The following is a 125,517-nucleotide window of genomic DNA, read 5'->3' as shown; positions in this document are numbered from 1 at the left end:
TTTTGGAAAAGTTGATCCGTCCGGTTAGCCAGTTTGCAACAGTTTTACAGGAGGTTTGTATAATGACATCCTTCATGAGCGTGAATCTGAAAGTAGTTGGTGAGCGGGGAACCGCATCCTCCACAAAGCTCTGCACCTGCGCTCTGTTGCCCATCTTCCCTGTTGGCTGTATCCCATTAGGAACACTCTCCTTTCCCTCCCTTTGCCTGCCTCATTCCTCATCCGTGCGGATCCTTCTCTGAAGACGTTTTCAAGACATTTTCGTTTGGGAGATCTTCCTGGCTCCCAACGCAAGGTTAGCCGCTAAATGCTTTCTTCCTAACTGCTTTCACTCTCCCTGTTTGCTGCTCTGCCCTCGTGGCCCTGTCTTACAGCTGTGGACTTACCTGTCCCCTGCTTCACTGCCCAGCAGATTATTAGTGCTATGAAGAAGATCCTAGCTGGCCAGTCCTGCTCCTACAGTTCCCAACCCAAAACGGACACAAAGAGAAGTGGATGGAGGGAGGTTGGGGGGAGGGGTGTAGATGGGCTGGCATATGAAGACTCTGTATTATCTTTGCAACTTTTCTGTAAGTCTAAAACTATTCTGAAATTAGAAGTTTATTGAAATTAAAAAAAAATCATAACAAGGAAGGGAGGAGAGCAAGACAGCTGAAAAAATCAGCATCTCTTGGATTTCCCTGGTGGCTTAGACTGTAAAGCGTCTGTCTACAATGCGGGAGCCCTGGGTTTGATCCCTGGGTCAGGAAGATTCCCTCGAGAAAAAAACGGCAAGCCACTCCAGTACTCTTGCCTAGAAAATCCCATGGATGGAGGAGCTTGGTGCAGGCTACTGTCCATGGGGTCGCAAAGAGTTGGGCACGACTGAGCAACTTCACTTCTACCTAATATTTGCCATTTTAGCCCAGTGAGGTAGCTAATTATTATATTTATTTATAAAAAATTATAGCTGAAAAAGTTTAAGCAACACTGACAGTTTGATTAGTTAGTAAATAGTAGATTCAGGAGTTAAGCTTCGATATTCTTGCTCCTAAGTCCTTGCTCTTTCTCAGTTCAGTTCAGTTCAGTTCAGTCGCTCAGATGTGTCCGACTCTTTCGACCCCATGAACTGCAGCACGCCAGGCCTCCCTGTCCATCACCAACTCACGGAGTTCACTCAGACTTGCGTCTATTGAGTCAGTGATGCCATCCAGCCATCTCATCCTCGGTCGTCTCCTTCTCCTGCCCCCAATCCCTCCCAGCATCAAAGTCTTTTCCAATGAGTCAACTCTTTGCATGAAGTGGCCAAAGTACTGGAGTTTCAGCTTTAGCATCACTCCTTCCAAAGAAATCCCAGGGCTGATCTCCTTCAGAATGGACTGGTTGGATCTCCTTGCAGTCCAAGGGACTCTCAAGAGTCTTCTCCAACACCACAGGTCAAAAGCATCAATTCTTCAGCACTCAGCCTTCTTCACAGTCCAACTCTCACATCCATACATAACCACAGGAAAAACCATAGCCTTGACTAGCCGGACCTTAGTCGGCAAAGTAATGTCCCTGCTTTTGAATATGCTATCTAGGTTGGTCATAACTTTTCTTCCAAGGAGTAAGCATCTTTTAATTTCCTGGCTGCAGTCACCATCTGCAGTGATTCTGGAGCCCCAAAATATAAAGTCTGACACTGTTTCCACTGTTTCCCCATCTATTTCCCATGACGTGATGGGACTGCTCTTTCTAACTCCCCTCAAACCTCCCTCACTCCACACACACACCTAACCCTGAAGTTTAATGAAATAGTAATAGGTACTTTGTGGGAAGGAATGTGTTACATGATCAAATGATTTTAGAACATTCTGGATTAATTTGAACAGGTCTCCTAATCTAAGAGTTCTCTGAGCCCTCAGTGTGCTAATATGCATTCTGACGAAGACGGGACTGTGATCTATACTGTTCCGTACTCTTCTTGGTCTTTATGGAGTTCTTTGACGAACACCCACTGAATAACACCTTATGAATGCTGGTGTTCTGGAAGAAACAGTTCAGACATCTTTAACAGTTAATTTTAAGAACACGTTTTTACAGGCCTTCAAGGGCAAAGAAACACAATTTTAATAATAGAGTTTCAGGCACTCTACCAGATGTGGGAGACACTTTGGACAACCATCCTGATTTTACTCAAACTGCACCATGTAAGTTAAAGCCTGCTGCTTCTACTCCAAAGAAATCCTTGCCATTGAACATTTCATTCTGAATAACATTTAAACACATATCTACTTATTTTAAAAAGCTGGGAGGAAGAAAACCCCCAATACCCTTTTACCACCGAGATTTTTTATTTCTTATCCCCTAATGTTTAAAAATTTTTGTCAACAAAATTTCTCTTACTAAATAGCAGCAAATTGATTTTAATAATCCCCATCTGTAGTGCACATTCATGATTGTTTATGCTACATCTTCTCCCCTTCTTCCTGGTAACATCTTCCAAATTGCCTTTGTCCCTCTTCTGCCTTATTGGCTATTGACATGGTTGCATTAGTTAGGATTCTCTAGAAAAACAAAGCCAATAGGATACATACAGATTAGCCATAGATACCAAGATTTATATATAGCTATTTTTTTGGGCTCCAAAATCACTGCTGATGGTGACCACAGACATGAAATTAAAAGACGCTTACTCCTTGGAAGAAAAGTTATGACCAACCTAGACAGCATATTCGAAAGCAGAGACATTACTTTGCCGACTGAGGTCCGTCCAGTCAAGGCTATGGTTTTTCCAGTAGTCATGTGTGGATGTGAGAGTTGGACTGTGAAGAAAGCTGAGCGCTGGAGAATTGATACTTCTGAACTGTGGTGTTGGAGAAGAGTCTTGAGAGTCCCTTGGAGTGCAAGGAGATCCAACCAGTCCATTCTGAAGGAGATCAGCCCTGGGATTTCTTTGGAAGGAATGATGCTGAAGATGAAACTCCAGTACTTTGGCCACCTCATGCGAAGAGTTGACTCATTGGAAAAGACTTTGATGCTGGGAGGGATTGGAGGCAGGAGAAGAAGGGGACGACAGAGGATGAGATGGCTAGATGGCATCACGGACTCGATGGACGCGAGTCTGAGTGAACTCCAGGAGTTGGTGATGGACAGGGAGGCCTGGCGTGCTGCGATTCATGAGGTCGCAAAGAGTCGGACATGACTGAGCGACTGAACTTAACTGAACTGATATCTGTATAGACCTATATATAAACAGAGAGAGAGAGAGAGAGATGTATTGTAAGGGATTGTTTTATGTGATTATGTAGGCTGACAAGTCCAAAATGTGCCAGGAAGGCTAGCAAGCTGGAGACCCAAGGAAGAATTGCAAAGGCCATCTGCTGGCAAAATTCCCTGTCTTTCAAGAGAGGTCAGTCCTTTTCTTAGGGCCTTCAACTGGTGGGATGAGGCCCACCCATCCTATGGAGGGCAACTGCTTTACTCAAAGTCTCCTGATTTAAATATCAATCCCATCTAAGAAATACACCTAGAAACACCAAGTCTTTGGATCCTGTGGCCTAGTCAAGGTGACACATAAGATTAATCACTACAGCTGCAGAGACACCAATCCCAGAGTCTGTGTGTGTATGTAAAGCAGGGGAGAGGAGGACAAGGAACCCCACGTGGTTAATGCAACCAGCTCATCACTTTCTGTCGTGAGCTTTCCAGGAAACAGTGGGATGCAAGCTCTTCTTTTTCTTTTTTCCACTGTATTTGAAGTGGAAATATTTGCGGTAGAGAACTGATGAGGTTGCTCCTGCTAGAGCTGAAGGCAGAGTCAGCCCATGATGAGAAGAAACCACACCGAAGGGCCAAGCCTGATAGTGTCGCCTGAGTCTGGAATCAACTTAGTGCTGAAATCGAAAGTTAGGCTACCCACAGTTACCCAGCTCAATACAGTCTCAACGTTTGCTTAAGCCACAGTCTTACAGCTAAAAAGAGCCTTAACAAGTAGGTCATCAGAGCTTATAATCAGCATAAGAAATTCTCTGTTATCAAAATTAGTTGTTACGAATAGACTGTTAGAGTTTCAGTAAGGACGATGGTCTTAAACAAGCCTGTAGAGATGGCTGAAGATCTAGGAACATCACTTCTACCAAAGAATCTTTCTGTCACTAGAGGGTGCCAGATACCACATCAGCCAAACGATGAAGCAACTTGAACAAGGTTTAGACTCATGAATAAAAATATATTTGGGTTCTTGGGAAATGGAAGAAAGAGAGAGAGAATCTAGACATTTTCATCTATATGAGAACATTCTTCCAGGATTAAAGACACAATGTATACAAAGCACCTAGCACATTCAATAAATACTACTTTATCATCACTCTTCCTAAATGAGGTGTGTTCACAGGACAGGTTGCTAATTGGGGTCACAGTTCAGGTGGAAAGAAAGACAACTTGAGTAGCTTACAGCCGCTTTCCTGTGCTATGTCCTGTATGATTGTGATTGTGACCTGGAGGTACAGCCCAAGGGAAGTACCTGGAGCCTGGCAGACACAGGCTGGAAAGCTTGGCCACTGGGATATGGAGCAAGTTCCTCAATCTCCCAATGTCTTCTGCCTTGAAACCTGATGTATCAGCCTACCTCTTGAGCAAGAACTTGTAAAAGACAATGGATTAAAGCACATTCATTTGTTTACTGTTTATTGACTGATTCCATAGAGCCAGGTCTCCAGTTGCGGCCCACAGGATCTTTGTTGCAGCGTGCAGGCTTCTCCAGTTGTGGCACACGGACTCCAGAGAGTGCTGAGTACTTGCGGCATGCAGGCTCAGTACCCCTAAAGTGTGTAGGTTCCTTGTGTGCATGCTCAGTCGCTCAGCTGTGTCAGACTCTTTGTGACCCCATGGACTATAGCCCACCAGGCTCCTCTGTCCATGGGATTTCCTAGGCAAGAATACTGGAGTGGGATGCCATTTCTTTCTCCAGGGGATCTTCCTGACCCAGGGATTTAACTCTCATCTCCTGCATTGGCAGATGGATTCTTAACCACTGACCCAACAGGGAAGTCCCTAAAGACTGTAATGGTTAAGATGCGGAGCGCACTCTGAGCAGCAAGTAGTTGAAGAAAACGGTTCTTCTGTAGGTCCTGGTTTTGTAATCCAGTTGGACACTCCTTCCCTGAGTGCCCTGGAAGCACAGATTTTCTATGAATCCACACACCAGAAACGGGCCCATCCACGATGTTCCAAACCACACATGAAAAGATAGGAGCCACTTTTCAAGAAGAGCTAATCTGGGGCAGATGAGATTTAAGGCTTATCTTGAGGCAATATTTCTTAAGCCTCAGTCTACCTTTTGCTATTTCTGTGGTCCACTTGTACTTTCATTTAACTAGTATAGATATAATATATGCTTCCCTAGTGGCTCAGAGGTTAAAGCGTCTGCCCACAATGCGGGAGACCTGGGTTCCATCCCTGGGTCGGGAAGATCCCCTGGAGAAGGAAATGGCAACTCACTCCAGTATTCTTGCCTGGAGAATCCCATGGACGGAGGAGCCTGGTGGGCTACAGTCCACGGGGTCGCAAAGAGTCAGACACGACTGAGCGACTTCAGTTTCATTTTCACTTTCACTTTCTATATAATATATAACCAGGGTCGGCAGAGTCTGGTGGCCTGCCGTCTATGGGGTTGCACAGAGTTGGACACGACTGAAGCGACTTAGCAGCAGCATATAATATCTAACTTAGTTATATATCAGTTATATAATATACAACGAACATATATATAATATAAAGTCAACCTGCATTATTCTTAAGTAATTTATTTTAAAAATAACATATTATATTGTATTCCTGCCCTGCAGATAGACTCATCAGTACCAATTTTTCTACCTGCCATATGTACATGTCAATACATGGTATTCGTTTTTCTCTTTCTGACTTACTTCTCTCTGTACAAAGACTATGGAGAGAATGGATTTCTGGACGCAGCGAGGGTGTGTATGTGTGTGTGATGAACTAGGAGATCGGGGCTGACATATATATGCTACCATGTGTAAAATAGACAGCTACTGGGAAGTTGCTGTGTAGCATAGGGAGCTTAGTTGGGTGCTCCAAGAGGGGTGGGATGGGGGTGGGGTGGGAGGAATACTCAAGAAGAAGGGGATTTTTGTGTACACATAGCTGATTCATGTTGTTGTATAGCAGAAATGAACACAACATTGTAAAGCAATTATACTCCAATTAAAAAATAAGTTTAAAAAGATGTTATAGAAATAGAAAAAAGAAAAGCACATTACATTGTAACCCTAAATGGAAAATTAGCATTCATTACCAAAGATAGAAGGTATCTGTAAAAATAACCATTGAAACAAAATAGTTGCCTTCATACCACTAAAAATGTTTCCCAAACCACCAGTGGTAAGGGTACTGAAAAGGTTGACATAAGGCATGAAAGTCTTTCTGCTTTAGCCTTCCTCTCTGCCTCCAAAATGACCACCAGAAAAAAGACCAGCAAACCTGGGTAATATCAACATCAAGAGATGTCAGAGCAGCATGGAGTTAAGGGCAGTCATTGCCTCTTAAGCCCCACCTAGTGCTGCAGGGATGAGATTGGGGGAAACCCTGTGCCAAGGCCCAAGCCTTTCCCATTAGAACAGACTAAGTGACAGCTCAAGGGAGATGACGGGTGAGAGATAAAGGAGGGTTACAGAGAGTCTCGTAAAGCTAGAGATAGAATGCAGAGTAAGGTATTAGAAAAGAGAGGATAGGGGAACGGTAGGCTAATCCAGAGCACAGACCACACGAAGAGAGGGACATAGATGGTTTTCTGCAGAAGATGGCCTTCGTCAGCTAATACAGAAGAGTGAGGAGGATAGGCCCGTGGATTTAAATCCTAGTTCAGTTGCTTTTCATAATATTTCACCTCTTTCAGCCTCAATTTTCTCACCTGGTAAACCTAAGCACTTTCAGCATAATGCTTTGCTTGGAAGCCAGTCTTGTATTTTGCAACTTTATTTATTTATTTATTTATTTATTTATTTTTGCAGTGTGCAAATGTCCTCTCAAAACCTCTTGGACTGCCAGCACCTTTTAATGGGTGACAACATACATGAGCTGGTCCCAAAGTTATCACTGTCAGTGTCCCTTTACTTACCTGCGCTGCTTTTCCTTCTTCACTAGGTTGGAGAGCATAAGCATGGCCTGCAGCCCCTCATCTTGGCTTCTCCACAAAGGAAGGTATATTTTAAACTTTCTGGAAAAGAACTAAAAAGAAGTCATTGTCTCAGATTTTTTGATCCCATGATCATCTGTTGTTGGCTCTGATCAGATCTCTTCATATGTGACTTGACTACTTAGCCTGGCCCAAAGGTTTCATTAAGAACCAAATGCAAATTATATGCCCAGTTCGTGCCGTGTCCATAGTTCATTTGCTGGTTCAAGTCTATCAAATGGGTATTGACAAAAAACAAAGATCTTAGTAACTTGCTTTGTGTGTGCTTCAGTGATTATGATCAAGTTGTTCAAACCCATAATGAGACATGCCCCAAAAGGGAGAATGTCATAGGTAAACTATTTAAAATAGTTTTAAATTTCTAAGCATCCTGTCCTCCTATACACATACCACCCTCTGGGAAGGATGGTTCTTTAGAAGAGTCTTTCCCATGTTGTAGTGGTTATGAGTCTGCTGGGGTTTGGAGAGGCTGGGACTGAGCAAAGACCCAAAGCAGGCATCTTCTACTGACCTGTCTGTGAAGTCTTGGAAATTCCAAGTCATCCAAGGGGCTTATCAATACTCTTTTAAGATTTTTCTTCAAATTTATTTTTATTTAAACCATGGAAATATGTTGGGAAGAATTGTTTAAAGTGAAGGGAGCTGTGAAATCCAACAAACCTAAGGCATTATTCATAATAATATCTAACAATATTAAAATGTCTAATGCTTAATAATAACTAATCTTGGCACAGACATTTGTGTGTTCTTTGCATTCATACTAACTCTTAAAGCCTCGTAACTTAAAGTAGATCCTGTAGGTTCATGAAATAGGTTCTGTTAGCATCTTGTTTCAGATATAAGAAACTTGTTGCAGCAACTTACCCAAAGTCACCTGGTTATAAAGTGGCTGAGGCAAAGCTCTAAAGTCCAGGCTGAATCTACTCTAAGGAAGTTTTTGTGGTTCTGTTGAGCACGTGGTTTCCGGTTGATTACTGTCATACTTTCATCATTTTATTTTCTTAAATTTCAGGCTTATTTCCTAAGATTTCATGAGCTAAGGGAACTCTTTATTGCACCGAGCAAATCTATCAAGTATGAAATGTTGCTGTTTATATCCACTCACTCCTGATTATCATAGCTCTTGTCCATGTTAACTGAAGTGATGACTGTAATGATTAAGATTATGTGGCCATAACTCCACATTCTCAGTGCTTTCCAAATCTTAATATAGAGATAAATCACCTGGTGATTTTGTTAAAATTCAGGGTTTGATGCAGTAGGTCTGAAGAGAAGCATGAGATTCTGCACTTCTCATATGCACATCCCTGATGTGGATGGCACATCTGGAGAGGAGCCTTGGGTTGTCAAGGTAACCAGCTCAGAGAAACTAGCCGTTGGTCGAGCTCATACAGATACAGACAAACTGACCCCACTTTTAACAGTTTGACCAACTGTATTGTAATTTGAGGATTTCTTTCATGGTATTAGGTAGGGAATGTAGGGATATCAACAAATTTAATAATGTCATAATAAACATATTTTTATCCAGTTTCCATTTAGCTTATTATTATACTCCCTAGGCCAAATTTTCACTTAGCAGAAACAAGCCTTCTCTGACTACGTAAATAAATCCTTCCTATCAAGAAAAATAAGGGGGAATAAACTTAGTTCATTTTCAAACACACTGAACTTTTATTTCCGTGAACGGAAAGAAAACTGGCCAGAAGCCTGCTGATCTCCTCAGCCAATCAGAATAACGTGACCATAAATGTCCATGAATTCCCCCCTCAGTGAATCTCTGCCTTCTTTATTTCTGTCGTGGGGACATGTATCTTACAATTCTGTGCACACACTCTGCCTTTTATGTCTTACTTACCCCTTCTCCAAAATAAATAAATAAATAAATAAATAAATAACTCACAGTGGATCTCTCATGTAGAAATTTTTTTAATGTTAAATTTAGTGCATGTACCACTTTTGATTATCTTTCAATGATAATATCTAACACATTTATTTAGAGCACTTAACATGAGACAGGTACTATGCTAAGGGCTATAAATATCATGTCATTTAATGCCCATAAAAATCCTGAGAGATAGGTCTTCTTAAACCCATTATATACATGCAATAAGGTGAGGACCCAAGTAGTTAAAAATCTTGCTCTAGTCACACAACAAATAAATTGTAGGGCTGGGATGTGAACCAAACAATTGTTTCTTGCATTTAACCATGTGCTGCCTTCTTCCTGAACCAGCACAGATTAGTTAATTGAGCATTCACTATGTATTAGATCCTTTTACATATATTATCTCATTTCATTCTCCTACCTGCATCCATGAGGAAAGACTTACTTCTTATTCACATAAACAGGTACCTTGGTCAAGTTCCTGAGGTAAGTAAGGAGCTCAAGTCTGTTGTTGTTCAATTGCTAAATCATGGCTGACTCTGTGATCCCTTGGATTGCAGCATGCTAAGCTTCCTTGTCCTCCACTATCTCCTGGAGTTTGCTCAAGTTCATGTCCACTGAACTCAGGTTTGTCTGACTCTAAAGTCTGTGCTCTGTCTTTGCCCAATATCTTGATATCTCCTACCTTTTTTAGTGAATGAGAGTTTGTCTCTTGCTTTCTTTTGATATAGCACCAATCTGAAACCTTGTCATATACCAGAGCATAGACTAGGATGTATCTTCTCTGGCTCTGGAGCTCTTTCTGGAAGGGTCTGAAATACCTGGCCTAACTTTTCCTTAGTCTTTTCCCCACCTCACCTTTCCTTTCTCCTAGTCCCCTCTTCCTGTGACCTCATGTCTGCCACCCCGATCTGTCTCCTTTGTGGTCTTACTAACAATGGCGACATTAGATGGGAATTGGAAAATGTCCCTCCCTTACCCTCCCTTGGGGCTTTCCCATGCCCTAGGATTGCATCTCTTCATTTTTCTTTCTTTTCTTTAGATACTATTCTAGCCCTCGTTCAAAACAGAATTTCCTATCTACTTTTCATGTTGTGAATATAGCGAAAATTCATAAACCACAATGACGAAGGGTAAAGCATTGGCCAATTTCTTCAGAAAAAGTATTTCCTCTCTCAGCCCAATGACTGACACATTACTAAGCTTTAGCCAAGAGTTTAACTGCACTGTAAAAGTGGAAGTTGCTCAGTCGTGTCTGACTGTGCGACCCCATGGACTACACAATCCATGGAATTCTCCAGGCCAGAATACTGGAGTGGGTAGCCTCTCTTTTCTCCAGGGGATCTTCCCAATCCAGGGATCAAACTCAGGTCTCCAGCATTACAGGTACATTCTTTACCAGCTGAGCCACCAGGAAGCCCACTAGGAAGTGCTTTTTGCACAATCTCATGTGATCCTAACATGATCTCATTATATAAGATTGTCCTCAGTTTACAAATTAAGAACCTTTGGCTTGGTGAATTTAGGTTATTTGCCTGAGTTACACATGCCAGTATATGGTAGATCTAGGTTAGAACACAGGTCTCAGGTCTCCTAAGTTATCCCTTCGTCAACTAACCCCACTCCCTCTTTAATGATGTATTGCCTTTGCCCTTTGCTAACACTGACTTCCTGGCAGTCAGCCTCCCCATGTCCTGTCCCCAACCTCTCATCCCAACTGCCTATCTGGAAGAACCCTCTTCCTCCACTTTGACCCTCCAAATCCCACTTCTCACAGAAGGCAGAACTTAAAACTCTAGCCTTTTCTGACTTTCTTTACTCATTGTGACCTTTCAGAACATAGAAAATTTTCACCACTTTTGAAGAGTGAATGATATTGAGTTTCATATTTGGAATCTGTGAAAATCATCTTTAAAAAAAATAAAACAAAACCACATTTCAGATAAATCTATATCAACGTGGAACTGAACTACCCCACCCTGCTTCACCTTTGCCTTAAAAATGGGCTTGACTTTATTTAGCACCAGATGCATTGCTAAATCAGAAAACAAGTTGAGAGAGAGGCATCCTTTACTACTCTTTGAATGGAGGTTTTGAACTTAACTCTGTCTGGATCCCAACAATCTCCTTAATTAGATGAGTATCTATGAGTATCTGCTTTGTGGCATGGGCTGTACTAAGTCCTGGGAATAGCAGTGAGTTGAACAGGTGTGGTCCCTGCCTTAACAGATTTTACAAAATGATTGTAATTGTCAACCTTGACTCACCTTGCCTGAGAAACACTTATCTCCTTCAGTTCACCAGACACCTACCTGTCTTCTGGGCCCCCTCCTGCCCTGCCATCTTCACCCTGGTTATGCTTGGCCTCCTGCTACTCGCCTCAGCATTTGTTCCCTTCACTTTCTCAAAGATGCCCTAAGCTTTGACCATCCCCTCTTTCCAGGTGACTTTCAGATCTCTCCCTCTTTCTCCCGCTTAGGTTTACCTTCCCATTGCACTATTTTAATTCCTTCTCATTTTCCACTTATCACCTCAAACTGTTCATTTGTCTAAACCTGAGCTCTTTGATTTTCATCCAGACCACAAGGGTGAGGACATTGAAAGCAGTGAACAAAATAACAAAGTCAAATTTCAAGTGGAAACAAGCCCACGATTAGTCTTTCAGCCCATCTGGCCATGCTCAGAGCCCACAGACTTTGCAGCTGTGTTTTGCTGCTTCTGTCTGTTAATTTGCTTAATTAGATTGGAAGCTTCTTAAAAGTAGGAGGTACAACTTTTACTATTCCATCTTGTCAGGGTCTACCCTTGAAGTCACAACACAATTCAAGTGATAGATTCTTTACCTGTCATTAAGCCAGTTCTAATGGGCTGCACTGGTGTGTGTGCAGGGGGAGGGGTGCAGAGAGAGGGAGATGAGGCACTTTCTACTGTTTGAGGAGGTATGTGGTGAAGATGCAGACACTGGAAATGGCTCTGGCTGTTTCTATACAGACTCACCTGTCACTTGATTGTGGAGTCAGGACCAGGTGGCTAGCAAATTATAAGGCCAAACACCTATAATCTTTTCTGATTGAACGAGGTTTTAATTTTGCCCTGATTTTTAATAAAATGATCAAAAGAATTATATCCATGCTGTCCTTCAACAAAGTTCAGGCTTTGAGACATGTTAAGAGAAACAACAATGTCATCATCCACGAAAGAAAAGCAGAAGGACAGCAGATGCCTCAGCTTGAGGCCATTAAGTTCTCTTTCCCATTCTTTGCTAGGGTGATGACTGCTACACAAACCAGAATTTAGTATCACCTCTAGATGAGTAGCATACGTTTTCAGGGGTCATGACAATTACTTGGCCAGACTTGCCTTCCTCCTGGATGCTGGCATCTTCTCCTCCTGAACATCTCTCTTTGAAGTCAGCAGGAATCTGGTCTGTGATGAATCACAAGGCCTGGCTTCCTTAGGAGCCAGAGCTGCCAAACCTCCCTGCTGCAGAGCCTGGAAACTCACTGACCCGGTTTTTTTTTCTTTCTTCCCTTTATTCTCAGCTCTCATCTCCCTCTCTCTGCACCCCTCCCCCTGCACACACACCAGTGCAGCCCATTAGAACTGGCTTAATAACAGGTAAAGAATCTATCACTTGAATTGTGTTTGTTTTTCTCTGTTTTCCAGGGTTTTAGACAGTGGACCATGTTCCCAAACATAAAATAGTGTGTGTGTGTGTGTGTGTGTGTGTGTGTGTGTTTTCCTCACCAGTGCCCATTTTTGGATACACATTTTATTCTTCTCTTTACTCCGCCTCTGGTCATCCTGCCTTTTCTCCATTAAGCGGAGGAGGCATAAGGACAGCTGGATTAGTGTCGATGTACATCAGGACAGGGAAAATACTGTATCCTCAGTTCTGTTCTGGGAGACTGTCAGATGCCATCACGTTCTCAGGACTGAGCCTTTTGTCCATAGAAACCACGTTTCCCCATACTAACTACTTACAAAGGCTCACTTGTATTAAAGAAATTTCTCTACTGTTGTCTTACGGAAGATGGTAGGATTCTGGGTGTATTCAATGGGGTGGCCGAGTGAAAATAGATTTGGTTTATTAAACAGGGTGAGGGAGAAGAGGAACTTTCTAGGTTACCCTGACAGTCAACCGTGGCTTGGCTTTCACTTGGTTTATAATTCTGAAGGCATAGGGAGGAAACCTTTTTACCTTCAATTCTGTTCTCAATTACTTCACATTGCTACATGATCCTCTCATGTCCCTCAGTGAGGACGTCATAACGAGCCAGCCTGCTCCCCTGCCCAGAGTAAAACCAAAGACCAATTCACTTCTGGGTTTTAATTCCCAAACTATGTATTGACATTTGGGCAAGTCTCTCTCTTTGCAGCAGCAAGAGAAAAGGAAGCCTTAGGAGGTAGAGTTGGACAGCATATGGGTCCTGTCCCCGAGAGAACCTAGGCAGTCAGTATAATCTATGGGGTCATAGCATGGATTCTGGGAGTTAAATTGTGGCTCCGCAACCATTAAGTAGGTGGGCATGGAGCTGTTACTTAGTTTCTCTGAACTTTTAGTTTGATCTGTAAAAAGAACAACAGAATGTACCTTCTATGCTTGTTATGAAGGTACAGGTAATTCATGGAAAGGGCGTGTTACACGGAATCTGACACATAGTCACTTCCTGATGGGTGTTAGTCCCTAATAGTGTTATTATTAGTATAAGGAAGTCAAATTGCCAAGAGATCCAAACGGAGGAAGGGTTGCTTCTAGCTTCCAGGACCGTAGAAGACTTTGGAGAAGCTGCTGCTGCGAGGGGTGGCCCAATTTACCTTGTGTTAGTGGCAGAGAAAAAGTGAAAGTGTTAGTCACTCAGTCGTGTCCGACTCTTTGTGACCCATGGACTGTAGCTCACCAGGCTCCTCTGTCCATGGAATTCTCCAGGCAAGAATACTCGAGTGGGTGGCCATTTCCTCCTCCAGGGGATCTTCCCAACCCAAAGATCAAGCCCTGGTCTCCTGCATTGTAGGCAGATTCTTTACCAAGACACCAAACACGCGCTAGTGGGAGAGGAGATCCACTTGAATAAAAGTCCCTTCCTGGAGTGGTCCCTGAACACCTTGAGACTTCTAGTTCCCTGGCAGTAGGGTGAGCTGGCGCTTTAGTGTGAAAGGACTGATGACCAGATCAGCTGTCAGCACAAGCCTGGTGGCTTTCATTTCTTCCTTCTCTTGCAGTTGGTTCCAACAGAACAGTCTTTTTCCTCTCCTTCCACTTGCTGACAGGTCAGAGAAGGTATGCGGAAGCTCTCTCAGTGTACACAGAAAGCAGGCTCGTTCAGATTTGTAGAGTTCTGACAGTTATGTTTTCTCAGCTTCACCTATTTCTGTGAAATGGAGATAGAGACTTCTTTTAGCCTTTTAATAATTCAGTCCTCAAAAATATTAATTCATTCAGTGCTGAAGAGGCCAGGAATAAGTTTCTCCTTTGGGATTCAGAGTAAAATATTTTGCTGCTTATTCAAAGGAAACTGGGAGGCGGAGGGGGGGGGGGGGGGGTGGCATAGGCAAAACTCCCTAAACCAGAGTTAAGCATCTCAAACAATGTGAACATCTTTTACAAACATTGGTATTGATTTAAGCCTTTAAGAGGGTCTAATAATGTTTGATAAAATAAATGATTATTTAATTTTCAAACCTCAACTCTACCCAAGTGCCTGAGCATTTATGTTTTGAGTTATTTAATGAGACATTTTCAAAGAATTCTATTCAACATTTTCTTCCTAACATAATTCTTTAATTATAGATATACATTTTAAAGTGTCTAGAGAACACAATTGTATTAACTTAAAATTACAGTCGGTCAGAATGCTTAACATACATTTTAAAATGAGAATACAATGTCACTGAATTGTAATGAATTCAGCATTTGTTATGGTTAGTCCTTTTCAAATCGCCAAAGAGGAAGTGTTTTTTAACTATAAAATTACAGACTTTGAGAACCAAAATCTTAACTAGATCAGGACAGTGGAAAGGTTACTCGAAAGTAATCAATGTACTTGTCTTTCGCATGACTATCAAAATACACCAGTATATTGTCGTCAACCCTATCAACCACTTTGAGAATATTTTCCTATCATCTCTACTCTGGCTTTTGTGATAATATAGTTAATTAATATATCAATTATATACCATCTATTCAGATCATAAAGTTAAGAATAATGATAATCCATGACAATATCAATGATCTATAATAGAGTCCTAATCTACAAAGGACATGGGAATCAAGCTTGAGAAGGATCTCAGACTTTGGCAGCAATTAATTTGAGAATTTAAAGAAGAAGCATCAAATGATGTCACAAATACTGGTTTTACATTAAGTTCACTGAATTACAACTGTATAGCGCTCTGGCATCACACTATAGTGTTGCACTACATACTTTGTGTCATCGTATAGTCTCCACATGCATTAGTGCTACACGTGAATACTCTACAACTACTACGTATTCATTATGTGTGTCTGTGTGCTAAGTCCTACTCTTTGCGACCCTATGGACCGTCACCTGCCAGGCTTTTCTGTCAATGGGATTCTCCAGATGAGAATACTGGAGTGGGTTGCCATGCCCTCCTTCAAGGGGTCTTCCTGACCCAGGGATCGAACTCACATCTCTTATGTCTAACCTGCATTGGCAGGAGGGGTCTTTACCACTAGCGCCACCTGGGGAGCCCCCCCACACACTATACATGTACACTAATCCTGCGACATTCCCCGCATCTACGGAGAGAAGACAGGTTTCTACTACCTTAACCATCCGGTCCCACCACTTCACGGGAAATAGATGGGGAAACTGTGGAAACAGTGGCTGACTTTATTTTTTGGGCTCCAGAATCACTGCAGATGGTGATTGCAGCCATGAAATTAAAAGACCCTTACTCCTTGGAAGGAAAGTTATGACCAACGTAGACAGCATATTGAAAAGCAGAGGCATTACTTTGCCAACAGAGGCCCATCTAGTCAAGGCTATGGTTTTTTCAGTGGTCATGTATGGCTGTGAGAGTTGGACTGTGAAGAAAGCTGAGCGCGGAAGAATTGATGCTTTTGAAGTGTCATATTGGAGAAGACTCTTGAGAGTCCCTTGGACTGCAAGGAGATCCAACCAGTCCATCCTAAAGGAGATCAGCCCTGGGATTTCTTTGGAAGGAATGATGCTAAAGCTGAAACTCCAGTACTTTGGCCACCTGATGTGAGGAGTTGACTCACTGGAAAAGACTCTGATGCTGGGATGGATTGAGGTCAGGAGAAGAAGGGGATGACAGAGAATGAGATGGCTGGATGGCATCACCGACTCAATGGACATGAGTTTGAGTGAACTCCGGGAGTTGGTGTTGAACAGGGAGGCCTGATGTGCTGCAATTCATGGGGTCACAAAGAGTCGGACACGACTGAGCGACTGAACTAAACTGAATCCTTTAGTATCTTCCACTTTCTCTCCTTGCTTTTATTCTAGAATACTTATTCAGAGCCCACTGTGTGCTTGGCACTGGGTTGTGTCCTGGAGATGCAGCAGTGAACAAAACTGAAGAAAATTTCCTACCCTTTGGAGTTTACAGTTCAGGTGCAAAGCACGTGTGGCCCCATGAAAGCGAGCCCAGAACCCACAGATTTATTTCCCCAAGGCTCTGTTCTTGCCTTTTCCATGCTGCTTCCCATATTCTTCTTGCCTTTCCACCTGAGATTCTTGCCTTAGAGCTTTGGGAAGCCAGAAACAACAGGAAAACTTTTGTTATGTCTACTCTGGAACAAACAAAACACTTTTGGTGTTTTTCATTTCCTTAAAAAAGAATCACAAATTTATCTTTTTTTCAGTTGGTTTCCTTCCATGGAGCTAGGCTTCCCTGATGGCTCAGTGGGTAAAGAATCTGCCTGCAATTCAGGAGACACAGGAGATGAGGGTTCGATCCCTGGGTCAGGAAGATCCCTTGGAGTAGGAAACAGCAACCCACTCCAGTATTCTTGTCAGGAGAACCCATGGACAGAGGAGCCTGGTGGGCTGCAGTCCATGGGGTCACAAGGAGTTGGATGCGATTAAGCATGCACAAAATACCTGCAGGGCTAGTACGTCACTGAAGCACAGATGCTGACCTGCGGGGGTCCTCTCTGTCTCAGATTTATCATCTTTCTTTTTATAAATTCAGCAGTCTTCTTCAGAAGCCTTAAAATACCCACATGTTCAGAGATTTAGAGAACATAGAAGCAGTATCATTGCTCCTGCTTGAAAGTCATCTTCTTTTCTTTTTAATCAATGACTTAAGACACTGTTTCACTTTGACTTTAGTTGGCAATTTAATGTGATACTAATAGCGAAAGGCCCTGAGCACCTATTGCATGCTAGACATTGCACTAAGCAATGTGCATTATTTCATTCACTGTCAGAATAACTATGTCGTTTTCCCCCACTTTAAAGATGAAGTTTGGAGACCACCAACATTTAATACATGCTTTGGCAATTGCTTTTTCCATATTTTCAAATTAATTGAGTGGGGCTTTAGCCTCAATCTCTCTTTTAATGCATAAATCATCCAATTTCAAGTACAAATTCTTTGGACACCTATTAGGTGAAAAACATAAAGAACAGTTTTCTGTTTGCTGTTGGTTTCTTAAATCAGGGTCTTGAGAGCCTCGTTTCTTTGCTAAAGATTCAAGCGAAATTCAATATGGCTTAAATCAGGTTACGTTTACAATGCACCTTAATGCCTGTCTTAGGCCCAGCTGTAAAATTTAATCAACTTTGTAGCTCTGAAGGTACATGCTTATGTAATTATGCAAAGCATACAGGTAATTATGCAGGTACATGTATATATACTTGTTTGTATTTGGCCTGACAAACACTAGATTGCCTGGTGACTTTGGTTCAGTTGCAAAAATGAATATAGTTTATCAGAATGTCTATAATTGAATGAGAGCCATTTGAGGTTAGTTCATTTTAAGCACTTTGTCTCTGAAGAAAGAATGGCCCGTTAAAGAGCTTTGGGGGCACTTTGCACTCTAAATGGGGCCTGCAGGCACATTGTCTTACATCCATGAATACTTGGTGGAATGATGAATCAGGATGAAGCAATACATTTTTCTTTAGAAAGGGGTAATCTCTGGGACTGCATCTGCCTCTGCCCATCAAGACATTTCACTTCATATCTCTCTTAAAGCTGCTGTTCAGATGGGGATGATAACCTCGAGGTCCCTAAGGGTGGGATCCCGTAAGGGTCAGACTGCATCTCCAGGGTTAATTTCCTGGCGTCTGTCTCCAAAGTTGTACCTGAAATTATCCAAATAAGGAGTTTCTGACTCCATGGGTCACACAGAGGAAAGAAGGGGGATGGTCAGTGGAAGAGAAGCAAAGCAAAAATAGAAAAATGGAATCCTGAAGTTAAATTTTATTTTTGGAAAGACCAAGGCCTTACTAAGTTGGATTTTAAAAGAAAACAACTGCAAACACCGTATGGGTTCGTTCTTCTTTCGTCTCCGGCAATGGCTCTTTTCAAAAGCTTAGCCCTTAACAGACACATGGACGTAGACACACAATCTTTGGGTCAGTCATCTAAAACACATGCAGCAACACAACATTGCCTTTAGGACTCTCAGCTCAAATACATATTGGAGACACAGTGCAGAGACAGAGCAAAAGGTAAACGAGGTGCTCACTTTGACCGTGCATATGCTCACATAGAAATAAAGCAGACTATATTAAAGCAAAAATTAAATGATTGGATGGGATTTATAACAGGCATTGTAACAGGATGAGAGGATAAAAGTACTTATAAGGTTTCAACTTTTTCCACGAAGTGAAACAGTATTAACTCTATGTGGATTGTGACTATTTAAGGAGGCACACTGTAGTCTCTAGAGCAACTGCTTAAAAATAGTACGAGAAGATACAGCTAAAAAGAAATGAAGTGTTAGTCACTCAGTCGTGTCTAATTCTGTGATCCCATGGACTGTAGCCTGTCAGGCGCCTCTGTCCGTGGAATTCTCCAGACAAGAATACTGGCTGCTGCTGCTAAGTCGCTTCAGTCGTGTCCAACTCTGTGCAACCCCATAGACGGCAGCCCACCAGGCTCCCCCGTCCCTGGGATTCTCCAGGCAAGAACACTGGAGTGGGTTGCCATTTTCTTCTCCAGTGCATGAAAGTGAAAAGTGAAAGGGAAGTCGCTCAGTCAAGTGGGTAGCCATTCCCGTCTCCAGGGGATCTTCCTGACCCAGGGATCAAACCCAGGTCTCCTGCATTGTGGGCAGATTCTTCACTATCTGAATCACCACGGAGACCCAAAAAGAAAATAGATACATTAAAATGATATTTAGAAAATATTTATATAGTACAAAAGAAGTCAAAAAAGGAGAAAGAGAAAAACAGCAATCACTATCAAAAAGAAGAGTCCCCTATTTTCCTGCTGCCTGAAGACCAGCCAATGGCTGAATTTAAGCTCCTCTCCTCTTGTTAGCTGATGACTTTGTTTCATTTCACTAGAAACGTATAACCAATAAGTAGTTCCACTGAACAACCACCACCTAGTTCTCCACAAACTGTAAATCTGGCTTGAATAAATAAGGAACTATCGGAGAAGATACAGGTCTGTATGTTAACTCATCATCAGAGTACTACCCTCCAAACACTTATTCTTGGCTGTTTCTAGGGAAAAAATATGCAGCAAGGTTAACAAGAGGAGTATTGAACAAACTGTTAAGCCCCTACATGCTGTAAATCCTGTCTTCATTATATGAAGGTCCTATTAGTAAAAACAAAAAACAAATGACAACACCTACAACAAAAATCTCTTCAAGTGATTAGCACTGTTGCTTCTACTTCTGATAAACCCATCAGAAAATAAATAAAACCTAATGGTCTGAAATGAAAGAGTCAAGTAACGAAAGTTGGGTCTTACCATTTAGCAGATGTGATATAAGGAAATATAACTTCTATTCATTCTTACCTTATTCTATTTACCCAAACACTCACATACTAACAAAAAATTTCAGGGGCCATGTTGACAATGATTGAGACAGAATCCTATGTCTCCATGCCATTGATACCTTTTACAAAACATAGTACATGGGGTTTGCCCATTTTATGTCTGTATTTGTCCTTAACTGTACTTGTTTCATCATATTAACAATTAAGGATAAAAAACAAATGTATCATCTGTTATTTTACACACTTGGAAGTGAGATATTCATTTAAGCAGTTGAAGTTTTAAACTCTAGGTAAGTGAAAATAAGAAGAACACCTGCCTTCTCCAGCTTTGTTGTTCAGTCAGTCAGTCATGTCCAAATCTTTGTGACCCCATGGACGGCAGCACACCAGGCTTCCCAGTCCATCACCAACTCCGGAGCTTGCTCAAACTCATGTCCATTGAGTTGTTGACGCCATCCAACCATCTCATCCTCTGTTGTTCCCTTCTCCTCCTGCCTTCAATCTTTCCCACCATCAGGGTCTTTTCTGAGTCAGCGCTTCGCATCAGGTGGCCAAAGTATGGGAGCTTCAGCTTCAGCCTCAGTCCTTCTAGTGAATATTCAGGACTGATTTCCTTTAGGATTGACTGGGTTGATTTCCTTGCAGTTCAAGGGACTCTCAAGAATCTTCTCCAACACCATAGTTCAAAAGCATCAGTTCTTCAGCGCTCAGCTTTCTTTATGATCCATCCAACTCTCACATCCATACATGACCACTGGAAAAACCATAGCTTTGACTAGACCTTTGTTGGCAAGGTAATGTCTCTCCTTTTTAATAAGCTGTCTAGGTTGGTCATAACTTTTCTTGCAAGGAGCAAGCATCTTTTAATTTCACGGCTGCAGTCACCGTCTGCAGGGATTTTGGAGCCAAGAAAATACAGTCTGTCATGGTTGCCACTATTTCCCCATCTACTTGCCATGAAGTGATGGGACCAGATGCCATGATCATCGTTTTCTGAATGTTGAGCTTTAAGCCAGCTTTTTCACTCTCCTCTTTCACTTTCATCAAAAGGCCCTTCAGTTCCTCTTCACTTTCTGCTGTAAGGGTGGTGTCATCTGCATATCTGAAGTTATTGATATTTCTCCTGGCAATCTTGATTCCAGCTTGTGCTTCATCTAGCCCAGCATTTTACATGATGTACTCTGCATATAAGTTAAATAAGCAGGGTGACAGCCTCGGTGTTCTAAAAACCCTTTCTTGCCCCATTCCTAATTGTATGAGAAGTACTGAAAGATCAGGCTTAATCACTTAGGAAGATGTCTGCTATTTATCCCTTTTATGGATAAGAGTAAGCCAAGGACAAAGTTTGTCATTACATTTTATTGTCTTTTGGTGGTAAAATCCCAATGTCAGACACAAATTCAGACATATCTCTTTGTCAGATTTTTGGATTCATAAATATCAAGTGGACAATTCTAGAGCTGTGCAAACTAATTTTAGGACTACCCAATGCAATATTAATATTCTAGTGTGTGTCCTTTCTACCCTCTAGGACTCACTGCTGGGCTGAGTTGTTTTTAGCTAGAACCAGCTCTATTCAGATGGTCCCTGAATTCCTAACTGGATGCTCTTTCTCAGGAGCAGGGACCTGAGCTCCAAGGAAACCTTGGAATAAAAGTGGTGACAGAGGACTTGGCCAGGTAGGCTAATGGTTAAGATTCTTCACTGCCAAAGCAGGGGACACAGTTTCAACCCCTGGTCAGGAAACTAAGATCCCACGTGCCTTGTGGCAGAGCCAAAAGATTAAAAAAAAATTTTTTTTTTTAAGTGGTGATGGAAGTTGGAGAACACTCGGCAATTTTCTGGGTTAGAAGGGAACTCAGAGGAGAGGAGGGCAGGTCAACATGACTTTGCTAGGATTTCAGCATGTTTCTGGAGAGTGAGTTAAGAGGTGGAGGTTGGAGGAATGCTTCTTGGACAAACAGATCTGCTTGAATGGAGTAATGACATTGTCTCTGAGTGGAGAAAGAACTGGTGAGCTCCAGGTACACAAAAGTAAAAATTTTTCTTAAGTGGCATATCCTGCATTTTAACACTAAATGTAAGGGATTTATGGAATGCCTGAATGTTGAAAACACTTTTCTCTCACTAAAATTGCATCTAAATTCATCTTTCTTTCATTACCAGTATAGTCCACTATCAGCATATTTTGCAAGGAGTGCCTGCTTCTTGAAGGATTAGAGGCATTCACTCATCATCACTGGTTAGATAGCATCACCAACTCAGTGGACATGCATTTGAGCAAAACTCCTCTCATGTTTGAGAGGAGACAGTGAAGGACAGGGAAGCCTACTGTGCAGTCCATGGGATCTCAAAGAGTTAGACAACATAGAAACAACAACAATGACAGTTCATCATCAAGGCCCAGGTGGAGTCGGTCCTTTGCAAACACCCACGTGAGAGACATTTACTGAGCACCTGCTATGCCCATGTCTTTTAAAAGACACCGGAGATACTGTGGTGAACAGTCAGGTCCCTACCCAGGTCTAATGAGAAAGGTGGGTATCACAAAATAATCACACACTATTACAAACACCAATAAGTACTATGAGAAGAAGGTTGCGTGCTCTTAAAGGACATAATATCTAGTTGGGAGGGAGTGTGGTGGTCAGGGAAGGCTTCCAAGAAGTTGACCATCTCAGAGATCTGAAAAATCTGAGTGGAAATAAGGCAGCCATAAAAGGATGACGAGAGATGAAGCTGAAGGCTCTGAAAGTCTCTGCATGACAGAAAATCTGTTATTCTGGGTGGGTTGTGTCCTTTCAGATAGAGATATCCAAGGCATATCAAGGCAGAGTGACAGTTCAGGTTACAGCATAGACTTAGGCACAGTTGATGCCCCAAATACACCAGAATGTGGAAATGTTTGTATCTTTTTTTTTTTTAAGATGGAATATTGACACTAAAGTCAAGAAAGTTTTTTGGGAGATGAGAAAAGTGGCAAAGCAAACAGCGTGTTGGAAAATCCATTTTAATATTATGGAGACAGTGTGTTCCAACTTCACCTACTCCCATCACTTAAGATTATACTTACTGGTTCAATAATCAAGATCCTACATATAAAATTGTCTTGAGTACCATTCAATGTGAGGGGAAAAAACCCCAATGCAACGCAGATAATAATGTTCCAAACCCTTAAATCTTTCTGTTTTCTGGGATGTTTCTTCTTATTCAGAAGAATCTTCTACCCAGACAGATTTTCCATCTGTATGTCACCTGGGAAAAAAGCTTTTTTAATGTAGTGTTTTATCCCAAATGCCAGACCTATATAAAGTTCTGACGGACAGAAACTTTTCCTTCTTTAAGCCTGAGAAATCTTCCATCCACGTCCACTTTCCAAGAGGAAGACTTTAAAAGGGGTGAGTGAGGTGTAGGGATCTGTAGAATTTCCACAACACATACACAGTCTGTTACTAGAAAAGAGGACAGAAATTCCTAAATCAACAGTTGCCTGAAACATTTTTAGCAGAGCCTCATTCCAGGCCAGCCAGTAAGAGAGAATTAAGCAGGAAAAGACTTTCTGTGACTCAGAAGCTGCCTTCCCTTATAAAGTCAAGGTTCTCCCCGGTGGTATTTTGACTACTTTTGGAGGAGGGGTTGCTTGCATCCAGCTCTCTGAAGAAGCCAGAATTTTCTGTTCCTCTCTACCAAAAAAGTACTCTGTCGACAAATATGTGCACAAGACACAAACCCTGCTCGCATTCTTTCAGGTCAGTGGAGTGCCCGTGTTACCAGCATCTGCAGCTGGTTTTTGGATAAAGTCCTCGTTGTCATGGGTTCAGTAAAACAAACATGTTTTATTGTTCTGTGATGAATTTTAAATCCAAGGTGACCGAAGATCCTGCCTGACTCCCTGGGTTCCTGTGCCTGTCAGGATGATTATATATGTAACCATGTCTATCACATGTAAGAAAATTGCTGCACAGTAAGGCAGTTTATTAATGCATAGATGTGATCACATGGGAACATAATTAAATATTGTGATTAGTCAGATATTCTGCATGAATGAGAGTTGCTAAATCTAACAGATCTGAGTTAGAAGTTTGCAAAGACTTACATACAGATTTAATATACAACATATAAATTGTACATAAATAATTATATATACAACCCCACTGAATTGAATACTTCTAGAGGAATGCTAGAATCATGCCACACTTGCAGGTCACAACTGGAAAATCTCAATTATTTTTATAAGCTACAGCAAAAAAGCAATCGTTATATGGATGATATAGCTTAAATTCTGGAGGAAATGTAAGCTTGCAGAATGATAATAATACCAACAAAATCTTGAGATTCATTTTAAAAACTCAAATTTATACTTATTCCTCTTTGAGACCCAATGTAGGGGTTTGAGGGAAGACTTATCAACCAGCAATGGCAACTCACTCCAGTATTCTTGCCTGGAAAATCCCATGGACGGAGGAGCCTGGTAGGCTGCAGTCCATGGGGTCGCTAGGAGTTGGACACGACTGAGCGACTTCACTTTCACTTTTCACTTTCATGCACTGGAGAAGGAAATGGCAACCCACTCCAGTGTTCTTGCCTGGAGAATCCCAGGGACAGAGGAACCTGGTGGGCTGTCGTCTATGGGGTCGCACAGAGTTGGACACGACTGAAGCGACTTAGCAGCAGCAGCAGCAGCAAAATGGGTTAAGGGTATAATCTTTAAAAATTGTGAATCACTGTGTTGTACACCTGTAACTTATTTAACATTGTACATCAACTATACTCAATAAGAGAAAAAGGATAAATGCATAAGGCAATCAGGTATATTACCAGAAAAAGAGAATAAACTGGGTTTGGGGATGTGAAGCCTCATGGCTTCTGGACTAGTTGAAGTAATTCACAGAGATTCATCCTGCTTGTCTTTTACTGGCCTTAACAAGATACTGCCCATGGCAAGAAAGTTATGAAACCATTTGTTCTACATTATATGTTAATCTTTCATCTTGGAAAGTTTAAGAAACAAGCATTCTTAGGCTTCTTTTTGTTTGTATTTGAAGGGTGCCAGGATATTCTGTGTTTGCAGTTTGGGTTCAGGCAATATAACTTGTAATCAAATGCATGTAGGAATGGAACACTGATGAGGAACATTCTATTGAAAGTCACCAGAATTCAGTATTCCACTGTGTTCTCCCATTAGTCCTTATAGCAATATTACAATATTCCCATTTTACAGACAAGAAAACTGAGATGCTCAGATGTTAGATGATTTGCCCAGTGAGTCAAATTAGGTTGTTGGAAAAAAAAACTAGCCTTTGAATCCAACTTGATTCCAAAGCCCATATGTTTTCTCCTACTTTGTGAAACTTTTCTTCACAGTGAGAATCTCAGCCTGATCCAGCTATCTCAAATTCCAATGAGGTTTTAAAGAAGTGAGAGTTCATCAGCCTGAAATTACCCTATAGGGTCTCAATTTTGTTGGAAAAGGAAATGAATGCCTCAAATTCCAAACTGCAGCTTTTAAAATTCTTGAAGCATCCAAAGTTATCTCATGGGGTCCTTCCTGTTCACTTTCTTTTCTGGGGGCTAAAAGTATGTCTGATGCTAAAATGAGAGTGTTTGTGTAAACTCGCAGCTGATCTTGGCACTCAGCCTGTGCTGCCTCGGCTTGGATCAGGCCACTTTGCTTTCTATGGGGTCTTCCCACTTAAACCTCAGGACCATCTAATGTCACCCTACATTCCCAGGGCTTCCCACGACACTCCGGACAACAGCATTGAAGTATCTCCTGCTACTCCGTTGAGTCAATCCTCGTTTTGGTGACAACTCATGCTATGCTCCCTTGATTGGCCTTTTAAAGCTTTCAAAGTACTCTAGCAATTTAAGTCTTTCTATAAAATTTATCAGCTCAGGAACCTTGTGCAGTGACTGAGCCGGTGTCATTGTCATTTTGCAAATGAGAAAACTGAGGTGAAGGTCACACCCACAGCCAGTGAACAATAAAGTGCCAGTTCTTGGGGCAAAATTTCAGCCTGTATTTTTCATAATTTACCTTCTGTGAAAACCATCAACATTTTCAGCCTATTACCTTATAGATGGTGTTGTAGAAGACTTTTTAGAGTCCCCTGGATGGCAAGGAGATCCAACCAGTCCATCCTAAAGGAAATCATTCCAGAATATTCATTGGAAGGACTGATCCTGAAGCTGAAACTCCAATACTTTGGCCATCTCATGTGAAGAGCTGACTATTTGAAAAGACCCTGATGCTGGGAAAGATTGAAGGTGGGAGGAGAAGGGAACAACAGAGGATGAGATGATTGGATGGCATCACCGACTCAATGGACATGAGTTTGGGTAAACTGCAGGAGTTGGTAATGGACAGGGTGGCCTGGCGTGCTGCAGTCCTTAGGGTCGCAACTGAGTAACTGAATTGAACTGAATTGAACTTTACAGATGCCCTCAGGCCAGTTTATACTTTGTATTTTCAGACAATATTTCAATCAGAGATGAGTGGACATAAAAAGGACATTGAAATATATAGGCCCACACACTTAAAGTTATGAATGACAAAACCAGGGCCACAGGGCTTAGTGAACCATACAAAGCCACACAGACAATTAGCTACAGAGCCTAAAATAGAACGAAGTCTTCTGGTCTTGCTCAGTTGCCTTCCCCTGTCTGTGCTGCTGTCTGAGGACACATGCCTGGCACCTGTCATCTCAAGAGAGAGGATAATGTTAATAATGACCCAACCTACACTATTTTCCCATACTTTTGAGAGTTGCATTATCCCCCTACGCTCTGCGCTGGAGCTTCTAGGTAGCTCTTGTTTAAATGCACATCTTCAGGCTCTGCCCCAGAGAATCTGGCTCAAGTACACCCAAGAAATGTACATTTTGATAAACTAACAGGCAATTCCAATGGCTAAGGTTCTATAAGTTTAAGCCGTACTTTAAGAAAGAAACTGTTCTAAGTCAGTATTTCCAAGGACTGGGATGGGAAATGCACTGATTAACTACATTTAAGGGTCAACTTTTGTAAAGCTGTCCCAGAAACCAGTTATCATGCAATCATCAATAATCGGTTAGCAGCAAGTCAACCCAAACCAGTGGCATCTCATAAAATAAAGACTCCTCTAAGGAGTCTGATGTTCCTTTAGTAAAAGGCTCCTCTGCTCAGCAATCTTGGGAAAATCTGTCCCTTGCAGAAGTGCAAAGAGAAGCCTGATGGCTACCCCTGCCTGCCTTGCCAAATGACCTGGACTATGGATGGTCCAGCCTGCTCGGCCCAGGGCTCTCTTATGGGCGTTGGTTTTCAGCAGGGAAAGGGGGACTGATAGACCTGGTGGGCCTGACCTCCTAAGGCTGAGATACTAGACAGCCACACTGTTGAAGGAAGAGAGGGCAGTGCTAGCATGTTTCCATAACCCTGAAATGTGCTAAAGAAAGCCTAAAGCCAGAGCACTTCCTTATCATATGCATCTTATCTGTTCTTTTCTTAAAATACATTAGGAAATTTTTCTGAAAATAACAATGTCTGAGATGGCCACTGCAGCTCTTTTAAGGCTTGAGGAAAGTAGGAAGTTGCCTAACTGCATTCCTGAGTTCCCACTCTGTGCCCTCTGGGAGTAACCAAACCGCAGACTGCCTGTAAAAGTTCGCAACCTAATGCTGAGTGCAGGGCGCACATGAGAAAATGTAAGAGCTTTTAACAAGGAAATGTTATAACCCACTCAACTTTCTCCTGGGTGCAGCAGCTTTGTTACTGTTCAAGGCTTCCATTAGGGAAAAATTAGTTTCTGAATTTCCTTTTACACCATAAGCTCTCTCAGCAGTTCACGTGCCAGAATTCTTGCTAATGGCTCCATCTTCAGCTTGCCTTCCTTGCATCGTTTCTCTGAAGTCAGCAACTTTCACAAAGCTGCTTACTTTTTCCTCCTTCCGGAGTAGAAACGTGGTTGCTTCTCACCTCTTGTATGTTTGCTTCATCCTTTGGATAACTTTGGGAATGTCTCCTTTCTCTAAGAAAACAGCTGACCGAATCTTTTGTTTTAACTTCATATCCAAAGTCATACAGACCTGAGTTTGAATCCTAAGCAATGATGTCACCTTGGGTGAGTTACTTAAACTCAGTCGCAGTCCCTGATTTAAGGAATGGATATATTAATAGTACAATTGATGCTTGATATATGCAAATAGCTTAATAAATGTTTGTTGCTGTTAATGCTACTGTGGCTCTGAAGTGCCTTTACTGCTCATGTGCCATGTGACCCTCTTCACATGGCCTTTTATACTGTAGGATTCTGGGCTCCCCCTTGACAATGTTCCTCTAGTTGGCACGGCTGATACTTTCTCCTCTTTAGCTGATCCCTCAGTGGTGTGTATGAGTCCAGTCCTAAGCACTGTATATAAATTCTCCTTGGAATGGCTTTTTTCTCCTCCAATATGCGGGGTTCCAATTCCAAAACACTTCATGGTGGTAATATCAACAGTTCTATATTTATCCACTGTTTTGTGTCTAGAGGATCCGAGACTTGGTTTCTAGACTAAATAAGTGACTATCAGTCTCCACGGAAGTCCAGCAAATCCATCCATTCACCATGTCATCCACACTCAGGCAATCAGCAAGTCATCAAGTTGGAAGAAAACCCAGGACATCATGTGATTCTGCCCTTCGGACCAGTGATTCCCAGGTTTCGGTATGGATAGGGATCTTTCGGGATCCTATCAAAATTAGATTTCATGCTGGATAAGCTTTATGTAGGTTCTCTGCCTTCAAGAAGATGGAGGGTAGCTCCCCGTTATTTAAGTCTGGGCTATAGTGACTTCATTCCACACAGAACAGTAGGGAAGGGACTGGGAGAAGAGAAATTTCACAGTGCAGGAAACTGACAAGCTTCAACCAGGGGATTAAGATTAATATCAGCTATAATAAGTCACCTTGGTAGCATGTACTTTGACAAGAAGCAATGAAAATGGTGGCAGTTTACCTCTGGGCCCTTCCTCCCCCAAACTTATAACCTCCCAGTCTAGTCATGAGAAAATCATCCAATAATTCCCAACTGAGGGGCATTTTACAAAATATCTAACCAGTATTGCTCAGCACTGTCAAGGTCTGTAAGGAAACCTAACAAATTGTCACAGCCAAGAGGAACTTAAAGAACTAAATGTTATGTGATGTCCTGGGTGGGACTCTGGAACAAAAAAAAGAGGCATTAGGTAAAAACTAAGGAAATGTCAATAAAGTATGTGTGTGCAGTTGCTCAGCTATGATCACCTCAGGGTGCGGGTCAGGGCGGGAGGTGGTGGGGAGGCTTACTGGGGATTAGTGACCTAGCTGAGTTGAGGAGGATGAGTGGAACACGACGGAAGAAGAATTGGATTTGGAGGAGAAATTGGAGAGGCAAATGGGGAAAGACTGTTCCAGGCAGAGGAACAGCGAGAGCGAAGGTCCTAACCTGTGAGCTAGTCTGGTTTGTTAGTGGAAAAGTCCAGGATTAGTATGGCAATGTGGGAGCATAGTACTTCTGAGTGGAAGTCAATAGTGTGGCAGGTACAGGCAAAATGTAAGTGCTGTTAAAAAAGGGACAGTACATATAGTGTCTTCCTCATCCAGAAATTCACCTCAGCTAGTAGAAGTCTCTACTCTTTATAATCAAACCTAATTTCCCAAGCTATCTTTTGGTGATAGTGAGAATATTGAAAGTTGTTCTGCCTCCCAAATCTAACAGAGTGCTCTGCTGCAATCCAACATACATTTTACAAATGAAGCACTTGAATACATCATGAAATTCGTTACATATTCTAGACAGCCTGACAAGCTTAAAGAAGTAAACAAGCTAATTCTGCTTATCCAGTTGGCTTTTATGGCATTGTGGACAGATGGTTTTATGGTTTTCTGATCCCTTTCCTAACACAGGACTTGGGCATTATCTCTTAAATGTCTATTAGATGTTAGTTAGTATATCTGATGTCAACACTATTGGTGGAAATAGTTTTTTAACTGAGAAGCTGTTACAAATGCCTTGATATGCAACAGGAAATGCATCTGTGTGTGTCTGGATATGGTGTGCAGAATAATGGCCTCCCAACACGTCTGCACCCTAATGCCCTAAACTTCTGAATCTGCAGATGTGATTAAGTTAATCTTCTTAGAATATGAAGATAATCCTGGGTTATCCATCAGGGTCTGATGTAATCACAAGGGTCATTCTAACTAAGAAGGAGGCAGGATGGTCAGAGTCAGAAAGACAGATTTGAAGATGCTACAGAACTGGCTTTGAAGATGGAGGAAGGGGCCATAAATCAAGGAATGCAGTAGCCTCTAGAAACTGGAAGAGACAAGTAAACACATTCTCCCTCAGAGCTTCCAGAAGAAAGATAATTATCTTGATTTTAATCCAGTGAAACCTGGGCTTCTGACCTGAAGAACTATAGTAAAATAAAGTTTTGTTGTTTGTAGAAAGTTTGTTTTAATTTGGTAAAGCAGAAACAGGAAACTAACACTCTGTCACATTCTACTGGTTAAGAGTTTATGGAGAGAGTAACATGGAAACATACACTACCATATGTAAAACAGATGTCCAATAGGAAGCTGCTGTATGGCGCACAGAACTCAAACCGGGGCTCTGTAGTAACCTAGAAGTGTGGGATGGGGAGGGAGGTTCAAGAGGGAGGGGGCATATGTATACCTATGGTTGATTCATGTTGATGTTTAGCAGAAACCAACACAATATTGTAAAGCAATTATCCTTCAATTAAAAATGAAGAAATTAAAAAAAAGTTTAAGTCTGCAATTCTTTTTTTTTTTTTTTGCATGAGAAAGTATCTCTCTCTCACCTCTAGATCTAAATTTCCCTCATAGGACGATGGATAATAATAATAACTAATGATTCCACAGTGTTCTCCATAGGCAAGGCAGCATTCCAGGCACTTCTCATTTGTTAACTCTTCGCATCTCACTACCACCTTGTGATAAGATATGATTATTAACCCTATTTTTCATATAAGAAATCTAAGGGCCAAAGAGATAACACGGAGCTAATGGTGGCTCTAGAACTTAAACTCTGAATCAAAATCCCTTCTGTATTGCTCTAAATTTTTGCACAAAGACAAGGACTGAGGGCTGATTTTCACTGCATTCCCTCCTTATGCTGCACATTTAGTGTGCCAAGTGTCTTCTTATAGGAAATTCCTTTAAATCTCTCAGATTTTTCAAATAAATGAGAACACTGTGAAAATAAATACCATCTTCTCAGTATTAGCATATCCCCAGAATATCAGCCTACCTTCCCATGTACCTGTGTGCATGCCCAGTTGCTTCAATAGTGTCCAGCTCTTTGGGACACTATGGACTGTAGCCTGCCAGACTCCTCTGTCCATAGGGATTCTCCAGGCAAGAATACTGGAGTGGGTTATCATGCCCTCCTCCAGCAGATCTTCCCAACGCAGGGATTGAATCCATGGCTCCTGTATCTCCTGCATTGCAGGCAGATTCTTTACCCACTAAACCACCTGGGAAGCCCTTACCATCCCATCAGTTCCGTCAGTTCAGTCACTCAGTCGCGTCCGACTCTGCAACCCCATGAATCGCAGCACACCAGGCCTCCCTGTCCATCACCAACTCCCGGAGTTCACTCAGATTCACGTTCATCAAGTCAGTGATGCCATCCAGCCATCTCATCCTCTGTTGTCCCCTTCTCTTCCTGCCCTCAATCCCTCCCAGCATCAGAGTCTTTTCCAATGAGTCAACTCTTCGCATCAGGTGGCCAAAGTACTGGAGTTTCAGCTTTGGCATCATTCCCTCCAAGGAAATCCCAGGGCTGATCTTCAGAATGGACTGGTTGGATCTCCTTGCAGTCCAAGGGACTCTCAAGAGTCTTCTCCAACACCACCATCCCATAGTAGGTATCAAATCAAATTTGCCATAAAAATTTTGATTTTGCTCAAGCAAAGAAGAGAACAGGGTCAGGCACACCCATGCAAATGTGGTTAGAATGGCTTTTGTGCCAGCGTGGGCTGGATGAGTTTGCTTGGGCTCCTGGGAGGACTCAAGCTTTGGTTCTGAGAATTCCAGAACTCAAATCCAAGAATGAGAGATAGAAAAGATAGCTTGCTCTCATTGAATCTTCTCAGAAAAATGAATTCTATGAGCTGAACAAAATAGCTAATGAGCGTGATGAGTCTAGAGAAAACAATTTCAACAAATATTCAGCAGCAGCAGAAAATCATTTTCTTTGCCAGACATCCATCTTATGTGGCTGTGTGCCAGCATGGACACAGCCAATTGAAATCTACATGGTACTGGAGATAAAGATTAATCAAGAAATCATTAGGCAATTATTGAACACTCACTGCTTACTCAGCTCTGGACTAGGCCCCAAAGAGGATTAAAATTGCCCCAGCTCTCAATGAATTTATAGTAAATCATCATTGGATTATGTTACCAAGATGGGGTGTGCTGTTTATAGAGTAACACATCTGGAGATGATTCTCGACTGTGCTTATAGCCTGGAATTTATTTTATAGTTTTCCTGAACAGCAACCAAGTCATCAGACACTACTGTTTTCCTAATGGCTCTGTAGCTCCTTGGATACATGGCTGAAACCCCAGAAAAGATCTGGCCACTTGACTGGGGATTTCTCTGTACACACATCCGTACTCACCCAGTGCTGCTTTCTCTCACTGAGGAGGCTTGGATGGGGTAAACCTCAGACCCAGACAATGAGACCATTTAATTGCTGAGTCAAAAATTTATCTTCAGTTACAGGTGCTCCCTCATTAGTGTTATAAATTTGGAAAAAGAAGGAAAGAAGAAAGAAAGGAAAGAAGGAAGGAAGGCAAACTTGTAAGAAAAACGAAACCTTGAGTCATCGTCTTGTAAGTCCGTTTATGTCATTATATTCTGACTGCTATCAGGTCTGTGAACATACACTACCAGGATCGAGGGAGAAAATGAAGAATCATAAAAGTGAACATCAAAACTTACTCATTTCATAAAGCTATCAGGGACTACACAGACACTGCTTGAGACAGAAGTGAGAGGAGGGAGGGTCCTACTGCTACTCAAATTGCCCTCCCAATGAGGAAAATATGAAATTTTTGCTTCACATACTCCCTGTGATTAAAAAAAAAAACCACTGGGTATCCCAAATGCCCGATTTTATGTTGGATTGCATGGTCTTCAAGTTTGAACATTCAGACGACTGTATTTTCTGGTTGCCAGAAACTAGAAACAGTTGACAAATGCTTGAAAATACAGAGATTTCTGTATTTTAGTTATTTCGTCTTAAGCTACAGAAAATTACATAATAGTCAATAGTGCAATTTCTCAAAGATTAATGTGAGTTTTTGTCTGTACCATAAATCAAGTAAGTCAGAGAGAGTAACATGAGTGAAGAGCTGGCCACAGCTGTAAAAAGAGACATTCGCCTTGGGATTTTTCTCACATGTCAGCAAAAATGCTTATGGTATCCATTAAAAAATTTTTTTTCTATCATGAATTTAGTCAGAACCTTGGCTTGGTGGAGGGGAGTAGGAAAACGTAAAACCATTGAAGTTACCCATTGCCACCTGGGCATGCGCGCGTAAGACCAGAGGTGTGTTCATTCACTACCTTCCTTGGAGAAATGCCTGGGTCACCCCATCCGTCTGTCACCTATCAGTGGGTCATCAGGGCAAGAGGAGGCTCTCGAAGTGCGTGAGAGCCTTCCCTTAAACACGTGCTTTGCTCTTGGACTGCCTGTGTGACAGGGGCCTGCGTGGACTCTGCTGGAAGGATGACCCTCAACATGCTGCTACATGGGTCAGGACAAAACAGCAGACACCGCTAATGAACCAGGGACCAAAATGGTTAAGACTGTGCAGACTTTGAAGCACCTCTGAAACACGGGTCCTCCAGCCTGTCTCCTCTGCAATTCCTGCTTCCATTAATACCCCCCACAGACTCAACTCACAAACCCAGTGCTGATGACAACACAGTCCTCACACCGTCTCTATACTTGTGAACACTGAAGCATCTCGTTCTTCCTTGCAGGCCCCATTTGTGGGAGAACTTTTGAAAGTCCCTACTCCTCAGAGGCTGCTGCTTTCTGTGCTCAGTTCATGAGGAAATGCCCCGAAACGCTAGCCTGACAGCCGGTTGGCATCCCCTGAGGAATGTGTGAACCATGCCTGCATATGCCCCCTGAGGCTTGCTCAGTATCTCTGGGCATTTCAGCAGTTGTTCTGGAGGCTGGGGGTGCTTATCTCCCACAGGCAGCTGAGCTGCCTCCCATTTCATGAGCAGAGCAGTGGAATGCAGTGGAAGAGACCCAGGCCTCCGGCCACCCAGATTAGAGAGTTTTGTGCTGAGGTCCCTATATGGTTGTGTTAGACTCCACAGAGGGCTTGAGTCTGTCTTTGTTCCTTGTTTGGGAAGCCAGTGGGAGGGGAACAGGCCAAGGGGCTATATAACCCTCCAGCCTTCAGCTTTCCAGAACACCACCCAGAGCGGAGAAGCCCAGCCGAGCACTTTCAGGGTAAGTGGCACCGGCCCAGAGATGTGGCTTAGATTCCAGCAGCTCTGACATTTCCCAGTATAATCAGATGTCATCTATGGAGATTTTAGCCAGACTCACACTCAGAAATGTTTGAATGAAGATTGTACTACTAACACGATTGTAGCCTTTAGCTATAATTATCTAACCTCAAAAACAAAGCTAAGATGCAGCCTGTGTCGGGGAGGAAGGGGTGAGGAAGATGGAATGAAATCTATGAGTGTCACCTGCAAAATCTGTTTTTATTAAATCAGCAGCCCCGGTCTTGCAGTGCATCTCAGAGGTGCAGTCTAGCTGTCTGCAGTCAGCTACATAATGATGTATATTTAGACACTGGAAACTCCAGTATCTGCTTGTGGTTCAGATTTGGTATGGGGATTTTTCACTGGACTGTACTTTTGGTGCAACTACAGTGTCTGACAGTGGATTTTAGAACTGAACAGTGGTTAGCTGCCTAGCCTTTGATATCAGCTCTTTGTGTATTTGCATCTGGGTTCCTCTGGCTCTCATTGCTTCTCTGGGAAAGTCTCTTGAGTGTAACTGTGAGCTTGCAGTTCAGGGTATATGCGTCTCCCTTGGTTGGTTTGCAGCAGAGCATAGCAGGAACTCAACTGAATCTTGGTGAATAAAGAGGGAGGGAGCTGGCGTGCAGCTGACAGCTGTTTGCATTTCAGCCTATGGGATGGTTTGCATTTCTCAGCCAGGCGGGACCACGGAGCCAACCTCGCCACCCCAGGCTGATCTTCACTGTGAATCAGGGTTTGGCAGCTCCGGCCCCGACTGGGGTTTTCACGCTAAGATTTTTCCTTCCATTTTGTGATTCATGACTAAATATGGTTTGTGTTTCAAGACCGTGGAGCTGGGAACTGGAGTGTTCCCCTCCCACTAACTCCTCATTTTTGGCACAAGATGCACTCCAGTCAGTTGGAGCAAACCCCCCTGACCTGGGTGCCGTTCCAAGAGCAGACATTCTAGTGGGTTTTACCTAATTAGGAAATGCTTTGCTCCAAACCCAGCTGCTCATCAGGTTAGATAAGAGTTGTAAACCATTGAGCCAGCTTCTTTCTGGGGCATACAGATTTCTCTAACGACAGTGCTCGGCTTAGAGATTTTAAGAGTCTTCCTAGACTTTTTTTTTTTTTTTTGTCAAATAAAAGCACATTTACTAAATTTTGAGATTTTTTTTTTCCTGCATGTTGAGGGTCCAATCTATTTCTTCTGCAGTGCATTCTAACACTCCCCCAAACCTTTCTTGCCCAAGGAAAGGGTTACTAAAGACGTGTATTCCTGGTGTCCATACCATCACATTTTCAAAGTCTGCTAATCCTGAATATTTTATCCTGTTTTCAGCTCTTCCTTTTGGTTTGGAAAGTCTGCTTAGCACATCCAGAGAGGGTACTGATCTGGTGGTGGCCACCTCTGACACTTGCCTTGGACTGCTTCTTCTGCCTCATCTCCCTTAAATTTCTCACCTCTCTTCTTTCTTCTTGATCTGCTAGGAAGGAAGCCAAGTCACATGACTGCCAAACACAATTCAGTGTCTGGAAAGGGAAGGGAAGGGTGGGAAAGGAAAGAGTCACCCACTTGTAAGTTACATTTTCTATTCTTACAAGTAGAATCTGCAAGTTGAAGATCTCTGTCCTAAGCCTGGAAGTAGTGTAGAAAGGAAGCCAAGACTAGAAATAAAAAGATCTGGATAATGATAATAATCACACAATAATTATAATTTAAATAAATAATTTTAAAATTCTATTTACTGATAATTCATAATGTATATGCCACCATCAATTATTTTAAATACTTTAAAATATCTGATCCCCATAAGACTCTATGTACTACACATGGGTATTATTGTTCTTTCATAGATGGATAAAGAGACTGATTCAGAGATATTAAATAACTTACTAAATCACATAGCTTCTAAGTTTCGCCACTTAGATCCAGGCAGTGAGACTCCAGAGTCCAAGACCATAATCACTGGGTGCTATAATCTTTGCTGTCCCAACTTTACCACTTTGGAGATCTGGAAAGTCACTTCAACTCCTTGAGTCTTGATTTCCTTGTCTGTCAGTTAGCCTGGATTTTAAGTTATGTTCATGTTTCTAGATATGCTATAAATTAACATTTTTTTCCAAAAAAGTAGATTTTGAGGAATGAGCAGCATGTGAAATTTTGGAAATACTGAAACATTTCATGTAAAAAATGTTAAAAGAATATTATCTTTTGGATCCTGGGGACTTTAATTTTACATGTTTTTTGGCAAATCACTTTCCCTGAGTTTTCTCATTTGTAGAAATGAGGGTATTAAAAGAAAATGTTCTCTAATAAGCCTTCAATTTCCCAAATCTTTAAGTTGTCACTTTTTCTCCCACCTTCCAAATTTTGTCATGCGATTCAAGCTTAAACGTGGGGTATTTAAAATACTGTTCTCTTACTGAAGGAATATATGCTCAATCTATTTACAAAACATCACAGAACCCAGGGTTTCATGTAAAACACCTAGAATATCCACCACTTCAAAAATAACGCCCATCAACATCTTGGTAAATATGATTAATCTTTTTTTCTAGTGCATAACAACACATTTTTAATGGGCTCATACAATGCATACCTCTAGCCTAGTATTGCAGAAGAATGACCTGTAACTTATCCTATTATTTATGTTTCTTAAGGATAATAGAACATTCTACTTCATGATATGCAATTTTTTGGACTCACTCTACCTTGTTGGACTTAGAGGTTAATGGAATGACTATGACCCCTAAAATTTTAAGCACCTCCTTAAGACACTTTGATTGGTTCCTCAGGGCTTTAAGGGCTTAAGGGACCCTTGTGTCCCCAGGATCCAAAAGAGAATATTCTTTTAAACATTTTTTACATGAAATGTTTCAGTATTTCCAAAATTTCACATGCTGCTCATTCCTCAAAATCTACTTTTTTGGAAAAAAATGTTAATTTATAGCATATCTAGAAAAATGTGAGTATGGGTGTATCCAGACAGCAAATTTTAGGTAATTCATAACAAGTGACTGGTGACTTGTCCCTGTGAGATCAGATCTCATGGACCGATATTCCATCTGCGCTCTGCAGCAGTTCATTCCCTCACTTGCTTAGTCAATCTTTAAAGTGCTTATGAGCACACGTGATGTTCCTGTGCTGAAGACCTACTGTAGGAATGGAGAAGTCTGAGTTTAAGATTACAGTCTAACGAAAGTGCTTTGAGATAAATGGTGTGTTAGATAAGCATCAGCAGAGGGCGCTCTAGGAGTACAGAGGAGGAGTCAACTCCGGCTGGAAGGCGGGAGTGGCCAGGTAAGCCGCATCCTGCCTCGGCTTCCTCCCTGATCCCTTTAGGACCCTGTGAAGCAGCTCTCTCCGGGATGTGCGAGGAGGAGGACAGCACCGCCTTGGTGTGTGACAATGGCTCTGGGCTCTGTAAGGCCGGCTTTGCGGGGGATGATGCTCCCCGGGCCGTTTTCCCGTCTATCGTGGGACGTCCTCGACATCAGGTGAGCAAAATTCTCTCTGAAGCAGAGAGAAACAAAGCCATATAGATTTGGTCCCTCTATGTCTGTGTCCAAGGACATTCATAGACTGTTGCTCTCTGCCTAGAAATCATGTAACTTTGTTAGAAATGTACCTCTGATGACTGATGTCCAGAGATAAGTGCCAATTTCATATACATTGCTGACCGATTACCTGGTGGGAGACTTTTTTTTTTTTCATAAATACAAAAAGTCTGACTTTTTTTCCCCATAAATCCTTTTTGTCTAAATGTAACCATGGTCATCAGCATCAAAAATATCTATGAGTTATCTGATGTATTCCATAGCTACTCTATGGAAAGAAACTACAGTAAAAGGTCAGGATGCTCATTCGCAAAGAACCTACTGTGAAATGAAAGTAAGCATTGTAATTTTACATCTGTTAGATGTCAACAAAGTACATGTGGATAGACATATGGCAATTTTACACAACATTATATAGAAAGTAAATACGGATGGCAGCCGCAGGGTGAAAGGTGAGAGCTTCATCCCAGAAATTCCCCTTTTACATCAGAAATGTATTTTGCACATTGAGCTTATCTGATTGATATTTAGACTTGACTTGGCATCAATTCACAAGAAGACATAATAGAAGCCTTCCGCAGTGAAAGAACTCTGTCTCTTTGTTGAACTTTTACAACCAAGATATTTTACAAAAACCACTTCTTAAGGAACGATAGGAGCCCCACCTGTTTTACAATTCTGTCACTCCAATGCAATTTTAAATTTCAGTCATGAGGATTCTTTTTCTTTTCTAAAGATTCACATTAATGACTAAAAAAATGCATCCCACTAGTTTAGGCAGATAGCGTAATATTGATCGGTATGATTTTATCTATTAGAAACCAAGTACTGAGTGGTCATTTGTAGAAATAATGCTTTTGCTTATAATGGTTAGATATACTCTTGAGTAGGTGACAGTTCCAAACGTATAGTTTGAAGGATTCATGACAGGCAAAATGCCATTTAATCCATTCAACAAATAATGATTGAGTGTCAGATACACGCCAGGCAATTTGTCTTAGTGGCAAACAAAACAGATACAATCTTTGCCCTAAGAGAGCTTATGAAGGAACACAGAAGATAAATGACAAAGTCGCCTTACCCTCAAGGTTCTCTGCTATTTGTAGGCCTGTTCAGGCCTGTTTCAAATCACCTAAGGGGTGTTTCCTAAGAGCTCAGTTACTATAGGATCAGCAGGTCATTGCTGGTACTGGAAGGACTTTCATTGCAATGAGTTAACCCTTTGTGTTGGACAGTAATTGGTTCACAAGCTCTGAGAGAGGCTGACTTGTACTGTGTTGAAATTTTCAGGGAGTGATGGTGGGAATGGGACAGAAAGACAGCTACGTGGGTGATGAAGCGCAAAGCAAAAGAGGGATTCTGACCCTGAAGTACCCGATAGAACACGGCATCATCACCAACTGGGATGACATGGAAAAGGTACTGGGAGAGGCCCGGATCGCAAACGTCTGGCTACTGCTGGGGAAAACAACAGGCTCACCTTGCCTGGTTGTGCTTCTCCTTGTTGGTGTTCCTTCTGGATTATTTCCAACTGAATTTTTAAAATTCTGAACTTTATTTATTTATTTTAAAAAGCAAATTCCTTGACTAAGAGGGTTTAATAAAGCAATTAGAGGCAGACGGGCTGCCCAGGTGGCGCTAGTGGTGAAGAATCCGCCTGCCAGTGCAGGGGATGCAAGAGATGTGGGTTCGATCCCTGGGTGGGGAAGATGCCCTGGAGGAGGGAATGGCAGCCCACTCCAGCGTTCTTGCCTGGAGAATCTCACGGACAGAGAAGCCTGGTGGGCTACAGTCCACGGGGTTGAAGAGAGTCGGATGCAACTGAGCGACTAAGCACAGCACAGAGGGAGCGAGCTCTAAAAATGGGAACAGTAGTCCTTTGACAGTGGTGGGGTTTATAGTCTATTGCTCAGACAACTGGCTTGGCCTCCAAGGACAAGCACTGTATGGGCTGCAAACAGGGTACCAAGGGATGGAAGAGTGGGGAAGAGCCTTCACCCACCCACTCCTGAAAGTTTTTCATTAATTTACCCTGAACATTAAAAAAAAAACTGGTTGTTCTTTTTTTTTTTGCTTTTAGTTTTCTCTATAGAAAAGGGGCTGTGACATTGTAGATTTGGTACATTCCTAAAATGTCCCTCAACACATTGAAGCACAAGCAACCAACACAAATTTTTAAATAAACAGTTCAAAAAATATCTCCCTGAGTGGCATTAAGTGAACTCTTTCTCTCCTACACCCATATAGAAGAGCTAATGAGAAGAGTTACATCCGAGGATTTTGATGTTTGCTCTTAAGCATCATGGAAACAAAGCGATCAAAGAAAAAGCAGAAGAAATAATGAGAAAGTGACCTAAATTTTTTAAATGTGGCAAATATGTTAGAACCAGAAAATCTGGACTTTTATACATCTGTCAGCTCCACACACGCAGATGCACACACATACTCTCTCTCACGATTTTAAAAGAAAGTAGTCTTTAAAAGAAAATAATGTTCATAGAATTTATCAGTGATAATGCTGAAACCTCTCCTGCTCTACAAAAAAAAATGTGTTTCATTCGGTTTGCTGAGTCTAAGAGTTTGGATTTGGGTAAGACTGCAGTAGACACTGAGGAGGAGATAATAATAGTGATGAGAAAATTCTCTTTTAAGACTTTCTCCATGGAGCTGGCAGCATCACAGAAGGGATACACCTGGAGAAAAACAAAGGAAGCATACTGTCATTTCTAATATGTAAAGTGTCTTCTGGAGAGAGAAGAAGAAGGGAGACAGAGTGGGGAGAGAGAGAGATTGGTTGGTTTCTAACGATGTTTCAGAGTATCAACGGTTTTCAGTAAGATTGGCAGCATTTCTTTTCATTCTTTTTTTTTTTTTTTTAATTTCTTGAGCACTGTGTTGCTTTTACTCCATCAAAGGAGTAGAACTTTCAGGAGTCTCGTTTCCTTTCTAGAAACCACAAATTCAAAACCAAAGAAACTGCAACAAGATAAAGAATCTTTAAAGTCAATCCAGCTTTTGTTAATGTACAAACTTTCACTAGCAGTTCTTGTTTTTATTTTGTTTTAATTCTGAATGAATTTAATATATTTCAGGCACTAGTGGAGAATTTTTGGGCTTTTAAAAATAATTAATCAACTGAACTCTTTTCACAATAGTTTGTTCTTTATGGCATCCAAGGTTAAAAAGGATGCTTACAGAGAACTCTGCTCAATATTCTGCAGTAACCTATATGGGAAAAGAATTTGAAAAAGACTTTTCAGTATAACTGAATCACTTATCGGTACACCTGAAACTAATACAATATTGTAAATTGACTATACTCCAATATAAAATAAAAATTAAATTACAAGAAGAAACAGCTCAAAAAATGAAAATAAAGCGCATGCTTAACCATGAAGCAGACAAGCAGGTTCAAAGTACATCACGCTAGAAACAGGCACTGGCTTTTTGGGGAAACACCTGAAGGCCAAGGTCTGTCCATGAATGAAAGAGCCAGTGTGTGCCAACCAGGGTAGGCTTCTTTCAACCCTGGGGAGCAAAAAGAGGAATGGAGGGGTGGGAAAATTCCCTTAAATATTAAAAATAGCCATTGGGTTTTCAGATCTGCTTCATTCATCCATTCATATATTCATTCATTTGTCCCTTTACTTGCTACACTAAGTCATTTGCCCACGAATATTAAAGTGGGGGCTTCCCTGGTGGCTCGGCAGTAAAGCTTCTGCTTGCAATGCAGGAGACACAAGAGACATGGGTTTGATCCCTGGCTCAGGCTGGTCCCCTGGAGGAGGAAATGGAAACCCACTCCAGTATTCTTGCCAGGAAAATCCTGTGGATAGGGGAGCGCGGTGGGCTACAGTCCATGGGCTTGCAAAGGGTTGGACACGACTTAGTGAGCACCACTGGGTGAAGAAGATATAGTTGAATAATGGCAACATTTGCTCTGGGCCAGGCACTGGGCTAAATAGTAACTCTAGGGTTCCCTGATTTTAGTCTCACAAAGACATGAATTATTTTTATATTCCCCATGAAGAGATTGTTTTGGAGAAGGGCTAAAATTTGCCTGCACTCATATAACCAAGAAGTAGCTTAAGCCAGGATTTGAACCCAGGTTTCACTCCAGAGCCTATGTCCTTAACCACTACCCTATCCTGCCTCGTAGACCTGGGTTTGGGTTTTTGCTCATTCACTTACCAGGTGTGAATTTTCAGGTAAGTTCCTTGTAGTCTTTAAGCTTGAGTCTCTGCACCTGTGAAAAGGTGGGCGCATAATGAGCACTTGTATTTGGACCTCGTTCCATGTGCTCATTCCGGTCCCTTTTTGAGGACTGCCGCGCCTCTGCTGCGCCTCATTGTTGTGCTTTTCCTCGGTCCCCTAGATCTGGCACCACTCCTTCTACAATGAGCTTCGTGTTGCTCCTGAAGAGCATCCAACCCTTCTCACCGAGGCGCCCCTGAACCCCAAGGCCAACCGGGAGAAAATGACCCAGGTAAATACCACTCTAGGACCCAGCACTTTGGGGCTTGGAGGACATCCTTGAAGGGGGTTGTACAGAACAGCAGATAAAAGGCCCACCCAACAGTCCACTCACAGGCTGACAACTTTCCTGGATTCCCAAGGCCATAGGCATCAGACATCCTTACTGCAGGAATGGCCCCTTGGCTCAAAGAGCAATAGGAAATTGTCCAGATTTAACTGAAAAGGCCACATGTTTAGGTTTAAAACTTCTCAGGAGAAGTCATTTCAAAATGCAGGACAACATACAATGGAGAATTTTGGTCCTGGAGTCAGGTCCCAGTTTGAAGATTCAATCTGTCACTTATCAGCCGTGTGACTTTAAAATATCCACTTAATTTTCATAGACTCAGGTTCCTTGTCCATATGTTGAGAATAATATTAGTACTATTATTTTTCAAACGATTCAAAGATTAATGAGACAAATGCTCTGTGTGTTTCATGGCACCTGGTGTGATAAACGCTAAACAGGTATTTCTTTATTGTGACTTTCTGAAGCTCAGAGATTTTGGAACAGGAGACTCTCTATTCCATCATCCAGACAAAGTTTCCAGTTTGGATGAGCTGCTTAATAAATACACCTAGTGTCAACTTCGTGCTTGTTATGGTTAAGCACTTGGCTAAGCATTTTATACAGACTGTCTCTTTAAATCTTAACTTAAAGCATGAGCTACTAGTATCCTAATAATATAAATGAAGGCTTCCCTGGTGGCTCAGTCCGTAAAGAATCTTGCCTGCAATTCAGGAGACCCAAGTTCTATTCCTGGGTCAGGAAGATCCCCTGGAGAAGGAAATAGTAACCCACTCCAGTATTCTTGCCTGGAAAATCCCATGGACAAAGGAGCCTGGTGGGCTATATACTCCATGGGGTTGTAAGAGTCAGACTTAGCAACTAAACCACTACCAATATAAATGAAGAATCTGAGACTTAAGTACATGAGGTGATGGTCCCAAGGTCACACAGCTAGAAGTGCCAGAGCTTGGATTTGGCCCACAATCTTTTGACCTCAGAGAATAATAAACATCAATACTGCAGAGCCTTTTTCTTGGAAGAGCTCTGGATGCCTCATCAACACACTAGCAGCTGTTCTCTGCAGGGGAACATCTGTGTGTCTGGAAAGGACTCATGACCCAAGAGATGCTGTTTCTTAAGGGAGCTTTTTTCCCAGTGAATGGTAAAAACGAATAGTTGGGAATTATGGCCGTCTAGCAAACTATGCTCGGAGAAGGCAATGGCACCCCACTCCAGTACTCTTGCCTGGAAAATCCCATGGATGGAGGAGCCTGGTAGGTTGTTGAGTTGGGCACGACTGAGTGACTTCTCTTTTACTTTTCACTTTCATGCGTTGGAGAAGGAAATGGCAACCCACTCCAGTGTTCTTGCCTGGAGAATCCCAGGGACAGGGGAGCCTGGTGGGCTGCCGTCTATGGGGTCACATAGAGTCGGACATGACTGAAGCGACTTGGCAGCAGCAGCAACCCAAGCTAGATGTTTACTCTGGTTAATAGACCAGAGAGGGTTTTGCAGATGGAGATATGGAGGCCTATGGGCATCTCCGTGGGCACACATTTCTAACACGTGACCTGGAGGGGCTCTGGTGCTGACTGTGCTCTGGACGGCATGAACTGCCACATCAGCACTCATGTTTGGTTCTCTGTTACCAGCAGGCAGTTCTTTTCTTCCAGCAATCAGGACTCCTTCACTGCAGCTAGATTGGCCTCAGACTCGAGGGCTGACACTGACCCAGCAACTGCAGAAAAAAGTTGAACAGATTAAGTGGAATCTCAGACAGATCACGGAATGGGGTTCATCTCAACCAGTCTGAGCTTCAGTAGTTTAGGCTCCGTTCTTTCACTGCTCAGGGCCTGGGTTCAATCCCTGGTTGGGGAACAAAGATCCCGCAGGCCGCCCACATTAGTCAGTTGTTAGTTTGGTGAGCTCTTCAGGTCACGTTCAAGTCAGGGCCAGGACCAGAAGCTAGATCCTCCTTATATCTGGCTGGTCGTGTGTGCACACTGTCCCTTCCACCCCCACACACCAGGTCACCGGTATGGTGGTCTCTCCATTTACACCTTCCTTTCTCCTCGACCAGTAACCAAGGCTTCTCTGACCCTCCTTTACCCTAGTTTCCTCTACCCAGAACCAGGCGGGCCCACCTGTAGTCATCAACAAGATGCTCTCTTGTGCATTCTTGGTGATACTGGCAGCATCATTAACTCATCTCTTTGGCTTGCTTTGCAGATTATGTTTGAGACTTTCAATGTCCCAGCCATGTATGTGGCTATTCAGGCGGTGCTGTCCCTCTACGCCTCTGGACGTACAACTGGTAGGCGGCTGAGCAGGGGGAAAGCCCTGGTTGGGTACACCATCAGTTACAGGATTGAATGGTTCATAAACGTGTGTTGTGATGGACTGGGGCTTATGGAGAATTGACAGAGTTAATTCCACCCCTTGAGGGCTTCTTCTCACCTTTGAAAAAAAGCCCTTTAACTTGTATTTCCAGGAGGACTTCTATTGTTTCCTCTTCCTGTTCTTTTTTTTCCCCTTTCTTTTCTTTCCCTAGCCCTGCCTCAACTCTCTTTTCCTATCAAATGCCTTCCTTCCTTTCAAATAAAAGGTTTAGAAATTCCCCTTCTACTAGACCAGTAAGTGATCATACACCAGCTCCCCTGGTGACTATTGTCGTGCACAACTGTCCCCCAGGCATTGTGCTGGACTCTGGAGATGGTGTCACCCACAACGTGCCCATCTATGAGGGCTACGCCCTGCCCCACGCCATCATGCGTCTGGACCTGGCTGGCCGAGATCTCACCGACTACCTCATGAAGATCCTGACCGAGCGAGGCTATTCCTTCGTGACCACCGGTGAGGCCTGAGGGACATAAAGGGAGGGGTCGTCGGGGCGGGGTGTTCTTCCCTGACCTGGTGGCTATCCAAGGGAACAATGGGAGGGAGCCTTGCAGACAGCGAGACCTGACACTAATTCCCCGGGTGAAGCTCTGAGTATTTTGCTATGTGTGATCGCAAAACGATCACACCATTTCCTTGAGAAGAATAGTTTCAACCATCAGGTCTTATGAGCTCATCAGAGTTGTATTCTTTGATCGTTTTTTAATCCCTTCCACTCACACACAAGGAGACTGAAAATAGGGGAGGAACTGGGGGATTGGGATCGACATATATACTCTCCTGATACTATGTGGGAAGCAGATAACTAATGAGAACCTGCTGCATAGCACTTGGAACTCTGCTCGACGCTCCACCATGACCTGAAAAGGAAGGAAATCCAGAGAAAAAGAGCGCAGTGTATGTGTACGTATAGCTGAATCGCTTTGCTGTGCAGTAGAAACTAATACAACGTTGTAAAGCCGCTATTCTCCAGAAAAAATTAATTTGAAAAGAGCCTGGAAATAGTATGGCATGGTGATTGGCAGTCTTTGGAAACATATTGACAGGGCTTGGGTCCCAGTTCTGCCACTCACTAACTGTGTGACCTTGGACAAGATGCCCAAGTCCACTAAGCCACAGGCTATCTGTAAAATGAGAATAATCATTTACTCTTTCTCACAAGGATGTTGGGAGTAGTCAGTGAGATCATGCACGTGGAATTTCTGGTCCTGAGGAAGCATGAGATACACACTTGTTAGTAATTAGTAATACCAACCCAGCAGGCAATGACATGTTTGTCTTCCAACTAAACTGGGACCCTTGGTCTCTTTCTATGAGAGGCAGAGGCAGGCAGTCCTAGAGACATCAGGGCGACCTCAGTGCCCTTGATCCTGGCTGCCTGCCCTTTCCTCGCCAATTTACTCTTGTCCAAATGTTCAGGTTTTTGGACATGCCCGAGACTTATCCTAGACTCCAAACTTGAGCCCTGACAATTTAAAAATCTCCTTCTGGGATAGAGAGTTGAATGAATTCTGACCCTTCTCTGCCCCCTCTGAGGGATTCCAAGATGCCTCCAAAAAGTTCCCAGAGGCCTGGGTAAAACCAATAGTTTAGAACTTCAGAGGACAGGAGTCGGAAAGGGGTCTGCCCACCCACTTCTTCCATGCACCACTGGGACCTTCTCTACCAGGACTGGTCCTGAGCCACTTTCTGGAAGGTGATGAGTTTTCCAAGGACTTGAGTTGGAATCCAGCTGGGCCAGACAACATGGGTCTTCAGAGCTTTTTAAAACTGTAGGTGCTTCTAAGGGACTCTTTCGGCATGAATCTTCCTGGTCAGCTGAAAATCCAATATAACAAACTGTTATATAGCATGTATAATAGAGAGTCGTTAATTAATCATGCAAAAAAGTTAACGTCCAAAAGGATTCCTGCTCTTCGTCTGTCACTAGCCAGCTCATTTTCATCCTATCATGCACTGTCTGGACCTTGTCTGCTTAGAAGTTTCTCTGTGTGAGGCACTTTGCTGGGAACAGAAGTGGTTCCCTAATGGACCTATAATTTAACTGTCCTCATGGATCTGGGGTTGCAGAATAGAATACACACTCTCAGGGAGAAACCTGAATTGTAAGACAGTGCTGTAGGGCAGACGGATTTTTACCACCCGTGCAAATCTCAAGGTTGGCCACCATGTTTGTATCTCATTGACAGCTGAGCGTGAGATTGTCCGGGACATCAAGGAGAAACTGTGCTACGTAGCCTTGGACTTTGAGAATGAGATGGCCACCGCCGCATCCTCCTCCTCCCTGGAGAAGAGCTATGAGCTGCCTGATGGGCAGGTGATCACCATCGGGAATGAGCGTTTCCGCTGCCCCGAGACCCTGTTCCAGCCCTCGTTCATCGGTAGGCAGCACGCCCGGGGAGAGCACCCTCCTCTCCTTCCACCAGCCGGTCTCAGCCCCCAGCGCCGTTCTGCGTGTGGCAATGTGTGACAGAGGCCAAAAAACCAAGGGCACCTCTGAGCCAGGGCAAGGGAAAGAATGTAACGTTTTTAAAGTGAGAAGACATAAGCCATGAAAGGAGTTTTCTTTTTAAGAAAACATTGTCCAGGTTGTAGTCTAGCTGAAGCATTCTTGGTGTATGGTTTATGGTGAAAGAATCAGATACTGTCCACGCTTAGGAGACAGCGGAGCCACCGGAAGGACGGGTTGAATGCTGAGTCTGGAAATAACAGGGGAAAAGAGAAATGGAAATGTCCATTCCTACAGTAGCATTGACCTTGGGAGACAGGTTAGCACGGTTGTTTATAGAGAGGTGAGCCTGGAGGTGAATCTCAGTTCTCCTTTCATAATTCTGCCTCCTGGAGCCTCATCTGTAAAATGTCTTCATTTGTAAAAAGTGTCGTCATCTTTAAAATGAGATATGTGTGGGGGCGGGGGCACTGAGTCTACTCAATGCTGATTAGATGTTCAGTTCAGTCGCTCAGTCGTGTCCGACTCCGGGCGACCCCATGGACTGCAGCACACCAGGCCTCCCTGTCCATCACCAACTCCCGAAGTTTACCCAAACTCATACTGGCAGTAATCAATTACTAAGCGTGATTAGTAGTACATCATAAAACTGTAAAAGATGAAGAGCCATCTGGAGGTTCTTTTCAAAGGACCCACGTCAGAAATTAACAAGAAAATTCAGACAAAAAAATATTATCAAGGTTGAAGAAAAACGAGTCTTTGTCCAAATAAAATGAAACATATTTCGAATGTTCCAGCACCACTTAGCTTTGAGGGGTGAGAACAAGACAGCAGTCAAGGAGAGATTTAGGAGTTCTGAGCAACAGCTGTGGCATTAGCTCAGCCTGGGACCTTCTCAAGGCTTTGGGAATTTGAAGGCTTTGCTTTTTATTTGAATCCTTTATAGTAGTGAGTCTATCAAGACTTAGGACTGTGATATTGTAGCCTCTCACCCTTACAGAGACGCCAAAGCAGGGCTTCCTCCCTAGACAAATGGTAGGAGGACCTGGGACATTTCAAGGGTCTTTCGGTCCTGAGATTGTGGCTGCTAGAGCGTTGTGCTGCCAAGCTGTGGTCCAGTGTAAGATCATCCAGTTGCTCATATCGTCTTCCATGTCAGCCTGGGTTTTCTTTATCACCCAAGGACCATAACCTGTGTCTCTTTTCCAGGGATGGAGTCTGCTGGCATCCATGAGACCACGTACAACAGCATCATGAAGTGTGACATTGACATCAGGAAGGACCTCTATGCTAACAACGTCCTCTCCGGGGGCACCACCATGTACCCCGGCATTGCTGACCGCATGCAGAAAGAGATCACGGCCCTGGCCCCCAGCACCATGAAGATCAAGGTAAAAGCTCTGCGACAGACCCTTATATGCTGCTGGCAGTGCCCAGCTTATAACCAGAAGTGAGGGATTCTTCAGAGGCTACCTCTTGGTTGCATACACTTATGGGTCTTGGAGCTAGGCAGTGGGTAAAAGTCCTCAAGTATCATACGTTTAAGGGTCTAAGTCAGTTCCATTCATAGAGGAGTTGAATTATCTTGTACAAAGTTTAATCAACACTTATCCATGTCAGTCAGCTACTTTCAGCGGATGCAGGAAAAGGTCAGTAGAGCCACTCGTGTGCCCATATCTCACTGAAATACACAATACGTTGTTTCTCCTCATCATGAAAGTAGTGCATCTCATGTATAGAACATTATAAACATTACAGGTGAGCCTGACCTTTCTAAACAGGTATAAATCCTGTAGCTTCAGTAGTATACTCTTCTTTCAGTACTAAATGTGATTCCATCTCAGCAGCCAGGAATTGGAACTTTATCTTCATCTCTCTTTCTGATGCACCTTTTGAAACAAGTGCTCCAAAGTGCAGCATGACCCCAGGATGGCCAGACTCACTCCCTGAGCCAGCAGGACCCCTACACTGTGTTCGTTTTGAGTCAGTCAGAGGAACTCAGATTAAAAGGCTATCATTCTTTGGAGGTACGCTAACATGTGGCTGGTGACTTTGCAAAGGCTACTGTTACTCTGAAATCAGGAGGCCAGGCTGGGACCCTCTGATCCATGTCCCAGGGAGCGGGAGAAAGGGCACTCGTGGTGCAGTTCATACACACGAGAGGTATTCAGACCAGTTCTCTGTTATTTGCGCTCCCGTCTCTTTTTGCAAGAAAAGAGCCTGCAGCTAACATAACAGGGTGTGCTAGACTGAAGCACACTCTCCACATTACAGGCGAGGAGGTACTGTGGGGTGAGAGGAGAGAGGCTGTTTTCTGAGGATTTGTGTTCCTCGGATGATAGACACCCAGCCAGAGTTGGGTAGTTTCTAGTTCTCCAATCTGGAGTCTTGAATAGAAATGAGTGTAGAATTTTGAGCTCCAGTGTGGTGAGAGCAAACCATTGAAAACCTGGGACAGTAAGGTGATGACATCATGGGAAATTGAAACTGAATGCGGTTGGGGGTGGTCTGTAGGGATTCTGTATGTCTGTACCACTCGTATGTAAATCTAAAAGTATCTAAAACTGAAAGGTATTTCTACAACAGAAAAGACGCCTGGGAGAGGTCCTGGTTTGCATATTGGGTCTGACATGTACCAGTCTGTGTGGCCAAGGTCAGGTACTTAAACCTCACTCAGTCTGTTTCCTCGTTAGAATATGGGACGGATTCAGTCCTTACTCTTCAAGGTGGTTATGAAGATTAAATGAGATAGTACATGTAAAATGCTGGACAAAGCGCTTCGCAGATAGTAAGCGGTCAGTAAACATTAGCTACTTGTATTAAAAATAAATGTTCAACCAGAGCTCAAGGAATAAAGAGAAATTAAACCTGTTCACCACAGTTGCAGAAATATCTTATCTATTGGCCAAGTGTCAATATTTATTTCTACCTAAGTATCCAAGTCTGATGTGGAATTTAAACTTACTCAACTCTAGCTGTTTTTAGACCCAGAGAGCAGAGATCAAGGTAGATGTACCCTTGTTCTGAATCACTGCTCTCTGGGCCTAAACCATTCATTGATTTAAGAAACATCAGCACGTCCTTGCGTGCCAGGCCGGTTCATGCAGGTAGGGTCAGCCAGTGCAAGCTTAGCCGAGACTTATCCCAGGGGAATCTTCATCCCAGCAATGGATCCCTCAGTGTTAAACAGTGCATCTTGGTAGACTTAATCAGGTCTCACAGTAAGTTCTTATATGGTCAGAAGTTCTGACACAGTTAAAAGTTCCCCTGGAAGTGGCTGGTGTTTGTGTGTCCACTGAGTGTATGTGTTGTGCTGAGCTCTGAAGAACAGCTGATAGGAATCAGGGACAATGTCAGGGCTTAAGTGGAAGTTGTGTAGAATTGGGGGCCAACTTTCCATTTGCCTGATAGTAGGCATCACCGACTCGCTGGACATGAGTTTGGGTGAACTCCGGGAGTTGGTGATGGACAGGGAGGCCTGGCGTGCTGCGATTCACGGGGTCTCAAGGAGTCGGACTCGACTGAGCGACTGAACTGAACTGAACTGAACTGAACTGAATGAAGCCGAAGTGTCAGAGAAGTTTTGGAGTAGATTGTTTAACAGCAGTCCCCAACCTTTTTGGCATCAGGGGCCGGTTTCGTGGAAGACAGTTTTTCCCACGGACTGGGGGTTAGGGGATGGTTTCGGGCTGATCCCAGTGCCTTCCATTTATTGTGCGCAGTATTTCTGCTGTTGTTACATCAGCTCCACCTCAGATCATGAGGCATTAGATCCTGAGGGTTAGTGACCCCTGGTATACAAGGAAGCCGGGAAACCAAAGGTGCTCATTGAGGAATCTATAAGTCCACAACTATTCACACCCCATGGGTTAGGGCTCAGTTTCAGCATCTAACAGCCGAGACTGTCCCCAGGGCCCATGCAACTTCGGCCGGGGCCACACGTCCTGACCATGCTGGAATCCCCAATTCCCCCCTAGTGTGCTAATGGCCTCTCTCATCCTGACCAACAGATCATCGCCCCTCCCGAGCGCAAATACTCTGTCTGGATTGGCGGCTCCATCCTGGCCTCTCTGTCCACCTTCCAGCAGATGTGGATCAGCAAACAGGAGTACGACGAGGCCGGGCCGTCCATCGTGCACCGCAAATGTTTCTAAGACACTGCCCTGCTCTCTTGTCTGTCTCTAGTACACACTGTGAATGTTCTGTGGAATAAGGCCTTCAATTCTTTTTCAAATCATTCCTAGCCCAAGCTCTGACTCGTTACCTATGTGTTTTTTAATAAATCTGAGATATGTTACCTGTAATCTGTAGCCTTGGCTTCAGATCAGCGTCAGGCTGATCACGTTGTTTTTGTTAGACTGACCTCACCTGTTATGGATTTCCCTGGTGGCTCAGACAGTAAGGCGTCTGCCTATAATGCGGGAGACCCAGGTTCGATCCCTGGGTTGAGAAGATCCTCTGGAGAAGGAAATGGCAACCCACTCCAGTACTCTCCCTGGAAAATCCCATGGACAGAGGAGCGTGGCAGGCCCATGGGGTTGCAAAGAGTTGGACACGACTGAGCAACTTCACTCACCTGTTATGGAGTGGCTCCCTCTAGTGGTGCATCTATGGACATGACAACCCGGATGTGTAAGTTTCCCAGGAAAGGCTACAATTACATTAAGGTGAGAAGTGCCAACTAATGCTGTACCGGGAAAAATTTGCAGATACACAGGAGATAAACATAAACATGGATTAAAGTGTATCAATAGGATAGTGCATATTGACTTCACAACCTGATGAGTCATTATATAACTTTGCTCTCTATTACTGCCTGCCTGATAGCCTGTGTACACATACATACATATATTATACATATATATGACTTTTTCTATATGAAATATTAAGCTTGGATATATATTTTTTTAACAGTGTGACTTTTAAGTTTACCAGAGGAAATACAGATTTTTAAAAAACAGAAACACTGCTAAAATCTTACTATACATCTAAAGCATCTGTTTCCCTTCTCCTGATCCATACCTGTCTCTGAAATGATACTACAGATACATTCAGGCTGGAAGAGATGGGAAAAATAACCATACTTTGCAAGCACTACCGGTGTCAATCATCACACTAAGGGGTTTACACATATCTCCACGCATTTGTTCTTCAGAACGCTTTGGGCCCATTTTATTTTATTTTGACATTAATTTTTTATTGAAGTATATTTGATTTACAATGTGTTAGTTTCAGATGTACATCAAAGTGATCCCGTTGTGCACACAGATGTATCTATTCTTTTTCAGATTCTCTTCCCTTATAGGTTATTAAAAATACTGAGTATAGTTCCCTGCGCTACACAGTAGGTCCTTGCTAGTTATCCATTTTATATGTAGCAGTGTGTGTGTGTGAATCCTAAACATCTTATAGAGAGAAAAACAGCAGTTGTTCCCTTAATATCAAATTATATAGGAGAGCTGCCAACTTCTCTTCTACTCCTCTGGCCCAAGAGGTACAAAGATGTATAAAAGTATTTTCCCTGCCCTTAAGCATTTTTTCTCAAAGCGCTTCTCCTCCCAGGCTGCTTAACATCCTTGAAGCGCCCAGGTACAGTGCCACTTGTCTTCCTGGGGACAGCTGCCCCTCGTTGTCTTTGGGAATGAGGGAGTGGGTTTCCATCCACGGCAGCATCTCATTACAGAGAGCTCAGAGCCAAAGACTGAACGCCTTTTTGATCCAGAAAATCCCCTGGTCTCTGCCCTATGCTGCTGCTAAGTCGCTTCAGTCGTGCCCGACTCTGTGCAACCCCATAGACAGCAGCCCACCAGGCTCCCCCATCCCTGGGATTCTCCAGGCAAGAACACTGGAGTGGGTTGCCATTTCCTTCTCCAATGCATGAAAGTGAAAAGTGAAAGGGAAGTCGCTCATAGTTTGACCTAATTAAATTAATACTACACATAATAAGAGCTGGCATGTACTGGGTCCCTGTCATGACCAGATCCTGCCCTTTATATTAGGGTCTCATTTTATCCTGCGACAGATCTATGGAGTAGATATTCTCACTGCCTTCTTACGGATGGAACAATCCAATGTCATACTACCGGCAGAGACGGGACTTGGGTTTGGTTCCAAATCCATACTGTTAGTATTTAAGCCAGCATTTCTTAAAGTACAGCTAACACAGGTCGACCTCGTCAGAGGCTCATCTTTTAAAGGATAACTAATTATGCACTTATCTTTGGCTGTCCTGGGTCTCCGTGGCTGATGGGCTTTTCTCCAGCTGAAGCAAGTGGGCTTCTCATTGCAGTGGCTTCTCTTGTGCCAATCCTAACTCTGAAATTGGCAGACAGATTCTTTACCACTGAGCCACCAGGGAATCCCCCGGGGGGCTCATTTTAAATGGGCCTATTTCTGGGAAACCAAAAGCCTGCCGAACAAGGACGTCTGGAGCTGTGGTTGAGAACTGGAGCTTTAATCAGATTTCTCTGGTGATTCTTTTGCACATCAAAACTTGAGAACCACTGTAAAATGCTAGGATTGAAATACTCCAGTTGTAAATTTATGCTTACCAGGCAAGGCACTTAATACCCACTAAACTGAAACTTAATGATTAATATGCAAATATTTGGAAACAGATCACAGTCATAATTGAGGAAAAAATCACCTACCATTTCATAGTCTTTACAGGGTTCAGGTGAAAGTGAAAGTGAAGTCGCTCAGTCGTGTCCGACTCTTTGCGAGACCATAGACTGTAGCCTACCAGGCTCTGAGGAGCCTCTCAGTCCATGGAATTTTCAGGTAAAGTGAACCAAGCTGACTGTGCTGTTGTACTTCACATTCACCACCAGAGGGCGCGAGGTCTCTGGTAAAAGCAAGGGCGTCTAGAACAAAGTATCTAGAAACTGGCGTTGCTGCTGCTGCTAAGTCGCTTCAGTCGTGCCCGACTCTGTGCGACCCCATAGACGCCAGCCCACCAGGCTCCCCCGTCCCTGGGATATTCCAGGCAAGAACACTGGAGTGGGTTGCCATTTCCTTCTCCAATGCAAGAAAGTGAAAAGTGAAGGTGAAGTCGCTCAGTCGTGTCCGACTCTTAGCAACCTCATGGACTGCAGCCAGTGGCCAGAGGTAAAAATCAGGAAAACCAGAACGACCCGCTGAATGTGCATTCGTGAAATGTTCTTTCTATATGAGCACCCAGAGGCAGTGCCTAAGCACTTTCTTCCTGTCACAGATCAGTAATTCCTCCCTTTGATTCCGCAGATGCTAATGACGTGAAGGGCTGGACAGGTGAGAGTCTCTTGTTGAGCCTCACATGAATCTCCAGAGGAGGGAAACCCTGCAACAGACAGGCTCGGCTGCTTCCTGAGTCCTCTTCTCTCCCCAAACTCTAACACTCCTTCTGCGACCACAAACTTTCCCACAACAGGCTTACATAACCCTTGAGGATGACCTGGACTTTTAATAACATTTATTCATATCACGCAAGCTTTGCTGTGAGCATATGAGCAAGAGAAAACATTATTTTTGAAAAACAATTCTGTTATCTCTGAAGCATCATTTATGTAGTCAGGCTGAACTTGAGTATTTTTTAGCAGGATTTCAAACAAAGAACATTCTGGAAGAGATGTTGTGATTACTGCAATGGAGGGGGCTGTCTGGGCTAACACACTCTCTGTCTGCAACTAAGCTTATTCAAAAAAATAGGACAAAAAAGGAGAGAGAGAAAAGGGGATGGGAAAGCTGGGGAGATGGTTCTTCTGCATCAGAATATGAAAACCAGGTGGATATTTCATTCCTAGGAGAGCCAAGTCTATTCAGGTAGTGCTTGAAGGGTGCACACTAGAGATACAAAGAGCAAGTTTCTGCCTGGATGGAATTTACAATTTATGGAGGAAATGGACGTGAAACAAGTAGCGAAGGTGCGTCGTGAGGATTACAGAAGTGGAAACACATGGGGTATGAGCTCTCATGACTTCAGGAAGGCTTCCTGAAGCTCTCATAACTTCAGGAGGTAGGGCTTCAGCAGAGGCTTAAACAGCAAGAGTTAACTAGAATAAAAGCAGAGGGGATGAGAGGGCTGAGGCTGGACAAGAGAAAGTAGAGTGTAAGGGGGTGTTCCAGGCACAGGCAATGCTGCATATGTAGAAAAGAGGAGGCCAAGAACTGAACCTACACACAGACTTTAGAAGTACACGCTGTGTGCTTAGTTGCTCAGTCGTGTCCGACTCTTTGCCACCCCATGGACGGTAGCCCGCCAGGCTCCTCTGTCCATGGGGATTCTCCAGGCAAGAATACTGGAGTGGGTGGCCATTTCCTTCTCCAGGGATCTTCCAGACACAGGGATCCAACCCGCATCTCCTGCACTGGCGGGTGGATTCTTTGCTTTAGATGAGACTCTGCAATGACATTTTTACAATACACAGTTCAAGAAAAATGTAACTTTGCTTTAATTTGGTTCTTTTTTTATACATCCACCTGATGGTTATAATCAAAGGACCTAGAGCACAAATAATATCTTAGTGGATCCCCAAATCTAGTGCTGTGTCTTTTAACAATTAATCCCTGACATGGAAGTAGAAGCCACTTGCTCCTTGGAAGAATGTGCTTATATGCTCAGTCGCTCAGTCCTGTCCGGCTCTTTGTGACCCCCATGAACTGTAAGTAGCCTGCCAGGCTCCTCTGTCTGAGAATTCTCCAGGCAAGAATACTGGGGTGGGTTGCCATGCACTCCTCTAGGGGATCTTCCCAATCCAGGGATTGAACTGCAGGCAGATTCTTTACTGTCTGAGCTACCAGGGAGTACAATTTTCCAAAGTAAAGTTCATAACTTTTTCTCTATGAAATGTCTGTCTTGAAATTAGACACTGATTACAAGCAATTAAGGCAATGTTGAAGTGAGAGCTTTAGTATCTCTGATTTATTTCCCATTCCTGAGCATTTCCCCTTACAGGTTAATTCAATTCTTCATTTCAACTTCAGAAATGTATCTGGGAAATGAATGCACTAATACCATCACCTCACTCTAATTTGTTCCTGATGACTTTAGCTATTCCAGGCTGTTCTTCTTAGGGTAACTTCATGCCCCTTAAAAACAGAGGGAATAGAAATGATTACCACTTACCTGGTTGTTCTTGGAACATGTTTTCTTCAAGGAAAACAGATGTTGAAACAGGCTCTTCTGTAGGGTAGTTAAAGAGTTTTCAGTGGCCTAATGCTCAGGGATCCTTAGGCAGGTTTTCCATCACTGGAGATAAAGCATTGTTCAGTCACTCAGTCGTATCCGACTCTTTGTGAACCCATGGACTGCAGTACGCCAGGCTTCCCTGTCCTTCACTATCTCCCAGAGTTTGCTCAAACTCATGTCCACTGAGTCGATGAGTCACGCTGTAAAAAAGCATTGCAGTCACACCAAAAGACGCCCTTTTCATATTTCATATTCTTCTCAGATTGTGTCTTCTATTTCTTTCCCTCCACGTGCAGCTTTGAACCTTATTCCTTGGCCCTTTCATTGAATCACTTCTCTCCGCTCCCCTCGACCACTGCTTTCAACTTTGCGTCTGCTACAACAAAACACCTTAAGAAATGTCCTAAAATCATTTACTTCAACTTTCCTTTATGAAGTGGCTTCACCTGCTCAGACCAAAATATATTAAGCAGGTGAATCATATCCTCCAAATTCACAACCAGCCCTCATTCTTAAAAATAGAAGTTATGATTTCAGGTGGATGCTCTGATGTAATCGTCTCCCTTGTGAATGTATGTAAAAGTGAAAGCGTTAGTCACTCAGCTGTGTCTGACTCTTTATGACCCCCTGGACTGTAGCCCCCCAGGCTCCTTCTGTCCATGGAATTCTCCAGGCCTGAACACTGGAGTGGGTTGCCATTTCTTTCTCCAGGGGATCTTTCTGACCCAGGGATTGAACCCAGGTCTCCTGCATTGCAGGCAGACTCTTTACCACCTGAGCCACCAGGGAAGCCTGTGAATGTATAAACCAACGCATTTGATGAAAAGCAAAAGTAGTATTTTAGAGCGCTATTACTGTGACTCTAGTTGGTTGCTTGCTCTTATGCAGCCCAGAGTTGACTGTCCTTTATAAAATAAAAATCTGCTTCTGAACCTAGTTCTAGTGAACTTGGTAAGGGCCTGGGACTAGTCACCCACAACAATGAAAGTGTGATAAGAGTGGATTCTAGAAGATTCAGATGCCTTCATTACTTCTGCTTTTATTATTAAGTTGACTTTGAAAGAATTAATAGTGTATTGCTCTGTCAAATAGAGAAAGAAATGGCAACCCACTCCAGTACTCTTGCCTAGAAAACTCCATGGATGGAGGAGCTACAGTGAGACACCACATCACACCTACTAGGATGGCTATAATAATAAAAAAATTAGGTTGTTGGCAAGGTGAAGAAATTGGAATCCTTGAACATCGTTGGTGGGAATATAAAATGTTTTAGCTGCTATGGAAAAGGTAAGCATAGAATTACGTGACCCTGCAATTCTACCACTAAATATGTGCCCCAAAGAATTGAAAACATACACTGAAACAAGTACATACACACACAGGCTCATGGCAGCCCCTGATACCCACAACAGCCAAACAGCAGGATCAGCCCACAAGTCCACTGAGGGATGAATGAAAAGCAATGAGAAGGAATTGCTGTATTGCTGGGAGCCGCCATGGGAGATCCCACCCATGACAAGGTCGTGTGGAAGAGAACTGTTAAGCAAGGCTTCAGAACTCACGGGGCTCCCTAGGCTTTCTAGAGCATCTACCCCAAAACCAGAATCTGTCTGTTTTACTGGTTCATGACTTTCACCAACTCCTCTGACATTAACAGGGGGCTAACCCTGACCACCTTTCTCTGGAAAAAATCAACTTAGGGCTATAGCTAATAAGTCTCCTGGACATGAGAGAAATATTTCAAATCAAACCCCCTCTACTAGCATTCTAGCTTGCTTGGCAGGTTATCCAGACTCTTGCAGCTATGCATACAATTATTTACAGCCTCCCAACTGTGAGAAGCACGGAAAGCCTAAAACATAGAGCCTTTAAAAGAGTTAAAACTCGTTAGAGTAGTGCTAGTGCTGGTGTAAGATTTCATTATTGGGCCAGTGCTTGTTGCTAAGTTCCCATATCTCTTATCCACTGTGCACCCGGGAATGCACTAGTTAATATAGTGAAAATGCTAGAAAAACAAGTGTAGCCTTAAATTTAACCATATCAGACTTTTGAGCTAATTGGTTCTTTCTTGTAACTCACTGCACCTTTGCTCTGTGAAAAACGTAACTCTGTTTGGCATTTTCTGAGGCTGACATAGATTACAAATATAAAGAAAAAACACTTTGAGGGAAAATAAGTTTTCTGGTTGAGCAGCCTTTATAAAAAGAGGGTCATAAAATGTTCACAGGCCTCCAAGGCCAGAAGATACTGTACACAGCATCTTTTGTGGAAAAGGTATGCAAAAAAATCATGGTTTCGAAAAGGGCAATACTGCTGGAATGTTGGGCTGACTCTGTGTGACCTTGCATCTTTCATTTCCCTCTATGTACAAAAACGGTATATAAGTACCTTTTGAAAATAAAGCTATTGGATCTCGCTCATCAAAGCAGCTTGGTCTCCTCGTGTCAGTCATTTTCCTCCTCTTGCTCTCTCTCTCAGGCTGGCTCCCATCTGGAGGACAGAGGTCCGCCGTGTCTACTTATTTGCCTGGGTTTCTAAGACCTAAGCGGGAAGGCGCCCTGCGCCTTCACTCCCCTGGGAGAGCGGGAGGGCACCTGCGGCCTCACCTAGACGGTGCAATCTCTTGTCTTGAGACTTGATTGATTTTCTGTACAAACCAAGGAACGCCAGCCTCTTTTCTTCTCTCCTCTATTTTCTTTTATCTACAACATTCTTAACTATCCCTCTCTCTCTAAATCAATCGCAATTGCTGACGCCGTTTCTCCTTCGGGTTTCCCTGGATCCTGCCGGGGCTGGACCCCGGCGCTGTATGTTACAACACAATGGACCTTTAAAATGTTACACTAAGGGAAAGAGGCCGACACAAAAGTTCATATATTGTGTGATTTCAATTATATGAAATCTCTACAATAGATAACTCCGTAGAATCAGAACGCAAATTGGTGATTGCCAGAGGTTGGGGGAGGGGCATGGGGATAAATGACTCACTGGGTAAGGAGTTTCACTTTGCAGAGATGCAAATGTTTCGGAACTAGACAGAGATAGATGATGGTTGTACAGCTCCGTGAATGTACTGTGACTGACTTGTTCGCTTTAAAATGGTTAATTTTGTGTTATATGCATTTCACCTCAATAAATTTTTTTTAATAAAAAAGAAAAAATAATATATTGAGCTGAAAAAAAAAACATTGACAAGTATAAAGTTTTATTGCTGAAAAAAACCTGCAAAATCAGTTAATTCAGACACCTCATTTCTATAGGTAAAGAACCCTTGCCTAAAGTCAAGAACAGAGTAAATGTCTTCCAGCTGTTTGTTTTCCTTGCACGTTAGCTTTCTATTAGGAGGAAACATAAGGAAGCTTATCTTTTGCACAACCTATAAATGCTTTTTTTCTTGAAAAACTGAAATTTTAAATATCTTCTTCAGATTCAAGAATACAGATTCACTACTCATTGCGTTGATACATCTGGAACACACTCATTCAACGACTAATTTGAGTAAACTAGTTTTTCATATCAACTCTTGTTAACTTGATGCAAATGAATAGTTAATCCTCCTTGATAGAAGTGAGACAAGACACAACTGAACTAACTCTCTCCATTTGGTTTTAGAATCTCTTTTGGTCGAGATAATGCCCAAGACGTTCACTTCACACAAATTAAGAAAAGTCGCTCTCCAGTATTCTAATTCTACCCTCTCTCCCCCAGGGTCCTTCTCTATGTTCCTGGGTTTTCTCTCTCTCATCCTCTGCATTTCCCCAACCCAACTAAACTACCGTTTTTGTCAGCTGCCCCCAAGAAAAATACATTCTTGCCTGGTGAAGAGCCAAGATACTAAAAAAGGAAACAAATTTCTTAAACCAACAAACAAACCCAGAAGAGTTCTCGGTTGTCTTACCATATGTTAACCAACAATCACATGGTTGTCTTCACAATAAGTAACAAGCTAAAGCCTTCCAAGAATAAGCAGCTAAAAGTTTACCTTTCTTCTATCTTTGCTAAAGACATGACCTTTCTCACGCATCCTTTTCACAAAAGGCATTTGCTTGCTAGGAAATTCTACAAGACATGCTGGAAGAGAAACATCTGCTTTCCACATTCCAGACAACTCCAGTTGCTTTTGCAACAGAAACTTCTATTTAAATCCAAACATTATAACAAGGCAGTTGCCAGCATGACCAAGTGGCTGCAGCAGGGGATGAACTGGGGAGAAAAGTACTGAGCCAATTCTAGGATGTGGCCATAGATGACATTTTATATAAAAAATAATACATTTTCCCCACAACCAAATTCTACTAAAAATAAACCAGAAATAACTTCAATAGCTGAGAATAATCCATAAGCATCCTGCTTTTCTCCTCTATAACTGGAAAGGTCCGTGGAAAAGAGGATGATTTTTGCATGACAACAAAGAAAGTCATTTCTATTCCCTGAGGGGCGGGGGCGGGAACCAACTTCAGTACATATTTTTGGAGTATTGTGCTGATTTGCTAGGGTGGCCATAACAAAATACCAGGACTGGGTGACTTGATTTAAACAACAGAAATTGATTTTCTCACATTTCCGGAGGCTGGAAATTAGACATCAAGTTGTTGGTGGATTTGCTTTCTTCTGAGGCCGCTCTCCCTGCAGATGGCCATCTTTTCCTCGCCTTCACAGGGTCTTCCCTCTGTGTCTGCGTCCTGAACTCTTCTTTCATAAGGACCCAGCCACACTGGATGAGGGCTGTGTGCTGTGCTTAGTCACTCAGTTGTGTCTGACTTTTTGCAACCCCATGGACTGTAACCCGCCAGGCTCCTCTGTCTATGGGGATTCTCCAGGCAAGAATACTGTCATGCCCTTCCCCAGGGGATCTTCCCATCCCAGGGATCAAACCTAGCTCTCCCACTTTGCAGGCGTGTTTTTTTTTTTAAGCCAGCTGAGCCACCAGGGAAGCCCCCTCTAGTGGCCAAATTTTAGCTTAATTATGGGCTTCTCTGGTGGTTCAGAGGGTAAAGAATCTGCCTGCAAAGAAGGAGACCCAGGTTTGATCCCTGGGTCAGGAAGATCCCCTGGAGCAGAAAAAGGCTACCCACTCCAGTATACTTGCCTGGGAAATTCCATGGACACAGGAACCTGGCAGGCTATGGTCCATGCAGTCGCAAAGAGGCGGACCCGGCTGAATGACCAAGTGCATGTGCACAGGGGTGTGCATGGACACACACACACACACACACACACACACACACGTTGACTATAGAACACGTGCTGACTATCAGTTCAATTCAGTCGCTCAGTCGTGTCCGACTCTTTCCCACCCCATGAATTGCAGCACGCCAGGCCTCCCTGTCCATCACCAACTCCCAGAGTTCACTCAGACTCACGTCCATCGAGTCCGTGATACCATCCAGCCATCCCATCCTTGGTCGTCCCCTTCTCCTACTGCCCCCAATCCCTCCCAGCATGAAAGTCTTTTCCAATGAGTCAACTCTTTGCGTGAGGTGGCCAAAGTATTGGAGTTTCAGCTTTAGCATCAGTCCTTCCAAAGAACACCCAGGACTGATCTCCTTTAGGATGGACTGGTTGGATCTCCTTGCAGTCCAAGGGACTCTCAAGAGTCTTCTCCAACACCACAGTTCAAAAGCATCAATTCTTCAGCACTCAGCTTTCTTCAAGCCCAACTCTCACATCCATACATAACCACCGGAAAAGCCATAGCCTTGACTAGATGGACCTTTGTTGGCAAAGTAATGTCTCTGCTTTTTAATATGCTGTCTAGGTTGGTCATAACCTTCCTTCCAAGGAGTAAGCGTCTTTTCATTTCATGGCAGCAATCACCATCTGCATTGATTTTGGAGCCCCAAAAATTAAAGTCTGACACTGTTTCCACTGTTTCCCCAGCTATTTCCCATGAAGTGATGGGACCAGATACCGTGATCTTCGTTTTCTGAATGTTGAGCTTTAAGCCAACCTTTTCACTCTCCTTTTTCACTTTCATCAAGAGGCTTTTCAGTTCCTCTTCACTTTCTGCCATACGGGTGGTGTCATCTGCATATCTGAGGTTATTGATATTTCTCCCAGCAATCTTGATTCCAGCTTGTGCTTCTTCCAGCCCAGCATTTCTCATGATGTACTCTGCATAGAAGTTAAATAAGCAGGGTAACAATATACAGCCTTGACGTACTCCTTTTCCTATTTGGAACCAGTCTGTTGTTCCATGTACAGTTCTAACTGTTGCTTCCTAACTTGCATACAGATTTCTCAAGAGGCAGGTCAGGTGGTCTGGTATTCCCAAATCTTTCAGAATTTTCCACAGTTGATTGTGATCCACACAAAGGCTTTGACATAGTCAATAAAGCAGAAATAAATGTTTTTCTGGAACTCTCTTGCTTTTTTGATGATCCAGCGGATGTTGGCAATTTGATCTCTGGTTCCTCTGCCTTTTCTAAAACCAGCTTGAACATCAGGAAGTTCATGGTTCACGTATTGCTGAAGCCTGGCTTGGAGAGTTTTGAGTGTTACTTTACTAGCGTGTGAGATGAGGGCAATTGTGCAGTAGTTTTAACATTCTTTGGCATTGCCTTTCTTTGGGATTGGAATGAAAACTGACCTTTTCCAGTCCTGTGGCCACTGCTGAGTTTTCCAAATTTGCTGGCATATTGAGTGCAGCACTTTCACAGCATCATCTTTCAGGATTTGAAATAGCTCCACTGGAATTCCATCACCTCCACTAGCTTTGTTCATAGTGATGCTTTCTAAGGCCCACTTGACTTCACATTCCAGGATGTCTGACTCTAGCTGAGTGATCACACCATCGTGATTATCTTGGTGGTGAAGCTCTTTTTAGTACAGTTCTTCTTGTTGACTACAGACAAATACTTAACTTCCTAATAGTCACATTGGATTAGGGAGCCCTCTAGCGGCCAAATTTTAACTTACTTAACCTCTCTCAGGAGATCCAACCAGTCCATTCTGAAGATCAGCCCTGGGATTTCTTTGGAAGGAATGATGCTAAAGCTGAAACTCCAGTACTTTGGCCACCTGCTGCGAAGAGTTGACTCATTGGAAAAGACTCGGATGCTGGGAGGGATTGGGGGCGGGAGGAGAAGGGGACGACAGAGGATGAGATGGCTGGATGGCATCATCGACTCGATGGACGCGAGTCTGAGTGAACTCCGGGAGATGGTGATGGACAGGGAGGCGGTGATGGACAGGGAGGCCTGGCGTGCTGCGATTCACGGGGTTGCAGAGTCGGACACGACTGAGTGACTGAACTGAACTGAACTGAACCTCTCTGAACGTTCTATCTCCAAATACAGTCACATTCTAAAGTATTGTGGGTTTATGACTTCAACATACAATTTCTGGGGGGACAGAACTAAGCCCATAACAAGTACATACCAGGTGCCAGGCGCTGAATACAAACAGTAGCATCAAACACTGAAGAACATTCTCAGTATTCTGAAATGACCTATATGGGGAAAGAAGGTAAAAACGGGTGGATATATGTTCATGTGTTAATATAATAGTATAACTGATACATGACAGAAACCAACACAACGTTGTAAGTCAACTATACTCCAATAAAAGGTGTAATTGGTTCTTTTTTCTACAGAAGCACCAGTCTGAAAAGAAATGAACCATCTTTGCCTTTGATAGAAATGAACTATCTTCTCCTTTGGAGGTAAGGAGGTGGCAAATGGGGTTCTGGAATGGATTAATTTTCAAAAGAGTTAGTTGCACTGCCTGCTGGAAACGAGCTCTGCCAGAGGAAGCACTTCCAGGGAACATCTATGGTCGCACCCACCCACATACGCTCACACTCACACTCAGGAGAATCTCCAAGGTGACTCACATGGGTTCTGCCTCAGTCAGCCCAGCCCTCAGGGGTGTGGCCGCATGTCTGATGACTCCTCTTTCAGACACAGTGACTCTCCAGGCAGGGCAAGTCACAGGTTTGCTGCCTTCAGCTCTGGGACAAGGTTCTCCCGGCAAATCTAGCTAGTTGGGTTTGCATCCAGCAATAAGAAAACCACACGCCCTTTAAGGGCAACTTTTGCAAAATTCGTTTCAGGCCTGACATTTTACATCTCCTTGCAAGGGAATAAAAACGCCAAAAATGCCCCACTCCTTTAGGAGACATAATCTTTTTAATGAAAAATGAGTTGTCTAATTTGCTATTCAGAAGGGATATAATAGGCTCCAAATGGTCATAGTAGCTCTTTCTGTTCTCTCCAGAAAGCTAAGAAGCTAAAAGTTCTGGGCTTTCAGTTGAGCCCTTTCTATCTCTAGGCACCATTTCAAGGCCATAGTTTTTTCATCAGATGTTTCTCATCTCACATCCTGTGATCTTCCTCCTTGGTGTCTACTCTGAGGATATTCATTTCTCAGTTCTGCCCAGTCCTTACAGTTATTTTTACTTGAATAAGTTATATAATCTTTTCCTGTGATCAAGTATGTCAGGATCACGCTGTCCTTAAATTCTAAGATGTTGAGGACAGCATTACTCCGGGGAAAGTGGGTTGTTCATGGAGCCAGGTTCACAGAGGTCATTTGCCCTTAGCTGACAGAGACTATGGTCTCAAGTCTCGTGCTTTGAGCAGGCAAAGATCTGCTTCCGGGGTCTGGAAACAACTTTCCAAGCCTTAAAGTTGTCATAGGCAGAAACAAGCCACTGAGCTGCCCACAGTGAATGAGAACTGGAGTAGAAGCTGGCTGCCGTGATACCTGTATTAGGGAGCAGACAAAAGGAGGAGGAATGTCATTTCATCTAAGCACAGAGCGTAGGGAGTATTCCTTCAAGGATTACAGAAGTCCTGGCACTGAACAGTGGAAGCTTGTACATGCAGACAAGAGCATTTAGGATACCACGCCAGGAGGAAGGTAAATTTTGGGAAATCGGGGGTTGACAGGCAAGACTTTAAAAAGAGAAATTAGATCAGGTTAGCTCGCCTTCCTTTCTTCTCCCTCTCTTTTGGGCTAAATTTTCTTCATAATGTTTCCACGCTCAAGGTTTTCCTACCAATTCAACTTGTCAACACACCGCATCAGTCCCTCTTTCCTTCTATTAATCCATTATCTTTCAATCCAGGTAAACACTTTTATTATCGAGGTACCAGTCACAAAACCCCATTCTAAGCCCATTGTATTCATGATACCCTATTCAGTTTAAACATTTTTCTTCCTATTCCCTGTGCCTTGGTTTATAGAGACACTTTTAATTACAAATGTTCTTTCCAAATGATTGTATTTCTTCTTTTTGGTTGAGAATTATCAGGATTTCCTATGCCTCATTTCTTCTCCCTGTCACCCCACTGACTTCCACAGAAATAGGTTTTATGCTTCCATCTGAGCCTTTTTTTTATTCCTCTCTCAAGTGTCTCTGCTCTTACTCCTCTAAATCAAGTTCATGAATCACAGGTTATCTCAGGCCCTCTGACACCTGACCCCTGGATAGTAGCTCAGGCCCTGGTCTCCTACACTAAGATTGACGGCAGACTCTAAGCCAGGATTCCCTGGCACTGAAAATCACAGGATGGACTCAACTGTCTGCAGCTGTATTCCTTCTCACACTCTTCTTGACCACCCACACGGGAAGCTGCAGAAACAGATGGCCTGTCCTAGAGATCACCTGGTACTCAGAATTTCTTGTTTGGAACTGCATTTTACAGGGGAAAAAAATAGTGAAACATCTGAAGCTCTAAAAACTCATGCAGAGATCTCTCAAAATACCAGACAGTATAACTTTTAAAAACTATGAATCACTATGTTGTACACCTGAAACTTATATAATACTGTACATCAACTATACATCCAAAAAATAAGCTTAAAATCAGACATGTTGTTTGCAGCACAATTTATTATGTGGTCATAGTATCCAGGCACACTAATAGGTACTGACAACTCCACTGTAACCTCTTTTAAGACAAAGCAACCCAAAAATAAAGCGTCAAAATGTGCAAAAGTAATAAATATCAAACTCTCTGATCTAAAATGTATAAATATAAAATATCAGTCATTTCTGGAAACATCTTAAGAAAATCTGGCAACCATGGTCCATGGTAAGCATCTGGCGTGGAGGGTGCTAATCTGCAGAACGTATCACCTCAGATCCAGCACGATTATCTTTATGTCTTTCACCAACACATGTCTGCAGACCTAGGAAAGAAAGACTGGCTTTAGCTCATAATGTTTAACATGATTCTCTCTAGAGGAGGAGTATGAATTTCCTGATTTTAAAATGTTCCTAATTTTGAAAAATATTTCCACTCAGAACAAACATAACCATATATCCTCATTTTCAACAACAAGAAAATATTTACAGAAGGTGCCAAGTAGCTTTCATGTTAAATAAATCCTAACTTCAAAATCATGTTTCTCTGATGTCTCAGACAGGGAACAGCCAAGCAAACAGAAAAAGATGTATTCAGATAATATTACTCTGGAGTTATACAAAGCTCATCAAAAAATGGGACTACAGTTTTCACTGAACTGCTATGAAAAACTAATTTGGTCGTATCAAGCAGTAATAATTCAAGACACATTTAATCTCATTTTCTTTAATAATTGCTTGCTTTTGGGGACTCCAAAGAAAACTATAATTGTTTAAATATATATAGACACACATATATACAGTGATGGGAAGGAAACTTTATATGTAATCAACTCTGCTACAGAAATACTCTTTCCTTTGTAAATAAAATAATAATGACAAGACATCAGAAGGAAATACAAAGACTTTGATTAAGTTTTTGAGATAAGGAAATTCTAAACCAAGCAATAAAGGGTTTTATCCTATATCATACTGCTACTATTTCTCTCTTAAAAAACAGAGGCTTATTTGTTTTATAATTGGAGATTTATACCTCTTAATCTTCATCTATTTCACCCTGCAAACCCCCTACCCTCTGTCAACCACCCATTTGTTCTCTGTATCTATTACTCTGTTTTATTTCTGTTTTTCAGATTCCACATATAAGTGAAATCATATGGTATTTGTCTTTAAATGATTTATTTCACTTAGCATAATACCCTATAGATTCATCCATGTTGTTGCAAATGACAAGATTTTATTTGTTTATGACTGAATAATATTTCACTGTGTGCATGTGTTTGTGTGTGTGTACATTTACAATGCCACATCTTTTTAAGCTACAGGGGTGTAACATACGGCATAAGGAATATAGTCAATAATATTGTAATAACTTATTATGGGGACGGATGGTACTACACTTACTGTGGTGATCATTTCATAAGGTATGAAAATGTTACTAAATTGTACAACTGAAACTAACATATTACATCAGCTATATTTCAATTTTCAATTCTTTAAAAAAGGAAGGAGTGAAAAGTAAATACTGTGTACAGAAAATAATCAGCATTGTCTATCTACTCACACTGAACAGCCTGGGGTCCTTGGTGTGTGGATGAAAGCCCTTCTTTTTACAAGTGGAAACCTCAACCATGCCAGCATCAGTGAGCCTGAAGATGCCGGTGCTAAATTTTAGGAAAAAAAGGTACAAAAATTAAGGTTCATCTGGGCTTTGCAGATGTTTTATTTGAACGGCACATGCATACATATTCCTCAAATGGAATGGAGAAAGAAGCTACAAACTATAAACTTAACAGTTTTTTTTTTTTTTTTAATCAATATTGTGCTGGTGGCCTAGAGGAAGACTGGAGATACCAATGCTAATGCCAAGCGCCCGAAGGACAGTAACGGGGCAGTGGGACACCTTAGAGGAAAAGCCAAGACCCCATGGGAAGAAATTACAAGTGACGGATATTTCTATCCTCTATCTATTGTGTATGCCATCATACATAAAATGACCGGCACACTCATTTTATCGCACTTCACTTACAGCCCTTTAATGATACTGCGTTTTTTACAAATTGAAGGACTGTGGCAACCTTTCATTAAGCACGTCTACTGGAGCCATTTTCCCAACAGCATCTGCTCACTTCAAATCTCTCTGTCACATTTTGGTAATTCTCACAATACTTCAAATTTTTTTGTTATTGTATTTGTTATGGAAGAGCATGATCAGTGATCTTTGCTGTTACTTCTCTGACTTGGTGAAGACTCAGATGATAGCATTTCTGCGTAATATGGTTTTTTAAAATTTAAGGTCTGTACAGTGTTTAGACATAATGCTATCACACACTTAACAGACTACAGTGTGAACCAAAGTTGTATGTGCACTGGGAGACCAGAACATTCGTGTGACTTGCGGCAGCTGCTTTATCGTGGTGGTCTGGAACTGCATCTGCAGTATTTCTAAGGTGTAACTAATATTTATACAGTCACAGCAAATATGTATTGAGTGCTGGCTATAGTTCCAGGCACCATGCTAAGCCCTTTACATAAACTATCATCTAGGTTCACCCTCATATTAATCTGTGATGGGCAGGTATCAGGGATCTGACAAGACGGAGGCTCACAGTGGTCGCTAATCAACCTGGCATCCCATGGCTGACTCCTCTGCTCGTAACTGTGCTGCGATAATCATCGTCCCCAAGACTTAAGATTTTGGAGATAATGAAGCTAAATCTGGACATTTTCTTTCTTTCTTTTTTTATTGGCCACACTGTGTGGGAAGAGGATCTTAGTTCCCGGACCAGGGATCGAACTCATGCCCCCACGAATGGAAGTGTGGAGTCCCAACCACTGGGCCACCAGGGAATTCCCTGAGCTGGACATCTTCTCACAAAAGAAATCATATAACAGAACCAGGATCCCAAATGGCAAACTGAAACATCTGGTTTATCCACTTCAAGGTCACATTAAGGAAAGAAAGAATTCTATGGTAATTCTACCATGGGAAAGACCTTAAAAAGCAAAGACCGCAGAGCTACACATATTTGGAAGCCAGCAGGAGCCGATCTCTTTTCCCTAAGGGCACGGTGTACGGCTTATCCAAGGGCTGCAGCCTGCTGTGTGGGCACACCTGAACCCAGCAGCCCCAGACGAAACCTTACTTACACCCTCTTGAGTTCCACTTACTCTTTATGCTTTGGGGAACAGACGATGGCAATGGCCTCTGGCAACATGAGCTGATAGGAACAGTGAGTGTGGAGATCAACACTGGATAAGAATGCAGTCTGGGTTGGATGTGTCTATAAAAAGAAAAGAGGACAATCTTATTGAACAAGCAACCGATAAGTCTTAACCAAAACCAGAGCCCATTCCAAGAAAAAACTCTAGCTATTTGCTTTATCTTTTTTACCACCATTAATCAAATAAGGATTTTGAAAAATGTCATACTGAAATAATCCTTCCCTTCATACATCTATGGAATAACTATGACTTTTAAAAAGAGACTCTCGGGAATGTTTATATACTTTCTGCTTATTGGGAAAGATAAAACTGGAGATTTGCCAGAGGCTTTAAACAGATCCTCAATTAATCATTGCAACTCATCTGGGAGATACTTATTATTAATATCTCAGTTTTATGTATAAAGATCCTGAGGCTCCTTTAAGTAACTTGCCTGCAAGGAACAGAACCTCGACTGCAAGATACCTAAGATATGAAACTGTGGACACAGAAGGAAAATTCTTGCTAAATATATCCCACTAAGCTGGTGTCCTTTCATGGATCTCCACCCCCTACAATAAGAGAAAGGAATTCTCAGAGCTGTTAAAGATGTTTGGTGCTCATCTTGGATGATGAGAGGAAAGGGGAGATTATAAATTAAAAGAACTATCTTCTGGGTTTTGGAAGTGTTTATGAGAGGCAAATCAGAAGTCTATATTTGACTATGAAAAATACATGCACTCATAATGATTTTCAAATTCACAATAAACTCCAACCACTTTCGAAAAGGAATGTGACCACTTAAATCATGAATCCAAGGTCGTATTCACGCTGGGTCCTGGCTTCCTCACTTACTAGTTGTAAGCAAAAAACTGAAAAAATTCTTTAACATCCTTATACCTATGTCATCAGTTGTAAAATAATGATAATAATAATTTTCTTAATGGAATTACTATGAAAATTAAGTGAGACAACCAATGTAAAATTCATAGAACAGTGCCCAGTACACAGAAAGCTGTCAAAATCATTAGCTGTTACGATTGATGTTATTGCCGTTACTGTTATTTTAATATTGTTATTAAATACTTCTCTATAAAGCAAGCAAAATAAAAGGTAGTTCTTTCTCAGTCTTTGGTGAGACGACTTGTTCCTACCCCAGGCCTAGTGTGAGACTGGATGGAAAAATGTTCACCAAATAGAGAAAACATGGATAGTAAAAGTACCGTATCATCACCAATTGCTTCAATATTCTGGGTCCCTAGAAGAAAATGTGTTGAGAAATTCACTGACATACGAAGTCCATTATTATGTCCCCATTTTATGGAAGAAAAGCTGATGCTGAGATTGCTTAAATCACTTGCCAACATTCCTACAGTGAATTCTTAGCAGAGCTGATATTTAAATTCATGTCTTTCGATTTGTAAGCCCTGTCCTGCTTCTATGGTGGCTTGGTAAATGTTGGAACACAAATTTTTGGTCCCACTCTGTGGCTATATAAGCAACGGCACAAATATCTGTGGCCTGTAGGGGAGGTCTTTATACAGTGGAGTGTATGGTCCCTGTTTGACAAGTACAAACATTGTTTACAAGAAACATTTTCAGGAATTTTCTTAATCTACTTTAGACCCACAGCCAGTGGAAAAGGAATATTAATAATTGTCTAATCACATTAGACAGAAAGTGAAAGAAAGTGAAGTCACTTCAGTCGTGTCCAACTCTTTGTGACCCAATGGTTAGTAGCCTACCAGGCTCCTCAGTCCATGGGATTTTCCAGGCAAGAATACTGGAGTGGGTTGCCATTTCCTTCTCCAGGGGATCTTCCCGACCCAGGGATTGAACCCAGGTCTCCAGCATTGCAGACAGACGCTTTACCCTCTGAGCCACCAGGGAAGCCCAGGCCTGTATTAGACTACATGAAATCATTAAGACAAGCCAACCTGACTTCCAAAAGTTTCTCTTTTAACTTGGAATGGTAGAAAAAAAGCATATTTATAATAGCCCTCTCCAAATCCAGATTTGACATATTTAGACACTGCCTCACACTGAAGAAAATGCTTTAATATGATGACATTTATTACACTTGGAAAAATTAAAAATAATACATTATTTCGATTAAGCTGAAATTCCTCCAGGAGGAAAAAAGCCTTACACACACACACACACACACACACACACACACACACACACAAACCAACAACCTAAAACCCAAAAGGTCGAACGTACATGGATCCACCCCAGGGTGAGGAGATCATGTTGGTCCTGAACACTGAATAATTCTTCTACATTCTCCACATCACAATAGTCTGGGCCCGCAGACTGCTTTGGCACTATTAAGTGGGTAATAGTAAATTCATTATGTGTCTGAAAAACAAAGAGCAAAGAGAATAATAAACACCTGAGAGGAAAAAAAAAAAAAAAGAAAGCCCGAGTAGGAAGTTTTAATAAGACTAGAAAGCACCCACCACTTACATCATCCTCCCAACCCGCATCACAATTCAAAAACAAAGGCCCAGACCTGAAAACGGACCATTTACCAAAAACATTGACAGACAATTGTTTGGCACTTGAAACCCATTTTCACAACAGAACAATGTATCATAAATAGGAATCAGTATCCTGGGCTGATCCCCGGAAGTTTAGATAGTAAGTAAAACGCTGCATTAGAACTGCCATAGAAAAATCAGAATAAGATAACAGCAGGTTTCTCTGGAAGGGGAGATGGTCATTAAATAAGTCTGTGGTTTTACTGAAGGACAATTTCTAATGGTTTGTGAAGGTTGATGGTCTTTCTTATTATTTAATTTCACCTGAAGATTCACGACTTTCTTTTACTATTGCAGGGAGGGATTCACAGGGATTTTCCACAATTAAGACACTGTTTTGGATAGGCAGTTAGATAAAGGGGAAAGAAAAAAATCTTTTATCCCTTTGTTGTTATTCAGTCATTAAATCACGTCCGACTCTTTGCGACCCCATGGACTGTGGCACGCCAGGCCTTCCTATCCTTCACTATCTCTCACAGTTTGCTCAAACTCATGGCCACTGAGTCAGTGATGCCAACCAGCATCTCATCCTGTGACTCCCTTCCCCTCCTTTATCCCCTTAGGTAAAAGACAGAGTTGAAAGGAAGAGGGTTGTAGTGATAGGATACTCAGATAAGAGATGTTTGTGCAGTGAGGAGCTATCCCTCCTTCAACAGCACCATCCTGTCTCTGCTCTCAGGATGCTTCTGCAAACTGGGCACTATTCCTGTGACCTTGATTATAACACTTCCCTCCACCCCAGCCCCTCCTTTCATGGCTAACTTTATGTATTCTAAATATATATAATGTAAATATTACCTTTCAAGGGAAGCCCCCTTTTTTTTAATTTTAAAAATCATTTATTCATTTTAATTTGGCTGCACTGGGTCTTAGTTGCTGCATGTGGGATCTAGCTCCTGGTCCAGGGATCAAACCCAGGCAGAGTCTTAGCCACTGGACCACCATACACCTTCCCAGGATACCCTACACTGCCACTGAGAGCACCCAGCTCCATTTATAATTAGTCATCTGTCTGGTTCTTTATAAGCATCATACAGGTATCATGTGGCAAGACTGTGGCTGTTGCAGGCTTCTGAACGCCAACATCTAGAGCAGGGCCTGTGAATATTTGTTTGATGAAGGGATGAATGTAGAATGAATGAATCAATCAAACTAAGTACAACATGTGGTCTTGGGGAAGATGCAGCCATAGCACACTGCCTCCCTGCAGGGCAAAGAAGGTAGCTGTGGGGAGGAAACGACAGGTTATTCTGTACTCATCTTCTCTGCTTCCTCTGCCTGGAGGAAACCATGATGACCAACACTGGAATACAGTAGGAGAATGTGTGTTGAATGAAAGTGAAGTCAAGTTGCTCAGTTGTGTCTGACTCTTAACGACCCCATGGACTGCAGCCTCCCAGGCTCCTCCTTCCATGGGATTTTGCAGGCAAGAGTACTGGAGTGGGTTGCCATTTTCTTCTCCAGGGGATCTTCCTGACTCAGGGATTGAACCCGGGTCTCCCGCATTGCAGGCGGACGCTTTACCCTCTAGGCCACCAGGGAATGAAACATATCATTAAATAACAGTCCTCAAGTGAATGTTTAGGAATGAAAATGTGCCTGGATTCAGAAATATAAACTGATACCCCAAAGAGAGTATATTTTTCTTGAAGTAGAAAAATATACGCATCTTCTCTCTTTTATCTCCTTCTAGTTTGACATTGTCTTTCATCACTTATTTCTGATAAAATCATGGAAAACTTAAGTATGGAAACTTAAATATGACCGGTGCTATGTGATTGCGGTTTGCTGAAACCACTGCTTTAAAGAAAACAACACCACCCTAGCTTTATTCATCACATACCTGAAAAAGGGTGGCAAGATTATCACTGCCACAGATACAAGCAAGTTGAGTCAATTATAGGAATGAATCCAAAACTAACAATTGCAAGGGAAATCTGATTTAGAAAACTAGACAGTTCTGGAAATCTGAAAACCCCCCTTTTTCTAAACAAAGACTTAATTTACAGTGTGATTAGTTCTTTACAACAAACTTTATAGCCTCCCTGAGATTTTGTGATCTATTTTCTAGGAGGATAATTCCATTAATGACAGTATTTTTATCGCATTAATCTATATACAGGTAATTTCATAATGACACTGAGGATGTTTTTGCTCTGCTCAACTCATCACAAGAAAGCCAGTTTTACTGACAGTATCCTGTGCAGAGAAGACATGAAACACAGTCCATACCAGCTTCCCACAGAGTATTCCACAGGTTTCTATTCCTCTCACTGTATTGGATTCTGCCAGCAGCAGAAATCTGTAGCAAAGATCTCTTGATAAAACGACGCATCTCAGTCCTTCAACCACGAAATCTAAGAAACAGAAAAGGGGGAAAACGCTAAAAAAACACACCTTACATCCCATCCCTCAAGTGACTAGAGATAAATATAAATTCTAAAAATGAAATTATCTGGTGCTCCCCTTCCTGCATTTTGTTTTAAAACTTATCAAAGTGAACAGTGACCAGAAGGAAGGTAGAATTGCCCTTTGCATACAGATTGTTTGTGTGTACGTGGGAAGGTGCAAGCGCTTTTCCATCGTGGGGTCTTAGATCCACTGTTCACATGCGTGCATGTTGTTTTCACTTGGCACAAAGCGCAGAAGCTGCAGACAACACGTCTCATATTCTGTACGCCTTAGGATACTCTTTTTCGTGTTTGCCATGTGTTGCTTATATCTTATGGGAGTTGGTCATCATTAAGTAATAGCACCATGTTTTCAGCAATAACTAGCAGTAGAGTCATTTATAGCATGACTGCTTATCATAAGTCTTTCCAAACGAAAAGAAATACAAACTCCATCTGACAGTGTTTGCTGGGAAATTTTCCCACTTGGTTTTGGAAACCTGCCAGCACTGATGTAACAGTCCCAAGCAGCACTAATTCTTGGCAGAGACACATAATCCATTGGGAGGTTAACCACCCTTGTGTGTGGGGCCTCCTGGGCCAGGGAAATGCTAAATATTTACATTTAATGACTGAGCAAAGTTCTGGACAAACAAGTTTGCCAGCATCTTCTTTCTTCTCCAGTGTTAAGTGTTTACCTTTTAGGATTTATGTGTTTCTTGATTAAAATACATGAATGAAAAAAATGCTCAGAATTTTTCTCTTCTAAAATATCTGTACCGTGATCAAATATAATCTTGTTTATTATGCAGTCTCTGCTCTGCTGCTGCTGCTGCTGCTAAGTCGCTTCAGTGTGTCCGACTCAGCGACCCCAGAGACAGCAGCCCAACAGGCTCCCCTGTCCCTGGGATTCTCCAGGCAAGAACACGAGTGGGTTGCCATTTCCTTCTCCAAGGCGTGGAAGTGAAAAGTGAAGTCGTTCAGTCGTGTCTGACTCTTCGAGACCCCGTGGACTGCAGCCTACAAGGCTCCTCTGCCCATGGGATTTTCTAGGCAAGAGTATGGAGTGGGCTGCCACTGCCTTCTCTGAGTCTCTGCTCTATCAGGGGGCAAATCACATTTCCTGAATGTTAAGGTTACATATAGCAAAATGCAGATGACACAGTCATTCATACCACATCATACAGGGGAACTACCACGGCTCATGATAAAATGAGTAGACCCTGCCCAAATGTCACAGAAATATGGTTCCATAGCGAACAGACTTGTGGACACAGTGAGGGGAAGGAGAGGATGGGACAAATTGAGTCACTAGCATTGAAACATATACATCACCATATATAAAATTAGATAGCCAGTGGAAATTGCTGTATGACCCACAGAGCTCAAATCCGGTGCTCTGTGACAACCTAGAGGGATGGGATGGGGTGGGAGGTGGGAAGGGGGGCTCAAGAAGGGGGGACATATGTATACCGATGGCTGATTCGTTGATGTATGGCAGAAACCAACACAATATTGTAAAGCAGTTATCCTCCAATTAAAAATAAATAAATTTAAAAAAATGAAAAACAAACAAACCAAAAAAGAGGTGATTGCATGTCTTGTGGGCGTGTATCACTTACTCTGAACAGCACTTAGAGCGGCAGCTGGCTTTAAGGCCCTGCTGACGGGAGGTAAGTGGCCAGCATAACTGGTTGCGTCACTTTTATTAGACTGATCTACACGTGCATTCAGCAAGGAATTGTTCTGGTGTGTGGAAAAGCAGGACAAAGCACTGCCATCGATCTGCTCTGACCGTGCCGGCGTTTCCTGGCTTCGCAGCTGACTCCGGGCTAATTCCTGACTCCGGGCTAATTCCTGCTTCTTGAGCTGATCTTCAAAAATCGAAAACTGCTCTGACTCCAGCTGCTGCTGGCGCATCTGGGCGATCCTCTTCCTTTCCGCCTCAATCAACCTCTGATGCTCCAGTCTTTTGAGGATTTCAGCTTTGTATTTGTTCTAGAAAATGTGGTTGCCGCAGGAAAAGGTTAGTTTCCAGGCCAAAAAAGCAGGTGCTTTCAATCTCCCAGCAGACACAGCTATATATTCCCACATGCCTACAGGGACACTCCTGAGACCACCAGAGAAATATATAACATAGTGGCTGCTGCTGCTGCTGCTAAGTCGCTTCAGTTGTGTCCGACTCTGTGCGACCCCACAGACGACAGCCCACCAGGCTCCACCGTTCCTGGGATTCTCCAGGCAAGAACACTGGAGTGGGTTGCCATTGCCTTCTCTAATGCATGAAAACGAAAAGTCAAAGTGAGGTCGCTCAGTCGTGTCCAACTCTTTGTGACCCCATGGACTGTACCCACCAGGCTTTTCCGTCCATGGGATTTTCCAGGCAAGAGTACTGGAGTGGGAACATAGTGGGAAAAGCCCCTTAATCTGATTTCAGGAGCAGTTTGGAGTCCACTCATATTTTACCAGAGATGAGCCAGGATAATCAAGTTCCCTCCATCCTCCTGTGCTTTTAAATACTAGAAAATCAAAGTCAGGACTGTCTGCATAGCCTGGCTGATCAGACCGATTCACAGAAGGGTCATATTACCCTAGACTGCACTGTCCAGTATAGTAGCTACTAGCCACATGTGACTATTGAAATTTAATTAAAATGAAATGAAATCCGAAATTCAATCCCCTAGTCTCACTAGCCATGTGTTAAGTAGTACCCAGGTTAGTGGCTCCCCTATGAGACAGCGCCAGAGAGAACACTGTCATCATCATCCGAAGCTCTTAGGGACAGTACCACCCTTGAACCCTTTTGCATTGGACTCTTGAAGTCATAGTGCTGGGACTTAATGGAGAAGGGGGTATCCCTAAAAAGTGGTTCTCAGAATGGGGTCATCATCTCTATCAGAACAAACTAATAGGAGCTTTGTTAAAAATGAGGATTCCCAGACTCCCCAGCCTTAACAAAAATATCTAGGGTCAGAGAATTAATCTTTAAGAAGCTTCCCAAATAATTCTGTTGAAAACTAAACTTTGGGAGCTACTAGGAGGCAGGAGAGAGGTGGGGGACACAGTTTAAAGCAGCACTTTATGTTCACGAATCCCCTGGGTCCTGTTACAGGGCAGACTGGCATTCAGCAGGTCTGGGGAGGGGCCAGAGAATCTGCATTCTACCAGACTGCAGGTGATGTGAGTGTTGCCTGCAGCAAAGGCTTACCGCCATGTCCATGTCTCCCAGGCATAAAGGCTGCCACGCTACCCCCCAAATATTTCTACTTGTCATGTACTTGGGATCCTACTGTGGACTATCCTTAGTGTCACTAACAGCAGACCACAACTGCTGACGCTGTTCCTCCCGGAGAGCAGGGGGGACTAGCGTTCACACCGCTGAGTAGGGAGGGGAACTCAACAGGCTTTGCTCCCCCCTTCCTGTTGTCCTGTCTGGGCCGCCAAAATTACTTCAATCTTTCGCGTGTGTGCTTGCTAAGTCACTTCAGTCGTGTCTGATTCTTTGTGACGCTATGGACTGCAGCCCATCAGGCCCCTCTGTCCATAGGGATTTTCCAAGCAGGAATACTGGAGTAGGTTGCCATGCCCTCCTCCAGGGGAATCTTCCTGACCAAGGTCAGGCAGGGTCTTTACCACTTTAATCCTTTCCCAGGGGCCCCCTGGGAAGCCCCAGTCTTTCACAGTTCAAATCAGATGATCACTATCCACACTGGAGGGAATCTTCTGATTTCAACCTTCCTTCTGTTACTCAGTGCACACGGCTCACGCAAACCTACTTCCAGGACACCAAAGGAAGTAAACAAGGCCTGTGACCATGTTCAGCAGTAACGAGACTGGACTGAACTGAGAATCAGCAATAGTGAAACTTTCAAAGCACATAAACACACAGTCAAACAAAACAGCAAAACCGAAGCTGTAAACCTTAAGAGTTCAAGTGCTGAACAGGAATATCTTATAGACTGATCGGTCAGTTTCATCACTCAATGCCCTTTGATCTCAGACATAATTTTTCTTTTCACTCTCTATTTAAGAAGAATCCAGAAGTCATCATCCTTTGATGATATGATTACATTTCACTCATATGGCTAGATATTATTCTATGTTATTATAGTAAGTATAATATTTAAGAATATAATAACATAACATTAAAATATTTAAGAATCGAATTAGATACCTCAGAAACTATGTACTATTCTCCCTATCTCTCTTACTGCCTCCTTTCATTGCTAAAGAGCAGCCACCTGGTTCAAGATTACACTGGCAAGAGTTGGTCAAAAAGCTCTGTTTATTCTTTTTTTTTCCCCAACTTTAAACTTTTAATTTTGTGTTGGGGTATAGCCAACTGACAATGTTGTGGTAGCCTCACGTAAACAGTGAAGGAACACTCTGGTTAAATTACTGTCGAAAGTCTATTTTCTAATGTTTCACTTTATTAGATCTTGTTGGGGAATAAAAATTTAAACATCTTTGTGTTTTCCATCACTGTTTCTTTAATTTTAATTTAAATGCATATGAGATTTGAAAAACTCATGAAAATAAAATTTAAAAAAAATATTTGCACAGAAAACAATTCATGAAATAAATGTACCAATTGAACTTACTTTGCTTTGCAAATATTCTTGGTATTCTACGTTGTATTTCTTTAAAAGGTCCTTTTTCAATTCATCTGTCCTTGGGAATGCAATCTCCTTCAGTTTCTTTTAAAAATACATACACACATATTGATTAGTAGAATTTTCAGTAGAGTCTTTCAGATCTTCAGCTGAGAAAGGAAAGCAACTGGTATGTGTGTTAGAAATCAAGACACAAGTCACCAAACAGGAAGGTGGAAAAATCAATATTTTCTAGGGCTCCAAAATACAACTTTTCAGTAGAGAAGAGAAAAAATTATCCCCTTTGTAAGACCTTTATTGACTCCACTGGTTAGGGAAGCATTTTGTATAGGGAGGTACCTCATTTTCAGGTAGTGGATTTGTAACTGCACATTCCACGGTATGTAAATTATATGGCATCATAGTTAAAAGGGACATTGGAGAACAGGGTAAGTAGAGATCCCTAGGCTTAGCGGGACTGTAAAAAGCAGCTGAGGCACCTTTTATAAAAATATAGATCCCCAAGCCTAACCCCAGGTTTACTGAATCAACATAGTCAGAGAAAGGATTGGGATCTGTATCTCAAACAACTTCTCAGTGATTCTTGCTTGATGGCATGAAAATATCATCCAAGTACCCACCCCAAGCCTTAGTACAGATGAGGAAACAAAGGCTCAGAGAGATCAAAAGGCTTGTCCAGCGTCATATAACTGACTTATGGTCTCCTTATGACTAAAACCCAAAACGCCTAACTCTAACTAAGCTCTTCCATTAAAATTTCTGTGCTCTTAATTTTTTGTCATCCATTGATCCATTTATTCAATGAGCACAAACAGAAAATGTATACGCTTTTGCAGAATTTTTTCTCTATAAGTGAAAATAAGAATAATCCTAAATTAGAGTGGGCTTCCCTTGTAGCTCAGTCGGTAAACAATCTGCCTGCAATGCAGGAGACCTGAGCTCAATCCCTGGGCTGGGAAGAAACCCTGGAGAAGGAAATGGCGACCCCCTCCAGTACTCTTGCCTGTAAAATCCCATGGACAGAGGAGCCTGGCAGGCTGCAGTCAATGGGGTTGCAAGAGTCGGACATGACTTAGCAACTAAACCACCACCACCAAATTAGAGTAAAAGAGTCATCTTGGCAGCCTAACACCTTGGTTTCCATCCAGAACTTTCTGACATTAAATGAACAAGAGAACTGAAGGGAAATGTTACATGAAGGCTGGATAAGGAAGGACCCTTCAGACAGTGTACAGAAATTTAACAGTGAAGACGACCATTTGTGTTCTACTTACAGGCACCCTCAGGCCTGACATAACTGGTTGTTGTAGTTTAGTTGCTAAGTGGTGTCTGACTCTTTTGTGACACCATGGTATGTAGCCCACCATGCTCCTCTGTCCATGGGATTTCCCAGGCAAGAATACTGGAGTAGGTTGCCATTTCCCTCTCCAGGGGATCTTCCTGACCCAAGGATCCAATCCACATCTCCTGCATTGCAGGTGGATTCACGACCACTGAGCCACAAGGGAAGCCCGACATAACTGGCTAAGAGAGTTTTTATTCCATTATGCGGTAAAATATTTTTGGAGAGTAATTTCAAATTTCATGTTGTGATTGACTTTGTGTACATTATCTCCATCACATAAAATCAATCCAAACTACTTAAATAAATGGAAAACATTGCTTAAATGTTATCTAAGAGGATATATTCTCAGCTAAAGATATTTGAAACTATATATGTAGCAAACATTGCTGCTAAATAAATACATTTCAACAGCCTTCCTTTTCCTTTGGAATATTTCAGGTCACTCACTAAAGACTTCATTGTCTAAGAGGTGAGTACTATAAGAAGAAAATGACTAGAACTTTGTGGCCGCCTTGATAATCAACACTGATTTTTCAAATAGGTATTGAGTTGAGAATTGTATGGAATAATCAAAACCAGCCAAAATGATTGTCTTAAATAAGTATGGGGAAAGAGACAACTATTCCTTCAATCTCTGAGAGTAATCATAAAATAATTCCTTCTTCATATCGTACGATCAAGTGCATTCTTGATTTTTTTCTTTTCTTCTCCCAGTTTTAAGTAGACATCCCACAGTAATGATGACTAAAGATCTAAGAAGAGATTGAAATATCACAGCTAATGGAATGATTTTTTTTATTTTTTTGCACCGAAACTCTCGAGAGGATTAGACAGAGGAGGAAAGAAAAGGGATGAATCAATAATGGATACTTGATTGGGGAACTTGAACCTTCGGAGAGAGTTGATCACTCAATACCTTCATAATATCTTGCTTTTCGGGTACTGCACATTGCTGGTAATCCCGATGGTTGGGAAGCTTTTCTACAAATAAACTGGAGAAAGAGAAAACACATCCTTAGAGTTATATGACAGAAAAAGCTCAGTGATGGTTTCTAATATAAGAATGAACCTCCTTTTCAAAAGGACATGGTTAATGACCTTTTTTATGTGTACTCGTGTCCAACTCTTTGTGACCCTATGGACTGTAATCAGCCAGGCTCTTCCTTCATGGGACTGTCCAGGCCAGAATACTGGAGTGGGTTGCCATTTTCCTTTTTATTTAACCTATATTCTTTCCACCTGCCATCAAAGGTTGGTATGAGTATGATTCTGGCATTACAGAGGAGTTAAGCTCGGCAAACTAAGCACTGAGGTTAAGAGGGTTAAAGTCAGGATGCCCCTCAACAGATCACATCACTTTAGTTTTTCTCAGGTCTTGGGCACTTAACCCCACTAGAGCACCATTCTACTTGTGATGATAGTGCTGGCAACACTGAGCATCACGTGAAAATGTAAGAGTTCGGAGCGATGGATAAAAGACACCTTCTCACAGAACAGATTCAAAGGGCCACTGATGAACCAGCAGTGCCATGGTGTGAAAGTCACCCAGTTGTGCCCAACTCTTTGTAATCCCATGGAACAGTCCATGGAATTCTCCAGGCCAGAATACTGGAGTGGGTAGCTGTTCCCTTCTCCGGGGATCTTCCCAACCCAGGGATCGAACCCAGGTTTCCCACATTGTGGGAGGATTCTTTACCAGCTGAGCCACCAGGGGAGCCCGATATGGTATACATATGTGTATTAAAACCTTGTATATGAAAATTTATAACTCAGATAAATGTCAGCCAGAATCCTTAATGGAATCTCACAGGCCAGTACAGTAATGTTCAAAATTCTCCAAGCCAGGCTTCAGCAATACATGAACCATGAACTTCCAGATGTTCAAGCTGGTTTTAGAAAAGGCAGAGAAACCAGAGATCAAATTGCCAACATCTGCTGGATCATCAAAAAAGCAAGAGAGTTCCAGAAAAACATTTATTTCTGCTTTACTGACTATGCCAAAGCCTTTGACTGTGTGGATCACAATAAACTGTGGAAAATTCTGAAAGAGAAGGGAATACCAGACCACCTAACCTGCCTCTTGAAAAACCTATATGCAGGTCAGGATGCAACAGTTAGAACTGGACATGGAACAGACTGGTTCCAAATAGGAAAAGGAGTACGTCAAGGCTGTATATTGTCACCCTGCTTATTTAACTTCTATGCAGAGTACATCATGAGAAACGCTGGACTGGAAGAAGCACAAGCTGGAATCAAGATTGCTGGAAGAAACATCATAACCTCAGATATGCAGATGACACCATCCTTACGGCAGAAAGTGAAGAGGAACTAAAAAGCCTCTTGATGAAAGTGAAAAAGGAGAGTGAAAGAGTTGGCTTAAAGCTCAGCATTCAGAAAACTAAGATCATGGCATCTGGTCCCATCACTTCATGGGAAATAGATGGGGAAACAGTGGAAACAGTGACAGACTATTTTTGGTGGCTCCAAAATCACTGCAGATGGTGATTGCAGCCATGAAATTAAAAGACGCTTACTCCTTGGAAGGAAAGTTATGATCAATCTAGATAGTATATTCAAAAGCAGAGACATTACTTTGCCAACAAAGGTCCATCTAGTCAAGGCTATGGTTTTTCCAGTGGTCATGTATGGATGTGAGAGTTGGGCTCTGAAGAAAGCTGAGCGCCAAGGAATTGATGCTTTTGAACTGTGGTGTTGGAGAAGACTCTTGAGAGTCCCTTGGACTGCAAGGAGATCCAACCAGTCCATTCTAAAGGAGATCAGTCCTGAGTGTTCATTGGAAGGACTGATGCTAAAGGTGAAACTCCAGTACTTTGGCCACCTGATGTGAAGAGTTGACTCATTGGAAAAGACTCTGATGCTGAGAGGGATTGGGGGCAGGAAGAGAAGGGGACAACAGAGGATGAGATGGCTGGATGGCATCACCGACTTGATGGACATGAGTTTGAGTGAACTCTGGGAGTTGGTGATGGATAAGAAGGCCTGGCGTGCTGCGATTCATGGGTCGCAGAGTCGGACACGACTGAGTGACTGAACTGAACTGAATTAATAGTTAATTATTTTTCATCACCTTTTCAGGAACAAGGGACAGTAAAAATGAAGGGAAATCCTTACAGCAAACCAGGTTCATTGTTTCCAGGTAAAGTTAAGATTTTGCTTCCACTAGGGCATGAAATTTTGTTGTTTTTTTTTTTTTCCTGTTACTGATGTATCCTCAGCCTGTAGAATAGTGTCCATCTCATCATAATAAATGACCAATTAATATTTGTTAAATGAACGAATGGCCCTTAGAGCAAATACTAGTTTTGATTAACATAGTAGCACATTCTTCCTTCCTCTGAAATTGTTTAATTATTGATTCACCACAGACATGTTTCAATTAACTACTTAGTTTTTTATTGGCTGAGAGAGGTTAGGCTATACTGCAGTAACTGAACAACCTCCAAAGCTCAGGGTCCTAAAATAACAAATGTTTATTTCCCAGGTATGGTTGGTACCAGTACAAGCTGGGGTTTGTGAGAAGGTTCAGATACTTGGGAACCCAAGCTGATGGAGGATGGAAACCGATGGAGACCCTGGTATCTTGTAGTTGCTCTGTTTGGAACATAGGTCAGGGAAAGAAAAGGGACCAGAGAATCACTAAGGACTTCTGATTGTTTCAGGTTGGAGCTGATACATGTAATTTTCCTTCACATTTCATTAGGCAGAACTCCTCATATCTTCCTAACTGCAGAATGGCTAGGTCTCCTTTACAGAAATGGGAATAGGAATTTTTGACCACTAAGAATATCTACACCCATGGGTGGCTCAGATGGTAAGGTAAGGAATCAGAAGATAAGGAATCTGCCTGCAATGCAGAAGTCCTGGGTTTGATCCTTGGGTCAGGAAGATTCCCCGGAGAATGGAATGGCAATCCACTCCAGTATTCTTGCCTGGAGAATCCCATGGACAGAGGAGCCTCACAGGTTCCAGTCCATGGGGTTGCAAAGAGTTGTACATGAATGAGCAACATTCATTTATAATTATTGATGTTCTGTTGTTTACAAATCATATACACTTACATCTCGTCTACTGAATGCATAGGCATGGTATTATAATTCTTATTTCTCAAATGACAAAATTAAAGCTTACATAAACTACATAAGGTGTCAGTTGCCTAAGTCTTTTATATGTAGAATAAAGTCACTAATATGCAGAGATGTAGAGACCTCAGATTTTCACCTATAAGCCTTTAATTTATGTAGATGAGAAATTGAACTCACAGCGGATAACTGAACCAATGGTCATGTTGTTAGTGCTGGGAGAGAATTCAAATATTCTGATTCCTCAGCAACTCAGAGAGATGTGTGTGCGCTCAGTCGCTCAGTCATGAACAATTCTTTGTGACCCCATGGACTGTATGTAGCCCACCAGCCTCCTCTGTCCATGGAATTTTCCAGGCAAGAATACTGGAGTGGGTTGCTGTTTCCAACTCCAGAGGATCATCCCGACCCAGGGATCGAACCCAAGTCTGTTGGGTCTCCTGCATTGGCAGGTGGGTTCTTTACCACTGGTGCCAATGAGAAGCTTTCAGATAGTATAGTGGCCCTTTACCACATTTATGTGTGTGTGCAAAACTCAGAAGGTGAAAAAAATATTATAAATTTGTAACTTACACTTCAGAAACTAAAATGGAAAATGTGTGCTATCGATGACAGTTGATAACATCCAATTTGATAGTTATTTCTTATCCTTCTTGAAAGTCTCTGTTTTTCCCAGTTAAAATGAATGCTGCCAACCATTCTCTAAATTTCCAATAAGTTAATTAACGTGAATAAAATGAAGAGATCACTTCGCATACTATACTAATTGCCTTTAATTTCACCCATGGTAGAATCATGGATGCAGCATTTAAAAGACCTTGGACCTCCCTGGTGGTGCAGTGGATAAGAATCTGCTTGCCAGTACAGAGGACATAGGTTTGATCCCTGGCCCGAGAAGATCCCACGTGCTGAGGAGCAACTAAGCCCGTGTGCCACAACTACTAAGCTAGGGCTTTATGGCCTGAGAGCGTCAACTACTGAAGCCCCTGTGTTTACAGCCTGTGCTCCACAGCAAGAGACGCCCCCCAGCACCACAACTAGAGAGTAGCCCCCAGTGGCTACAATTCCCGAAAGCCTGCACAAAGCACCAAACACCCATCGCAGCCAAAACCAAGTTTTAAAAAACAGTTAATCTTTTCAACTTCTTGCATGTTCTCAGATTAAATCCCCAAGTAAATTAATACAATTAATCAATGAGTAATTTTCAGTGGAAACAAAGATAAGGGCTTCGGCTCTGATGAGATCACTTTTGGTTAACAGGAGATCTTCACAGTCAGTAAGATGGCAAATTGGTATAGAAAGTCCAAATCCCGTTTTTTTAGTTCAAATGAGGATACGTTATTAATAAATATCTATCTAATGTGAAGTGTGATATTTTTAATGACTATTTTGATGTTGCTACTTTCAATATATTGGAACATCTTTTATACACAACAATTCTTACATAGCTAAATAATTGCCTTAAGAAATACTGACTGCAATGTTAAATCAACTACTATACTCTGTTTCCCAATCAGTTCCTTCCTAGGATCATCAATTTACCCCTTGTTTCAACCCATCAAATTAAATTGCAAGAATGTTAATGGCACGTTTCAGATGCTCTAGATAGAGCCACAATATGCTGTCTGCTCTCAAAGGCTTGCATTCTGGTGAAGGGAGAATGACAGGGAACAAGAAATTTTGTGAAGAGAGAGAAGCGGGCACTCAGGTTACAGTGCTGGCCTATGGATATACATCCCTGTACCTCACGTCATCTCTGATCTTCCACCCCTAAGCCTCAGAGACAATATTGGGACACCTCTGAGTACATGACTTGGTAACTTAAAAACCTGGCCAGCTCCTGCTTCTGGAGATTGTAAATTTGATCTGAGTATGAATATATGCCTGGCATTGAAGCTGTCTCATCAAAATAGCATGTAAATATTCGTTCCCAATGTTCTCATTTCAAAGATCTCCAAGATAAAACACTTACGTTATAAATTTATTATAGAGGACAAATGCACTTTCCAGGTTTCCTTCTTCCAAATACACAGACGCCATCCTCTCCATTTCTACTCCGGATCTAAAGTAGCGGCGTGGAGTGATATCTTCATTGATGGTGATGTTCCCGCCCAGCTTGCTTAGGGCACGGACTCGTTCTTCTGGGGTGAGGGAGACATCCGTGTGGTCTGGCATCGCAGCTAACTTTTTCTGCAGAGCCAAATTTGAATCTCCGGTTATAAGAAGAAATGAACAGACTGAAATTATAGATGTATTTTTTGTACTAAATATCTGACATAAGTACCTAAGCAAAGTTTTTTTTTTTTTTTAATGAGTTAATAACATGATAAAAGTGAGGTCTTTTTGCTTAAACATGTGGTCTGCACACCAAAAAACCACATATCTGCAGGATAAACACACCCTTTTGGACTAAGATCTCTTGCAGGTTTCAGCTACGGTTATGTGGCAGTTCCTGGGTATGTGAATGTTATAGGTCATTTTAGGTAAAATATCATTGACCATTATGTCCTTATGGAAGTAAGCCAAGAGATGGATTCCTGCCAGGGCAGGGATCATATCATTACACTCGAAGGGTCTCCAAGACATGTTCTGGATCCAAAGTTACTGTATGTATTCAATTCTATTCCAAAATACACTTGGTTTAATGAGAAGCTTTCAGGGCCTCTTTGCATCTTTACCAAGTGAATAAAACCCCACCAATAAGTCTTGGAGAAGCCTTTTTCAGCATATGGACACACCACCTCCCCCCCCCACCCCCCTGCACTACCCCCCAGTCCCCCAACATAATTACACTGTTAATTCATCTCTAAGAAAATAATGATAATAACTGAAAAAGGATCTGTGATATTAATAATTTGTTTTATTAATAAAAACACATACACATTTGGAAAGACACAGAACATATAAATTCAGGATAATTATTCAATAAAAAGTCAGTACTTAGGAAAGGTGAAAAAGTCAACAATTTTTTTTTTTTCCCTGTTAAAGGCCCTATAGCACATCTCTTAGGCTCTGTGGGACACGGAGTCTCTGTGGCAGCTTCTCAGCTCTGCTGGTGAGGGAACAGCATAAACCCCGTGTAACCAAATAATCCTGACTGTGTTCCAATGCTGTTATATGACCACAGATTAATGCTTCAGTGACATCAGAAAAAAAAATCTAGGAAAATTAGGGCAGACTTCCAGCATTGCATGCACAAAAGTAACTTGTCCATTTTTTTTACTATGCAGTCTGTGCTGAGTTATAATTATTTGTTTACAAGTATTTTTGACTCATTATAAGCTCCTTGAAGGAAAGGAATCATTTTACACTCATCTTTGTGCTCTGGAATATAGTATATTCCCTGTAACACAAATGATAACCAATAAATATATCAAATAAAGGAAGAAGACAGAAAGGGAACAATGTGATTATAATTAGACTATCTTTTTACCTGAAGAAAAAAATATTTATTTTCCATCTATGGGAATGGTGCTACTCTACTTAAGTTTAAAACTGGTTTCAGAGATAAACTGGGAAAGAGCCTAAACTCTTCATCAATCTATAATCTTTCTATAATTTTTCAAGATGAACTTCTTGGATGTAAATAAAATTTTCCAGATGACAAAGCCTTAGTGTTCATTTTTACATTGGCATGTCCACTAAATTTTATCATTTTCCCATAACGTTCTAGAAAAACACACAAGGAACTCCAGGAAATGACTCCTTCTACGGAGGTGGAAATGTGACAGGTTTGACAATACAGTGTCAGAAAATAAAAAGTGCCTGCAACTCTCTGCCCCTCAAACATGCTCACAAAAGCAACTGAGCAACTGTGAAGGACTTTTTCCACTGAGAACACTACCCTGTTTCAGAGCAAGCACTAGGCCCTCTATTTGTGTTCTGATGCTAAGCTTTGTGTGTATAGGGTATTCAGTATATTGCTGCCCCCAGGGCGACAAGTTTAGTGAGTGGGTTTGGGAGTGTCATCAGGAGAAGGTGGATGGTAATGACAACCTTTGTTTATCAAGCCCCAGTGATAGGCTGGTAACATTAAAACTATGGTTTCCAAAAGTCGTAAGGCACAAAGTACAAAACTGGGCCATGGAGATTATATAATGTCGTTATATTCACATTCAGAGACTGATCTGGGACACACAATAAACCCATGGGATCCCTAGGCCCCTGTTATTTCCTCTCTAGCACATTATTTCTCCTAAGATGTAGCTCAAGAAGGTGTGCACTATGTTGGCTGTAAGAGGAAAAGATGAAAAGGACAAGTGTTTCAGGTATTTGCACATTTACAACAGGATCCCAAAGCTGCACCTCGGTGTTAAACATAAAATGTTTCCTTAGCTATTACTACACAAGCTAAACCTCTAATTTTTCATCTGTGAAAACACTGAGGCACGGAACAGTCAAAGTACCTGTTACAATGTCATCTCTGACATTACAAATTCTCTCTGGTGTCATGCTAAAGAACTACACTCCTGGAACCAAACCAGAGAATTAAAATTTCATACTTTCATGGAAAAAGAAAAAATTATTTTTAATTCTAACAAAGATGGTTTTATTAGTCACTTCCTCAAAGGAGAGGACCACACAGATGGATGAAAACAGCAAGTGTTGAACTTCTTGAAGTCACTGTGACTCATTTCACATTCGGCGTGTTTCTGTTCTTCTTTCTGGGTTTTCGAACCACATGTAAAATATCAGTTGGTGCCACCTACCAGGGAGTTCACAGTTAATGGCTGATCCATGCTGTCCTGCCTACAAGATGATGACGTTTACTGTTTCTTCTTAATCACTTCATCTGTTTCAAAGGCAAAAATAAAGCAGAGCTAGGGTTATTTCTTGAGAACTCAAGTCTCATATCCCAAAACCCAGGGTCATTTCTGCCTGAGAAAAAACATGAACCAATCGCAATGTTATATAATCTGAGACTCCTGGAAATTTCTTTTTGAAAATACAAAACTGCAGGTGGTTATAAGGTTTCTTGAAGCAGACTTTGAAAAGAGGAGGTATGAAGAGATTTAATTATTGCCTAGTACCCAGTAAGAATCTGCTGGGTGTTATCTTTCTTAGAACACCATGCAAGGTTATAAAGTGGGTTTACTTGCTTCAAAAGGAGAAAGAAGGTCATTGTGACTGAGAGCATGGACTCTTAGACCTGGAGCCAGTCTGGGCTTAACCTAAGTCTTCCTGGCTACGGTAGGTAGAATTCTAAGATGGCGCGGTGATACGCCTTGGGATCCGCAGGTTTATATAATCACCTCCCCTTGAGTGTAGAGAGGACCTGTGACTACTTTTTGACCTCAGCAAAACATGGCATAGGCGATGGGACATTACTCCCATGTTTACATCCTGTCATATGGCAAAGATGAACAGATTGTTGCAGATATATTAAGGCCCCTAAACATTTGACATTAAGTTCATCAGAAGGGAGATTATCCAGAGTGGGAGATCATACAAAGAAAAAGACATTCTTCTGCTGACCTTGAAGACTCAGTCATCATGAGTTCCATAGCTACAGGGAGATGCTGCTGCCAAGAATGACGTGAATAACACCAAGAATAATGACGTGCATAATGCCAGGAATAACACCCAGCAGATTCTTACTGGGTACTAGGCAATAATTAAATCTCTTCATACCCCCTCTTTTCAAAGTCTGCTTCAAGAAACCTTATAACCACCTGCAGTTTTGTATTTTCAAAAAGAAATTTCCAGTAGTCTCAGATTATATAACTTATTGCAATCGGTTCATATTTTTTCTTAGAATAAGACCTCAAGCCTCAGATCTGATCCTAACCTTGGTCAACACCTCCATGCTGCCTTGCGAGACCTCGAGCAGTGGACCTAGTTATGCCTAGGCTCCTGAGCCCACGAAACTGTGAGATAATAAATGCATGTTGTCCTAACACATGAAGCTTGGGGTGATTTGTAATGCAGCAATAGAAAACAGAGTACTTTATCAGGGTGACTGCAGGTAAATATATAACTTTCTGTGCATCTGAATAAAGTGGAAAAATAATAGTACCTAAGTCATGTCGATGTGATAAGGATTAAATGACTTAGCATACAAAGTGCTTAGAACAGTTCCCAGCACACAGTCAATATCATATCAGTGTCTGCTCTAATTAGAATCTTGATTTTGCAATTGAGAAAGCTGAGACTTCAGGATGTTAAGTGAATGTACCCAAGTTTAAATACTCAATAAATGCTAGTCTCCTTCCTTCGTATGCCAGTTTAGATCAAGCACTGCATTGTCACTTCCCACTTCTAAATTTATTTTGGCTTTTAAACTCCACTAATCAATTATGTGATGTTGGACACATAACTTCTCCTCAGTTCCTCATTCATGAAATGACGGAGCTAAGCTTCTTTCAAGTTATAACCTTCTGTGATACTAGAAACTTCAGCGGTACATTATTCAATCCTTTTGTGCTATTTTCTGGCCTGAATGTAAAGCTTTCCGAGGAAAGTCACTCAGTATGTTCCAATCTCTCACCTTCATCCCCTCCAGTGTTCCCTGCAGTAAACATTAAGCTGTCAACCAGTAGGCTGCAGAAATGCCCAAGAAAGAAATGACCTGCAGGAAGCACCAGTCACAGTACAGTTTTAAAATCCAAATCAATCCTGGGACCACTGAATATAAGCAATCCCATTGGGGGAATTATTACTTCTCAGGGAGAATAAGCCAGGAAAAAAAAAAAAAAAGACATTAAAAGAGCTGGAGACAGAACAAAGAGGCTTAGGGAGAATTTGAGGCTGGGTGGAGAGAGAAGAAGAAATACTAGTTACTCATTGATTAGAGTCTCCTAAAAACAGAGAGTGAATTCTTTGAGGGCTTACTCAGATCTTTAAACAGAGCACAAATAATTTAAAAAGTTGGAAACATTAGGAAAGCAGTTCTAAAATCATATAAACCTGAGATGTTTAAAATGCAGGTTGCTGGGACTTCCCTGGTGGTCCAGGGGTTAAGACTCTGTGCTCCAGTGTAGTGGGGATGGGGGTGGGTTTGATCCTTGGTTGGGGAACTGAGATCCCATATGCCAGGTGGCATGGCCAAAGAAAGTGTAAGTAGCTCAGTTGTCTCTGACCCTGTGACCCCATGGCTGTAGCCCACCAGGCTCCTCCAACCATGGGATTTTCCAGGCAAGAATACTGAAGTGGGTTGCCATTTCCTTCTCCAGGGGATCTTCCCAACTCAGGAATCAAACCTGGGTCTCCTGCATTGCAGGCAGACTCTTCACCATCTGATCCACTAGGGAACCTTCTTTGGCATGGCCAAAGAAGAAAAAATTAAATAAATGAAATTCAGATTCCTGGAACTCAAGAGGATTCTGGATCCATTAGTTTCAAGTCCACTGACAGGCACGGATTGTTAGGATGTGGCCCAGGTAATTCTGATTCATGAGACTTCCAAGCAATGCTTGAAAGATACTACATCTGAGAATGGATCAAGCAGGATTCTCAGTTTCAAGCAAAGAACACACAGAATGATAATGGAAGGATCACAAATTTCCAAGAGGGCCAGAGAAACTGGGCTTGGAGGCTATATATCAGGGAACATCACCCCAAATCACACAGCAGCTGTGGCCTGCTGCCTGTCGCTGACGGGTAGGGCAGCCAGCAGCTTCCACTACCAATACCAGCTGCTGTCCTGGAAACCACCTGGGGAGCGGCCACACACTTTCTCATGTCACTGGTTTCTATTTCAAAATATGAGATGGGAGTGCATCTGACCGGCAGAACCTAGGCCACATGCCTGCAGCCAGGCTGCGAGGGGGGTTGAGAGTGCAAATATCTAGTGCTTACTCCTCCACAGGAGGCAAAGCAGGATCTGCCAAGTGCAAAAAGGTAGATACAGAGCTGGGTGGCCAAAAGCAATGATAAGCGTGCACAGAAGTCAAAGCTTTCCACGAGGAGCTTCTAGATGTATAAAGTGTTTAATTCAATATATCTGAAACACCAGAATTTACTGAGTTGCTGTAGGTGAAAACCAATAGTTAAACCTCTCTTTACTCCACAGAAACAAATCTTTTCAGGGTTCTTAGTCATCTTTAAGAGTGCAAAGGGGTCCCAAGAACAGAAACAACAAAAAATTGAAAACCAGCTGCTCTAGACCTTTCATGCAAACAAAGAAACAAACAAACAAAAAAACAAACCTCACCAAGCTACTTTGGTTTAACCAGAAATACAGTGGGCTCTAAGAATCTAAAAGATGAAAAAATTGTTGTCAAGGATCACCTTCTGGGGCCTCCTTGGTGGCTCAGTGGTAGAGAATCTGCCTGCCAGTGTTGAAGACAGGTTTGATCCCTGGTCCTGGAAGATTTCACCGACAGTGACGTGATTGAGCCCCTGCACCACAACTATTGAACCTGTGCTCTAGCGTCTGGGAGCTGCAATTACTGAGCCCATGTGCTGCGACTGCTGAAGCCCTGGCACCCTGAAGCCCGTGCTCTGCCACAAGAGAAGCCACTGCAATGAGAAGCCCACTCATGACAACTGGGGAGTAGCCTCTGCTCGCTGCAACTCGAGAAAACTCCGTGCAGCAGCAAAGACCCAGCACAGCCAAAAATAAAAACATAAATAGAATTTTTTTTTAAAAGGATCACCTTCCATTTGTACCACTGAAGTCTTACTAAAATAATTAGAAAATTGAGGACATAAAAAGAGATACCGTACCTCAGATAACCCAGTACCCACCAGAGCAAATGTGATGGATGGCTATATAATCTGCAATACCCATTCTCTTTTTCTACTATAAAAATGTAACCTTTTTATAGCCACCGGGGTAAAAACCTACACTTCTTGGCTTTCTTGGAATCAGATGTGGCCATGTTACCAAGTTCTGGCCAACAGGGTGTGAACACAAGTACTGTGATCAAAGTCTGGATCCTGCCTTTAAAGAAAGGGTCACGGCCTTCACCCATCCTCCCCTTCCCTTCCCACCGGCTGGAATGCTAACCTGCAGCTGAGCCATCTTTGGCCTATGAGAATGAGCCTTCGCGAATCGAGAAAAGGACCACTCTAGTTTGCTTACACTCAGACCATTATGACAAAGATAAGTTTCTGTCTTACCTAATACTTTGTTTGGATCTGTATACTGACAAATGCAGTAAGTTTAACCTAAAAAGGGTAGTTCAGTATAACCCAAGGAGACTACTGCCATTACTGCTAAGAATGTACCTCCTCCATCACCCTTCCCCAACCCTGGTGTCAGCACTCTGCCTGTCCTGCCTCCACACCTTTGCTCCAGGTACCAGAAGCCACAAAAAAAAAACACTCCTCCCCTCTTTCCTCCCCACAGCACACCTAAATCCCGCCCATCCTCTAAGATCCACTTATCATCTAAAAGTTGCAGACTGCTTCTGAATTGATACTGTGTTATCCTTCAAACTAGCAGATATTATAAGCAAAGCCCAAAGGCAACATATGGTGGTGATAAATATTTAATTTTGTTGTTACAGTAAATTTAGAAATTCTAATTTAGTTATCAACATTTAAAAACTGAGAGATTTCATATAAAAATTCAGATTAAAGCTTCTCTTAAAAAAAAAAATCAGAGAATCTGGCTCCACTGAGCCTGATAGTTGGAATACTTGTTATTATTTGTCTTCTCTCCTAAGTTTCTAACAGTGCTTCCTACATAATAAGGTCTATATATACACTCACATAAACATATACATATATATACACACACACATGCGTGCATGCTCAGTTGCTTCAGTCATGTCCAACTCTTTGGGACCCCATGAACTATAGCCCACCAGGCTCCTCTGTCCATTGGATTCTCCAGGCAAGATTACTGGAGTGGGCTGTCAAGCCCTCCTACAGAGAATCTTCCCAACCCAGATATTGAATCTGCTTCTCCTGCACTGCAGGTGGATTCTTTATCCACTAAGCCACCTGGGAAGCCCTACACACACACACACACACACACACACACACACACACACACACAATATTTGTCGAACAAATGAAAATGTAATTCCCTTAAAGTATACAGTACACTTCCCATCACATTCCCAGGAATATAACAAAAGCTTAGTAAATATTTGGCTGTAGATCTGTATTAAAATGTATCTTCCAAAGGCACTAATCAGCTTTTAAGAACTTACAGGTGGCTCATTTAATTTTCTTAATAGTCAATTTATTAATTCAATCCTATATTGATTCAACAAACACGGACTGAATACCTAGAATGTGCCAGACATTATCTAGGTATGTGGAGGTCATCAGTGAACAAAACTGGCAAAGATTTCTGCCCTTGTGGAGCGAACATACAGAGAATAAACCTGTTCAATAAATAAACGGTAGAGGAGCTGGAAGGTAATATGTATTATTGAAGAAAAGTAAGAAAATCAGGAATGCTGAAGAAGGCATCTGTCAGGCAGCAGGTAATAAATGGCGTTTTCAAGATAGGTATCACTTTCAAGGGTTTCCCAGGTGGCTCAGTGGTAGAGAACCCACCTGCCAATGCAGGAGATACAGGAGACGTGGGTTTGATCCATGAGTTGGGAAGATCCCCTGGAGAAGGAAGTTACAACCCACTCCAGTATGCTTGCCTGGAGAATCCCATTGACAGAGGAGCCTGGTGGGCTACAGTCCACGGGGTCACAAAGAGTTGGACATGACTGAGCAGGCACGCGCACACACACACACACACACACACACACACACACACTCCACTTTGAAACCAAAAAGAAGCAGGGGCTTGAAGGAGATGAGGATCAGGAAAGAGCCAGTGCAGATGCCCTAAAGCGGCAATGCGTCTTTTTGTGTGTTTGAGAAAAAGCAAGAGGAGCAGGGTGAATGGACAGGAGAGTGGTGGGACATGAAACAAGAGAAGCAATGAAAGTAAGAGGTCACCACAAGGTCACCAAACAGACTTTCACTTTTACTCAGAGTTAAATGGGGAACTACTTAGGGCTATGGGCAAATGAGGGACATCTATGGCAGTATAATTTAAAAAGTGACCTTGGGGTGTGCTATTGAAAATGGACTATGGGCAGCAAGGGAAGAGGGGAGAGGTGATGGCGCCTTGCTGACTGCAGTGGATCAAGCCAATATGATGTCTAGTATTTCCTCCATTTCCAGCGGAAGGAAAGACAAATTAGGTGCCATAATAATAAGCAAATGGTCCTTAAAGGAAGGAAGTAATCCACGTAACATCAATGACAGGAGAGTTGGCATGATGCTGGAAATGCTGTCTTCTCCAGATCCTCACACTTCAGCACTTATCATGGGAGGACAGACTGAAGGTGACGTCGAGTGCTAGAGATAAGATAAACCTTGCAGTTTGGAGGATCAGAAATATACAGAAACAGGACACCCCAGAGGATGCCAAAGGCACAGGGAAAGGACTCGACATCATACGCAAATAAAGCATAAAGTCCCTTTTCAAAGTGGAGGCTCTGGGACTTCCTGGCGGTCCAGTGGCTAAGAATCTGCACTCCCAAAGCAGGGGGCCTGGGTTAGATCCCTGGGTGGGGAACTAGGATGGTTCTGTAACTAAGACTCAGCACAGCCTAAATAATTTTTTTTTTTTACGTGGAGCCTCCAGGAGCACAAGGTGCAAAGACAGCCTTTGGCTTCAGCTTGGGTGTGAGTCCCAACTTCGTTATGTACTTGCTAGTCATCCTCATTGGACCCTCCCAGGCTCACTTCTCTCATTCACAACTGGGCTCCTCACCACTCCATCAGTTCAGAGTGGTCTGTGCTGTGCTCTACTTAGTTGCCCAGTTGTGTCTGACTCTTTGTGACCCCATGAACTGTAGCCACCAGGCTCCTCTGTCCATGGGGATTCTCCAGGCAAGAATACTGGAGTGGGTTGCCATTCCCTCCTCTATACCCTTCCTAACCCAGGGATCGAACCAGGTCTCCCGCATTGCAGGCAGATTCTTTACCATCTGAGCCACCAGGGAAGCCCAAGAATACTGGCGTGGGTAGCCTATCCCTTCTCCAGGGGATCTTCCTGACCCAGGAATCGAACTAGAGTCTCCTACATTGCAGGTGGACTCTTTACCAGCTGAGCTACCAGGGAAGACCTCAGAGTGGTCTCCAACTAATCAGAAACGTTCATCAGGAATGCCTGATTTAATCTCAACCTGCTCCCTACTCTCTGCTCCCAGAAAAGCCCATATTCCTGAAGCTTGATAACATCTAAACTACAGCCTTGCGATACATTTAGCCTGTAAGATACCTCTAGAAAGTTCTTTTTGTTTTAGAGCTCCTCTTTTCTTGCCTTTATCTCTGGACTGTAGGTTCCAAAGACACAACCATATTTTCTCTTTGAATGGACCTTTTAAAGAGTAAAGAGTCCTCTCTCTGTTCATCCTCACATTCAACACTGTGGGGGAATCAGGCACAGAAGGGGTTTCGGGACAATATATTTACAATGAGCACACGGAGACCAACCCCAGTACCCGTGGAACAGCTAACAAGTAGCTCCAGGCACCATCTGAGAAACTCCTGACTGTGCCCAGAGGAGGTGGGGCAAAAATCAAATCTCAGCCAAGAGTGGCCTGGGAGGGGGCACGACCCTCTCCAAACTGATTTAGCTTTGACGTTTACTCTCTCTATGCCCTCAAGGTATTACACCCAACACCAGGATCCTTCTGGGTTCAGGGTCCCACCTGGATGTCTATGTGTCTCAACTGCCCCCAAGGAAATGAAGCAACTCTATAATCTTGCAATTTATAGCCAGGAGCAAGTAACGTCAAGAATAAGAGGAAAATGTCCGACTGGTTAACACAGTGTTTCTTTTGTGACCTTTTGAGCCTTAATTTTTAATTCCCTTAATTTTCCTTCTTTTTCTTACTTTGTGTGTGTGTGTGTGTGTGTGTGTGTGTGTAAGCTCAGAATCCTAACTTCCTTGCACACACAGAACCAGATTTTCCAGAATACAAAGTATAGAATACAGACCAGCCAGGCAGTGAACAGTCTCCTTAGTGACGGGGCACACAAGACAGCCAGTGAGACCTTGGCGCAAACACGTCATTGGCTCCCTGGCACTCCCTTCAGACTGACCGCTGTACAGAACTGGATAAGCAGGTGTAGGCTGCTGGCAGGCGAGAGGCCAGAACACCTCACGCATGTCCCGGGGTCTCATTTCTGATTGGTCACTCCAGCAGCCTTTCTTCTCCCCACTGGGTTATAGTTCATGTTTTCCAGGAAGAAAAGGGTGCAGTTCACAGCTGGAGATAAAGGAAATGACCATAACCCAGGCTGTGGGCTGCAGTGACCTAATCTGATTTAGATAAAAGGAAGCAAAGGGTCACTCCCATGCCTTTCATGACAGACGCAGAAAGATGGAGCTCCTGAGTCACACATTTACAGACTGGGACCTGCTTCAGGAAAAGAAAAAAAAAAAAAAAAAGACCTAAGCCCATTCTTGCTTTGGAAGGATTCAGACATTAAAACCCAAGATTATTTTTTTATACTTGAAAGATTATTTCTATGTAATATTTGTAAATCAGAAATCTGCCGTGACCGAGGATATCTTATTTGTATTAAAATATTGGTAAGATAAATATGAAATTTGATCTAAATATGAGAACTAGCTTTTATTGATTTTTTTATATGCTTGTTAAGTACTACATCCGAGTACTCATTGGGGATCAGGTGTGTGTCTCCTATCTCCAGGAGGATGTTGTGTTAGTCACTCAGCCGTGTCTGACGCTTTGCAACCCCGCGGACTGTAGCCTGCCAGGCTCCTCTGTCCAAGGAATTCTCCAGACAAGAATACTGGAGTGGATAGCTGTCCCCCAACCCAGAGATCAAACCCAGGTCTCCTGCATTTCAGGCAGACTCTTTACCATCTGAGCCACCAGGGGAAGCCATCCTCAGAAGGATATCCAAAGGTAAACACACCTTGGCAGTGTGGCTTAGATTAGATCAATCGGCAGGAATGCAGTTGCTTCAGGAAAGATTATTAAATAAATCACCACACCCAACATATGTTTTAAATTACCCTGAGGTGAATCTAGGCCACTCTGAGTGCAATCAAGTCGCGCTTTGGGCCATAAGAGAATTATTTCTCATAGTGCACTACAATGTTCGTTCTGACACCAGGATGAAGTCGCTGCATAGTCTTAACCCAACAGTTCAGGCTTCGGGGCCATATACCTGTAGGAGATTCCAGCTTCTAACACTTGTGAGACAGCAGTGCGATGGTGTCTTATTTAACTTTTTTGTGCACTTTATCTTCATCTATTAAATGGAGAGAAATGACAGTTTTCCAGAAGAACTGGAATGGAAATTTATTTAAAGAAACACACAAACAAAATTCTATTATAGTTCCTGGCACACAGTAGGAAGATAAAAAAAAAATCAGCCCCTTTTCACATCAAACGGTTAGGAAAGTAAAGTGATACAGACTTCTACTGTAGATATCAGAAATGACTAATGTCTAACTACTTGCTTTGTTGCAGTTAGCTTTTTGCCAGACACTGTCAGTTGTCTATCCAACAGCTGCCCACTCCTCCACCCCTCACCATTCTTCCTGCCAGCAGGGTCCAATCTCACTAGAGATACTCACTTTTCCAGACTCCTTGGCACTCAGGACTCGACTAGTTGACAGTTGACCAAATCTTGGACAAAGGGACAAGAAGGAAGCAATTTGTTGGGAGGACTCTGAGAGACGTTCATCTCCTATACAAATAGACTGCAGAATATGTGCCTTTTCATCAGCTGGACATGTGTCTTCATGTAAAACTTGAAATGCAGCAGCCTTCTTGCAACCCAGATGGGTCAAGCCTAAGAGGCAGCTGGTGTGCGGAGGATGGCAGAGGTGGAGGGTGGAGGGAGCCTGGCTCCTTGCAGATACTGCTGAGCTGCTGAAGTTATCTTGAAACCATTCTTCTCTGAACTGTTATTGTGTAAGACACAAGTACCATTGTCTAAGGCACTCTTAGGATTCCATAATCTGCTGCCTAATTGATACAGGGTTACTCTGGCAATACAGGGAAATCCTGGTATTTACCTATGTGAATCCAGTGGTGAAAGTGGTGATTCTGAATATCAACAAGACAAAGAAGGAGAATAATTTTGTGAGATTTAACTGTCGAAGTAAATATTTCTAAGACAATATTATATTTTTCTTTGATTAAAATATAAATAGTGGTAAAGAATTCACCTGCCAATGCAGGAGACCCAAGAGATCCCTGGGTTGGGAAGATCTCCTGGAGTAGGAAATGGCAACCAGTTCCAGTATTCTTGCCTGAAAAATTCCATGGACAGAGGAGTCTGGCAGGCTATAGTCCATAGGATTGCAAAGAGCTGGACATGACTGAGCAACTTAACACATACACACAGTACATTATATACTCTTTCTTGATGACTCAGCCTCATTTCAATGTACCTGCTAACAGCAATGTTTCCCATTTCTAACTTGCTTTCATCTAGAAAATCACTTGGAAAAATAACTTCACTAAACTGCTCTGACTTCAGTCTCTCTCTCCTTTTAGTCTAGCTCAATCACTCTAATTTGAGCTTATTTGTAAAATCAAAGCTGAACTGGACACAGGTCTGAAGGGATCTCCTGTATAGTCTCCTGTGAGTAAACTATATGCTGATTACAATGACTGCTACATGACTTATAATTTGGTTGCTCAAAAGTCATTTTTCTTACCTTCCCCCCCTGCCTCCACTTCCTTCTAGATAAGAGCAAGCTGAGTTCTGTGAAGGTGAGGTAAGACTATGTATATCACCTTTAATTCAGCAAAAGCTATCATAATAATAATAGATAGGGCTTCTCTGGTGGCTCAGACGGTAAAGAATCTATCTACACCGCAGGAGACCTAGGTTTGATCCCTGGGTGGGGAAGATCTGCTGGAGAAGGAAATGGCAACCCACTTCAGTATTCTTGCCTAGGAAATCTTATGGATGGGGGAGAGTCTGGCAGACTACAATCCATGGGGTCGCAAAGAGTCAGACACGACTGAGCAACTAACACACACACACAACTCACCAAAAGCTTTCCTTCCCTGGTTAACCGAAATAACGTACTAACCCCGGTGAGCTCAGTCCTCACAACAGCCTTATCAAACAGGAGGCAGTTGAGTCTAGACAAAACCAGCGGTGGCAAGAGGCTTGGCAGGAAGCACTCATCAACTGATAATGATCATCATCTCTATTTTACAGGGGAGGAAACTAGAGCCTAGAATAGGTAAGCAAGTTAACCAAGCGGTGGAGCAAAGACTTAAAGCTAGGTGTGTAAGATCCCAGAGTTCACACTATTAGTCACACAGTGATACTGGCAATTCACATTTAATAGTCAATGATGAAATCATGGGAAGGTCAAATTTTTGGGCTTCAAATAAGAGCAGAAATGAGACTTCAATCTGGCATTACTAGCATCTGATTCATAGTCTTTCTGCTGCCGAAAAGTAAAAGGGCATCCATTCCCTCCACTTGTTTCTCAGGCAAGATGATTCGATGTCTGTGGACTGAACGCCTGGAATATGTAGTTAAGAAATTCAACGCAGGGCTTCCTCAGTGGCTCAGTGGTAAAGAACTGGCCTGCCAATGTAGGAGACGCGGGTTTGATCCCTGGTCTGGGAAGATCCTGTGTGCCGTGGGGAAACTGCGCCTGTGTGCCAAAAACTACAGCCTGTGCACTAGAGCCCAGCTCTGCAAGTACTGAGCCCACGTGCTGCAGCTGTTGAAGTCTGCACACCCTAGAGCCTGTGCTCCGCAACAAGAGAAGCCTGCGCACCGACCCCACTGGCTGCAACTAGAGAAAAGCCTTCAGAGCAATGAAGACCCAGCACAGATGAGAAATAAGTAAATAAATAAAAATAAGCATAAAAAAAAAGAAATTCAATGCATAGTTACCTAACCAAGACAGTTCAATTTAAAATATTTGCTGGTTTTTAACATAAATTTGCAGTTGTGGTATTCAAATTCTTGGCCATAAGAAAGAATGAAATAATTGCCTTTGTAGCAACATGGATGGACCGAGAGATTATCCTACTGAGTAAAAAAGACAAATATTATATGATATCAGTTATACGTGGAATCTAAAAAGTAATACAAATGAACTTATTTACAAAACAGAACAGACTCAGAGATAGAAAACAAGCTTCCCAAAGGGGAAATGGAGGTAGGGATAAATTAGGAGCAGGGAATTAACAGATATACAATACTCTATATAAAATAGGTAACAAGCATGCGCTGTATAACACAGGGAACTATAGTCAATGTCGTATAACTTATAATGGATGAGAATTAGAAAAAATATATATGTATAACTGAATTGGTTTTCTGTACATCTGAAACTAAGATGATATTGTAAATCAACTATACTTCAATACAAAAATAAATGGTGATATTCAAAAGGCATTTCGTATGCTCATAAATGTACTAATCGATGATTCTGCTGTATTTTTAAATGAGATGATTCAATTAATATTTTCATAAAACAATAAAAACTTCATAAAACATTTGGAAAATGAATTTGAAGTGCTGGGAAGAAATGCAGCTAATTTATCACCATAAATTCACAAGAGCTCAACTGTGTTATCTTGCTGTTAAAATACTAAAATTTCCTAGAAATTATGCATTCTAAAGATAAACCGCCCATAAACCACCAAACTCTAATATCCACTTGAACATACTTCCCTTTTATTGTAATTTGCTTTTAAGAAAATACCATCCAGAAGTTATCTAATTCAACGAAGCATAATGAGTCAGAAATAAAATTTCTAACTATCATTTTCTTTGCCTGCCAGATGCCTGAAGCCCAGAGATGAGGTCAGTCCTTGGGCATTATTAATCAATTAATTTTCATATATTTCCTAAGGGCAGTACACGAACAACATGAATTTAATCCAGCACTATTTTCAAAAGCAAAAGCTGTCCTAGAATACCTCCCACCCACTGCTTCTCCAGGGTTTCTCAACCACAGGAAATATTCTAACTGTTCAACATATTTCAATAGACAGCTGCAGTCACACTTCTGGTTTGAAGTAGACAATCTCTTGAATGTAGTGGACAAAATCAAAACAGGCTGTGTCCTTCCAAAACGTTCCCTGTAAGGTTACTTTTAAATGCTTAAAAAATTCCCTATACTGCCAATTGTGTGCTTGGTCGCTCAGTCGTGTCCGACCCTTTGCGACCCTATGAACTATAGCCCATCAAGGTCCTCTGTCCATGGGACGTTTCAGGCAAGAACACTGGAGTTGCCATTTCCTCTTCCAGGGAATCATCTCCTATGTCTCCTGCATTGCAAGTGGATACTTCACTGGCTGAACCATCAGGGAAGCCCCAATGTATTGCCCAAATCATTAGCAAGTGACAGTCCAGTCCCCTGTTTCTCCTTGCACACCCCACTCACTTCCTATTTTCCTTCCCTGCAGCTGACATCCCTCCACTCTGATGTAGTTTCCTCTGAGTGTGGTTCCTGGGCCACCTGCAGCATAATTACTCAGTAGAGGAGGAGGGTGGTTGTTAACAAGAAACAGATTTCTATGCCTCACCGAGTCAGAATTTCTGGGAAGGGTGCCCCACAGATCTCTATTTTTATCAAGCGCCCCAGAAGATCTTTATGTTCATTGAAACCTGAGACTCAGTGCATTAGGAAAAAGTTCTCTAAGACAGTTACCAATAACCTCTAAACGCCTGGCCTTGATCAGCTGAACAGTACCTGCTGCTGCTGCTGCTGCTAAGTCACTTCAGTCATGTCTGACTCTTTGCAACCTCATAGACTGCAGCAGGCCAGGTTTCCCTGTCCTTCACCATATCTGGAGCTTGCTCAAACTCATGTCCACTGAGTTGGTGATGCCATCCCACCAGCTCATCCTCTATCACCCCCTTCTCCTCTTGCCTTCAATCTGTCCCAGCATCAGGGTCTTTTCTAATGAGTTAGCTCTTCGCATCAGGTGGCCAAAGTATTGGAGCTTCAGCTTCAGCATCAGTCCTTCCAACGAATACTCAGGACTGATTTCCTTTAGGACTGAGTGGTTTGATCTCCTTGCAGGCCAAGGGACTCTCAAGAGTCTTTGCCAGCACCACAGTTCCAAAGCATCAATTCTTTAGCACTTTTTTTTACTGTCCAGCTCTCACATTCGTACATGACTATTGGAAAAACCACAGCTTTGACTATATGGACTTTTGTAGGCAAAGTAATGTCTCTGCTTTTTAATATGCTGTCTAGGTGTGTCATTACTTTTCTTTCAAGGAGCAAGTGTCTTTTAATTTCATGGCTGCCGTCACCATCCATAGTGATTTTGGAGCCCAAGAAAATAAAGTCTGTCACTGTTTCCATTGTTTCCCCATCTATTTGCCATGAAGTGATGGGACCGGATGCCATGATCTTAGTTTTTTGAATGTTGAGTTTCAAGCCAGCTTTTTCTTTTAACACACTTTATGTTAAGTCTTTTCTCTTAATGTTCTTTTATTCCATGTTTCTTTCAAGGCTTCAATTAAGGCTTAGTCTGAGCACTGTGTCTTCACTCCAGCCACTTTCACCATGGCATCCAACTGGGATTGAGTGAGAACTCAACAGTTCCAAGGCTAACTACCTCTTTCCCACAAGTATTACCTCTAAGTAAATTCACTCATTCATTGACTTATTCAACATTATTTATGAAGCTCCAACTTCGTGCTAGGAGCTAGTGAGCAAATATACAGACACTATTGATCTTATGAAACTTATTTTCTGCTAGAGGCAGGAAGTTGAGCAGAGAGATGCTAAGATATTAACCATCTGCACAAATAAATCCTTAAAACTGTGGTAAGTGCTACAAATACAAAATACAACAGATAGTTATGCATTTTGGGGGCAAAAATACCTCAGAAGTGGTGACGTGTTCTTCTCAGTACTTCAGGAAGACACTGATTTGCCTTGTTACTCGATGTCAACTTTGATCACCTAAGTTACATCTGCCAGGTTTCTTCCCTGTAGAGACACTAATTTTCCTCTTATAATTACAAAGTATCTTATAGTGAGTTACTTTGAGAAATGCAAATATACTTTTGACTATTCATTTTAGCATTCAAAGATGATTCATTCCTGAAGCACTTATTTCTGTAGAGTTTGAAAATGGTGGATTTTATATTTCTGTCCTTCTATATCATTATTCTATATTTATTAGTTTAGTTGGATTTTTGTTGAAGGTTGTTTAATTTTTATACAAAATTTTAAACCAATAGATCTATTTTTCCTTTATGATACCTGGGTTATACATCATTCTTTAGAGGGTCTTCAAACTCACTAATGATAAAAATTTTAAATATGTCTACCAATCTTTTTCTCTGAGTAATTTTTATGGTTAGTTATTTGTGAATGAATACCTTTGATCTGTGTGGAACTTATTTTTATGTAAGGAGTCTGACAAGGACACAGTTTCTTTTTATCATGAGGCAACCTGACCCTGAATCTCTTCAACTTTGCTTAGCTTCTTGTTTAACTCTCAACTCTGCTCAATAAGGTGATCTGCCCAACCTAGACACATAGTACATTATTTATTCAAATGAAGTAATCTCTGGTGGCTCACGTGGTGAAGAATCTGCCTGCAATGCAGGAGACCTGGGTTCCATCCCTGGGTTGGGAGGATCGCTTGGAGAAGGGAATGGCTACCCCCTCCAGTATTCTTGCCTGGAGAATTCCATGGACAGAGGTCCCTGACAGGCTCCGGTCCATGTGGATGCAAAGAGTTGGACATGACTGAGCACCTAACACTGTTAATAGTACCTCAATGAAGCTGAAAAAAACAGAGTCTGTGAATGATGGGTAAACTTACATAGCAAAAAAGACACTGGCAATTCAGAAAGGAGGCAAGGATGCAACTGTGTTTGAGGTACCCCAGGACTGGACTGAGAGTGGTAAAAAGAATGTAGAAGGGTAAATAGCTATTGGGAGAGATTTTAAGGGGAAAACACATAGAACCTGGAAGTGAAGTGGACAGACTGGGATTCAGGAGCACAAGCAGGCAAAGATACTGTGAATGTTGCATGTAAGGGAGCAGAGATGGGGATGCATCTGACTTCCGAAGAGATTTCTCCTGTATTTCAGTGAATGCCATCAACATCCTATCAGTTACAGAAACCTCGGAAAACCTGGAAACAGTTGCCGTACATCTCCTTCCTCCCTCAATCCACATCCATCCTATCACTCTATCTACTGAGTCACCTTCAAGATAAATCTGCATTTTCTCACCATCTTTCCTCAGAGGAGCCTAATCTGTGTCACTCCTTATTATGTCTGCATCACTAGAATAGCCTTCTAATTGGTCTATTTGTTTCCATCACTGCCTCTTTGTTTAATTCTATATACAACCGGCATGCCATTCAAATATTGTCATTTCTTCCCTTAAAACCCTGTAACAGCTTCCCATCACTGTCAATATCACCTATCTTTAATAGGTCCCACAGAGCTGGGTCTGATCCAGCTGCCAAACCACCAGCCTTCTCTGAACCCTCATTTCACACGTCTACTTCCTCTGTATCCTTCCAGGGTTAGTTTAAGCATCTCTTCCTCAGGCAGATATTTTTGACTGCTTCCAGACTAAGCCACACTCTTAGTCATACACTCATGAAGAAATAAAAGACAAACCTATACTGAGGGATTTTCTACAAAACAACTGGCCAGTGTTCCGAAAACGTGTCAAGATGATGAAAGACAGACAAAGACTGAGGGAACATTTCTGACCAAAAGGGACTAAGAAGACAGGACAGCAAAATTCCACGTGTGACCCTGGATGGGGCTCTGGACCAGGAGGACACTGGTGGAACGCGAGCAAGACCTGTAGACTAGGAATGCCACGTGTGACCCTGGATGGGGCTCTGGGCCAGAAGGACACTGGTGGAACGCAAGCAAGACCTGCGGACTAGGAATGCCACGTGTGACCCTGGATGGGGCTCTGGGCCAGAAGGACACTGGTGGAACGCAAGCAAGACCTGTAGACTAGGAATGCCACGTGTGACCCTGGATGGGGCTCTGGGCCAGAAGGACACTGGTGGAACGCAAGCAAGACCTGCGGACTAGGAATGCCACATGTGACCCTGGATGGGGCTCTGGGCCAGAAGGACACTGGTGGAACGCGAGCAAGACCTGTAGACTGGGAATGCCACGTGTGACCCTGGATGGGGCTTTGGACCAGAAGGAGGGCACTGGTGGAACGCGAGCAAGACCTGTGGACTAGGAATGCCACGTGTGACCCTGGATGGGACTCTGGGCCAGGAGGACACTGGTGGAACGCAAGCAAGACCTGCGGACTAGGAATGCCACGTGTGACCCTGGATGGGGCTCTGGGCCAGAAGGACACTGGTGGAACGCAAGCAAGACCTGTAGACTAGGAATGCCACGTGTGACCCTGGATGGGGCTCTGGGCCAGAAGGACACTGGTGGAACGCAAGCAAGACCTGTGGACTAGGAATGCCACGTGTGACCCTGGATGGGGCTCTGGACCAGAAGGAGGACACTGGTGGAATGCGAGCAAGACCTGTAGACTAGGAATGCCACGTGTGAACCTGGGTGGGGCTCTGGACCAGGAGGATACTGGTGGAACGCGAGTAAGACCTGTGGACTAGGGATGCCACGTGTGACCCTGGATGGGGCTCTGGGCCAGAAGGACACTGGTGGAACACGAGCAAGACCTGTAGACTAGGCAATATAGCATTGTAACAACGTTAGCATCCTATTTTGATAACTACCATGATTAATGAGGTGCTAACATTTGGGGAAAATGGGTAAAGGATACACAGAATTTCTGTGTACTATTTTTGCAGTTTTCTGTAAGTCTGAAATTACATAACATTACATATTTGTAAAATGTTCAGCTAGTACCTTAACAATCCCTTCAACAAAGGACAACAAAAGGAAAAAAAGTTTGCATCACATGCAATATATATAATACCGGCTATGTCTAAACTATAAGGCATATTTGGGTAACAGTAAGGAAGAGATAAAAAGTTGAATAAAAATAGGCAAATGAACAAGTCATGAGAGAACTATGAATGGCTAAGCAACATGTGAAAGAATGTTAATTTCACTAGTAATTACGAAACTATGAATTTGAAACTGTATTTTCATTTCTTTGATAAACTTTACATGATCCATCATACTTAATATTGAAGACTGTAAGAAAAATTGGCTGTTTAAAAAACAGTACATGTTTCTGTTGACCCAGCAATTCCAAGTTTTTCCCATAGACTGTCCTGCCCAATAAAACACTAATAACACACACACACACTCAAACACACATTTGCTCTAAATCAATGCAGAATAGCTTAAAAATAGTACAGTTCTGGAAACTGAAATATGTAGGAGGAAATGGAAATATGCAAGAGGTTATTTGAAAAAAAAAATTTCTATAGTAAATGAAGCCATTAGAAAAGACTTACATCTGTATGCTCTGAACCAGGAAGTTGCCCCAATTACAGCATTAAGTGGAAAAAAAGCAAGTTGTAAAATAACACGACTCCCATCTTGTATTCCTAATACATATGTATTTAATGTATGTTGGTGTTTGCAAGAAAAAAGTTGAACAACATACACTGGATTGTTTTCAGCTGGTGATTCAGACGGTAAAGAATCTGTCTGCAATGTGGGAGACCTTGGTTCGGTCCCTGGGTTGAGAAGATACCTTAGAGAAGGGAATGGTGACCCGCTCCAGTATTCTTGCCTGGAGAATTCCATGGACAGAGGAGCCTGGTGAGCTAAAGTACAGGGGGTCAAAAAGAGTCGGGCACAGCTGAGACTAACACTTTCACTTTCAATATAATTTGTTACAGATATGTATCACTTTATAATCAGACAAATAAAACTTTTTTTAGAAAAGCCTATAAATCCTAAGTAGGTAGCTCCAGATTTTTAGTCCAGCCCTACCAGTTTCTACATGTATGGATTCTGATCAATTATTCTGATCAATTATTCCCTGAGTTTATTTCCCTGGTCTAATGTGAGACTCATGCCCAACCATGTTATGGCAGTAATACTAGTTGAAATATACAGTTACTCAAGGGCTCTCAAAGCTGAGAGAGACTATATGTCCTTATGGCTGGGCTGGGTGACCTTGATGTTACACTATAACATGCAGCTGCCTGTTGTTGTTTAGTAAAGTCACCTTTAAGTCCTTTGTGAACCCCATGGACTGTAGCCCACCAGGTTCCTCTGTCCATGGAATTTTCCAGGCAAGAATGCTGGAGTGGGTTGCCATTTCCTTCTCCAGGGGATCTTCCCGACCCAGGGATCGAACCCGCGTCTCCTCCATTGGCAGGTGGACTCTTTAACACTGCCACCGCCACCGCGGCTGCTGGAGACAGCAAACCACTGGCTCTAGACCTTACGGAAAACAGCCTGGGAGAACTCTGCCTCATGAACCTTTCAGTCAGTCCTGCTAAAATCAAGGCCTAAGTGCTCACCTGCTGCCTGCTGCCTTTCATGAATCCTCTCTTCTGGACCAGGTATCAGGTGTCCCTTGCATAAGAGTAAGGCTTGTTTGCATCAGGCTAGTCCCCTGCTCAAAAAAGCAACTGGCAACCCACTGCCTCCCAGAAGAGGTCCAAACACTTGCCAGCCCTCGGTGCTGTGCACTACTGACTTGTTTCCACTGCTTCGTAATATACGGCTTCCCCTACTTCTCTTTTTGAGCAAACCCTCTCTGCCCTACCCCAATATCCGCCATTCAGAAGGTTCGACATCCTTTCTAAAACTTCCCCCCAACTCTGTGGCTTTCTGATTTCATCTATTTAAAAATAGGTAATAACAAGGAAATAAAACACAGTATTGGGTGACATTATAAAAACCCCAAGGCAGCACTGACACGTTATTCCATAAAAATGTATATGAAAGTCAGAGGAATAAATGCATAAAACTCCAGCACAAATCTGAATATGAAATTAAATTTAGCTTCTAAATAGGTTTTCCTCTAAGTATGCTTTATGGACCACCTGCATCAGAATTCTCTGAAAAGGTTGTTAAAAGAAGTCTCCCAGGCCCTGTCTAGACCTACTGAATAATAAATAACCTATGGGAGGACTTCTCTGGTGCTCCAGGGGTTAGGACCCTGCACTTCCAATGTAGGGGCACAGGTTCAGTTCCTAGTTGGGAAACTAAGATCCCACATACTACATGGCCAAAAAATAAAACAAATATTTTTTTTAAAACTTATAGGGGTGGCATGGAAGTCATTCTGGTTTTTCGAGACTAGTTTGAGATGCACGGCCTTAGTGACCTCTAAGTCTTTCAATAATATTACACTTGACAAAAAGAAAGGGCTTCCCTTGTGGCTCAGATGGTAGAGAACCTGCCGGCAATGCAGGAGACTCGGGTTCGATCCCTGGGTTGGGAAGATCCCCTGGAGAAAGAAATGGCTACCCACTCCAGCATTCTTGCCTGGAGAATTCCATGGACAGAGGAGCCTGGTGGGCTACAGTCCATGGGGTCACAAAGAGTCGGACACAACTGAGTGACTAACACTTTCACTAACATTCTGACGAAAGAGAAAGAACCGTGATCTCCTAAGAATGTCATTTACATTTCTTTCAAAACCATATTTGAATTTCTTGAACTTTTCAATATTTGGACAAAAAAGTTCCACACCCACTACTGATTCCGAATGATTTTCATTTTTTTCCTCCTTAAAGAGGTATAATGATTCAATAAGCAGTTTCTCTGCCCCATTTTTACAAAAACAGGAACATATGAAGGATTTACTCTAGGTTTCTCTTTTCTAACCTCATTCCATTCACCACTTCCAATTGTTCTTCCCGTTAAAGAAAATTTACCTTGTGGAACAACTTAAAGCCAATCTTTCAAGGACAAAACAGATTGGAAAAAAAAAGTGGAGTCAACCCATCAGAAGACTGAAGTGTGAACCCACAGGCATGAAGGCCTCCCCATATTTCTTCCCAGTGGCTGAATTTCATGCTCCCGGAGTTAAAAGACAAGGCTCCAGCAGTGGGTTAAATACAATTACAGGGTCCTTAGATGAGCAGAAGTTAACCAAGATGGCCATTAGTGATTACAGTTTTCTTTCTGCTTTTAATGAAAAGGTGCACAGTTGATTACTGGCCTAGCCATTCAAGTCTGAAATGTAATACTCCCCCAGAGACCCACCCTAAGAGGTACCTTAGAGTGTACCTCTAAGTACCTGCGAAGACAAAACAGGCAGGCAGTGTTAACTGGGGCCTAGAAGGGTTAAATATGACTCATCACTGGCCACCTGTTTCCAGATAAACCAGAGTCAAATCAAGTGAAGCAATGAAAGTGAATAATTTGTGATGGGTCTCTGAACAGTTATCTCTTATATGAGCCTGGGATGAATCTTTGGTCCAGCTACTGCTGAAACCTAAGTATAGCAAAAGTGTAAAAGCAAAACACCAAATTCATCAAAACGCAAATTCTCTCATCCTTAATTAAGTTTAAACTCACAAATTTTTAAAACAGTTCCTTTAAATAAACTGGACTTCAGTTAAATAATTACACAAAAGGGTAAAATCAAACAACACAGGCTATATTTTTTAAAATCAGATTTTAAAAATATTCCTCAACTAAATAGTATCCATGAACTTGTTACACAAGACCCAGAATAGTTTTTGCCTCCTTAGAAAAAAACAATGAGTTACAAATTTCTGAAAGTTATTTATGAGAACAAATAAGTATAAGGACTAAACTGCCAACATTCATTGAACTATAAAAAAAGCAAGGGGATTCCAGAAAAAAATCTACTTCTGCTTCATTGACTATGAGAAAGCCTTGGACTGTGTGAATCACAGCAAACTGTGGAAAATTCTTAAAGAGATGGGAACACCAGACTACATGATCTGTCTCCTGAGAAACCTGTATGCAGGTCAAGAAGCAACAGTTAGAACCTTACATAGAACAACTGACTGGTTCAAAATTGGGAAAGGAGTATGAGGCTGTATATTGTCAGCCTGCTTATTTAACTTATATGCAAAGTACATCATGTGAAATGTTGGGTTGGATGAGCCATAAGCTAGAATCAAGATTGCAGGGAGAAATATCAATGACCTCAGATATGCAGATGATACCATTCTAATGGCAGAAAGTGAAGAGGAACTAAAGAGCCAAAAAGTGAAGAGGAACTAAACAGCCTCGCCTAGAAAAAGGTGAGTGGAACAGCTGACTTAAAACTCAACATTAAAAAAAACTAATATCACAGCATCTTTTCCCATCACTTCACAGCAAATAGAAGGGGAGAACGTGGAAGCAGTGACAGATTTTCTTTTCTTGGGCTCCAAAATCACTGTGGATGGTAACTGCTGCCATGAAATTAAAAGACACTTGCTTCTTAGAAGGAAAGCTACGACAAACCTAGACAGCATATTAAAAAGCAAAGACATTACTTTGCCAACAAAGGTCCATATATAGTCAAAGTTATGGTTTTTCCAGTGTTCATGTACAAATGTGATAGTTGGACCATAAAAAAGGCTGAACGCCGAAGAATTGATGCTTTCGAATAGTGGTGCTGAAAAAGACTGTTGAGAATCCCTTGGACTGCAAGGAGATCAAACCAGTCAATCCCAAGGTAAATCAACCTGAATATTCATTGGAAGGATTGTTGCTAAAGCTGAAGCTCCAATACTTTGGCCACCTGATGTGAAGAGCCAACTCACTGGAAAAAACTTTGATGCTGTGAAAAATTGAAGGCAAAAGGCGAAGAGAGTGGCAGAGGATGAGATGGCTAGATAGCATCACCAACTCAGTGGACATGAACTTGAGCAAACTCTGGGAAATAGCAGAGGACAGGGAAGCCTGGCATGCTGCAATCCACGGGGTTGCAAAAACAGACAATTGAGTGACTGACCACCACCACCAATGTAATGTTAAAATACTGGAATCAGTGATGACATACTCCTTCCTAAAGAAGTTCTGGAGGAATTGAGAATTTTTTATTCTTTGTTACCACAGCAGTCTTACCACCTCTAATTAAAATCTGGTATCTATTTTTTAAAAATTGAGGTATAGCTGAAGTATAATATAATGTTAGTGGCAGGTCCAATAATAAAAAAGGTCTGGCCTTTTATAATTAGATGTGATGTAATTATTTCAACAAGTCAAAGAACAGCTGATATTTAACTTTAATATTAAATTTAAATTAAACTATAAAATTTAATTTTAACTTTAATATTAAAGTTAAAATATTAATACTCTAAAATATTCTGAATAAAAATGGTTGTGAAATGGCATCATAACTTCACCATGGCTTATGAATGGGAGATATATGAGACTCTAAAAAAGTGGATAAACGTGGATGGCATAGCAATTTTTCAAACTATTGATACATTTCCAATAATATAATATATACATACTCATCTGTAACATCTCTCCTTATGCAGTGATTATATATAAATATCTCCCTAATATAATGTATTATACAGCATATATATTACATATAATGTATATATTTTATAATGCACACATTTATATAATGTACACATTATATTATGTATACACTACATACATTGTAGCTTCCCAGGTAGCTCAGTGGGTTAAGAATCTGCCTGCAATGTAGGAGACACAGGTTTGATCCCTGGGTCCATAGGGTTGCAATGAGTTGGACACAACTAAAGCGACTCAGCACACACACACATTGTATAAAAGATACATAGTACATATTACACGGGCTTCCCTGGTGGCTCGGATGGTAAAGAATCTGCCTTCAATGCAGGAGACCTGGGTTTGATCCCTGGGTCAGCAAGATCCCCTAGAGTAGGAAATGGCAACTCGCTCCAGGCTTCTCACCTGGAGAATCCCATGGACAGAGGAGCCTGGCGGGCTACAGTCCCTGGGGTCTCAAAGAGTCAGACACGACTGAACAACTCACACACACACACACACACACACACACATCTTCCTGCCTCCAGCAAAGGATCACTAGGTATAAGAAGGGATGTTACAAATGAATATAATTACATAGGTCAACTTTTAGGCAAAAACAAATTGGAACCCTTCTTAATAAGGAATTTAATGAAAAAAAACATTTACAAAACCATTAAACATCAAGGAAAAATAGCAAAAATTTTGTACAAGAATCTGAGTACTAATTCTATACAGGAGATGATAAACTCTAGTGGAAATGATTGGAGCACCGATTCTCATGAAGACGAGCCCCTACTTTTCTCACTCCAATCAGTGTCCCCACCTAAATCAGGAAAGCAGACACTGAGTCAGACTGTCTCAAGTTTGATGCTCAGCTCTGTCACTCTCTGAGCAATGACCCTGAGCAATTTACCTAGCTTCTTTGTGCTTCTGTTTTTTAATCTGCAAAATTGTACTTACTGCATAAGATTGTTTTATGAATTAATAATAATAATAACAAACACATGGAGCAATTAACCTCGTGTCAGACACTTCTTAGAACTTTCCATTTATATCTATTTATTCATTTACTCCTTCCCCAAACCTTATAGAGAAAAACTAACACCCCAATTGAAAGCCGAATAAATTAAAGCTCAGAAAACTTAGGAACTCACTCAAAGACACATAACTCGTAAATGGCAAAAAGAGTTCATGTTCCTAACCACTACATCATCTCTGAGATAACACATGTAAAGGCTGGGTACAGTGCCCAGCACATGGCACCTATTTTATAACTAATGCTTATTAATAAGCATTTGTCAAATGTTTGCAAGATTCTGAGGTTACATCAGGGCTTGGGAGGAAAGAATATTTTCATCAAGTGGGGAGGTGTTCTGTGGATGTGGAATAGGCGTGTGACCACACTGTATGTACCCCAGGTTGACACCTCTCTTCCACATAAAGAATCCTGATGTCTGGTTGTCTAAAGCTTTCCCTTCTTCATCCCAGTGTCACTGGGATCCTGCGTTAGGCTGTCATTATCTGACACCTGATTACACCTGTACTCTCTCCTTTTGCCAGTCCACTCACCACCCAATTGCCAAAACGCCCTTCCATAAAGATTCTTTCACGCCTGCTCCTTTCAAGAAACCTATCTTGAATTGGCTATGTTGCCAAAATCAAATTTCCACTCCCTTGCTTTCAAGGACCTTAATAACACATGAAAGGAACATGACTTTAACTCTTGTTCAAGTGCTCTGGTGCCTACTTACCAAATAAATACTTGATAAGAAAGGCCATGTTTCATTATGCAGAGAATAGCAGTGTTTGTGCTACTTCAAAACCATGATAAGCAGTTTTAAAATTTTATTTATTTTGGGCACAGCCCAAGAGAAAAAAACTTAAATATTTAAGTATCTCATCTTAAACAGCTTGACTGAAGTCTCAAAAGGGAAGAATACCAGAGAAAAATCTGCTTTACTATATGCACTATAATGTTAATATCCAGGTAAATTTCAGTCAGCTTTCTGATCTTTCACTCTGAAATTAGATCATGAATCACAGGGTAAACCTCCAATGACTGAGGATGAAAAATGAGAACTATTAAAAAAAGGGGGGAGGTGGAGGCATAACCCCCTTCATATTCAAGATCACACAATGCATTCATTTCCAAGAGGGTCTTGAAAGGCTAACTAGAGCTAAGCAAAAATATGAATTACTGGTTCTTATCTCACAGAGCTGCCTTTAATAAATACAAGTTGCTAAGTAACCAGTGGTCTGAATTAATGTCTTTTTTCCAACCACATCAATGGACAAACATAGTATAGATTTAATTTAAAACTCAGAAAGAAAATCAAACATGAACTTCAAAGACTTGGCTATGTGTCAAATGTGTAAGTGACTTTTCCACTCAGCATGAGAAGATGAAGGATTGTACTGGAAGTTCACCTGATTTGCTTAGAAATCCAACTAATTTCTGACAAAGGGCATATCCAGATGTAGCTACATCCAGATCATTCCTGAGTTGAACGTTCTGATGTCAACTCAGGATTTCTGAATGTACACTCAACACATCCAGTTGCACAACTCACATGTTCAGACAGCTGAAATAAGCAAGTCAGGAGGTACCACTACAGTGGTTTTTCATTTTGTTTTAGAAGGATTGCTACTGTTCCTTCAGCTGGTCTTAGTTGACTGTATCAATTGGCTCCATTTTGATGAAATGGTTAATGATTCCTATAAAGTGATGGCTAGAAACAATCAACATTAAAAGAGGTTATATAGTAAGCATGGGAAGATTCTAGAATTGGTATTCATTTAAATCAATAGTTAGTGTACAGTTTAAATATTAGCCTCCAAAGACAGGGAACTGACGATCATATTTTCCAGAATGACCGTGAGTCACTTTTCATAGTTTCAACTGAAGTTACTTCTAAATTTTTCACAGGGCCGAGGAAAAAAAATGCTAGCATTAGACAGAATCACAAGCCCAGTGGTTTAAAAGTGTGTCTAATGGGTAAATGTGTCCTCCAGGGAGGCACCTGGTAGTTTCTGGGCAGCATCTACAATTTCTTCTACCCCTCAGATTTTGAGCAAAAATCACCAGGCTTTCCTTCTCTGTAAAAGGCAACCTCATTCCCTGGATTGCAGCTGTAAGTAGGTTTGAGAAGAATCCTTGAGGGAGGAATGTGATCAAACTGTGTTAAGTCCTTTGTGCTTAAAAAAAAGAGAGAGAGATAACTATTGCTAACAGTTCTTTAACTATTTTTATCAGTCCTTCTCTGAAGCCAATCCCAGAAAGAGTATCCTCTCCAGGAACAAGTCTCTTTACTGAGGTCCCCTCCATCCTGGGGACCACGATGCTCCCATTTCTCCCTCCAAGCCTCTCACTGGGAATGAGGCTTATGAAACAGGGTGAAAGTAGGCAAGAAACTGGCCCTGAAGACCACAGTGGATAAAGTAGTAGGATTCTCTACTTGCTGATTTAAATGGTGCTTCCTTGACAAGAGTGTAAGAAAACAAGTTTCTTCCTAAAATTCCCAAGAACCAGCTGATACATAAATTACAGTTAAAGTAGTATATTCAAGAGCAGATTCCCAAGAGGCAAGCAAGTTGCTGTATATACGCCTGAACAGAAAACAAGCAGCCAGTTCATTTTCCAGGGGGATTCCGATAACATCTCAAGTTTCTGAATGAAAAAGATGTAACGGAGTAAATGGTAAAGAGGAACCTAATTCTCAAAGGCACTGACTCAGTATTAAATGGAAACATAGATCTTCACGGAGAAGCTATATAACGCCCACTATAACAGAGTCACAGAGTACATCTTTGAAGTTAAAGTTAGCATCCATCCCACAAAGACTGCCAACTAAAACAAGGTTTGGAAAAACACAGAAAACAGTGGCTTCATCTCTATATAAAACCACCATAAAAAATTACTCCCCTTAACTCGAAACAGAAAATCAACCATTCAGGTGTACTTGAACTGCTGAAACGAATCTGCCATACTGACCTTGACAGGGCCTTGAATCATGAAATCATAACTCAGCATCCTGATGATTATCCATTATAAACTCGGAAACGCCTTAAAACCCAGGACTTCATTTTATTCTCAGTGGCTAGCAGGATGTTTGGAACGCAGGGTGCTCTCCGGAGCTCACTTAGATTTCTGTTTTACTTGCTACCAAACACTGATTTCCATAAAGCCACCCCTATGCCACTCAAGCACTTAAGATTTCCTTCAGTCCTCCCCATCAGGTTCTGCTTCCTGAATTACTTCTTGTTTCTTTATTTCTAAATGTCTGTAATTATAACACCTTAGGCTCTTGACTATCAGCGGTGTGGGGTTCTTTCAGAAAGTTCTGGAAAATACTGTTTTAGTGACCTGCCACTTTGTGCATTTCATTAAGGCTTTCAGTTAAGGCTTATACGTTATTCAGGTGAGAGGGAAAAAGCCTTAAGAGTGGCTCATCAAGGGCATAACAGTAAGCATCAGATACAAAGACCTGCCACACGTCCCTCCAGGACGCCCGTTTTTCCAACCTCGCCCCTTCCTTCCCCACACCACGCACCCCCAAAGACAGTGCGGTGGGCTCTCTGAACCATCTCCGAGGCCGCACCCCAAGTCCAAACCAGAAACACACGCGGGTACATGGATCACCGCCAGGGTCCCGCCCTGCCCCCCAGGAGTCACAGCTTCCTGCTTTCCCCAGCAAGGTGAAACTAACCCCTGGGGGCCCGCCGGGGGGCGGACAGACGCAACGCAGGCGGAGACAGGCGATCGCACGGCCGGCAGGAAGGAAGTGAGCGGCTGGCAAAGCGCATTTTCCTCCCGCGGAGCGAGCCCGGGACGGGACGCCGCTAGCGGAAGAGGGGCGAGTGCGCGCCAGGCCTGTGGCACGCGCGCCCGGCGTGCACACGCATCGGTGCCGGTGCGCGCTCACCCGCGGGCGCGCGCGCCGACTCACCAGCCGCGTCTGGAGCCCGCGTGGCACGGCGACTGCAGCGGCTCTCTCCACGCCTGCCGTGTGGCCTGGGCATCCGTCTGGCCGCTGCAGCCCGGGCCGCGGTGGCTTTTGCTAGAAGGCAGTGCCGCCGGGTGATAGCGTGCCCAGGGAGCAGGCGCCCGCTCCCTGGCTTCGGCGACCCTGCTCCGCTGCTCTGCGGACTGGTGGTGCTCTGCGGCTTTCACTTGTTGGGTTTCGGGGCGGTCCTCCCCTCCTCTTCGCCGCCGTGGCTCCCCAGCCCCGGGGCAGATAGCTCCCTCAAAACCCCACGCGCAGGCCTGGCGAAACCGAGCCTGCAGCAGCCGTCCCTGCTACCGCCGCGGCAAGATAATAAACTGCCCCTGCGATGGTCCTGGCCGCCTCGGCTCGCGCCCCTGGGTGCCGCCTCCGCCTCTGCCTCCGCCCCCCGCCTCCCCCGCGGCGGCGGCGGCGACGGCGGCCTCCAGTGGTCGGCAGAGAGAGCTCCGGGTTGGAAGCGGGTCTCTGCTTTCGACTTAGAGGGAGTGTGAAACGATGGAGCGATGGAGCGCGACTTTCTCTCCTGAAACTCTGCCCCTCCCTTGCTCGCCCGGAATTTTCATTTTGCTCCGCCATCAGTGTCACCCAGGTGGACCGGAGTAGGTGCCTTTTAAGTGTACACGTGCGGTGATACAGTAGGATTCGAGCGTGAACTCGTGGCGCAGTGGTAAAGAATCCGCCTGCCAATGCAGGAGACACAGGAGTCTGGGGTTCCTTCCCTGGCTTAGGAAGGTCTCCTGGGGGAGGAAATGGCAACCCAGCCAAGTATTCTTGCCTGGAAAATCCTATGGACAGAAGAGCCTGGTGGGCTGCAATCCATGACGTTGCAAAGAGTCAGACATGACTGAGCGCGCACACACACTTGCATTGGAGTCAGAAGAAGGAAAGGGTTTTGATGGAAAATCTCATTAGACCTCTTGTTAGGAATTCCATCTTGAGATTTATCCATTACCCACCACCACCATGAAACCCTTTAGTCCTCTTCCTTTCTGCCCACTCCTTGTCCTCTGGTAATGAAAGCTATTATATATGCTGGATATTATATTAACATGTGTAGTGTTTTTAGTATGGCCTTGGCATTGAGTCAGGCACTCTTCACGTGAAATCATATGTCATCCTCTCCAAAGCCTTAGAAAAGTTACTGCTTTTTCCCATGACTGAGACACAAAGAAGCAAGGTAATTTGTCCCAGGTTACCTACCTAGAGGCCTTCTCTGGTGGCTCAGGGGGTAAAGCATCTGCCTTCAGTGCATTAGACGCAGGAGACGCTAGTTCCACTCCTTGGTCAGGAAGACCCCCTGAAGAAGGAAATGGCAACCCACTGCAATGTTCTTGCCTGGGGAATCCCTTGGACAGAGGAACCTGGGGTCCTTAACGAGTCAGACTTCACTAAGAGACTGGACACACACACCTGCGCTGGGTTTTGAAATGGAGAGGTCTGCCTATTGCAGGCAGTCTGCAGCCTTGATTTTTAAGAAGCAATGATGTCATTGGAGGGGAAGAAGTCAAGGAGGGGTTGTTTTGCTTTCAAATTTTAAATTTGAGTCTAAATTTTAAAATCAGGAAATTTGGAGATTTCCTTGATGGTCCAGTAGTTAAGATTCTGCCTTCCAAAACAGTGGGCCCGGCTCCATCCTTGGTTGGGAAACTAAGGCCTCACATGCTGTGAGGTGCAGCCAAAAATTAAGAAAATAAATAAGTAAAATCAGGAAACCTTATAAAAATTCAGACTTTGGGCATGTGCTAGAAAGTAGGAAGAATTTGCAATTTTTGGACCATGGTGGGATCTAGCAGCCATCATCTGGAACCAAGTAGTATGTGTCTCCTTTCAACTGGGAATAGGCACTTCAATTTCCCACACTCCCACCACTCTTTTGTACCCCACCTCACTGACAATGAGGATATGGCAGACCGTTGAGTGTGTAGTCCTCGACTAGATAATCTCATGATGCTCAGTCACGTCCAGCTCTTTGGGACCCCGTAGGCTATAGCCCCTCCAGGCTTTTCTGCCCATGGGGATTCTCCAGGCAAGAATACAAGTGGGTTGCCTTGCCCTCCTCCAGGGGATCTTCCCAACCCGGGGACTGAACCCAGGTCTCCCACAGTGAGGGTGAATTATTTACCACCTAAGCCACCAGGGAAGCCCCATGGCCTACTAGACAATCTAAAATTCATTGGTAATTTAAAATATTATTCAAGATTTCTAAAAAATATTAATACTCTGAAACAAAGAATCCCACGTAAATATTTACAGTAGTCGTTGATCCAGGCCTTGTTGCCTAGAATCTCAAACGCTCATAAAAGCCAAAATGGCCATACTCATGGTCTCCTCCCCGTACTGGCTAAGGCACTGTCATGTAACCTACTTTATCCATGTCTCTGAATCTGGAATCTGATTCAAAGAGACATTTTTGAAATAATACCATTATCTGTAAAGTGGCTTTTGTGCCCATAAACACCAGTGCCAGAGGTGTCCTACGAAGGCTGTTTGGGTGGTGATTCCAGCTACCCAGCGGCCCTGCCTGTTTGATGAGCCTGCTTTTCCAACCTTCCTGTCTCTTTGGTGTTCTGTGTAATGGCCTTCCAAGACATTTCCCTTCTGCTTAAGTTAACCAAATTGGTTAACTTGGTTTCAGTTAATTGGTTTCAGTTTTATCTATGAGAACTCTGAATTGGTTAACTTGGTTTCAGTTAATTGGTTTCAGTTTTATCTACGAGAGCTCTGACACAGTGCCATTGGGTTGATCCAAACTTTGCTTCCCTTTCATTAATTAAATTAATGAGAAGTAGGCACAGAGACTGGAGAAGGCAATGGCACCCCACCCCAGTACTCTTGCCTGGAAAATCCCATGGACAGAGGAGCCTGGTAGGCTGCAGTCCATGGGGTAGCTACTAGTCGGACACGACTGGGCGACTTCACTTTCACTTCTCACTTTCATGCATTGGAGAAGGAAATGGCAACCCACTCCAGTGTTCTTGCCTGGAGAATCCCAGGGACGGGGGAGCCTGGTGGGCTGCCATCTATGGGGTCGCACAGAGTTGGACACGACTGAAGCGACTTAGCAGCAGCAGCATCAGCAGCAGCAGGCACAGATACTTCCGTGGTGGTCTAGTGGTTAGGACTCCGTGCTTTTAATGCAGGGGGCACAGATTCAATCCCTGGTTGGGGAAGTAAGATCCCTCACCCTGCACAGAGGGGCTTCAAAAAATAATAATAAGTAATGACAATGATAACAATAATAAGGTGAGCACAAGTCTGTTACACAACTTTTAAAAATTAATTAATGTTATTTTGGCTGTTCTGGGCTGTGTTGCTGCAGGAGCTCTCCTCTGGTGGCAAGTGGGGGCTACTTAGTTGCCATATTTGGGCTTCTCATTTCGGTCAGAACACAGGCTCAAGAGCTGGGCTTCGAGGATATGGGATCTTCTTGGACCAGGGATTGAACCCGTGTCTCCTGCATTGACAGGTGTATTCTTTACCACTAACCCATCAGGGATGCCCTACAACTTTTATCTTAGAGAATTTTAAAGTGTTCTATAATTTCTCTTCCACTTGTAGAGATTCTATTTCAGCGTTAATCCCTTTAAAAGATAGGATTTTTCACTTTTATCCATTATATTAACAAAGATTGTGTATAAAAAAGTTGACCTCAACGCTAGTGAGGATGCAATAAAATGAGCCCCTCATCTGGTGGTACAATTTGGATATACTCCCAGGGATGGAATTTATCAGTATGTTAATTTATTTAACAGAAGCTATAAAATACACACATCTCTTTGCCCAAAGTAATTCCACTTCCGGGAAGCAATTTATCCTAAGGAAATCGGAAATGAGTAAGATGTTTTTCCACTGAGATATTTATCACCAACTCTGGACTTTAAAGTTATGTTTATTACGAAGCTGCTTACAATACAATATTAAATACATAAGAATGGTACAAAACTGCATATATATATATATAATTTCAAGTAGGTAAAAACAGAGGGAAAACACATATGATAATTTATTAAAATTACCCCCTAGAGATTAGTTATGGGCAATTCTAATTGCCTTCTTTGTACGTTGCTATAATTTAAATTTCCTGTAAAGGACATGATTTTGTCTTATTCAGAGAAAAGAAATATTAAATAAAAATAAACAGTATTGTCATCAGAAAAATAGTAATGTTTTACCTGTCACAGTGGGCTTCCCTGGTGGCTCAGTGGTGAAGAATCAGCCTGCCAATGCAGGGGATAAGGGTTTGATTCCTGGGTCAGGAAGATCCCCTGGGGAAGGAAGTGGCAACCCACTCCAGTATTCTTGCCTGGGAAGTCCCATAGACAGAGGAGCCTGATGGTCAACAGTCCATGGGGTCTCAAAAGAATTGGACAAAACTTAAGGACGAAAACAACAATAGTCCATCACTGCCTCATTCGTAATAGTTACATGACAAATGTTTGAGAAAAATCTAAAGGTAGGAATAAAGAAGGGAGGGAGAAAGGAAGTAAGGTCACACTATTTCACAAAATGAATTAAGGGATAGCGTCTCCCCTGTCATTTGCTTAGTTGATGGTACATATAGAAACTGGAATGCCATTCTAAATTGCTTTATTAAGTAATGCTGCATTTGAGTATTTCCCAACTGTAATAAGTGGCAAAACAGTAATACCTTTCTCACTGGATGAGTAATAGGGAGATTTTTTTTTCCCCCTGTTCCACAACATCAGCGATAAGTCTGTTCAGAGAAGTTGGATGAGCACAGGGTGTTGGTGTTTAAGACAAAGAGGCAACTTCTTGCCTCTGATTGGCCTTCACCTGGCTGCTTGCCAACCTTCCTTGGGGCACCCAAAAGTCCACAAGTTTGGAGTAGTCTTTGTTCTTCCCATCAGTCAACATCCTAATAGAATCTTATTTGCTGAAACTGACAACACTTGCACCTTGGAAATAAAGCTATGGGACAAACCTAGACAGCATACTTTTAAAAAAGACACATCACTTTGTCCACAAAGGTCTGTATGGTCAAAGCTATGGTTTTTTCCAGTAGTCACGTAAGGATGTAAGAACTGGACAGTAAAAAAAAAACCTGGGCCTGAATTGATGCTTTCAACGTGGTGCTGGAAAAGACTTTGGAGAGTCCCTTGGACAGCAAGGAGATCAAACCAACCAATCCTGAAGGAGATCAACCCTGAATATTCATTGGAAGGACTGATGCTAAAGCTGAAGCGCCAATACTTTGGCTACCTGATGCAAATAAGCCGACTCATTGGAAAAGACCCTGATGCTGGGAAAGATCGAAGGCAACAGGAAAAAGAGGCAGCAGAGGATGAGATGGTTAGATAGCATCACCGACTCAATGGACACGAATTTGAGCAAACTCAGGGAGATAGTGAAGGACAGAGGAGCCTGGCATGGTGCCGTCCATGGGTTCTCAAAGGGTTGGACACAACTTAGAGTCTGAACAGCAACAATGGTGCAAAGAGAAAGTGGGCAGGGTTGAGTTAACATTGATTAAGAAACTGACATTGCATTTGTGCATTCCCCAAATTGTTTGGTGTGTGCACATAAAATGGTGGTCTTTGGAATGCTTCCCTGGTGGCTCAGATGATAAAGAAACTGCCTGCAGTGCAAGAGACCTGGATTTGATTCCTGGGTGGGGAAGATTCCCTGGAGAAGAAAATGGCAATCCACTTCAGTATTCTTGAGTGGAGAATTCCACAGACAGGAGTTCTCTGTCCGTGAAGAGTCAGTCATGACTGAGCAACTTTCACTTTCTTTACTGGGGGTCCTTCCTGAGACCAGATGAACTGGAATTCTTGTTCTTTGTTTCACAGATTTAAAATTTCCTGACTCTGGATTATCTTTAAAATCAAAGGGGAAAAGTGAATGAAAATGACCAACTCATTCTACTGGAAGAAAAATTCATCTCATAGATTGTGTATTTAAAAGCACTTACTTTAGAAATTATTATATTTTTAAAAACATTTGTTCTTAAAACTCTCGGGTTTGCAGCTGTTTATACCAATGGTTCTCAAAATATGGAAGTGACCCTTGAAATCTTTTCAGACAGTCAAAACTATCCAGTCTGTTCAGCAAGGTCAAAACTGTTTTCATGAAAACATAAATCCATGATTTGACATTTTTGTCCTCAATTTCTTATGAGTTCGTAGTGAAGTTTTCCAGAGCTGCATGGATGATGTCTCCACAGCTAGAGTGCAGACACAGGTGTGAGAATCCAGTCATGTCCTATGAAGCCAGATGCTGAAAGAGATTTGTAATGATATAAAATAGGGCCAGTTTTCTTACTAATTTGCATTATGTTTGGTGAAAATACCATTATATTATAATGAAAGTGAGTTGTTTGGTTTAACATGGGATCAGTTTATTATTTTTATTACAGGGACAAATATTTTAAATGTGTCTATGTTATTTTCTAGTATAGTAAAAAATGGATAGATGTAACTCACATAAATAAAAGCTCTTTAGAGTCCTCAATAATTCTGAAACTTGTTCTAAGATTGTATAGATGTACACTTGAAACTAACAAAACATTGTAAATCAGCTATACTTCAAAAAAAAGAAATTAAAAAGAAGATTGTATAGAGTTCTGAGGCTGAAAAGTTTGCAAGCCAATGATCTGTGACATCAAGGAGTTATTAATAATAAGGGGCTTGTTATTATCTAAATAGGGACTTCCCAGGTGGCTCAGTTCAGTTCACTCAGTCGTGTCTGACTCTTTGCGACCCCATGAATTGCAGCACACAAGGTCACCCTGCCTATCACCAACTCCCGGAGTTCACTCAAACTCCTGTCCATCGAATCAGTGATGCCATCCGGCCATCTCATCCTCTGTCGTCCCCTTCTCCTTCTGCCCCCAATCCCTTCCAGCATCAGAGTCTTTTCCAATGAGTCAACTCTTCGCATGAGATGGCCAAAGTATTGGAGTTTCAGCTTTAGTATCAGTCCTTCCAATGAACACCCAGGACTGGTCTCCTTTAGAATGGACTGGTTGGATCTCCTTGCAGTCCAAGGGGCTCTCAAGAGGCTTCTCCAACACCACAGTTCAAAAGCATCAATTCTTCAGCGCTCAGCTTTCTTTTTAGTCCAACTCTCACATCCATACATGACCGCTGGAAAATCCGAGGTGGTCAGGGGTAAGGAATCTTCCTACTGAAGCATGAGACACAGGAGACACAGGTTTGATCCCTGGGTGAGGAAGATCCTCTGGATTAGGAAATGGCAAGCCACTTCAGTATTCTTGCCTGGAAAATTTCATGGACAGAGGAGCCTGGCAGGCTGCAGTCCATGGGGTCTCAAAGAGTTGGCAAGACTGAGAACACACACCACCACCCAAGCTCTGAATAACCTATTTTCCCCTCAAACCTCATTGAGGAAATATATCATAACTATGGCAACTAGCCTGTGTCAGTAAACGCAGGAAACAACTGCTTCAAAAATGGAAACTGCAGGCACGTTTGGCTTTTTCCACTCCTGAGATTTATTTTGGTGCTCTCTTCCTGTGAGTTACTTGGGCTTCAGAGAATTCTATGCCCATTATGTTCTCATATATCCAGTATACTGGATACTCAATGAGGTTTCAGAATTCCTGGAAAC

At 42.4% G+C, this 125,517-nt stretch overlaps 2 protein-coding genes across 4 annotated transcripts; one reads left to right on the top strand and one right to left on the bottom strand.

The window, feature by feature from the left end:
- Positions 1-34,492: 34,492 nt before the first annotated feature.
- ACTA2 (actin alpha 2, smooth muscle) lies at positions 34,493-51,783 on the top strand. The gene is made up of 9 exons (XM_052660959.1): positions 34,493-34,521; positions 37,894-38,048; positions 39,399-39,527; positions 42,484-42,594; positions 44,863-44,947; positions 45,325-45,486; positions 47,220-47,411; positions 48,689-48,870; positions 51,490-51,783. Exons 2-9 carry the CDS (start codon positions 37,920-37,922, stop codon positions 51,631-51,633), a joined length of 1,134 nt encoding a protein of 377 aa, XP_052516919.1. The 5' UTR covers positions 34,493-34,521; positions 37,894-37,919; the 3' UTR covers positions 51,634-51,783.
- Positions 51,784-66,543: 14,760 nt separating this feature from the next.
- On the bottom strand, positions 66,544-118,059 carry STAMBPL1 (STAM binding protein like 1). Of its 3 annotated transcripts, none has more exons than XM_052660902.1 (11): positions 117,871-118,059; positions 89,361-89,443; positions 86,624-86,841; positions 81,468-81,543; positions 79,195-79,290; positions 76,216-76,591; positions 74,436-74,560; positions 71,884-72,021; positions 69,628-69,740; positions 68,021-68,120; positions 66,544-66,774 (listed from the first exon to the last, which is right to left on the bottom strand). In XM_052660902.1, the coding sequence occupies exons 2-11, from the start codon at positions 89,388-89,390 to the stop codon at positions 66,709-66,711; spliced, it is 1,338 nt and encodes a 445-aa protein (XP_052516862.1). In that variant the 5' UTR covers positions 89,391-89,443; positions 117,871-118,059; the 3' UTR covers positions 66,544-66,708. The 3 variants fall into 3 exon arrangements, with proteins under 3 accessions (XP_052516862.1, XP_052516863.1, XP_052516861.1); XM_052660903.1 differs by lacking the exon at positions 117,871-118,059 and adding an exon at positions 117,631-117,783 and having other exon boundaries at positions 66,544-66,782; XM_052660901.1 differs by lacking the exon at positions 117,871-118,059 and adding an exon at positions 117,631-117,783.
- Between the last annotated feature and the right edge of the window lie 7,458 nt (positions 118,060-125,517).

The sequence above is a fragment of the Budorcas taxicolor genome, chromosome 23, assembly GCF_023091745.1.
Source record: "Budorcas taxicolor isolate Tak-1 chromosome 23, Takin1.1, whole genome shotgun sequence".
Taxonomy (NCBI): Eukaryota; Metazoa; Chordata; class Mammalia; order Artiodactyla; family Bovidae; genus Budorcas; species Budorcas taxicolor.
Note: the sequence above shows the minus strand (reverse complement) of the source record. Positions and strands in the feature narration are given on the sequence as shown.

What these genes read in the sequence shown, in the direction of transcription:
- STAMBPL1 (XM_052660902.1), bottom strand. Translation starts at nt 89,390, where the DNA reads ATGGATCAGCCATTAACTGTGAACTCCCTG. An exon ending in AAAAGCAAGATATTATGAAG is followed by an intron (nt 79,291 to 81,467) that starts GTATTGAGTGAT and finishes TATTTTTAAAAG; the next exon opens with AAACTGAAGGAGATTGCATT. An exon ending in AGGACCCCAGGCTGTTCAGT is followed by an intron (nt 66,775 to 68,020) that starts GTGAGTAGATAG and finishes CTAGGTCTGCAG; the next exon opens with ACATGTGTTGGTGAAAGACA.
- ACTA2 (XM_052660959.1), top strand. Translation starts at nt 37,920, where the DNA reads ATGTGCGAGGAGGAGGACAGCACCGCCTTGGTGTGTGACAATGGCTCT. An exon ending in CTATTCCTTCGTGACCACCG is followed by an intron (nt 45,487 to 47,219) that starts GTGAGGCCTGAG and finishes TCTCATTGACAG; the next exon opens with CTGAGCGTGAGATTGTCCGG. An exon ending in GTTCCAGCCCTCGTTCATCG is followed by an intron (nt 47,412 to 48,688) that starts GTAGGCAGCACG and finishes TCTCTTTTCCAG; the next exon opens with GGATGGAGTCTGCTGGCATC.